Source organism: Perognathus longimembris, chromosome 4 (genome assembly GCF_023159225.1).
Source record: "Perognathus longimembris pacificus isolate PPM17 chromosome 4, ASM2315922v1, whole genome shotgun sequence".
Taxonomy (NCBI): Eukaryota; Metazoa; Chordata; class Mammalia; order Rodentia; family Heteromyidae; genus Perognathus; species Perognathus longimembris.
In genome coordinates, this window is record NC_063164.1 from 56,335,184 (window position 1) to 56,456,975 (window position 121,792).

The 121,792-nt window shown below is 34.7% G+C and overlaps 1 protein-coding gene across 9 annotated transcripts; it reads left to right on the forward strand.

Annotated features, from left to right (window-relative positions):
* Positions 1 to 36,258: 36,258 nt before the first annotated feature.
* LOC125349993 (sodium channel protein type 1 subunit alpha) lies at positions 36,259 to 112,288 on the forward strand. 9 transcript variants are annotated; one of them, XM_048344257.1, is made up of 27 exons: positions 36,259 to 36,522; positions 47,792 to 47,910; positions 49,976 to 50,065; positions 52,669 to 52,797; positions 54,679 to 54,770; positions 55,722 to 55,991; positions 59,373 to 59,436; positions 59,681 to 59,822; positions 60,406 to 60,612; positions 61,157 to 61,162; positions 63,608 to 63,889; positions 65,129 to 65,476; positions 66,717 to 66,849; positions 68,039 to 68,277; positions 69,511 to 69,684; positions 71,767 to 72,123; positions 73,725 to 74,207; positions 89,755 to 89,875; positions 92,189 to 92,343; positions 93,659 to 93,832; positions 95,445 to 95,567; positions 101,945 to 102,226; positions 104,320 to 104,373; positions 105,712 to 105,849; positions 107,431 to 107,535; positions 109,041 to 109,311; positions 111,114 to 112,288. In XM_048344257.1, the coding sequence occupies exons 1-27, from the start codon at positions 36,259 to 36,261 to the stop codon at positions 112,286 to 112,288; spliced, it is 5,997 nt and encodes a 1,998-aa protein (XP_048200214.1). The 9 variants fall into 9 exon arrangements, with proteins under 9 accessions (XP_048200214.1, XP_048200217.1, XP_048200218.1 ...); XM_048344260.1 differs by having other exon boundaries at positions 65,129 to 65,425; XM_048344261.1 differs by having other exon boundaries at positions 65,129 to 65,365.
* Positions 112,289 to 121,792: the final 9,504 nt, after the last annotated feature.

The following is a 121,792-nucleotide window of genomic DNA, read 5'->3' on the forward strand; positions in this document are numbered from 1 at the left end:
GGGTCACATCTATAAGATGAGAAGACATATTTAAATAAAAGAATAAACACCAAAGCAAGTTACACTGGAGCTACAAACTTATTTAACCTCTACAACTAAGATGGGGAAAATGTAAGTTATAATGTGTATTGAGCAGTTCAGTGACTTGCTTAAAAATACTTGCTCTTGAGTTCACATCCCAGTACCATAAACAAAAATGCATGCTTATTAGGGTTGGACATAAAATAAAACTCACATCTACTCAATCTGAGTTACCCCTGCAAGACAGAAACGATCAAAACATAGTATTAAAACTGAAAATAGCAAATAGATCTCTAAAGCAATGCCTTACATCCATAGTAAAGGGCCACCTAGGCTAAGTCCAGAGGCTGTGTCATAACTATTTGGAAGATGAGGAGTAGCTGGAGGCTACTCCTGGGAAAAGTTGTTCATATGATGCCATTTTGAATGATTGAAATGGTGATGCCTGGCATCCCAATGATGTTGCAGAGCACAAATAAGACAGATTGTAGTGAAGGTCTGCTCAAGATATAAGATAGGACCTTAACTTGAAAAAAAAAAAAAAAAAAACCAAGGCAAGGATACTAAAATGATTTAAGTGGTACTAGTGCCTAATGATTATGAGGCCCTGAGTTTGAACTCCAATGTAGCACTCCACAAAATAAAACTAAGTAACCATGTTTTCCCTGGTGGAATAGAAAGACAAATCAATTTATTTTTTATAATATTTAAAATTAACAACAATTTATAGTAAGATAAAGTAATATTTCCAAATGAAAAAGCTCCAATTTTTTTTGCTACAACTCTATTTAGTTTTAAACTTTTCTCATCTTTGAGTTTTAGTTTTAAACAGAGCAATGTGAGAATGCATGCAATACAGGAGGAAGCAGTAACCCAATGGGAAGAAAAACGCTGAGAGAAAAGAGGGTGAGAAGGAACTCGCAAATCCAGACTGACTGAATGTATTTCATATATGGCCACTAGATGGCAATGGAAAGTAAGGTGCCATCTCGATCTTTTTTTTTTTTTTTTTTTTTCTTAAACAAGCTATTTGCTGATTTGTATTAGGTACCATAGAGTGAGGCGAGGATGAAGCCGAGAGGATACTGCAGAGGTCCCTGGTGCATGTGTGTATGTGTGAGTGTGTGTGCTCGCGTGTGTATGTGTCCTGCCCCTGAGAGACTGCAGCCCTTGTAAATACTTGGTCACCTTTGGCAAAACGGAATCTGAGCAATTGCAACTGAAGGCACATTGTTATCATCTTGTCTTTGGGAGATGCTGGTCCTCACTGCAGATGGGTGATTTTCCTTTTTTTTTTAATCAGGTAAGAGATCTAATTGTTTCCTTGTGATCTTAGTTATAGTTGTTCCTTTTATTCCTTTGGAAAAAGAGCTAGCTGGTGGCAATCCAATTTGGGCAGAGCAGGAAGTCCATTTTTGTATGTGAATTCAGACCAACTGTCCCCCTCCTCCCTCTCTTCTCCTCCTCTTCGCTCTCCCCAAGCCCTCCCTCTCCGCTCTCACCTCCATGAACTGAAATCAGGTTTGTTTTGCAGTACAGCATTTTGATACAAGATGAGATTCTTTGGCCTGGAATACCTTGGCATCAGGCCAGTTCTTGTCTTTGCTGGCCTTCCTCCTATTCAAGGTCTCCTTTAGAAGCCCCCCCCCCCACCTCAATCACTGGTGCTTGGGAACTCGAATAGCTTGCTGGGAATAGAGGTCATATTGTTCCTAAAGATGGAGCACAATTTAGATCCCAGGTTTAACTCTACAGGAAGAAAGAAGGCAGCCAGTGCTGCCTGAGGCTGGCATTGCAGGGGTAGACCGGCTCCTCCGTCAGAGGCAAGGCTCTAGAGAAGACTTGCCTCTTCCTTGGACAACTTGGGGACAGTGATTTTTCCCCCTCCTATCACTCCTATTAAACCACACTTGTAAAGGAACTTGAAGGAAGTGGTAAAGAGGATGTAATTCTATGCAATGCCAAACAGAGAAGATTGACTTACTTTAAATGAGACAGAGGTCACCACCAGCAATGATACTGCAGATGCTGCTTGGTTCACACTGGGAGCCTTCTGGCCTTTTAAACAGCAGAAGAAATGTTCCCAGGCTTTCATGAGGCTTTTTCAAAGGTCTTTGTTACTGTGGATTTTCTCTTTCTTACCTGTTTGAGGTATGTGTTTAAAGGTCCTTCTTCTATCCCTTTATTTAGTGGCTACCTTCGTTTCTGCTAATAAATCAGATCGAGTGGTGGGTGAATGCTGTTTCATGTGTCTGATGAACTAAATAAGTCCAGGCTGGATATGGTTCTGTTCCTATGTGCATGTGACTAAATATTTCCGAGGTGCTCATTTGCCAAATGTTGCTATCACACCTACAGAAATGTGGCTTCTCATTTTTTATGGATTTGCAGGTTCCTATGGTATTTCTGATGCATCAGTGTAGTAACAGAATATATTTCTCCAAAAGGCACTTCCACATCATCCCAAGAGGATGGTGCCAAACAGAAACAGGAAAATTCCATGCTGAGCTCTGTGATTCCTGCCTTACTTCCTCCTGCCCCAGGCAGAGGCTAGCTTACCTTCCTTCTTTGCTGCAATACCTGGTATACTAAGGATGATGCAACTGAGAGCTTGGGTAGGCCCAACTCACCAGGCCAGCAGTATCTGGCATGTTTCTTTCCTTCAGCTGTGCATTTCAAAAGCAGAATAACTATGTTGAAAAACTCTTTTAAAACTCCCCTTTGTGGCTGTTGCTTTTGTAATTGCTACTGAGCCTTATGTCACTCTTAGGAGAAGTGTTGCAATTTAGGCCTTCCTCCAAAAGGCTCCTTGCAGAGATTTTTAGATGGTGTCTATTTTAGGAACATAATGTGTAGACAGGAATGGATGGCCACAGAGATTTACCGGAAAACAATTTCATGGAGAGGGTGAGGTAACATTATAAACCACTAGAATAGAGCACAAAGTGGCTGGTTATATCACATCAACCTGACAATGGAATTAGTTTTTATTAAACTCAGTGCAACTAATTTTTGTGGCTTTTGTTTTTTCATTGCTCCATTACATTGTTTGTGTTATTTTATTTTTCTAAATATCTGTTTAGGAGACCAGTTTATCCAGAGTGTTCATACTGAAAAAACATAATGATACATTGGAGTTTTCTTCTCTGCTAATATGAGTTGTCTTCATTTATAAGACTCCCTCTTGCTGGGAAGTTTACTATCTTGATACTCAATTTATTATGGCAATTTCCCTTTAAGACATGGCAGAGAAGGTTTCTCCACTATGGGGGCTGGGGAGGTACAGTTGGAGGCCTAATTAATTATACAGTATCCAAGAAGACACAAGGGATATCAACCAGCATTCTACCTTCCCAAAGATACCAGGGCAAGTGGACTAACTGGGAACAGGACAGAAACTCTGTCACCAACACACAGGGAAGCAAGCCTAGGAAACCCTGCAGGATGCAGTACTAACTAGATCCTTCTTCCTAGGGCACTTTTAGGGAACCAAGATACAGAAAGGGAAAAGAAACAAGCCCTTTCTCTGAAGGGACATCCGGGGCCTGTTTGCTCTTGCCTCGAGGACATAAGAAGCCACATAGTCTCAAGCTGTCAAAGCTTGACATAGAAATATGCCTCCACATTTAGCCTAGGGCCTTACAAGATACTCTTCCATCTCCTGAGTATCCCAAAAAGCCATACTTGTGCTTTCTGCTAGTACTCATCAACAGCCCCAGATCTAATTTCTCCCAGCTACCTGAGAATGGGGAGACAGAAAGATTGCAGGAAAGAAGGCAGAGAGGAAGAAAATCAGCAACTGAATGGGCTTGTACTTGACACCCTTGGGGTCTTTTGACCTATAGTCCAGGGAGTAATCACTTCACTTTGACATTATGACCAATCAATTAAACATGTTTTTCAGCTCTATTTAGATTTCACTGATTTAAGATGGTTGGGAGGAAGAGATTTATTCTCAGAGCAATTGTGATCAGAAAAAATAAGAATACAAACTTCCAGTAATTACTTTAAATTATTCTTTTTCAAATTTTTTTATTTTACCAAGATTCTCCACTCCTGTTTGTTAATTATTTTAAGTTAAAAAGAGTAGTAAACACTGGTGGATCACATCTATAATCTTAGTTACACAGCAGGCTGAAATCTAAGGATCCCACTTTGACAATAGCCCAGGCAAGGAAAGTCCATGAGACCTTTATCTTCAATTAACCACTAAATTCTGGAGGTGATGCTGAGGCTCAAGTGGTTGAACACCAGCTTTGGACAAAAAAGCTAAGGGAAATCATATTCTGGCCTTGAGTTCGAGCCCCAGGACTAGCATTTTTTTTTAAAAAAAAGGAAGAATAATATTGATCCTGTGCCAGCCACTTTTATCAGTGGTACTCTATAAATACAACCTTCTGGAATACTGTGCAATAGGTACTATTGTTTTTGTGATAGATGAGGAAGTCAAGGCACTATGAGACTGAATTAATTGCCTATCACTAGAGTCATATAGGTATCAAAGCACAATGTGAACTGAAGCAGGTCAACTACACCATCTGGGATTGTAAACAAACATTCCTTGTCATCTGTGTAGTGGGAGGTTCAGGTGAGTGCAGACAAGGAGGGCTGGGTTGAGTGCAGTCTGTGCAGGCTAGATGAAATGCACCTCCATTCTCACATCACCAAATCCTCAGAAATACTTTAGTTTCCAATGATCCCTCAAATTATATCATTCATACATTGGGAGGGGGGGATTATATCCACTTTTATAGTGAGAGTCCCTTTCCTAGGTGCTGGAATATGATGGATGGAACAGATTTCCTTCCCATATGGTATTTGCAATCTAGTGATGGCAGTTGGGGAAAGAAAAAAAAAATCAAGGTGTTAAAAATAGTAATAAAAACATGGGCTGTATTTTGACTTAGTGTTAGAGTGCTTGTCTTGCATGCCTAAAACCCTGGGTTCTATTCTTCAGCATTGCATAAACAGAAAAAGCTGGAAGTGGCACTGGGGCTCAAGAGGTAGAGTGCTAGCCTTGAGCAGAAAGAAGCCAAGGACAGTTCTCAGGCCCTGAGTTCAAGTCCCTAGACTGGCAAAGTAAATAAATAAATAAATAAATAAATAAATAAATAAATAAATAAATAAATAACATGTGAAAAGAAACAGTGAGGGTAAAGAGCATATAGAGAGAAGTGTACAAGTTTCTTTAAGTATTGGTCCCAATGGGTCAGGAATGAAATGAACTATACAAGAGTAGGAAAGAACGGTAGAGACCAGGGAAGAAAGGGAGGAGAAAGAACAGATGTGTTAAGGGCAGGATGCCACCACTGTGAGAAATTCCAGCTTTGTGAATGAACCTGCAAGTAGAAGCATGATTGAAAATGGGACTACAAAGGCACCAACTCAGATCTGTAGAGACCTGGCTTAGCTAAGGACTTCTTCTGATCTTATTTAAGCAAAAGAAAAGCCAAGACACTGTGTCTACTAAAAGTAAAATATGTGTTTAATTTTTATAAGTGTGTAGGTTTTAAAAGCTTAAACTAGTTATATTCACAAGCAAGCATTTTATAAAAAATATAGTTTATTGAGTTCTCTGAAAAATGTTGTAATTCCTAGAATGCTTATAAACGCTAAAAATATACTGTTTGGTTAGAAACATGGTTGTAGTGAGATTAGTGGTTAGGTTGATACCAACCATCAGTAAATCAGAGCCCTGCTTATCCCAGCAGGCTTCCTTGTACCTAATGTCTTCCCCCTGAAATGAGCAAACAGAAGTGTGAGTCAGGAGAGACACATGTGGAAACCAGTGCTTTGTCCCCTGCTCTGCTCAGGATGCAGGAACTTCTCATAGGGTGTTCAAACAAAAATCTATTTAATCAATATGAAAGCGATGTCAAGATAACCACATAAGATCTAAAGGTCAGCTTCCATTTGTATCCATGCTAAAACTTTTAGGGTTATATTTTTATTCTTTCCAAATTCACAGTCTAAGGGGCTCCTATTTTTCATTGCTGACAATCTTCTTCTCCTTAATATGCCTAGAGACACTGTAATTATTCAGTAGGAAATATGAATTCCCAACTGAGAATGGACTGAGCTTTTCAGTTTACTTCTGTGAGTGGTCATAGTCCTAGAGCTTACATGTCATGCTTCAGTGGTCTATCCACAACCTCACCACTGAGTCTAGCTAGTCTAAGTTTTTGTCATTGGTGCCTTTGTTGTTATATATAAGACCCTTTGCCTAACTTGCTATAGAAGTGTATTGTTTTTTGTCCATAAGATTTATAGTTTTAGCTCTTACATGGTCTGCTTGAAGTCTGCTATTTACATAGCATGAGGATGAATGAAGCATCATGTATTGCTTGTTTATATTTGGTAGGTCCAAAACTATCTGCTGAAAACTGTTTGTTCTCTTATGGAGGGGAATTACCTTCTTAATCTTGTTAGCCATGCCTCTATGACTTTACTATCAATTATTTTACACTGGGTGCTAGAAATAGACTTTCAAAGGAAAAAGATACTGCATTTCTGCCTTCTTGAGAATCCATATAACACAAAAACCTAAAGAAATTGGTCTATTCCCTTTAACTGTTAAACACCTTAATGTCAAGGTGTTTTTTTTTCTTCTCATTAAGAGCATAGTCACTTGTGACCAATACCAGAAAGTTAAGGTGATAACGATGGGCCATTCTTTAATGAGCTACTATTTCTGGGAAAACATTGCTAGTACTTTCTACAAGAAATCCCTATTACATTGCATGCACTCTGCTGAACTTATTTAAGCATTCTTTCTGTTCTTTATGACATGCTTTTGGCTTATTCATGTTGTACAAATACCATGGCAAGAAACTGTTGAGCTTAAGATAGAAATGTGTCATTTGCTCTCGTTGGAAGTTGTGTTGGTTGATTTGACCTACCACAACAAATTGAACAGTAGAAAGCTATTTCTCCGAGTTGTAGAGACTAAGAATTTACAGGTATGATTCCTGCCCAGGTCCCTCTGGTTGGCTTGTTGATGGCCTCTTCTCACTATAACTTCACAAATTCTTTTTTTCTGGGCACCTATAATGAGGTCTCTCTTTATGTCCTAATTTTCTTTTCTTAGTCAGATTGGATAAAAGCCTAACTTTAAGACTTCATTTAACTTGACTATCTATTCACAGTCCCTGGCTCCAAATATAATTTCTGAGGTACTAGGTTTGTGTTATGATAGATAAAAAATTTGAGGGCCACACAAATCTGTCTATGAGTCTATTCTTTGGCTAACCTTATTACTACTAAAGCTATTGCTAGGTGATTGAATTGTTGTCATTTTTCAATATTGCTGAAATTGTTAAGATTGTTACTACATTAATGGCAGATTTTCATTATTCATATCTCCCTCCCATTGGTAATAGTTGTCTGTGTGTGTTAATATTCCAATAAGGAAATTAATAAGTAATTAGGATATTATTTGAAAAAGGATGTTGAGTAACAAAGTGAGCAGAAGCAAAATATTGTTCCCTCTGGTCCTGTATATGTGCCTGTGATGTCATGTTCATAGCCCTCATCTAGGCACTTGTGTCCAGGGCAAAGGAAATATAAAAATTAGGAATTAATGGAGAATCTGTAAACAGTTTCAATGTTTCTGTAAGCAACTGTAACTGACTTGGATTCGTTCAATGAAAAATATTACAACTCACAGTCTCAAATCTAAACCAGAAAATAACAGGAAGGAAGAAAGCTGTGAGAGAAGAAGGAGCCCAGATGTTGGACTTCGAGATGATTTCTGGAAGGTGCTGTTATCTCCTTGGCTGAACCAGTTGAGTGCTTTAGTTTTTTGTTCTTTTTTTTCCAGTCCTGGGACTTGGACTCAGGGCCTGAGCACTGTCCCTGGCTTCTTTTTGCTCAAGGCTAGCATTCTGCCGCTTGAGCCACAGCGCCACTTCTGGCCATTTTCTATATATGTGGTGCTGGGGAATTGAACCCAGGGCTTCATGTATATGAGGCAAGCACTCTTGCCACTAGGTCATATTCCCAGCCCCCAGTTGAGTGCTTTTAGGTTAGTTTTGTTTATATTTATGTTTGATTCTAGACATGTAAGAAGTGAGAGTTTTATTAGTCAGGTTTGGATTATATATCTAATTCTTCTACAGAAGATTAGTGGGACCCTTTGACTGACAATTCCACCAAACTGTATCTCATCCAGATAATAATTCTACCCAAGGAAAATTGTAAGAGGCAATGTTTAAAATATTAAAAGCATAGATAAACAAATCATGATCTATACAAACAAGTAGATATTATATTGCCATTAAAGATAATGTTTAGGAAAGCATTTACTTCTATGAAGAATTGCTCAGAACATAATAATACATGAGAAGTACCATACAAACACATGTTTTGCCATGAAAAGATGAAAAATAATATTTTAAGGAATATTATAGTTATCTTTTGATTTTTAAAATTATATTCTCTTACAAATGTTCTTTCTGAAAGAACAACATCAAATCTATTTTTTCTTACAGTTAAATTAGGATTTTCATCAAAACAATAGTAAAGAGCTAGAATAATTTCGAATTTTACAAAAAGAACTATCAGTATTAATTTTTTATGTTTTTTTCAATTTCTTTAGCTTTTTTTTTTGTTAAAAATCCCAAACATTTTAACAATTAGCATGTGTTGCTTTAAAGGTAAAAATAGGTACCTAGGCTATTCCTCCATGGTAAAGAGCATGCCTAGCATATTTGAGGCCCTGGGTTTGATCTTCACTTAAAAAAAATCAGAAAAGGAGTTAGTGTACATTATTTTTTTTTTTACTTAATTTATTTTTTTTTCTCAAATTTTTATTATCAAACTGACGTACAGAGAGGTTACAGTATCATACATTGGGCATTGGATACATTTCTTGTACTGTTTGTTGCCTTGTCCCTCATGCCCCCCTCCCTCCCCCCCTTTCCCTCCCCCCCCCCAGGTGTTCAGTTCACTTACACCAAACAGTTTTGCAAGTATTGCTTTTGTAGTTATTTCTCTTTTTTTACCCGGTGTCTCTCGAATTTGGTATTCCCTTTGAATTTCCTCCTTCCAATACCAGTAAACACGGTTTCCAATATACTCAGATAAGATTACAGAGATAGTGTAGGTAGTGCACATTATTTTTCAAATGGTATTTTGTAAATAAATTTGAGCAAAGCTATTCATTATTTCTTTGATCAAAATAGTAAACTAAGAAAATAGTTAAACATTTACCTATTTCATCTCTTGGACCATTAATTAAATTTGGCCACAAATCTTGAATAATAGTGGCATAGTAGAGTAGATATTTTGTAACAACAATAAGTTTTTTGGGAGAGCATTTAATAATACATCAGGTTTGAAATAAACACAATATTCTGGAAATTGTGTTGTTGGGTAACCTAATTTCATTCTTTTGGCTTCAGATAAATTGCAGGTAATTCTTAAATTTAGAAAACATCTACTTTGCAATGTGTTGTTTTCACAAAAGTTGAACTAATCAAAAGACAAACAAAAAGACATGGTTAAGGTTGGCATAATAAGGATACAGATCTTTGAACTACTCATTATGAAACTGATTAAATCGTCAAAACAAGTTGTGAGATTATCACAGTTAATGATGGCAAAAGTAAATGAGCAGTTTGTACATTTGGGCTGGAGGTGGCAGGGGCAGGAATGAAGGCAATTATTAGGAATGCTTTCTTTGAAGATGTGAAATTATTGTGTAATTGAATTAGGGGATAGTCTTTATGAAGAGGAATTGATTATCAATGTCATATCTCATACTACAATATCCTGATTATTTTTGAAAATATTTATTTCAATAATAAATGAAATTGATAAAGAAAAGTACCCAAGTTGAGGGGTTTCAATTCTACTTTCATAGAATAGAGAAAATTCTAAGGGTATTCTATCACCTAAGCATTTCCATCTAAGAAACTCAGTGGATTTGAAAATCCTAGAAAGTGCTACACCAAGACTTGACAAATGGTACTAGACAGCAGTTTTGATACTCACCTGGAATGTGATATGCCATTAAAAACAGGACAGTGGTATTTTGGGCTATGTAAGTCAGAATGTTGGTACAAAACCAAAGAGACAACAGACTGACTTTTGGTCTAGAATACCATAATCTCAGTGCCACCTGGGACCTGGAGGTTTCAGGTTTCAGTATTTGAAGTCTAGAAGATCAACATTTGGGAATTTGAAGACTGTATAGATCAACCTGTATGAATGAAGCCAACAATGACTTTTGAAAAATTTCCAAAAAGAAGGCTTGTCATAGACGCAAAGTGGAATAATCAAGCAAAATGAAAGAAAATAGAAAGATGATCTCCATGAAACTCTGAAACAACAACTAGAATGCCAGCTGATTCCTCTCTGTGACCAAATGTTTCTCATACAAAAGTATGAGTAATGCTCATACTTTGTGCTTTCTGTTTTGCTCTCTGTTTTTGCCTACTTTCACTTTAAATTATCTCTCCACTCAGGATTTGTGAAAATATTTTTTAAATGATGCTTACAACATGTTCACAGTCAATGGATATAAAACAGAAAACTTCTTGAAGTGACTTTGGTAGTTATTTTCAGCCTTGCCCACAGACTTCCTGGGCTCCCTTGAAAACTTTCAGGGGCCTAGTAGATCAGAGCTATCTTCACATTAATGCAAAAATATCATTTGCGTTTTTTCCCTAAGCTGCCATTTGCAATTTTGATGCAGAAACAATTAAAGACAGTGGCTCTAAACTGGACTTACAACTGCAATATTATTCTGTCATTCACACACAAAGAAAATTAAATTAATTTAAAAACTTAATAAATAAAATAAACATTTTCTCTGAGAAAATGTTCATGGAGCAGAAAAAGTTAATTTGATACCATCTAGAACCTCAAATATACATATTTTAAATAATCTGTGCAGTCAAATGGAATATATGAAAATTATCTGTCACATACCCAAACATAATGATGGTCATTTCAAGTAAAAGCACCTGCAAAACATTTCTGGGGTGTGAACTGAATTAATTGTATGTCCATTATTGAAACTGGATGCCATTATTGAAAAAATGATCTATAGACATTGTGATTGTTTGGACTAGATGTTTAGCATTTCTTTAAATTAAAGGATTGAACATATCACTTCATGAAATAATAACTGACAATATTTTTACCAATGACAAAATCTGGTAGTGAGAAAATTAAAATTTTAGACATCGTATCTGCCACTAATAATTGATCAGCTTTTCAAAACTTTCTTTTTATGTTCTAACCATCTTCCCTTCCTTCCCTCATTCATTCTCTCTCTCCTCTCTCTCTCTCTCCTCTCTCTCTCTCTTCTCTCTCTCTCCTCTCTCTCTCTCCTCTCTCTCTCTCTCCTCTCTCTCTGTCTCTCTCTCTGTCTCTCTCTGTCTCTCTCTGTCTCTCTCTGTCTCTCTGTCTCTCTCTCTCTCTCTCTGTCTCTCTCTCTCTCTCTCTCTCTCTCTCTCTCTCCTCTTTTGTCCCAGTCCTGGAGCTAAAACTCAGGACCTGGGTGCTTTCCCTAAGCTTTTTTGCTCAAAACTTGTGCCACAAACAGGTCATTGGAGATAAGAGTCTCACAGATACTTCTGCCTGGGCTAGCTTTGAACCACAATCCTCAGTTCTCAGACTCCTAAGTAGCTAGGATTACTGGTTTGAGCCATCAGTGCCCAGCTCAAAACTTTCATTTTCTGATATGGTTAGTAGTGGTCTTAGCAGAAATAATGGGATGTTGGAGCAGTTCAAAGTTCTGTGTAACTCACAGAATTCTCTCAGGAAACACTCACAGATTGGTTAGGGTTTTGAGGAACTTCCGGAACATTTTCCAGAGTGATTGAACAAGTTTACATCCCCACCAACAATGTAGTAGCATTCCCTTTTGGCCATATTCCTGCTAGCATGTGTTATTGTTAGTTTTCTTGATAGTGGTCGTTGTAACTAGGGTGAGATAGAATCTCAATGTTGTTTTTATTTACATTTTTTAGAATTTCCCTATGACCCAGCAATTCCACTCCTTGGCATTTATCCCATAGAACACAAGCAATGCCACACTAAAGCTACCAGCACCAACATGTTCATTGCAACATTGTTTACCATATTCAAGATGTGGAATCGGCCCAGATTTCCCTCAGTGGAAAAACGGATAAAGAAAATGGTATATGTACACAATTGAAGTCTATGCTTCCATCAGAAAAAGTGATATCCCCCATAATAAAGGAAATGGAAAGACTTGGAAAAATTATATTAAGCACAGTAAGCCAAACCCAAGGAAACATAGGTTGCACAGTTCCTTTCATTTGTAGCAATTAGAATATGCCTATAGATCTACAACTAAACACAATGGGTGGTAAAAAACAAAATTTACACTTGGATATGATAAATTATACAGGACTCTAGACATTCACACAGTGAGACCAAAGGCGGATATTCTAGGAGAAGATCACAAAAGCTCAATAGCTATGTGTATATGAACATACAAAATGATATTTATTGAAATGAACTCCAATAAATGGAAACAGAGGTTTTTATTTATTTTACTTTTTGTGGGTTTTCCCACTTCTGTTGCTGTTTTTTACTTCTGTGCTTTTTGTCTTGTATGTAAGCTTATCTGTCTTGAGGATGGTAAGGGGAGCACAGAATAGTGGGACAAGGGTGAACTATTGCAGCAGTGATACTCACTAGACACTACATTGAAAATGAACTACACAATGTGTGTGTGTGTGTGTGTGTGTGTGTGTGTGTGTGTGTGTGTGTGTGTGTGTACTGGTACTAAGGCTTGAACTGAGGGCCCAGGAGCTATCCTCAAGCTTTATCCCTCTAGCCGGAGCTCTACCACTTGAGCCACAGCTCTACTTCTTGCTTTTCAGTGGTTAATTGGAGCTGAAACTCTCACAGACTTTCACAATAATGATCCAGCCTGCACTTTAAGACTTCACTTTTGAGTCCTATTCCTCTTCTACTTCTGGGTGACCAACTACAGCTTAAGAGTTCCCACAACCCCCTCCTCAGGCTCTAGAGTTTACTAGGTCAATTCCCAAATTCAGAAAACACTTGTCATTTATGATTTCTTATAAAGGAAGAACTTTAAGCAGGAATAGCTAGATAGAAGAAATACATAGGGGAGAGTAGTTTACTAAAACTTACAGACACACACATGTGCGTGTGCTCTAGCACTTGAGACACACATCTAGTCTTTTGTTTTAGTACCCTGGCATTTTATTTATTTGTTTGTTTGTTTGTTTAGATATATCTCTCAATTTTGCCACACTAAGATTTTACTAATTTTGCTTCCTGGACCATCATTCCGGCCCTGACTTTGACATGATGTTTTGACACTTTTATTTTCTTTTTAGTTTGGGCTTGTCTCAATCCATGAGTCTCCTGTTTCCACCTCCTGAGTAGTTGGAAATATAGTCCTATATTACCATGACTTGTCCCAGTCTAGGAATTTTTATGGAGCATCTATTATCTAGGCATCATTGATTAAACCATTGCCCACTGATGATAAACTAAATCTGCAGCTCCTCTCCCTTTCTCAAAGTGAGAGGATAGACTTAAAGTTTTAGCCTTCTCTCTCAGGAGGCTGAGATCTCAGAATTGCCAAAGCCAGCCCAGCCAGCAAAGTTTGTGAAACCCATATCTCCATTTAAACACCAAAAAAGCCAGAGGTAGAATATTATTCTTGAGCAAAAAAAGCTCAGGTACAGTGAACTCAGGCCCTGAGTTCAAGCCCCCGGACTGACACACACAAAAAAAGTGTGTGTGTGTGTGTGTGTGTGTGTGTGTGCATGTGTGTGTACACATGAGGTCTGAATATTAAGAAAATTATTTGATTTCTAGAGAACAGAACATACCAATTCACCATATAGCACCTAGTACTACAAAATGATTTTATATCTCTACCTTTTGATCTTTGTTTTTTCATTATTAAATTTTAAGTTATACTGCTTTGTCATGCTATGAGAGATGATATCATTATTATGAATATGTTATAAAGTAATTCACCAACTATGTATTATGGGTCTGTCTCAGATAAAACAGCTTATTGTAACCAATATTGTAAAAAACGAACAATGCAACAGCAATGCTTGCAAAACTATATGCTGTAAACCAACAGTACAACTCATGGGGCGGGAGAATGGAGTGAGGGGCAGCAGCGGGGGTGGTGAATTAGGAAGGAGGTAACAAGTTGGATAAGAAATGTACACACAGACTTACGTATGAACCTCAACCCCTTCTTCAGTTTAGTCTGTTAAAGGGTTTTTCTGTTGTTATATCTGAAAAAGAAATGAACAATTATGACACATTGTTTTCTCATTTAATGAGATATGATTAGTTGATGTTGGATACTGCCTAGTAGTTCCATGAAAAACAAAACTATGGTTTTCACTGACAAGTAAGGGAGGCTTCTCTTGTCCTCACTATTTTTCTACTGAGATACCTACAGCATAAGTTTCATAAAGAAAAATCAAATGAGATGGATTGCATTATGTATGGATTGCATCATGTATGGATTGCATATGTATGTTACATATAAAATATGATACCATATATGATACATAACTATATACCTAATTCTTAAATTCAATATAAATATTATATATTACATAAATATTGTCTTAATTATATTGTGTATCATTATGAAATAATAAATCATATAAAATAATATGTAGGATCCTTGTAATTTAGAGGATTTCTGTGAAGTATAGCTATATGTGTAAAAGTTCTTCAAACTAGTTGTTAATTGTCACTTTTTTTAACTTCCCTTGCCAGAGCCTTAATTACATCTGGGCTTGGTTGTATCCCTGTTAGTGACTATATTTAATTCCTCATTTTTAACTTTAATAATCTTTGGTGAAAGGGAGAACCCTTGAATAATGTTTTTAAAAATTATGGTTGGTATATTTCTATGGTACTTGAGTACTTGAGTTGTACTCAGGGCCTCCTGCTTGCTAGTCAATTCTCTACCACTTTACCCATGCTCCTCTCTCCTTAAGATTAGTATTTTTAAACTTACAAATGACAGGGTTGGAGCTAAGATAATTAAAAGCAATAATCACAAGCCTATGAGCTTATTAATAGTAATTTTTTGGAGAAAATAGCATTTCCTAAAGAGTTTTCACTGAGTGGTGACAAACAACATGAATCCAATATGTATAAAAATTGAACAAGAAGATTTCACGTTCTTTATGCTATAGCAAAACTCCTGGAGTAAGGAGTAAAACATAAAACATAAAACATGAAACAGCCACTTGAAATATGTCACAAATAAGCTGAGAAGTAATTTCATTTTCTTCCAGAAGTGATCTCCCACAGATAAAGCATTTTCAATTCCCTGAGGGGGTACTTTCTAAGGACCATAATGTTAATTATATCCTTTCACATAGTAGCCCCATGCTTTCTTAAAACAGCAGTACCCTGGTGAGACAAAGTGCCAATTCATTTAAAAGATAAAGAAACTTCAATTAGGGGCTCTTGGCCAAGAAATACCAGTTGAAGATGCCATACATAAGATGTCCCTTAATTTGCTTTTAAGAGGAATTATACTGAAGGAGAAAACCCTAAGATATTAAGAGGATGCAGCTACTAAATGGACCCTTAAGAGACAATCTGATCTTTCCTGTCCTATCAAGTTTAAAACTATGTTTTATAGTTGCAAAGATTTCAAAATGCAAAGTGATGTGTCTCTACTCACAAAATAAGGAACCATCAATGCTTTTGAATAAAAAATTTGAAATGATTTCTTATTCTTTACAAAGCCCTCCATTTTTGTGTGAAGACAATACTTTCTTGATTTTCTCTTCTAGAAAATGGAGATCACTCCTTTTGTCTTCTTCAAAAGTTAACTACTGAACTTTAAGAATGAAAAAATTTATTTGACTAAAGTCTAGTCCATTAGTTTCCTTAGAGAGTTTTGGCAAATGCAGTCCTGTATCTTTTCAATCCTTTTCTTTCCTCTCCATAAATATCACCAATAAAAATTAACGAACTAACTAAATTGAGTTTTATATCACATGACTCACTCATCCTTTCATTCAATAGATATTTATAAGCATGATGCTAGGCGCAGTGCCATGAGCAAAGATATATTTCCAGCAGATGTGATGTAATGAAAAGAACTTAGGGTTGGAAAGTAGCAAATAAGCACTCACAGGCCATCTCTCACTATATACTATCATTTTAAGCTATTTATTCCTGACTTTTGTCTCTTCTTCTGTGAAATAGTGATAATAATACATATTTGCAAATGACATGATAAAGTTATATTTGCCAAGAACGTAAAGTAATGCTTGGCATTGAAGAGATGCTTTTAAGCACTATTAACATTCTGTTTTTATTATTTTCTTTTAAGTGACCAAAAGTATCATATTAATTTTACATGCCTGACATGTACTCAGCCCTTTGCCTTTGTCATCCTAGAACACTTCCTTCCATTTTATAAAACCTGTTTCATCTCACCTTCTTAGCAACCATCTTGGCAACGTCTACTTTTCTCCCTACCATGGATGACTTGGTCATTTCTTCTTCAGTATTTTTATTTTTCAGGTAACTTATTGATACATATTTCAGTATCATAGTCTGATTGTATCTCCTTAGTGATGGATGGCCTTATCCTTCATAATAAAGCTATGTCTTTCATATATGTCTGAAACCCAAAATCGGGCTTGGAACCTGATAAGTGACTCAAAAATTATTCAGGTAGGGCACCGATGGCTCATGCCAATAACCCTAGCTCCTCAGGAGGCTGTGATCTGAGCATCAGGGTTCAAAGCCAGTCAGGCAGGTAAGTCCATGAGAATCTCCTCTCCAATTAACCAGTAGAAAACCCAAAGTGGTGCTGTGGCTCAAAATGATAGAGCCTGCTAGTTTTGAGTGGAAAAAAAATCACCTCAGCTTAGTACCCAGGCCAGAGTTCAAGCTTCACTACCGGGAAAGAAAGGAAGGAAGGAAGGAAGGAAGGAAGAAAGGAAGGAAGGAAGAAAGGAAGGAAGGAGGGAGGGAGGGAGGGGGGAGGGAGGGAGGGGGGGAGGGAGGGAGGGGGGGAGGGAGGGAGGATGGGAGGGAGGGAGGAAGGAAGGAAGGAATTATTCACTTTAGCACATGACCAAACTCTACCTTAAGATGCAAAAGCCACAATTATCCATAAAACAGATACTATTAAATATGATTGGAACTTTATTTGTGGAAGGATATTTTCAACGTATCTTTATCATACCTTCGTAGTTAGGAGAAGTAATATATAATCTTCTCTTAATACTATAATATCTAAATAGTTTTGCATATACTAGCAAATAAAATATTTCTCTCCAATTCTGTGACTTCATTATAACTGATAAAATGCTTTGTATGCCTTTTTAAGTATAATTGTTACATTTATTGTTGAAATTTATCTTTAAATTAAAAGGATATACTCAAGTATAATGGAACACTTCCATATTAAAGTAAGTTGGTTTCTTTATAAAAGTACACTGATTCAGATAAATACAAAAAGATCATTAAGCCATTTTGTTGGACCTTTAAAAATTCGTGTAATTTTATGTCACTGTTTTAATTCTCTGCCAGTATTTTTGTAAGTGAGCCAGTATGCCAAATTAAAGACTGTCTAACTAAACTGATGCTAAGGCAACATATTCACGCTAATTGTGGATATTAATACATATTTCTGTTATTATTTTATGGAATATGCCAATATAAAACTCTTAAAGTATCAATACCCTAAAATCCAAAAATAGAAAATGCCTGTCTGGCAAATAGATTTAATATTCAAATATATAAATGTACCTATTGACTCTTCTGCTTACAAATGAGGAAAATAAGATTAACCTTCATGCAATTTTAATGAATTAAAAAGCCCTACAAAAACCACATTTGTATTTGTTAAATCAAAGGATGTAATTCTCTGTTATTATTAATATAATAGACTGCTTTACATACACATATAGATGTATATGTATGCATTTCTTGTGGATTGTAAGTGCAATTGAGAAGACAATAGTGCAAATTGGTCACAGATTCCTAGAGTACTTTCTTTGCTTACATGCACTTTCTAATGCTATTGAACTGAGTAACACCATCTTAAACCAAGAAGTAAATACAAATTTTTTTTAAATATCCCAAACATTTTTTTTTTTTTAACATAGGGCTTAAACTCACAGCCTAGGTGCTATCCCTGAGCTCTTTTGGTCAAGGTTAGTGTTCTACCACTTTGAGCCACAGCACAGTTTCCTGATGGTAAATTGGAGATAAGAATCTCTTGGACTTTCCTTCCCTAGACTGGCTTTGAATCATGATCCTCAGATCTCAGTTTCCTAAGTAGCTAGGATGACAGGCATAAGCCACCAGTGCCAGGCTCTTATTTCTATGTGAAATCTACAAAATCTCGTATGTAACTTATATAACTAGGTTTCTATTGATATCAGCTCTCTGAAGATATAACAAATTTGCAACCCTTGATATTCAGAGGGAGCAAGGTAATAAGGATTCAGAAGTTGAAGAAATTGAAATAGGAGTGGAGATTTGTGGAAGTAGGCATTTTCTTGTATGTAACAAATTGAGAAAGACTTTGAAAGTAAAGGTAAAATAGAATTAACATTCACTTATAAACTTAAATGAGAAGGCATAAAAATAAAGAATATTTTCAAATCTCTATAAATAATAGTGGATATATATTTTGGTAATTCTAGTGGCAAAATTCATTAAAAGGCAAATTCTGAGGTCTCTGAGAAAAAATGACTAAATACTTTCAGAGATTTCTTATCTTGAAATTTCTATGAAGTAAAATGTAAAACTATAGAACTCACAGGTTGAAATTGAAAGTCACCTAGAATAACAAAGAAGAAAACTACTATGACCTTGTAAATGGAAATTGTGTCACACCAGTTGAATTTCCCTTTGAAGCAAAGTAAACCATTATGTTGATCAAAATAAAGCATTTATTGCTTCTATTTACAGAAGAAAGAACTGAAGAACCATAGGATATTTCTACATGCAAAAAATCACTTATTCATTTCAATTTTCCCTGTTTCACAAAATACCAATACACAAGATAAATAAATAAAGGTATTTTTATTTCACTAAAAACACACAATATTTTATAATCTTTTATACCAAAGATGTTACTAAAAGTTTCAGTTATGGTTTTGGAAGAGGAAGTTTCAAGAAAGACATAAAACATAGTGAAAGTAATAAGATTTACTGAAAAAAGTAAGGACACATGTGTTTTTTGGTTTTTTTTTTTTTTGTTGTTGTTGTTTTTGCCCATCCTGGGGCTTGGATTCAGGGCCTGTGCATGGTCGTTGGCTTCTTTTTGCTCAAGGCTAGCACTCGGCCACTTGAGCCATTACGCCACTTCGGCTTTTTCTATATATGTGGTTCTGAGGAATCAAACAAAGGGCTTCATGTATATGAGACAATCACTTTACCACTAGGCCATATTCCCAGTCCCCAAGGACACATTTTTGAAAGCTTTATTGGGATATAAGGGAAAGTCTTTTGAGAATCCTTCACAAATTTATCAAGACAAAAGTGGGTTTCTCAATTACATCTCAACACAAACCCTGTATTCTTTGTGACATGTTTTTACCCTTCTGTTTTTGTCTATTTTGTGTGACTATTTCCATTGGAAGCAATTCTTGTTGTATACTAAGGAAAATACATACAAAAGTCTCTTGCTATCTTACTGCCATTACTCTGTGACAATGTCTACTTTACACAGACCAATGAAGTTGGGATTATATAATCATGATGATAAAAAGGTTAAAGTTAAACAACTGAGTCTTTTTTTTATTTTAGAGAAGAGAAAACTAGAGGGACATAAGCATGATCGAGTATATGCAGTTTGTCACAAGAGAGGAATGCAGTTGAGTTGGTCTGGAGAGAGCTAAGCTACGCATCACTTGAAGTGGGCATAAACTATAGAATGTCAGTGCTTTGTTGATATCTTGTCTCCTTCCAAAAATAATTTGATCTGATCATTTTACAAATCAGTTTTTACTATTTTGACAAAGAACTCTAATATCCTGTCCACATAACTGTCCTAACTGTTTAAATTTAGAAGTCATTTTTATAAAATCAAATGTAATATAATCACTAGAAAGTTAATTAAAGGACAACATACCACAAATCTCTGATGGTTTCATGACTCAGCATAATCCTGTATATAGCTGTGATTTAATGGTTTATTTGGTGATTAGTAATTTGTTGACTGGTGTTAAAAAAACCTTTTGTTGTTGCTGCTAAGTTATATTTCTCTAACTAGAGGCTAGAAATGAACTGTTAGTAGAAGGTGAAATTTCTAGCAATATGACAGCAGAATAGAATTTTCTGATATTTTTATCATACTCAGTTTATTTTCTGCATTTGGATCTACTTTCATACTTGAAAGTACCAGATATTTTTATACTAAGAAGTCCTTGAATTTTGAAGTGTAACATTCAAAATGTTTCTGCCAAAAGATTACATAATAATACCTAAAACTGTGACTTTCTGTGGAAAATAAATTTGATTCAATTTAAAATTCTGAGAACAACTTACTGTCAACTATGCAAAAGCCTGTTCTACTAGACAGATGTTATTTGAAGACAAAAATTACTGTTAAAAAAAATCACAATTTCAACCACTCTCCTTAGGTAATTCCACTTGTTAGGTGAACTATCTTGACAGATGTAGAGACATCTAGTTCCCCAAAATCTGCCAAGAATCATTTCACATTTTTTAAATGTTTAAGGTATTATGTGAATAATAATGATGACATTTTATTTGTGGTCATTTAAAAAATCAGTGTTACAATTTTGATAAAGGCTCTAATATTTCATGTATATATGCTCATCCTGGGGGCTTGAACTGAGGGCCTAAGCACTGTCTCTGAGGTTTTTGCTCAAGGCTGATACTCTACCACTGAATCACAATCCTATTTCCAGATTTATGGTGGTTAATTGAAGATAAGAGTCACACAGATTTCCCTGCCCCATCTGGCTTAGAACCATGATCCTTAGATCCTGAGTACATATGATTAATTATAGGTGTGACCCACTGGCTCCTGGCTCAATTTCTCAATGATATATGTCACAATCATAAATATTTCAACTGAAATGTTTGCCTCACTGAATTCCTAGTTCCAGAATAAGAGTTGAACTGTGAAGCATTAAACCCACCTTCAAATCTTAAACCATTTCATTAGGGCTAATCACTCTGTAATATTTAACTTGGCTGAACTCCCATTTTATTCTTTATAATATAAGCAGTTAAAATAAGATTTTAACAATCTTTTATGTGCAAAATATACTTATATACTATGCCTGTCAAAAAATACTTGTTTTAAGGAATAAAAGCACCTTCAATCTATTACAAGAAAAATGGGTAATTTGTTGTCGTAATGCAGTTGGAAAGCCCATTAGCCAAAATAGAGTTAAACTATAAAGAGTTGACTGGAACTGAGAAGTCAGGACACAAATCAAAATAACTCGCCCTTTTCTTCAGTGTTTGCATGATTGCTCTTTATTTCTTCTTCTCTTCTTTTTTGCTGACTTCCCTGGTGTTATCTGCTAGCTCATTGCCAAATTTGGCTTCCCCAGTCTCAAGTCTAGATCACTCAGAATTCATGTTCCTCAACATTCTGACTCACCCACTGTTACTCCCATTTACAGAGTGTCCAGAGAGAAAACCCTTCTGTTCAGTTAAGTTTGTCAGTGATCATTGCTCAATCTACCAAGCTACGACCAAGGGAAAGGGCTAGGAGAATCATATGCCATAAACCATGGCTGCTGCAATTATCTTTCTCTACCGGTTACACATGGGAGCATGGATAATTATCCAAAAGGACTGGCTAGGCATCTGAAGTTTGTTAATTTACGAGTAATAGAAATAGTCAAGATATTTAATCAAAGACCACAGCCAAATTTTGAATCCAGATACTCCAAATTCAGTTGTCTACCTATAAAGCTTTTATAGTTGAGAAAAATGAATTTTCAAGTCAGAAATATTCCTAACTTTTTAATTAATTAAATCTTGGATACATCTCTAATTAGTACTAATACTTTTATATATTGACTCACAACCCTTGCACCAAACTTGCTCTTGATGTTTGTAAAGAATACTTTTTCTTGCATATTATCCTATATAAGGTTGTAAAAACTAACCCATTTATCAAATACAAGTCTCCCAGCCTAACTGCAAAGACAAGCAGCTTAACAATAGATGTGGACCATATTCACCTTTCTGGCACACCATCGTCAAGCTAGGCCTTCAACTAATTATTGTCACAAAGTACTGCTAATGGTGTTTATGAATTCATGACTTATATCCTCAAAGTTCAGTGTTAGAAGAACAAAAAGCAACATGCCATGTTATTTTACTTTCCACAGAATTATCTTCACTTGATGAAAATTTAATGTTACTTTCTCAGATTCTATACAAAGGAGGAAAGAGCCAAATAAAGCTAAGAAATTTTATTTTCTTGCTCTGTGTTTGAGTTCCTTTGATGTGACAGCCGCATGCACATGAGAATAAGATGAGACAGAAAGATAATACTGGGATCCTTCTTCGTCTGTGCATTAAACAGATGCTAAGGGTTGTCATCGATTATGGACTCATTCATTTATTCATTCAATACCCTTTACTGAGCAGGGAATGGCAATGCTCACATGTCTCATGGAATGATGATGCTTGTAATTAACGACACAGGAAGTTTTTTGTTTGTTTTGTTGATTGGTACTATTTGCTGTTTTCTTCAGTGCCAAAGTTATCTTTGCTACTTTTCATTTTGGCAGAAAAGGAAAAAAAAATAGGCATCCTTTGAAAGGGTCTTGATTTTTCCTGCAGCTATCAGGATAAGCAACTTGCAAAAAGAGCTGAGTAATGCCTGCAGAGCAGCCATGTAGCTGTAGCCACTCTAAAGCTCAGTGCACATGCTCTGTCTTGCCATTTAACCCTTGATGTGCCAATGGTCCTGATTCTAAGCTCAAAGCCAACCTAAACACAGAAGGATGCAATCACTGACTGTATCCAAAGTTTCCTTATTCAGTTCAATAGCATCCAAGTCGCTTTGCTTTGCCTAGTAGGGAGATTAGAAAAATATTTGAAATTGCTACAACTATCTATAATTTCTTTAGAGCTTCCTAAGTGCCTTTCCTTAGACCCAGTGCTTAACAGAATTAATGTTGGGCAAGTTATATGAACTTTCAAAAGGGAAATCTCTTTTTTTTCTGTGTCAGCTGAAGGAAAGAATGCTGCTCCTGAAGAAATGAGTTTTATTTCCACCCTCTCCGCATCTCCACGTGGCATTTGTGCTACTGCAAACTGTTTACTGATTAAGTAAGTCAGCTGCATAGCTCTTCTTCCTATACTGGTAAATGCTTCATGAAGACTTGGTTAAATAACATGCTATTCATTGAAATAGAATGTAATTGTGAGCTGAAAACATGTAGGAAAATGAAAAATCTTAGGAAAATGGGAAAAAAATTAAATGAAATGAATCAGGCTCAGAGAGGCACAGGATGAATGTTTTCTTTCATATGTGGAAGTTAGATTAAATTACAAATATATATTCAAAAATACACAAGGTCATATGTATATAAACAAAGATGTATTAACCAAAGTATAGAATATGCAGGGGAGAATTCCAGTGGTATAACTATTCTTAACAATTAACAATTTAACAAAAGGAATATATCAGGAAAGTTCAACTTTGCTGTCAGCCAGGAGAGAGGCACGGTCAAGACAAAGGATGTAGACCAAAGGAAAAAGAAAAGTTGACTATTGCAGTCATAATATTCAGTATACATATGTGAAAAATGGAACTAGGAAAATTGGGGGAATGGGTGGAGTTGGGAGAGATGGAGGAGAATGATGGAAGGGGTGACTTTTTCAAGAATGCATGGAACTCATAAACTGACACACTAACTTGAAACCGCATTGCACAACTACTTAAAGATAACTAAAAATGAGCCGGTGCTGGTGGCACATGCCTATAATCTTAACTATCAGGAGACTGAAATTTGAGGATTAAGGTTCAAAGCCAGCCTGGGAAGGAAAGTCCATGAGACTCTTATCTTCAATTAACCATCAGAAAACAGAAACTGATGCCATGGCTCAAGTGGAACACTGGCCTTGAGCTGAAGAGCTCAGGGTCAGCACCTAGGACAAAAGTTCAAGCACAATGATCCACAAAAAAATAGATAACAAAAATGAAATGTTAATATTTGGGTTAGTGATATGAATTAATTGAAAGCTAATATAAAATATTGAATTTGGAGACAATGGTTTATTGTAAACATTCTCCCTTTTGTGAAATATACCCTGAAATTTTTAGCAATGGCTTTAATAAATCTAGCAAAGTATTTAAATCAGTAATTTGAGCTCCAGATTCAGGTAACTTCAATGTATGTTCCTAAATCCATCTATTCATCTATCAGTCATTCATCCTTCTAATAAACAGATGTTAAGTCTGTTGAGCCAAGAAATCTGAGTGTTTAAACCTAGAACCAGGAAAGCTCACTTTGCTTAGCAGATTTCCTGTGTGGGTTGAAAGTTTCAACAGATTCGATCCTACATCTAGGAGTCAGGAAGGTAAAATTTCAAATGTTTTATAAAACATACAAGGGGAAAGAAATTCCTCCAAATTTTACCTAATAACACTGGGTTTGTTTGTTTTTTACTATATGTAAACTATAAGGAACTTAATTACCAGGAAGATTGTCCTAACTATGCATCGAAGATTCAGAACTATCCTCCTAGTTATTCAGGAGACTGAGACCTGCTGTACAGCTGTTGGAAACTAGCCTCGGCAGAAAAAACTTCTCTAGAAATTGTCTCCAAATATTAAAAGGCATGGCATCGATCAAGATATACTGTATACATTAAACTGCTTTGTTAAATGGTAACTCCTTTATACAACCACTTAAAAATAATAATAATAATAATAAAAAGAAAAGAACAAAGAACTAAAAATATGAAATTCCTAGCAGCAAAAATCCAGGTTGGAGAATATGGCTCGAGTGGTAGAGCACCAACCTAAATCAAGATCCTAAATTCAAGTTCAAACACTAGTACTGTACTGCCACCACCAAAAAAGACAAAGGAAAGAAAAAAATATTGGTGTTCTGATGCATACATGTCTCTTCCCATTTATGATTCCCTTACTCCATGAGATATGGGACAGAGAAAATTAAATGCAGGAGTTTGGTCTATCCCTCACCACATCACAGGCATTCCATTCCATAATGCCTAATATCAGTAGAAATCTGTCTTCACCAGCTGCAAAGACAACTCAGACTTTGAAAGACAGCCATAACACATTCATGGGCACTGCAGCTCAACATACACATTTTACCATTTACAGATAATGTCATTACTCTACAATAAGTGCAAAATAAGTTTATTTACCTTTTAAACTCAATAAATACAACTATCCGTTCTCTAGAGAAAAATTATCCCTTGCAAAATTAATCTATGAAATGAATTAGATTTTTTTCTAGTTCATTGAAATCTCGCCACTCTTTGTGAAGTTTTGATTGTCTATGATTTCAATATTTACCATGATCTACAATTAAAAATAGAGCATACCAGCACTTCCCAAATGAGAGTTTTATTTTCAACATAAATACTAGAATGAATGTAATGTGGTACTATAACATTATACGGGCTTGAATTCAGGGATTTAACTCAGTCTTCATATTGGGTAGGAAGGTGCCCTACAACTTGAGTCAAGTCTCCAGCTACTCTTTGCCTTGGTTATTTTCCAGGTAGGATCTCATATTGTGTCCAGGCCAACCTGGTCTTTGGTCCTCCTACTGGTGCATTCCTGATTGCTGTATCACCCAGACCTTGTGCTTCCCACATTGCTGGAAAAACAGGTGTGTACCACTGTGCTCAGCCATTGATTGAAATGAAGTCTTGTTAACTTACTTGTGTACATTCTGACCTCAAACTGTGATCCTTCAATCTCCAGCTCTCAAGTAACTAGGATTATAGGCTCAAGCCACCATGCCTGGCTCTCTTGTTCTTTTTTAAAAAATAAATTTTACTGTGTACAATTAAGGTGTACAATATGATATTATAAAATAGTAACTTCCCTGAAACAGATTAGCCTACCTGTTGAACACTGAGTAGACACACTCTTTAAATCTTTTAAACTAATGTATGAACAACTCATATTTATTTATTTATTTTTTACTTTTGTGTTACCATGTACTTGTAGTATGAGAGTATTTCATGGATATCTCCATACATGTGCTCAGTGAACTGCCTTCATAAAAAGAGTAAATGCTGATTAACTGAACCAGAAGCAATTTGAAGAATTATAGAAGAGAAATTCTTTTTCAAGGCTGCCAGATTTGGCCAATAATAATTCAAGATGTCAGGCTAAATTTGTATTTCAAATAAAACAATGAATAATGTTTACTTAAATGTTCTCCAAACACCATGTTGGGTGTGATTATAATTTTTTTAAAAATCTGTTGTTTACTTGAAATTAAAATTTGGTTGAATTTTTTTTCCTGGCAATCCTATTCACATTTCTTTAATTATCATAATGATATTAACAGTGTCCTACACGGCATGTAGCTGATGTTGGTCCCCCTGCTTCACATCTACCAGTCCAGTTAGAGCAGAATCATTAGACAACATTAAATTTTGGAAATTATTAACTGCCTAATACTCTCCAAGAAAATTAAGCAATTTGCGCAATCACTTAAGACCTCTTTTAGTCTAACTTGGTAACATTTCAAAGCCTAAAACAACAAAGCTCTGCTGAGTTGAGTTGTTTTGGGAATTTACTGGGGGTGAGGGTAGGTTTGCAAGTAAAATATATTTGGAAATTTAAGCACAGGTAAAATAATTTGAGTGTAGGCTTTTATTGAACATGATAATAGTCTTTAAATTATTTGACAGGTTTTAGCAGAGCATACAACTCCACAACTTCAGCTATAACTTGCTATGGGAATTTTTCTAAGCACTAAGGAAATGTTAGAAAGCATATTGAGGAGAAGAATAAATCCAAAAAGTATGTGCTATTTTCTTGAGAAATTTTTATTACAACTATATCTTTTTCCAGTTCTTAATCAAAGACTCATTTAAAAAAGGTGTTGGCACCACAGGATTGGTTAAGTCAAAAGAATGTATGACATGCATTGGTCTTTATATTCTGTTGCTTAGCATGTTTATTGCTGTTCAGTTTAATATACCCAAAATCCCCTAATAAGATGAGCATCAAAATGTGCATCTAGTTTAGGAAAAAATCATTCTACATGAAACTATGGATGCAAGTGACGTGGTGGTTGTGCTCTTATTTAAAAATAGTTGAGTACTAATAACTCAGGATAATATTGTGATATATTGTCCTTACACACATACACAAACACACACACACACACAAACACATTCACTTGTGGAGTTGGAAGAGTTTCCATTTTCCTTTATCATGCTGCAGTGTTTAATCTTTTTTCCCCTCTACTCTAGGAATAAAAAAATATGAATCCATTAAAATCAGACATACCTAAATCACCAAGTCCAATTTCACTTACCCTAAACTTGACATCTGTTTTATAGTCTATTTCATAAGAGGAACTCAAATATCTTCCAAGACTCTTTACCCTTTTACATTTACCAATTCCACAGTCTTTATACTTGTACTTAGTGCCCCATATATAGTGCATATTCAACTAATATTTTCTGAATGGACAAAATCAGTTGCCTAGGCCAGATGTTGTATATACAGACAGAAAGTGACTTAGCTCCCTGTCACATCTGCCCTGACAGATGCATTGGGCAGCAGGTAATGTCCACCTTAAACGAATCTGTGGCAGTCCACTGGTGGATACTCAAGTTAGAACTGTAACAATCCCCAACGGGTCTCTTTAACCAGGGGATACAGAATTACTGACTACACATTTTACACTGAAGGATAATTTAAATCAAATTTCACATAATAAATTGAGTGTAATTTTTAAATCATAAATGATAAATAACATGTAGAGAAAATCAATACACTGAACTTTTGAATGAGGAAATGTCCTCAGCCTTCATGACCTATTTTCTCCAAGTTATTTCAGATTCCCCCATACCAAAATGATTCTTCTTGGAACAAGAGTCTACAGCAATAATTATACACAATTATTTCCTTCACTAGAATGGTTCATACTCAGAATTTATAAAGTGTTTAACAAGTCCTGACACTTATAGCTTCAATTTCTCATACCTAAAGGTATTCCCGTTTTTCCCTTTAAATCATTGTGATAAGTAAAGGTATAATACCAGACATTTATTGCCCAGAGCAGTTAATCTGTGGGTCATACTCTTTTTCTCCCTTCTCTCAGAAGTCTCTCTTGCTCTTGGAGCTCTATTCTATTTCCCCTAGTTGCCCCTGGGTTCTGTGCTGATTATTCAGACATCACCTATGCCTATGGCAGTTTGTGATAAGATGGTTTTCAAAACATTTCTTAGAATAATAAGAGCAACTCAAACTAAGTTTATGCTAAAAATAGGTCCCTTTTCCAAACAGGAATCTACCTTATACTCTGGGACATATCATGTGCAGTGTCAGTTAAACGTTCTGGCTGTAGCAGCTCAAGAGCATCCCTTGAACCATTTCACATTCTAGGGCAATATTCACAAGAGTGAAAAGTGGGGTGGGGGGGAGTTAAATAACTGAGTTGTTAAGAGCACTAATTCTCAGATGATCCATAAAGATCCCACCAAACGGATATAGGCAGTGTAATCATGCTACAAACCTCCAAAGATATCTATACTGACTGAAAATATTGCCTTGTTTCAAAGAAAGGGTTACCAACGTAGCTATTCGCAAAGAGTAGATTCATTTTCCTTCTTGTGTTAAATGTTAATGCTGGCCTCCATTTATTCCAAAGAACTTAAACCAAGTAAGCTTTTTATTTTCTTCTTCTTTTTTTTTTTTTTTTTTTTTTTTTTTTGGTTCTTGCATTATTGTTTCACAGCAATAGAAAGATAACTGCTGACTCTAGCAGAATTTTTTCTGGCTACTACTTATAGCTATATAATCCCTACCTCTGCCAGTACCCTAGACAAAAATGACCTATATTGCCTCAGAGAAAAGCAAGAAAAATGACATTCAGCCTCTATCTTGCCTTGGTTTTTTATTAGGTTACTTCTAGACATGAGTGTTTTAAATAAAACTGACTGGACTTGCAATGCATTACATGGTGAGAAGTAAAGAAAGAATGGGAAGAGGGAACAAGTCTAATTTTCTCTTCTCCAAGTAATTGTTTTGTTCAAAACTTAGCATATGCAAGTTGCATATGGTAAGGAAAAGGAAGGAAGTCAGTGCCGTCCTTGTTTTCAACTTAGCAGACCTGAGAAGCCTACATGAGGCTTCATCATCTTACCTCAAAATCTGCAAGCACCAACGTAATCACAAAATGAACACTTCTAATTTCTGTATTCTCCCAAATCTCTAGAAGCAGATCATTTACCCACCAGAATAAAATGATGTATTTCTAATTAAGACAGTTACTAAAAGAGCCTAGCAAATAATGTGTTTATAATTGAGGACATGGCTATATGCTGTCTAGAGGAACTCCCTTGAATACTCTGAGGTTTTTATTTGTTGGTTGGATTGTTTGCTGGGTTTTTTTTTTTTTTGCTTTTATTTTTTTGATAGACTTTCAGTATGCAGTACTTTGGATTTATGATGCCCCTGCCTCCACTTCTCTATGATTGGGATTATAGCCAATGCATCACTATTCTTGTCCTTGAAATTATTTCCAATATGATTATGATCATCTGAACTGATCTTGAATTACACATTTTGCAAAATCCTTAGTTCTACTTTCTGTGTGTGTGTGTGTGAGTGTGTGTGTGTGTGTGTGTGTGTGTGTGTGTGTGTGTGTGTGTGTCCCATATGGGACTTGAACTCAAGAACTCACATAATTGCTTGGTTTGTTTTTCTTACTAGGGTTGGCACTCCACCATTTGAATCACACCCCTGTTTTTATCTTTTTGCTAGTTAATTAGATATACAAATCTCATGGATTTGTCTGACCAGGTGGAATTTGAAACATACTAGAGCTTGTGCTATTGGAGCACAGTCTGTGGTTATACATTTAATGACTACCTTCACTGTAAGGAAAAAAAGTATTCTGATAATAATTATATTCTCCACAAAGAACGATAGACAGAGCTTGCTAAATAACATATCTGAATGTCAGTCAAAAGTGATGTTTAAGAGAGAAGAGATGAAAAATATTCATTGTTCAGTTTGGCAGTGTAATCATTATGGCCTATACTATGACCTTTCTAGAAATGTGACCTTTTAAGAAGTCTTTCGTGTTCACATATATTTAGTTGTGGTCAGTATCCAGCCATTTGTTCTCCTTGTATGAAGCAAATGGTTGAACATTGACCACAAGCGAGTTGCCCATTTTTCCACCTTAAAATTCCTAATATCTTTCACTTGTGCGTTCTTAGTGTATGGGAGTATTTGGAAAGCCTGAGGACTTCCCACTTTAGCATCCAACCTGCAGCTATCCCCTCTGAAACTGTACCACCTGCCATAGACTATCCCATCCTCTTCTCCACCCTAGAGATTCTCATTGCTTATACATGTAACTCTGCCCTGCCCATGGACTTCTAAATCCAATCTGTGATACTTATAAGATTCTACTAAGAAAGAGTAGGTGTTGACTTTAAATCATTTATGTTACTATTCTACTAAAATGCCTGAAATATAACGACTTCATAAGACGCTTGAAATAAGGAAGTGTGCGTGTGTGTGTGTGTGTGTGTGTGTGTGTGTGTGTGTGTGTGTGTGTAGAGTGCATATAAATCTATGGTACTACCACAGGCTGAATTTTCTAATGGCTAAGGCTCTCGATCCAAGTCTAGGACATACATGTCTGCATTTCATTCTGTCAAACCATCATTTTCTTCAGGAATGCATTAAGTCAACCTATTTCTCATCCCACTCCATGGTTGAATAGTTGACAAAGTTTCAAAAAATAATTGAAGCTGTAATGAAAAGCATAACCTGGAAATAGCAATCCCCAAAAAGGTGAAACCCAGTAGATTATTTTATCAAAAATACCATTGCTCAAAGCAAAATAGAATTAAAGACAGGATTATTTCTATTATAACTGTATTTGAGTAGAATTTTTCTGTAGGTCATTTATACAAGCTTTTGGATAAGCACACTAGAGAAACTGTTGAATGAATCTACCTTCTTCCCCTTCTTTTGTGTTCATTGAATACTACCACAAATATATTGCCAAAGTGAGTTTATGTTCCAAATTAACTCCTTTGATTGGATTATAAATTTAGTTCTCATTTGGTTTCTAGGTATTTCATTCATTAATAACATATAAGCAAATATTTCTAGTAACTCTAGAAATTTATTATATAAAACTTTGGTTATTACATATTTCTCAATTTCAAACACACTCAGAATGCAATTGATATTGTATTTTAAATAAACATAGAGCATTTTTAACACATAGTGTTAAGCTCACATGGTGAGCTTCTGAGTATAGACAACGTTTTACATAGAGAACTCATTTTGCGTGTAGTAGGCTTTGGTACTACATCAATGAAATCACTAGTGAATGAATAAATTTGTACTTTGTCATTTTGTTTCTAGAATGTTATAAAAAAAAAACAGAAATATGCAATTGTACAAGAAGAAACGTACTAGGTATATAATCTCTTCTCAAACGTAGTCCCTAAGTGCAATGAAATTTTAAGGCTGTTAAATTTTTTAACTTAAATGTTTTAAGTACGTAAATGAATATATTATTAAGTTCACTACAATTATAAAAGTGGAGTAGATCCTGTTAAAGGCAAGTGAAATAAAGGTTTTGTTAAAAACACACCAAAATAACTTATTTCTAAGAAAGATATTTATGAAAAAACATTCGTGTGTTTGAAATATTCTCTATAAAAGGTGAATACTTTCTTGTACAATAAAAATAATTTATATGGGAACCCAATGGTAAGAATAACTGATTACATATTTTTGTTGTTTTTGGTAGTAACACCTTTCAATAAAATGGATGACGAAAACACTACAAAGTAGCTTCTTGGAATTTCCAAGACATACTTATGCTGGCTCTAATATAAAGAAAAAGCCATAAGATGAAAGGGAAGGGTTTTTTTTAGGTTGTTTTTGCATCTCTAATGAAGCACATTATCATAAAGTACTCAGTTTTAAATTCTTACATTGAAACACAGTTGTGTTTCCACTATAAAACACTATTTCAACATTTTAGCATTTATAATAAATTTCATAAGTAATATTACAGAATAGGTTATAGATGTTTGGGTGATTTGTTTGTTGGTTGTGAGGCATGAACTCAGGGACTGGACACTGTCCCTGAGCTCTTTTGCTCAAGGATAGCACCCTACCACTACCAGCCACAGCTCCACTTCTGACTTAAAGTAGTTAATTGGAGATAAGAGTCTTTCTTCCTAGGTTGGCTTTGAACTGTAATCCTCAGATCTCGCCTTGGGTAGCTAGGATTACAGTGCAGTAGAATCTTGGTACCAATTACTCAGTAAAGGCTACTCAGGAGGCTGAGACCTGGAATACTCCAGTTCAAAGATAACCCAGGCAAAAAGTCCAAGAGACTCCATCTTTTATTAGCCAGCCAAACATCAGCTGAGGGATGCCTCAAATGGTAGAGTGGCAGCAAGGCCTCTGATTTCAAACTCTAACACTAACATAGGAAAAGAACTTAGAGCAGCCATTTCATTATGCACTGTACATAACATTTGGTCATGATTGTGAATAACTTATGTAATTGGTATATGTATGTTCTATGCTATACTTTTGTCTTTGATTTTTTCCCTTTATTTTCATTGTGAAGTACAGAGGGGTTGCAGTTTCATATGTAAGGCAGTGAATACATTTCTTGTTCAACTTGTTACCTCCTCCCTCATTCCCCACCCCCATTTCCCCCCTCCCCTTCCTCTCTCCCCCATGAGTTGTACAGTTGGTTGACACCAAATGGTTTTGTAAGTATTGCTTTTGGAATCGTTTGTCTTTTGTTCCTTTTTCTCTGGATTTTGATATTCCTTTTCCCTTCCCTAGTTCTAATACACGTGTATACAATATATAGGGTAGTAAGATGAGATACAGTGATAGCGGAGGTAAAACCACAGGAAGAGAATAGGAGAGAAACAAACAAACAAACAAAAGGTATAGTTTCACATGGCATGTTGAAAATAATTACAACAATGATATAACACGTGCTTCCATAACATGGAGTTCATTTCAATTACCATCATCTTATGTGTTCACAAGGGCATAGCTATTGGGCTATGGTGATCTTCTGCTATGACTATCCTAAACATGTACTAATTATTCCCTATGAGGGAAACCATAGAGTCCATGTTTCTTTGGGTCTGGCTCACTTCACTTAGTCTAATTTTGTCAAGTCCTTCCTTTTTCTTGGGAATGGGGCAATGTCATTCTCTCTGATAGAAGCATATGTACAACATGTCGAACATATGTTGTATATGTATGACATTTTCCTGATCCATTCTTCTACTGAGGGGCATCTGGGTTGTTTCCATATTTTAGCACTGACAAATTGTGCTGCGATGAACATTGTTGTGCTGGTGGCTTTAGTGTGTTCTTGATTGTAATCTTTTGGATAGATGCCCAAGAATGGGGCTGCTGGGTCGTAGGTGAGCCCTATGTTTAGCCTTCTGAGGAACTTCCATACTGCTTTCCAGAGTGGTTGAACAAGTTTACATTCCCACCAACAATGTAGTAGGTGTCTCTTTTGGTCACCTCCCCTCCAGCATTTGTTGTTGTTAGTTTTCCTGATAATGTAAGTTTTCCTTACTGTGATAAGGTGGAATCTCAACGTTGTTTTGATTTGTGTTTCTTTTATGGCCAGTGATATAGGGCATTTCTTCATGTGTCTCTTAGCCATTCTCATTTCCTCTTCAGAGAAGTCTCTTTTTAGATCTTTAGCCCACTTGTTAAGGGGGTTGTTGGTTCTTTGAGGATTTTTGGAGGAATTTAATTTTGGGGTTTCTGCATATATTTTAGATATGAGGCCTTTGTCAGTGGTATGACTGGTAAAGATCTTCTCCCAATCTGTTGGCTTATCAAGTCTCCTTTTCCAGATCATATCTTTTGTGTCACAATTTAGAAGTTCCAGTAATCCAAAAGGACAACTAGGGTTTCTCTACTGTCAGCTTTTGGAAATTTTATGGTTTTGCATTTTACAGTTGAATCTATGATCTATTTTGAGTTAATTTTTGTGCATGGTATATCTGTGCATAAATTTGTGTTTACTGTTGCTTGTAGATGTTGTTTGGGCAATACTTATTCGAAAGACTTGTCTTTTTATTGTTCTGTGCTATACTGCTTCTTTGCAAAAGATCAGGTGTATTTTTGTGGGTCTGTTTTTAAGCTTTTTTTTTCTGTTCTGCTAGTATGTGTGCCTGTGCATATATGTGTGAGTTTTCCCTTCTTTTCTATATCATGATTGTGTTTATTACAGGGCATATATGAAATGAAAAGTGAAAAACTATGTAGTCTATAAAAAGAATGATTCCAATCTATAAAATCTGAGTTGGATTAAATTCTAACATATTTATTTTAAATGCCAAATACAGGATCTACAACATGTGTATGCATATTATTATTACATCTGTGTTTAACATGGACTATGAACAAAAATACACACTCTGTGCTAGTGCAGACATGTTACCTACCTAGAAAAAAATGTAGGTACAAATAAATGTTGTCTCTGAGGCAACATAGTGAGGTGGGATGGAAACTAAACATTGTGTGTGTGTGTGTGTGTGTGTGTGTGTGTGTGTGTGTACTTTTTATCCCTAAACTTTACATTTGCAGATAACTAAATGACAATCTTTTCTTGGTTCCTAATTGAGGAACTAGAAATTTTATATAAAACTCTTTTGTCTGTAGCTTTATAGGCAGCCTGTTCTCCAAGTCCTAAGCTAACCGACCGAAGGTACAAATTTAGACTTAGATTCTCCTCTTTTTCTGGTCATCCACTGAAAATTACAGGAATAAACCCAAATGCAGGGATCCTCCTTCAGTTAAATCTAAGATCCCTGTAAGACACCTCACAAATATTTTTGCAATTTTATTGTTGTAGCTCATGTAAGCCAAAGCTATGATGATCTTAACAAGTTGATGTGGTATCTAAACAAAACGTGCTCAAGCAGATCTCAGGCCCTGGGAAGCTTTGGCAGAGGAATAGCTGTGAAATTTGAGCCCTTAATAAATATACCTTAAAATAGTGTATCTGGGATTGGCCTCTGGCGGCAGATCAGTTATGACTCTGCTAGATGGACCTGAGAGTTTGGCCTCATTTCCACATAATATGTGTAGCACTATTAGACTATTGAATCAGCAAGAATATTATTATTGCTTTAGTGAAGAAAAATACATCACTTCCTACTGATGGTGTGGCACTGTCTTCTTTTAAGTTATTTTTCCTTGGAATCCTGCTATCTCCTGAACCAACAACTATCTGCTGTCACTCCTTCAATTTAGTAATTTATTTTCAGACTACTTTTATTTTCAGATTACTCTCATTCATAATCACATACATGTAATTTATCCAAACTTGGACTGTTATTTTCTCTATGTATAGGATAGGCCAACCTCCCCCATAGATAATAAAGTGAACGAGCCATATAATTCTATTCATCTCAAGTCACACACAGACTAGCTGAAGGTCCACTAGGACAGCAGTGACTTTTTGGTCCTTAGGACTTGCAGCCCCAAACTCTTCTGACCAGCTTGGGCAGGACTCCATTGTGACGTTGTCATAATTAGTTTTTATATCCTCTCAGAGGCAATTCATTTCTTTCAATTCTTGTTGACTTGTTTGAGCTATCCTAAGTCTTAATGAGCACAGTCATCATCATCTGGGTGGGTCTCAGAGAGAATAGCCCATATGTGTCTTGGTGGCAATTAACCTAATGTGCCTTGACTAGATACTTCTAGTCAACACATAGCACAACTCCTCTATCTGTAAAGCCCAAAAGTCAACATACAGGGGAAGTGTAACAAAATTCATTGGAGACAACACACAAGTCAGGAATTTGTGTATTTAGATGGCCCATTTCATTTGGAAGCAAAAATAAAAGGTTAAATCCTCTAGTTCATATTTGCGGCCATGCATTTATAGATACTCATATCTCTTCACTTGCTCTTTCACAAGCGCATCTGTATTCTTTTTCAGGCACATCATATGCAGAGTAAATGGTAATTAAAATGTGCAGGATGACAAGATGGAACAAACAGTGCTTGTACCACCGGGACCTGACAGCTTCAACTTCTTCACCAGAGAATCTCTCGTGGCTATCGAAAGACGCATTGCAGAAGAAAAGGCTAAGAATCCCAAACCAGATAAAAAAGATGATGACGAAAATGGCCCAAAGCCAAATAGTGACTTGGAAGCTGGAAAGAACCTTCCATTTATTTATGGAGACATTCCTCCAGAGATGGTGTCAGAGCCCCTGGAGGACCTGGACCCATATTATATCAACAAAAAAGTGAGTGGCTTTTGTTTTCTGTCTTTAAATCAAGCATATATTGCTGCTCCTTGCCAACAGCATACATTGCACTGTTATGCAAATTATGAGCTGAATTAGCACAAAATCTTAAGTATCCTTCTGTTTAAGAAATGTGATACATTTGTGGGTGTTCTATGAATATACATGAGAAGTAAGTTGGTTTTATTATAACAGATGGAGCTGCCCCAAATGTATAATGATAGAGACCTAAAAATATATGCAATAGGGCTGGGATTGTGGCTTCGTGGTAGAGTGCTTGCCTAACATGCATGAATCCCTGGGTTCGATTCTTTAGCACCACATAAACAGAAAAATCTGGAAATGGCACTGTGGCTTAAGTGGTAGAATGCTAGCCTTGAGCAAAAAGAAGCCAGGGGAACTGCTCAGGCCCTGAGTTCAAGCTCCAGAACAGGCAAAAAAAAAACATGCAAGTTGTAGGCAGCTAACTTAACAAATTAAAAACTTGCCCCTACAGATGACATTTACTATGCAATTTGATGTAAATGTTTGCACTTCGATATTTTGAAGCCTTCATATATTACTCAGGATTAAACAGTATCAGTACTAATTTTATGGGACAAAACTTTGATACTGTAAGAGTTTCTCATTTCTTTATAATGCCATAAATAATATATCAAATAATTTTCCTGGAGAAACTTTTTCCTACATGGACTATAATGCCATTTATAAATTATTCAAACTTTTGGTAGAAATATATTGACACTGATAGAATTAACAAAAATGTACTATTCTGCAGGACCTATGAATGACACTTGAACACGTGCATTTTCTGTATCATGCTTGAAAAGAACACTTCTGTTAAGTACTCAGACTCTTACTATCAGTATGATTTCCAAAATGGAAACACAATGAAATATAAACTCAAACAATATTACTACATCAATGTTGGTTTAAATGTATTACTTCAGTTAATTTCCAATAATTTATTATCTTTCACACCAGATCCAATAAATTTGTTAGCACTTGCTGGAATATTAAGAAATCAGTGTTTTTGTTGGATATGGTTCTTAATATATCCCCTAAAATTTTAATGATTCTTACTGCTAGTCTAATCTTGAATGGCTTTGCATGCATGCAAGGGCTAGGAGTACAACCTATCCTGCACATACCAAGTGCATGCAAAATCCTAGCAATTTTACTATGTGGAATTAAGTAAAATTATTTTGTGAATCACTTCACATTGATTTTTATAGTTTCAGATGTGAAACCCTCACACAGATCTGTTCTTTGTTTTTACTTTTCAGGATATAGATAGTCAAAGTGCAACTCACTTTCCTTTTTTAAAAACTCACTTGGCCAATTCATAGTAGAAGAATGAAGAATCATTTTCTATTCACTTTATTTTCTTTAATTAACTTTGCTTTTTTAATATTTCATTGTCAAATCTTGTTTGGAGATAATCTATCACATAACTGCCATAAATATCTCATATATAATGAGGGGAAAATTGTCCTTTATCATTAAGTCAGTTCTGTGGACATTGCTTTAATATGATATCTGAAAAGTAAAAGCTCAAACTAAGTAACCTATATAGGTTTTATTTTTATAAGGATTGTGAAAATGCTGACATGTCAATTATTAAAAGATTTCAGTTCACATAAATTATTTTATTACTGAGGTAAAAACTCTAATGATGTGTTATACATAAAGATTTATTCACATAGTAGACTATATTACTTTATTTCGGGCAATTAGACACTTGCAGTGCATTTGGGGATGAAGTTTCCATCTCCAGCAGGCATTTCACTGCCCTCAGCCCATTTGCCTTCATTCTATGGAAGAATCACCTTCTAAAAATCACTCAGGCCACTAAGAGCCTAGCCTTCCAACGTATAGGATAAAATCTAGCATCCAAGCTCCTATGCTGAGTCCTTACTTGTAAGACTATAAATAAATGTGTCAAGAGAGACCAAATGAATGCATGTCAAGGGCAGTAATTCTTCTGAGGAACCAGAGCATGCTATCCATCTTTTAATTTAAAGATCTTTCAGATTGCTAAAAACTATTATCTTAACAGGAAGTTCTTTCTTAATACAGTCCATGATTAGATTATAATTAGTTGTGTATAACAAATGACAGAAAGTCACACGGAAGACCAAAATTTGCCCACTTTTTATAACTACTTAAAGTTCTTAAGTATTTTTTATAAAACCAAATCTGATGGAATCACTTGACAACCAGATGAACTTTGTTAGGCTCTCATCTAAACTTGCTTCCTACATCCTCCAACCTTATCTTCAAATACACATTGTGTGAGAAAGAAAAAGAATTCTGTCATTTTGGGACAAAATACAATGTGTAAGTAGAACAACCTGATAAGAGAAATACTGTTTCCAAAAAGTTTTCCACATGTAAGCCATATCCTTTGCTTTCTCGTTGAGCTGACATCAAGCAAATCTACAAATGTAAAGTCATTTAACAGCAATGCAAATGAAACTTTTTATAGTACCAAAATTCTTAAAAAGCTATTAAGACATGACATGAGATTGGGCCACATGTTTGGCATCTTCCTATTTAATAATTTCTTGGCTTAAAAGTTTATATAAGTTATGTACTGTTTTTCTAATCTTAAATATTCTTTCATAATTTGATTGTTTCAGGGTTGAAGAATTCATGAATTGCTAACAAATTTTCTCTGGATAAAGTTAGAGTAATAACATTTCATTCAATAGTTGATGAGTAATTTTATTTGAACAGCTTGATTACCCTGATTGGTAAAGCAATAGTCACTATTAAAACAATGAAATGAACATCACATACACACACACACACACACACACACACACACACACACACCACACACTACCCTTGCCACAGCTATCGGGTCTATAAAATGCTTCTTAAGTGGTGTTTTCCCATTATCTAATACTAGGGAATTGTTTTCTAAGTGAGTTAGACAGAAGACATCAGTTAGACCAGTGACTTTCCAAAATTTAAACTACAGTGCAATATCTGATGTGTCATTTTTTTTTGTTTTTTGTTTTAATTTTTAATTTATATTTATTATCTTTATGTAGTTGTACAAATGGATTTCAGTTTAACTTATCAGTTTGTGAACCATCTCACTAATCTCATCTAAATTCTTTCTGAACTATATGTAGCATAAATAAAGCAAACTGACTCTGTTAGTTCCTTTGTGTGATTATAACACAATACTTGAAACTGAAATTTATGATGAACATAGTTCATTGGCTTGTAGTTCTAGAGGATAGGGAATCCAAAAAGGAGGAGTTATACCCTAGACAGGCCTCTCGTTGCATCATTGCAAAGCAAGATAAGACAGTAAGAAACTCCTAAACTGAAGTTTAATAATGGTTTGGGACCCACCAGTGAAGGTATAGCTTTGACAGTCTAATTACCACATAAAAATCTCACCTCTTACTGCAATAATGGAAATTAAATTTCAAGATTAGTTTGGAAGAGATCATTATTCAACTAATAAGACTGACTAAAATGGCTGTAGAATGCATTCTTTTCATGATATTTTATGTTAAAGAACAATTGGACACTACAAAAAAGAAACAAGTGAATACAAATGATACTGTACACTGAAAACCCTACTTGATCTTTGACAATGTCAGTGAACTTGCAAGAATGTTACTGATGTTTTATTTTCTGATGACATATGTCCACATATTTTTATCCCCTTTGTCCCAATTTCTGATGTGCAAATTATGTAACATTCACATTTTCTACTAAACTTATTAGTTTACACTATCATCAGTAATATCAATAATTGCAAGAACAATAGCAATCTTCTAATGAATGTTTTTGGCACATGAAATCTTTAGGGATTCTACATAGGCTTCAAGCCTTCAGAAGTTCAAGGTAAGAACTAGAGGAAAAATAGAAATGTTATCAGGAACAATCACAAGATGATCTGTGCCATTTTGTTCTGATAAGCTCTGGTTCTTCAAAACATAATTCCAAGTTGAATTCTTTTTTCTTTTTATTTGCTCCATCACTTTAATGAAAGACTCCCTTTCATTAGTGAACATCTCTTTCTCTTGTTTGGCCTTCTTCTTTTCTTTCTTTTTTTTCTCAGTTTCTTTTCATAGTCTGTATTATGTTGTGCTATTTGGCTACATTCAAATTTTTCACCTACTGTGGTTACAGAAAATTTCTCCCCTTGCATGTTCTTAAAATTACAGATGACTCATTAGTATCATGGGAAGAAATATCCTCTTGACAATGTGGCAGATTACTGGAAATAGAATGAGGTATTTTAAATCTGGAATGAAAATAGATGTTTGTTAATTATGGAATATGGAAATGTATTCACTTAAAACTGTACTTTGTCCTTGGTTGTCTCTGGGACATTTTAAAAATGTGTTCTATTAGTTGTCTTAAAAAGATCTACAATCCCTATTTTGGAACTGCATGAAAAATCCTGTGTGAGGAGCTTCAAAATCAAACCTGGTTGCCATTGCTACAGGAATTTTTTAGTGGTTGTTCTCTTTTTATTTTATGTTTTGGGATTGAGATGGATGAGGTTTTCCTTACAAAATAAATTTAATAGGTAATCTGAAAACAGGTAGTAGTGAAATGATTATGACTCCCTGGGTTGGCATAAAGACCATTTCTGATTAACAGTTCCTTGTATATCATCAACTCCTCTAGAAAATGAGGCACCAAGCTGTCACTTACATCAAGGTCATTGAAGGTACCTTCTAAGACATTTTTCTCCCCATTCATTATTTCTTCTTTACCCTGCAGTCTCAATACACCTCAATCTCAGTCTCAGAAACAGTGCCATGGTGAACATTTTGGAAGATAAAATACAGTATAGCTTTATGGATATCTATTAGGTTAATAAAAGCCTCTTTAAATGAAAGTGGTCAAAACCCAACAGAAACTATTTTGGGGGAGAAAGAAAAGGAAGACATTGTATGGAGTGAATTTGGTTTACATACTAAAAGAGTCAGTACTTAAAATGACACCACTTGGGCAGTCCTTTTCTAGTTTTGCCTTTGCCTTCACTCACAAGATGACAGAAATAGCCACCAGTAGCCCAAGGCTACCCTCCTAAAGCCTAGTAACCCCCCAAAAAGAGTTTTCTTTCTAGGTTCAGGCAAAAGTTGAGAATTTATTATCATTAGATCTCTTCATACCAATGACTATGCTCAGGATATATGTCTTTAGTCCAGATCAGAATCACGAGATGACCCCAGCTAAAAATTCACTTCCATCCAAGGCGCATCCATAGCAAGAGTAGATGATTTTCTCTAAAATGAAGAGACTAGGGTCTGTTGGAGAAGAAAAGTTTTACTAGGCAATTAAAAGCAGTCACTGTCGGCCCAATATACTAAGAATGCAGACATTTACAATTCTTATTTAATGCACATGGTTTTCAAAGATAGCCCTTAACTTTATTAAAGACAAGCAATTGCCTGTGATCATGAAGCTATTATAAGAGGCTGAGTTTCAAGGCTGATGTTCTTCTTTCAGGTTGTATTGTTATATCAAGAGTTACACAGTACAAGTCAGTGATAGAATGCTACTAAACCTGAAACTGCTCCCATGCCTCTCTATTCCTACTATTTTGCAAGCCCAAAGTCTCATGTCATGGGCTGCTAGTGTCTTTGACTGTTCACTTCACCAATCAAGCATTCCCTGTCTTTGTGAAATTAAAATCTTAGGGACTTGGTGGTCGGGATCAACTTATAAAAGGATTTTAAATGTTCCTTTCCCATCAGATTCTGACAAGGCTCTGAGCTACTTTTTCCCAAAGAGAATCAGCTCAGGAAACCTGAATGCTGTACTCCTGTAAATAATTGACATTTAAATTTGGATGTGAGGACTCAAAAGGGAGCAAAACAGAAATCTGTTGGGAAAAGAAGCACCATATAAGATGAAATGTAAGTGGGGAATGATGGATAGAAAGAGAATCTAATAATGATCAATTTTCAAATAGGAGAAAATAATAAGAAAATATTTTTTTAGATACAAAGTATGAGGAAAAGGTCTTGAACCTGAAAATTCAAAAGTGAAAACTGGTGCTGCTTTGAAATGTTCTTCACTATGTCTATTAAATATGCAGAGATACATCTTAAAGATTTTTTAAAGTATAATAAAATATTTATTAGATATTCACGGTGGGAAATATAAGGGAAATTAATCCATATATAGATAAACCTTTATAGATGTATTTTAATTCTTATCTTCATTTGATAGTTTAAAAATTGCTAAGGGGGCTGGGAATATGGCCTAGTGGCAAGAGTACTTGCCTCCTACACATGAAGCCCTGGGTTCGATTCCCCAGCACCACATATATGGAAAACGGCCAGAAAGGGCGCTGTGGCTCAGGTGGCAGAGTGCTGGCCTTGAGCGGGAAGAAGCCAGGGACGGTGCTCAGGCCCTGAGTCCAAGGCCCAGGACTGGCAAAAAAAAAAAAAAAAAAAAAAAATTGCTAAGGACACAGACATATGCTATTTTGTCTTATCCTTAAGACAAGCCTAATGCTGGTATTAACATAGCCCTCCCCACTGAGATGCGGATATGAATATTGTCCACATTTCTTACACAGCACATTTGTAATAAAATTGGAACTCCAGTTTTTCCTCTTGCCTCAAAGAAAAATTAACAAAGCATATCATCGTATATCATATTTACAATATGTACTACTCATACAGGGTTGAAAATGCTTTACCTCTCCGTGTTAGAACTCTGTGGATGCTGTTTCTGATTTAGTTGTGCTCAAGTAAAAGTCAAGTCATCAAAAGCCTTGAGTGATGAGAATATAGAAAGTTCCTTCCACAGGATTTTCTCTCCACCTGCCTAATTCCCTACCTATTCCACCCACCTAAAGTCAGATATAGCAATTTTACAAAATCTTGAAAACAATGAGACATGTGAAAGGTTAAGCCCATACTCTTGTTTGTATGGAATAATGAAATAGACTTTAAATTGTTAATTTTTACAGCATTTATAAATCATGAGATAACACACATACACAGATACACACACACACAAACACACAATCATCCATGGTTAGGGCTTTTCTTAGACTGTCAGATGTGGTATCAGTGACTTACATGGCAAAAAAATGGGCAGATATCTACTGCCCCTCCCCTCAGTCTCTGTGCCCATTTTACTTTGTAGATCATGGTTTGAAAACTATACTCTTAAATTGATGAATGATGAATACTGAGGTGTCATGGATTACAGATAAGCAAGTAAGATGAGTTGTTCTCTGGACTTACTATCTCTAGTCTAAATAGGAAAACTGAGTGAGACCACAAGAGAACAATACTAAATATCACATGATCACTTCAAAGTCATGTAAAGAATCTGTGGTGAGCCCAAGTAGGAAGGAAACTTTACCTAAGGAGCCAAGATATAACAAATGAGGAAGTAAAGTATTTCAAGAGCTCTCACTAGGAAAAAAATAGAATTATATTCCATAGCCTGATCCGAAATAAGGGGTGTTTCCAGTGATGTGTACTAATAGGAATCTTTTGACCCATGCTGTACTTCATACTGAAACATTTTTTTATTTTTTTGCCAGTACTGAGGCTTGAACTCAGGACCTGAGCATTGTCCCTGGCTTCCTTTTGCTCAAGGCTAGTTCTTGACCACTTGAGCCACAGTGCCACTTCTAGCTTTTACTGGTTATGTGGTGCTATGGAATCAAACCCAGGGCTTCATGCATGCTATGCAAGCACTCTGCTGCTAAGCTACATTCCCAGCCCTGAAAATTTCAGTGTCGCTCTCATTCTGCTCCTCCCTACTACAATCCCCAAATCACTTGCATAGACATAGGAAATGTGGAGCCCACCTCGATGCAGAAACTAGAGCCAAATTTCCTCCCTGACTTCTAAGGCTGTAACAAGGATGCGTGCTTAAAGGTTAACCTCATGTAGAATTGATGCCATTTTCAAAGTGTTAGTATCTTATGTGTACTAATAATGTTTTAAGTGCCATTAATTCAGAATTATGCCTCATTCAAAGTTACACAGAATTGAGGATGCACCTTAGGAGCACAACACTTGCTTCACATTTAAAAAGCTTCAGGTTCAAGGCTTAATCCTCAGGGAATTACATAGACTTTGGGATAAGTGGAAAATATATATTCACTTTCCACCTTATAGGAAAGTACATTTACATTTCAAAGTGATTAACTTTCAAAGACTTTTGGGGGGAGGGAAAACTAGTGCAGTAGGTGAAAAATTACCTGTATTTTAAACTTTGAAGCAAAAGAATAAACACAAACACTAGTAAATGTGACTTTTTTTATTCATCAGCATACATCACTTTCCTAGGGTACTTCTTGCCTGTATCTGTAAACTTAGTTCTAGTGCAGGTATACAAAATAAATCTTAAGTCATCTTCTGACAAAGTTGTAAATTAAACAACATTAGAGTTTATTTTTCAACTCTGTATTAAATGATATGGTATCTAAATTAAAATCGATACTATACATAAATGTATATTTACAGATGTGTGTATATATGTATATGAAAAATGTGCCTTATTCAATGCTCATCCTGGATAATGCTTATAAACAAATCTGTTTTATCAGTAGGTACAGTGATAGGGAAAGATGGCTAGGTTGCCCCAAAAACATCTTCATAAATAATAACTTCTACTAGAATGTTATAGTTGTTTTCTTATTGACTATGCAGTTAGGTACAGAGAAAGAATTTCATTCATGTATACAATATAATCATTGATTGTTTGGGAAGTTATTCACAATTTCTTTTGAAAAATAATTGCCAGCTGACAAAAACAGATTCACAGCTCTGCAGTTATAGAATCATCTAAGTTATTTACATTTTCAACTGTGCAAAATATAAGGTATCAAAATCTGACTCATTGAGTTAGTTGCAAACTTTTTGTCATCTAAGTCAATTTGATCCCTTTCTCGATTGAGATAATGAAATTACATAAATGTAAACTGCAAAGTCTCACTGGTATCAGGCAACAGAGCTGAGTTTTGCTAATCATCTTGTCTGAACAAGACATTCTATTTCAGACTCTGCCATTTTAACACAAGGTAAATCAACACAGCTTTTCCAAATGTTGGTTTTTAAATCATTAAACAATTAATTGCCAGGGATGCTTATTCTTGCCCTTCAATCTGTAGTGCAGGGAGCCTGTAGAGGCTCCAATTCCTTCCTTATTATCTCTGTGCATCACTAGCTCCACTTCAAAATTAGCTTACAATATGATTTGAAATGAGGAGAATCTTATTTGAAGAGTTTGCATTCTCTATTCTAGTTTCCAGTATTCCCATCAGGTTTTCTGGGAGCAATGAGGTAACAAGTAGTATAGGATGGAGAAGTGGACTGTATTCAGTTCTGAGTTAGCTCATGTTTGCTCTGTGTTCTTGAATGCTTGAATTCCCTAAAACAAAGGCATCGACATTGCACAAGTGAGTCTGTCCACTTTTTCTGATGATTTCACTGTGTCATTTAGGGACAGAAAAACTGAATGAATCTGAGAAAAAAAAAGGAGATGAAATCAACAGGTGATTGTGCCCCTTGTAAGAACAGCTGAATCTCTATCCTCACCCCAAAAATAAACTTTTGGCACAATTTTCTGAATATCCAAATTCACACTCAGAGATGATAAAGAGAATTTCTTCAGAGGTTAGAATGAGAGCACTGCTTCTCTCACTACTGTGAAGATGAAAATACAGTGAAATTAATTCTCAAAATCTTCAGTGAAACTGACACACAAAAACTAAAAAAAAAACCCACTCATTTAAAAAAATTATGGTTAGATTCAACAGACGAACCTTTTGTTGAATTGCATTCCAAACTTCCAAACACAGACTGTCTCAATATTTTTATTTATCTTGATGTAGAAGTAATTTGCAGAGCAGAACTGGTTAGAGGATTACATTTTCCCCACACCTTCGAGGTCATCTACCTATATCTTTAACAGGATAGAAGGTTCCATTTTCAAGCTGCAAGTCAGTAAATGTTTTGAGATTACTCTTTTGAAGGCAGATCGGAAAAAATAAATGGTAAATGTATTAACAACCTGAAGACACAATGTAAGGAATGAACTGGCAAAGATGCTTCAAAGAAACACTGTATAAAATGTCAGGCAAGGTGGCAGAGCTATAAGCATCGCTATTACAGAAAGGGGGAAACGGGAGGACTGAGAGTTGTATGCCCACCATTTATTTACCTAGCATCAAGACCCTGTCTTCAATCCAAAACAAGTGCAAAGGTCTAAATGATAAGATATAGTTTGCTAGCCATAATGGGCTCTGTGCAGTTATATATCTTAAGGCTAAATCACATGGCTTTTGCAAAATGGATGAATTCCTATTTTAAAAGCTGTACTGGGGGCCCTGGATTGTAGATTCTCAGTCCCACCAAAAACAGCAACAATGAAAATCTTAAACTTTACCTTCCTCAATTTGTTTCACAGAGAAAACAATTATCTGGAACCTCTGATTCTGAGTATGATAATTGTCTTAAGAATAGCCAAGTCCTTGGTGCATTATTATAAAATAACCCTTAATTTGTTTGTCTACCCACTGCTGGTTTCTATCAACTAACTTTTTGGAATGCAATTCCTTTCACATCCATGGATCCTTGAGCTTCTCCTCTATGTAAAGAAAGCACATGAGTGAAGACAGCCAACTGGGATTAGAACTCAATGTGTCAGCTAACTCAGAAATCCGTATACAGAATTTACCACTCCTGGTAAAAGATCCTCTCTAGGGAGCTCAGCCTCCAGAAATCAATTATTGGAATATGTCCATCTAAGTAAGGCAAGAGTGAGTTTGATGGTGATTGCTTTTATTTTCTCTTTTCAATAAAGTGATAATGTTTATTTTATAAGTATAAATGGTAAAAGAATAATTTAAAAAATAACCTTGGTGCTGTTGAATGATTTCACAATCTTCAAAAATAATGTTCAAGTGATTTAACTTAGGAAAGTTGAAATCATTATAAATGGAATGTAGCATTTTAAGATTTTTGTACATGAAAATGAAATGTCCACTCAAGTTCATTTCACTCAGACATTGAAAATATTAAGAAAATAAACTCTCTTGGCTAAATGCCTATAGTACAATAAAATTTCAGGTAAGTATCAGCTAAGAAGAATGTAGTATCACTGGATTTTCTTTATGGTTGATCTGAAAAGTTGTATCTGTCTTGGTTTCTTGTGCAACATCGGAATTAATCATTATAACACCGACAAAGTAAACAGTAGAGTTTAAATGGTTTATGCTTTCATGCTTCTGTTTTGTGTTCCTATCTTGCAGACTTTTATAGTATTGAATAAAGGGAAGGCCATCTTCCGGTTCAGTGCCACCTCTGCCCTGTACATTTTAACTCCCTTCAACCCTCTTAGAAAAATAGCTATTAAGATTTTGGTACATTCATATCCTTTTTAAGTGGATAATATTGACTCTTTTCATATAATCTGTGCTTGGTAGCTAAATATAAAACTGAGAAAAGTCTGTATTCTATTGTCCACCTCTTTGGTCATAAACATGTTATTCTTGAAGTTGATTGATCGCATAGATGTCACTTCAACTTAAAAAGTCCTTATTATATATTATATGTGTTTTTATACATGTATGTATATAGGGGTATATTTCTGAAACATGCTTGTGGCTCTTACAAATCTCTTATTATAATTATGCTTCGTATCTTCGTATAAAGACATGTAGAACTTTCAGTGAAAAGGGATAAAATATCAAAGAGACACACTTTCAAAAGTCAAAGTTATTCATGACTATGATATACAGCACTTTACTGTTACTTTAAAATAATCTGGGAAGCTTTTCCTTTCCCTAGTAGAATGTCAAGAGACTTCAGCCAGCATTGAGCTAATTTTTTTTTAATTTCTATGACTTTTGTAAAAGAAATATGAGAATACTGGCTAAATTTAAAACTTTTGTCACTGAATTTTGACTTTACATTGCAAAAGTGGTTGCTTAGTAAAGACTTTGGAACCTAAAAAAATTAAGGTTATATTTCCAAAGGTAATAGGTTATTTGGCATGTGAGTCCTGTTGTTAAAAGGCTTGTTCAATTATACTCATATTATACTCATAAATTCATATTTATCAGTAGAATTTACTGTGATTTTTGTGGTTTGGGTAAAAACAAATACAGACACGTTATTATAAACTCAAACTACTTTTTTAATGCTAAAATGAAAAATGATGAACTTGCTAAAAATCCAAGTGGTAGAATACTTACCTAAAAAGCTTAGAGCCTAGAGTTATATTTCCAACACTGAATAAAAAGTAAGTAAATAAACAAGAATAAAATAAATTTAAACGTTATAATGTAAAATGCTGGTCAATCTCTAATAAAAAATCCTAAAGCTTATTCTAGTTTTAAGCTAATTACAAGAGTTGCCTTAGTTGTAGCAGTGTTTTTAACTAAAAAGATCTGAAACATGAATCATGTGATCAGAATTTTTGCCAGCAAGTTTCCCTATCTTAGTTTATATTTCTAGTGCCACCTTGTGGTCATTGGTAGAAATTTTCTTTTTTTGCTGAATGGAAAATTTTTATTTGGGAAATCAACTCTAGTAGGGCTATTACAAGACCTGAAGGCAGAAACTTGTGTTCCAGAATTCTGAGTCAGGTTATCTCATTTACCCTTTATTTCTCTTATTTCTAAAATGTAATGGTAAGGCTAACTGGCTTTTTAAAGTCACTTTCAGCAACATAATTCTGTCTTCATTTCTTCAAGCTAACACTTAAAGGTATAGTTTCTTATATTGAAAGCACTGCTCTATTCTTATCTTACTAACTTTAGCTACACACCAACATGATGAAATGTAATTGCTTATTAGATCCATTATAAATGTATGGGAAGATATAGAGAGAAACGAATGGCAGAAAGGATAATAAAGTTGAATTTTATTTTATTTTTTTAAGTTGAATTTTAATTATAGTCCAATTATGTTCAATCTTCAAAATTATTAACAGTGCTGCTGGTGCTTGAATGTGTTCAGTCAAAATAGTGCAACATCAGATAGCAGCATGTTGTATTGGTCTATAAATCGTTGTCATGCATTCAATTACATTGGATAATGTGTTGAAGACATTTCATTTTTACAGATATGTGCTCTTCTTCAATCACTTAATATTTTCCGGAATTCATTCAAACTAACAGTTCTTGCTCAAAAATGTCATAGTTCCAGTTGTCACAAACACAGTCTCTACACCATCATTCTCTGTGAGGTAACTGTATTGGTTTAATAACAGTTGGAAAAGCAATACCCTTTATTGATACAATATCTTTGCATGTGCTATCTCACTTAATCAAAACTACTACTCTATGAAAGTGACTTTATTATCCAGCTTTTTACAGATGAAGAAAATGGAATTTAAAATGATTAGACAAATTTCTCTGTCTAAGGTGTTTCAATGTGAGTTTTATATATTATTTGGATTTTCTTTTGTGTGTTCCTTAACTATAACCTACATTATTCAGCATGTTAATTATGTGCACTATTTTGACAAACTGTGTGTTTATGACAATGAGTAACCCTCCAGATTGGACAAAGAATGTAGAGTAAGTACAATTTATATTTTAAATATTTAAGCATATAAAAATGTTATCATATACACATATGCATATTATTTTGAAACTATGTCTTTGTATCATTAAAATAGCTTGAAGGACATGTTTCATAGTCATTATTAGAGATACAATAATGCAGCAACAAGGCAATACTGGCCCTCAGGTTTGCTGGTGTTAGCTCTAATACCACCTTTCAACTGTCCCTATTTGGGACAGAAATCCATCATTCCTGTACATTCACCACTTTTCCTTTAGAATCTAAAATGGTGAAAGAAAATATGATTTAAGCAATGCAGATCAGAGTCAATATATAATGGAATTTAGTTCCAGTTACATTCCAGATTGATTCAGTGAATTAAGAATCAAAATGAGCAAGTTATGAACATCACGAACAAGCAAGGTGGAATCTCACGTGTTTTCATTCTTGTCAGGTGCTTATATTTTATGTCAGGCTTATATCAGTTTCAAATGTGATCATCAAAAACATTGGTTGAGCAAGGTGCCAGGTAGCTCACTCCTGTAATCCTATCTACTGGGGAGGCTGAAATGTGAGGAATGTGGTTCAAAGCCAACCTGGGTAGAAAAGTTTGTGAGACTCCTCTTTCCAATTTACCACCAAAGGCCAGAAGGCTCACCAAAGGCTCATAGGGTAGAGCACCCGCCTTGAGCAAAGATGTTAAAAGACAATGCCCAGGACCTGAATTTAAGTGCTAGTATTTACACACACACACACACACACACACACACACACACACACACACACATTGGCTACAAAAAAATTAATTAGCCTTGATATCCCTCAATGGACAAATTGATTAAGAAATGTGGTATAGGGGCTGGGGATATAGCCTAGTGGCAAGAGTGCCTGCCTCGGATACACGAGGCCCTAGGTTCGATTCCCCAGCACCACATATACAGAAAACGGCCAGAAGCAGCGCTGTGGCTCAAGTGGCAGAGTGCTAGCCTTGAGCAGGAAGAAGCCAGGGACAGTGCTCAGGCCCTGAGTCCAAGGCCCAGGACTGGCCAAAAAAAAAAAAAAAAGAAATGTGGTATACATTCACAATGGAATTTTACTTGTCCACTGTAAAGAATGACAATGCATCATTTACAAAGAAATGGAAGGACCTGGGGAAATAGTCAAGTGAAATAAGTCAGGCCCAGAGAGGGAGAGAATGCATGATTCATCCCAAGTGTGGAAGCTAGAATTAATTTTTAAACAAATACTTAAATACTTCAGGGAGTTTTGCAAGTGTACACAAGTGTATTAACTGAATACGATAGATTCAGCTAAAACTGAAAAAGATGTAATTCCTTAGGAAGGTTCACAGTCCAAGTAAATAAACACTAGGAAATGAGTGCTTGAAAATAGGAAGTGTAGTCAAAGGGGTGGGGTGGTAGACAAATGAAGAGAGAAAGGAGAGGAGAATGCAATCATAAAATGCAATCCATATCCTACAAAATTTTTAAAAATTGAGGGAAAGAGTGGGGCTTGGGGAGATGGGAGAGAATAATAAAAGGAGTAAAAATGATCAAGATACATTGCATTCATAAATTACTTTGTTGAATGGCTACTCTTTTGCACAACTAAAGATAATAAAAATATACTTTAAAAGTTCCAAAATTTCAAGATCTTGGAACTTAATATTTCAGGAGACTGAGGCTTCATTAACAGAACTGAAGGTCTGACTGACATTTTCAGAAATTGAAAGTATTACTGATGATATTAATGGACTGTTTCTGAGACAACTTTTAGAACTGAATCAATTTGGGAATATTTACTGTGGCCCTGGAGCTACCTGCTCAGACCACATAAGACTCAATTCCTGTGATTTCATAGTTACTATGTGATTTTTCCAGAACCTCTATCTCTGAGGCTTCCAAATTGGAGCCAATAAAAAATGGATCAGCTCTGGATATTGTAATAAATATTAGATGCACAATGATTCTGAAAGTATTGAAATTAATATGTTAGAACCTTCATGTCTTCAAGTACTCTAGTTTTGGTGATTTTGTGCATCTCTCAAACGCCAACGTCAGAATAAGAGATTCCAGTTTTGAAACATCCGAAGTTTCTGAATGTCTGTAAAGTGATATTTAAATTAAAGCTCCACTGTTAGCTTGAGGATTAGATACTTTGATTTTAATCAAGTACCTTCTCAATAACTTAGCTTATGGTAATGATAGGGGAAAAGTAACACTTGGTGATTTATCAATGTTTTCTTGTACTTAAAAAATAATTGAAATTGAGGATTTTTTTGCCTTCTGCAGGAAAATCATAGGATGCTTATGTAAGATTACAGAACTCATCAGCTAATTTTCTGTTCTTTCCAAGCCATTTCACAGAGGAAATACATTGACTCTTATGGGTTGCATACTTCTCACACCCCTATCTACATCACTGGAAAAACAATCTTTCATGTATGTGGGAGTTGAATTATAATTTTGAGCTATGGTTTGTTTCTGTGAAAACAAAAATTATTTGCTTAGCTTACATTTTCATACCCATCTAGTCAATGGGAGAAGGATAAGGAATTGATATATTCTCGAAGAATTCTGATTCTTTATCTGTTCTTTTTGGGGGTACTTATTTCTAGGTACACCTTCACAGGTATATATACTTTTGAATCCCTTATAAAAATCATTGCAAGGGGCTTCTGTTTAGAAGATTTTACTTTCCTTCGTGACCCATGGAACTGGCTTGACTTCACTGTCATTACCTTTGCGTAAGTGTCTTTTTTGAAATTTCAAAAGACTTTGGTTTTCTATTATTGCTGGTGTTTCTAAACAATAGGCTTACTTTATCAGTATAATAATATCAATATAATAATTGGGATGGTTTATGCATTTAAGCTCTGGACTTTGACTTATCACCATTAGTGTCAAAGACATTGCACTGTGACAAGGCTTTTCAGGAGATGAGACTACAATTCTCACCTAAAATATATATCTGTTAGCAAATTTCACATAGATCACTCTCTCACCACAAATACATACATATACACACACTAATGTGAAAACATAGTCATACTATGTGTCTGTGAAGAATGAATTTAAAAATTGTAGTCACAAAAATTCTCCTGGTTTGACAAATTTCCACTGGCCTTATCAAACTATATAATCTCCAAAATTCTTTAGTTTGGTTGAGTAATAGAAAATACATATCTACTAGCATGGAAAAAGCTTTGCAAATCAAGCTGTCAAGGAAAAAGAGATGTTAGATAGATTATGAATTTAATAAATTATTATTTTATCAGCAAACTGATATTTCAGCTTCAAAAGCAGACATGCTCTGCTTTTATTTCCCCTCCTGCCTATTTAATTTCTTTCTCTGCTCTTTTACTTCATCATTTTCTTCATCTCTTCCTTTGTCCTCAAACATATACAAGATATTCTTATCTCTTCTCCATACTCACTCAGTAATGTGTATAATTGCTGTGTCCCCATCCTTCTTTCTCCCACCCTAAACCTCTAGTAGCCAAATTCCCTAATAGGAGAGTCCGAACAATAATGGGAAGCCATTCAGAAATAGCCCTTCAGAAGAACAGGGAGGCTGTTGGCCAGCACACTTGCTTCCATTCTTCCTTCCAGAGCATCCTTTGTCTCATGCAAGTGAGAGTTGGTGGAGAAGAGGAAAGGTGGCTCCTGCAGACTTAGAGCTGAAAAAACTGCCAGTCTGCACTTAGTTTCATATTCTGTTAGGAAATGCCAATCCCTCATCACACTCTCTAGTCATCTCTCATTAAGGAGAGTGAGGGAAGGGGTGGATAGAGGAGAAATCAGTGAGAATGTTGAAAGAGGTGACATTGACCAAGATATTTTGTATTCATAAACTGTTTTTTTAAATGGGAACTACTTAAAGACAGGTAGGTAGGTAGGTAGGTAGGTAGGTAAGTAGATAGATAGGTAGATGGAGAGACAGATATTTTATTGGTCATAAGGCTTGAGCTCAGGGCCCGAGTTCTATCCTTGAGCTCTTCTGTTCAAGGCTAGCACTCTATCACTTTGACTCATAGCTCCACTTGCAGTTCAGACTTTCCTGCCCAGGCTAACTTTGGTATACAGCCCTCATATTTTAGCTTCCTGAGCTAAATATTAACTTATACATAAAAGACATAAGGCAATATACCTTACTATGTCTAAATTTCTGTTGGGAAATTTCATTGGCTTCCATCTCCAACTGAAACTAAAACCATAGACACAGCTAACTTACTAAAATGGTGACTACATTGCCTTCACATATGACAATAGGAATACATGCTTTTAACTGTTTGCATTTACTTAATGATATTAAACTATAACAAGAAAGTCACAGTGAAGGTTCTTATTTCTAACTTATCAATTACAATATGTATCAGGTAAAACTACTGAGTAGATCTTTTGAAAAGAGCCAAAAATGTAATATGAATCCAGCTCATGACTGAAGAGCTAAGATTTGCTTAGAGTATGCAAGCCTAGACAGTGTTTCAGCTTTTGGTCTTGAGAGCTTTGAAAAGTATTTCTGTAACTGCAGGTAAGACATGAGTAATAAAAGGCACAGGCTCCTTGTAGCTACAACTGGTCCTTGTATCTTGTCATTGTGTTTGTGTGTGAATCCCCCATTACAGATATGTGACAGAGTTTGTGGACCTGGGTAATGTCTCAGCATTGAGAACATTCAGAGTTCTCCGAGCACTGAAAACCATTTCAGTCATTCCAGGTGAGACCTAGGTTAAACACCAAGGCTGACCCATCATGCTTTTCAGCCTCAGAATTTTTGCTGAAGGTCACAGAAAATCAAAACAATACAGAAAATTGGGAATTACAGTGTTTCACAGAAAATGATTCTTACTATCTAAATACACGTTTTGTCAGCTTTGGAGTTTAACAGTTTCTTGCATGAGACACTGTAATATTCAGTTATTGCTTTCTGTCATGCCAGTTTTGTGATTCTTTCTTAGTTCGCTTTGTATGTATTCTGGCACTGAGCTTCACAACTCAGGGCTACATGCTTTGCCCTGGCTTTCTTGCTCAAGCTGGCAAGCTACTACCTGAGCCATACTACCACCCTTGTCATGTTAATTTTACTAAGGATCTGCTCCCTGTTGAATTGTATCAGTCTTTACTTTTTTACTCTTTGATGCCTTGGATCCCTATATATAAACCTTTGAAGGAACTAACAAAAGACAAGGTATAAAAATATAAAGAACAATGTAAGTCTTCATGGTAGATTTGTTTCATAATGACATTATACTTCAAATTACCTCCAGTTCTGTAGCAAAACCTTTTTTGATTATAAATACATTTGAAGACATTTCAATACATTTACTATGGTAATCTATTATAAAACTAATGCCTGACCCTGAAGAGAGTATGGGCAACTTTAATAGCAGAAAAAAGTGCAAGATGCTTTCTCCATGTAGACTTTATGAAGATCATGAACCCCTCACCATTTCCTCTCACCCTAAGAGACTGCATTTCATGATCTCTACCTTCACAGGTCTGGAGTTCATGTCCATAAGCAATACAGCTTTCCAGGGAGTGCTGCCCTCGATTCATGCTGCCAGCACCTTTCATATTATGCAAAAATTCTGTGCTTCCAGGGAACTATGTCAAGCATTATTTTTCCAGATGTATATGTCTTCATCATCATAAGTTTTTTTTCTTTCAGGACTCAAGACCATTGTGGGGGCCCTGATTCAGTCAGTAAAGAAGCTCTCCGATGTCATGATCCTCACTGTGTTCTGTCTGAGTGTGTTTGCGCTCATTGGGCTGCAGCTCTTCATGGGCAATCTGAGGAATAAATGTATACAATGGCCTCCCACCAACGCTTCACTTGAGGAACATAGCATAGAGAGGAACATTACTGTCGATTACAATGGCACACTTATAAATGAAACTGTCTTTGAGTTTGACTGGAAGTCATATATTCAAGATACAAGTGAGAATTTCTATTATGTCTCTTCTTTGCATTCCAGCATCTTTCAGTAGCAATATTTCCCAAGGAGTGCTAAAACATGATTCATTGGTAAAGGAAATGGCCTTAAAGCAAAGCATGTTAAATACATAAAATTTAGACTCCAGATGTTTACATGCAGCTATGTCTTTACTATTATGAAGTGATGAGTAACTACTACTTAGGGAAAAAGTAAAAGCAGGAAAAAGCTTTAGTTACAGGCTATAGCAAACAAATAGAATGAGTCACAGAAAATTACTTGTGATTTGGTATTTCTTGAAGTACTGACAGTTATCAGTTGTGAAGCTTGAACTCAGTACCTGGGTACAATCTTTGAGCCTCTTTGTGCTCAAGGCTAGTGCTCTACCACTTGAGCCACAGCGCCATTTCCTGTTTTCTAGTGTTTAATTGGAGATAATAGTCTCAGGGGACCTTCCTGCCTGGGGTGGTTTCAAATCATTATCCTCATATCTCACCCTCCTGAGTAGCTAGGGTTACAGGCATGAGCCACAACTAGTGCCTGGCTGATAGAATAATATTCAAAAAGACACACCACCACAGTCACATACTAATAGATCTGGAAAGTATCTTAGTGTAATATGAAGTAATTCTTCCATGCTACATAATCATATGCTAGTAAACAAACTGCACCATTGTAAATCTCTAGATTAAAGAAATGCCAAAGCAACACACAAACATGCATTAGTCACTTCATGTGATATCATTAAGTTTAGTGCTATCCACTCTTGAAATTTATTGTGCACCAATTTTTGTGTAATATCAGATACTCTAAGAATATAATTAGGGTTTTTACTCCCTAGTAAAAATTTGTTAGTTCGTATTTTTTCTTATATTCAAAGAAACCAAGAATATATTAGGTCATAGTCAACTTGAAAAAAATCTAAAATGGACTTTTAGTGGATCTCAGGATCTCAAGCCCATTATTTTAGCTTTTTTGGGGGTGGAGATCAGGGGATTATGGTCTCAGGTAACCCTGGGGGCAAAGGGGGTTTTTGAGACTCTATCTTGACCAATGGCATGGCAAAGTGGTGCACACCTGTCATTACAGGTGAAGAAGCAACATGGCTATGTGCACGCATCGGTCATCTCCGTGACACAAGGAAGCACAAATTGGAAGTTCACAACCCTAGCTGGCCCAGATAAAGTGCAAGACTCTGCCTCAAAAAATTAATGAATGTATATATACATGCATGTAGGGATATATGGGTAAATATATAAACATGCGTACACAAATGTGCATATACATATACACACATGTGTATTTATACATGCAATGTAAAAGGGCTAGCAAATCAAGTGGTAGACTGCTTAGCAAGAATGAACCCTGAGTTCAAACCCCAGTACTGCCAATATATGCATTCTTACCATTTTGTTGTAATATTATTCTTGTTAAAAAGGATTATTTGGGATCAAATGTAAATATGGACATGATAGAAAATTAAATTCATAGCATTAAAGATAAGCATTATGAGCAAAACATTATACATATAAGTTTAAATCAGTTTCAGTTTCAAAAGATTATCCATAAATCATCATAGTCCTATTACTTTTTAAAAATTTTAATTAACAGTTAAACTCTGTCTGCCAGGAACCAGTGGCTCACATCTATAACTCTAGCTACTCAGGAGGCTGAAATCTGAGGATTGGGGAAGGCTTTCCTACCTGGGCAGGAAAGTCCAAGGCACCCTTATCACCAATACAACCAAAAAAGCTGAAAGTGGGGCTATGATTCAAGTGGTAGACTTTCAGCCCTGAGTAAAAAATCACCTAGGGACAGCACCCAGGATTTTATTTCAAGCCCCAGAACCAGCAAAACAAAACAAAATAAAACAACATAAAACCTTCTGTGTCAATCTTCCTGTTTATAGAGGTCAGAATATTTAGAAAGAAAAGTAGTACTTCCTCTTATGTGGTTCTATAGTATTTTTCCTTGCAAAATCCAATGATGAGTATTTAATTCCACATGTTTCTTTTTCTCCCTTCTGTTTGCTTATTCAATGCAATATATTTTATTTAAAGGCTATTCATTTCTAAGCTATAATATGTAGAAATAATTGTGATTATGACTAATTTCTGAGAATATTAACCCTACTATAAATAAATGATAGGATAATGAGTATAATATTGTATATACACGTATATATCATAAGTATAACAGGTAACACAATGAGGGGGTTTCTTGATTTAACCATTCTAATGCAAAGCAAGTGAAAGACCAAGGAGCATTTCACAGACCTGACACATCTTGGTGTTAAAATTAAAAAGAAAATTGCTAGAAACAGGAAGATTTGAGTTAAACTAATGCTCACCTATAGTAATTATTTTCATCTTCATATTTTAACTTTAATTTATTTTAGTAGTTGATACAATTTATACATGTTTTAATGTAAAGTACTTATGTTATATTCTAGATATTGGTAAAAATGTAAATTCACTATAATTTACATTGTAATTTATTAATTATTAAAATCTATAAATAGTAACCCTTCTTTCTATTTTCCAGCACCACATATATAGAAAATGGCTAGAAGTGGTGCTGTGGCTCAAGTGGTAGAGTGCTAGCCTAGAGCAAAAAGAAGCCAGAGACAGTGCTCAGGCCTAGAACTAGGCCTAGTCCTAGGCCCAGAACTGGCAAAAAAAAAAAAATCATTCTACTTTACCAAATAAAACTTATTTTATGAGAATATTTCTTCCTATGTTAATAACGAATGACCTCTGCATGATTCAGTGTATTTAATGCCCTCATTTTCTAAAATATATTTAATTTTAAATCCTGATCTTTGCATAAAATTCATTTTTATATCACAGTTATGTTTAGCACACACAGTAAAAATGTTAATGCTGAGGATTTCAGCAGAACTCTATTAAGCTACTTAGAAAAAAATTACTTAAAAAGCATCAAGAAGTCACTTGCTCATATAAGGATAATGCTTAAAGGAAAATATATTTTACTAAAGTTTCAGTAAACATTCGGCCATAATCTTTACTGCACAATTAAATGTTCAATCATGTGACTCTACAGCAATTCAAATTTTCAGAGTAAACACTCAGCCAAATATAGTTTTACCTAACCAGAACAAACCTAGTTAAAAAAAACTAATGGATCAATTTTAAATGTTTTTTTAAACTAACTAAATGATTAATTCAAAGCTTAAGAGTAATGTCCTTAATGTAATATCTAATATATGGAAAGAAAACAGGAAAGTGTTTTTGTCTCCGAATGACCTGATGTTCTGAAAACTTATCTGTGAACTTAAAACTAGGACTTATTCTTGCTTTCTCATTGTAAGTGGCTTTCTTTATAACAATGCAAATGTTTGTTCTGTGAATTTCTTTTTCAAACAGGATATCATTATTTCCTAGAGGGTTTTTTAGATGCACTACTCTGTGGAAACAGTTCCGATGCAGGGTAAGCCAGCAATTGGGGGTGGGAGGGGCACACATATGTTCACATGCCTCTTTCCTCTCTTTCTATGGAAAGTGAATCTTAAAAACCAACTAACTTTATTTGCACTAATTTCCTGTACCTAAGTTTATTGATAAAGGGTAATGTTGTTTATACATTAGACAAGACATATTAAATCAAAACAGTAAATCTTCTAGGCTAGAGCCTAGCTATAGAATTTTTATATTTTCTTGTTCCTTGTTTCCAGCCAATGTCCAGAAGGATACATGTGTGTAAAAGCTGGTAGAAACCCTAACTATGGTTACACAAGCTTTGATACCTTCAGTTGGGCATTTTTATCCCTATTTCGACTGATGACTCAGGACTTCTGGGAAAATCTTTACCAACTGGTGAGAATCTGAAGAGTTCCATAGTGCATTTAAGTTAACATATACAGGAACATGAAGTGAGTGATGAAATCTAACCCCAGAAAAAAATAGATGAGAGTAAAAACCTTGAAACAGAGATTTGAGTTTTTCTGTCCTGTAGATCATAGCACATTATTCTGCAGAGTAAAGCCAGGGAGAGTATTTCCCCAGTTCTCCTTGATTTAATCTTATCTTTTACACTTTTTAGACACAGATTCTCCTAGTCAGAAGGCAAGACCTTCCCTTAGCCCCATCTCCTCCCTCAAGTACTCTCCTTGAGGTTGGAGGTAATATAAACTAAGCAGATGTAGGAAGAAGTTAGTTCTCATCTCTAACTTTTATCTAAGGTCCATAAGAAATTCTCTTTTTGTAGAGATCAGGAGAATGTCTAAATCAAAGGAGATGCAAAAACTGTGGCTTAAAGAAGTAGACAGTGAAAGAAGTAGGAAGGCCTGTGGATAACATGATGACCATTGTATAAGACACATAGGCAAGTTGAAAGGTGAGGTGAAGCCACCTTTTCAATAAATAATATTGACTGGAAATTTGACATTCTTCTTTCCAGACACTACGTGCTGCTGGGAAGACATACATGATATTTTTTGTGCTAGTCATTTTCTTGGGCTCATTCTACCTTATAAATTTGATTCTGGCTGTGGTGGCCATGGCCTATGAAGAGCAGAATCAAGCTACACTGGAAGAGGCAGAACAGAAAGAGGCAGAATTTCAGCAGATGCTTGAACAGCTTAAAAAGCAGCAAGAAGCAGCTCAGGTAAAGGATAAAAGCAGATGTTCTTCTATTCACAGCACAAACCTTTTGTTTTGTCTTTTTTTTTTGGTATTTTTTTTCTTATTTATTGTCAAAGTAATGTACAGAGAGGTTACAGTTTCATACCTTAAGCATTGGATACATTTCTTGTACTGTTTGTTACCTCCTCCCTCATTCCCCCCTCCCCCTCCCCCTTTGCCTCTCCCCCCATGAGTTGTTCAGTTGGTTTACACCAAACAGTTTTGCAAGTATTGCTTTTGTAGTCGTTTGTCTTTTTATCCTTTGTCTCTCGATTTTGGTATTTCCTTTCACTTTCCTAGTTCTAATACCAGTATATACAGTTTCCACTGTACTCAGATGAGATACAGCAATAGTGCAGGTACAACCACAGGAAGGGGATACAAGAGGATCACCAACAATAGAAGCTACAGTTTCACATGGCATGTTGAAAGTAATTACAACAGTGATGATATATCACTCGTTTCCATAACATGGAGTTCATTTCACTTAGTATTATCTTATGCATTCATAGGGGCATAGCTATTAGGCCCTTGTGATCCTCTGCTGTGACTACCCTAAACCTGTGCTAATTATTCCCTATGTGGAATACCATAGAGTCCATAGTTCTTTGGGTCTGGCTCACTTCACTAAGTGTAATTTTTTCCAAGTCCTTCCATTTCCTTACAAATGGGGCAATGTTATTCTTTCTGATAGAGGCATAAAATTCCATTGTGTATATGTACCACATTTTCCTGATCCGTTCTTCCACTGAGGGGCATCTGGGTAGGTACCATACTTTAGCTATGAAAAATTATGCTGCGATGAACATTTGTGTTTTTGGTATTATGTATGCCTGTCCTAGGACTTGAATTCCAGGCCAGGGTGCTGTCCCTGAGATTTATTTTTCCTCCAGGTTAGCACTGTACCACTTGAGCCACAGCTCCACTTCTGGCTGTTTTCAGTGATTTGTTGGAAATAAAAGTGTCATGGACTGTCTTGTCTAGGCAGGCTTTGAACTGCAGTCCTCAGATCTCAGTCTGCTGCATAGCTAATATTTCAGGTGTGAGCCACTAGTGTCTGGTAATTGTTTCCAAAACAGTATTGGAGAGATATGGTTGATTAAAAGTACCTGAGAAAGTTCAAAGTAAGAATTTCTATATTTTCATCATTTATTTAATTTCATTTGGTTTAATTGTGTCATATAATTATTTGAAGACATTTTGGATATTAAGCTTGATACATCTTCTTTATGTTATTTTGATCATTTTACTATTTTCAGAATAAAAGGTAGGATGTGACTTTTGAGGTCTGGTTATTTAGAAAATTTTACTGAATGAGTATATTGGCATAACAGGAAAACTAAAGAAAATAATCTTTTATTAGAAAAAAACATTATTTATTACATAAAAATATATTCATCTGTTTATTAAAAGTCTCCTCTTACTTTCACCAAAATATATTGTCTTTGAGTATAGTTGCTAAATTTCCTTTATAAGAAAGTAATCAAGTAATACAATATTCTATTAATCAGAGGTATCCAATAGGCATACAAGCATCATTAACCTTTTGTACATCAGGTATTGTAACAGGGATTACTTATTTTTATGGTGGATGTCAGGGCTCATACATAGATTTAATCTGTTTTACTTAACATTTCCATCTTTCCTCAGTCTTCTTTGTAATGTACAAACTCTCTGTCTTTACTAAACAAGAAAGTACCTTCAAGTATATTAATTTATATGCAAGAGTCTGGTATTGAAGTTACTGTGCAACAATGACAACAATCAAAATATGCTAAATTGTCAGGCACCAAAGGTTTCATTCCAATAATCCTATCTACTCAAAAGGCTTAGATCTAAGGAGTGTAGTTCAAAGCCAGCTGGAGCAAAAATGTCCATGAAATTCTTATCTCCAGTTAAGCAGCCAAAGGCTAGGGTGGAGATATGATTCAAGTGGTAGCACACTAGCCATGAACAAGTAAACCATTCAAGAGTATGAGGCCCTGAGTTCAGACCATGGAACCAACCAACACACTCACACACACACATGCACACACACACACGCACACGCACGCACACACACACACACACACACTAACGTGTTACCTTCATACCAGTACCATATGTAATCAGCCAACCACATGGCCTGCAATAGCCAAATAACCAGTGCTACATTGAAAACAATGAGAGAGGTTTGTGGAGAATAGAACAACACCTTGCCTTGCTTAGTAGATGTAATAATGTTAGCTTTTTTCTTTTGTATAGAGTATCATGAATGGGTGGGAAGGGATTTTTACAGTCATCCATGAAGTTGGGTGATAATATCTGGAAGATAGTAAACAATCCAGTTAAAATAACTGAGAAAGGGCTTCAGTCCATTATATCATCCTCCTCTTTTTGTAGGGCTTCAAGTAACACATCAGCTTTTCTCACATGCTCTAATTTACATTTTGAAAAAAGGGAAAAATTATAATTAACTACCAGTAAGTCCCAGAATAAGTCCCACAAAATAATATGAATTTGTCTTTTCATTGAAACCCAGTGGCTCCTTTCAGATCTGTGGTCCTTGAAGCATCACACAGATGTCATAGTTACCGGGGAGAAACTGGATTTTCTGAAAGCCTTCATTAGGTAGAAACAAAAAGTTCTCATGTGGGGCTGGGGATATAGCCTAGTGGCAAGAGTGCCTGCCTCGGATACACGAGGCCCTAGGTTCGATTCCCCAGCACCACATATACAGAAAACGGCCAGCAGCTGGCTCAAGTGGCGGAGTGCTAGCCTTGAGCGGGAAGAAGCCAGGGACAGTGCTCAGGCCTGGAGTCCAAGGCCCAGGACTGGCCAAAAAAAAAAAAAAAGTTCTCATGTATTTGCAGAGCATGTTCCATGTGAGATCAGTTAAAATATATTTTGGAATTTCCATGAATATACTTGAACTTGTTAAAGAAAAATAACAACTTCTCTCATGCCATGCTAAAACTGTTTTCCCTTCAATGTAGCAGGCAGCAGCTACGACTGCCTCAGAACATTCCAGAGAGCCCAGTGCAGCAGGAAGGCTCTCCGACAGCTCCTCAGAAGCCTCGAAGTTGAGTTCTAAGAGTGCTAAGGAAAGGAGAAATCGAAGGAAGAAAAGGAAACAGAAAGAGCAGTCTGGGGGGGAAGAGAAAGATGAGGATGAATTCCATAAATCTGAATCTGAAGACAGCATCAGGAGGAAAGGGTTTCGCTTATCCATTGAAGGAAACCGGCTAACTTACGAAAAGAGGTACTCTTCACCACACCAGGTAAGCATGGCTGAGTCTCCAGATGCATGGGAACAATGAGAATACTAGAGATGGGAAAAATTAAAATGGCATTAGAGATATTCACCAACTGAGTTGGTTGCTATTTTTATAATATGCAACCCAATATATTTGATTTCAAGCTTGTAGGGGTGAATATAATTATGTAACAAAATATGTAATAAGATATACAAAAATTGTACTCCAACAATCTAAGGTTGCTTGAAATAACACTGAGTTAAAAGTCAGATGGCCTGGAATTGCATTCTGATACTACCATCTGGTCATTGTCTGTAACTAATGTTTTGTTTTGTTTTTTTTCTGATCCTCAGTTCTTTTAGCAAAAACAATTTTTAAAAATATGAACCTAGGACTAACTGATCAGTATGTCCTTTCAGATAGCTTATGACTGAATGTTATTTTTCTCCTCCCTTCTTAATGCATGTGCATGAAAGAATTAATCATGATACATTTTATCAAATAGCATATCATTCTGCATTTCAGAAATTTGAATGTCCATTTTCAAAAATACTCACAATTTTTAAATAATTAAAATGATTTAGAAAAGTGGGCTAAAATAACTGGTGAAAAGTGTTGGAATTCCTTGAAAATTAAAAGTCATGAAAATAAATCCAGATGTGTTGCCATAAAAATACACTGAATAGGGCTGGGAATGTAGCCTTGTGGTAGAATGCTTGCCTAGCTTAATGCCTTGCGTGAAGCCCTGAGTTTGATTCCTAGTATCACATAAACAGAAAAAAATCTAGAAGTGGTGCTGTGGCTTAAAATGTAGAGTGCTAGCCTTGAGCAGAGAGAGGCTCAGGGACAGTGCCCAGGACCTGAGTTCAAGCCCCAGGACCAGTGTGTGTGTGTGTGTGCGCGCACACACACACACACACACACACACACACAGAGTAAAAGAAAAATTCATTAAACATTGACATGTCTATAACTAGATGCTCAAGGATGTTTCATATCAAGTTGATCAATGGTGGTTCAGATTTTTAAAAAAATATATTTTTTTACTATTCTAGGTTGCAGCCCCATTCTTTAATACTAAAGGTAGAAATCCCACTTTTCAAAACGAATGCCCATAAGTTTAGAACATTAATCAAAAGAAATGTGTCATATATTGTTAAAGAATGCTGAAATGCCCTTGAACATGTGGAATGCAGGTGCACTTCCAAGAGTTATGGCAATCCAATTTCACCTTTCATTGATTGATTTCTTTCACACTTTCAGTCTCTGCTGAGCATCCGGGGCTCCCTCTTTTCTCCAAGGCGAAACAGCAGGACGAGCCTTTTCAGCTTTAGAGGGAGAGCAAAGGATGTGGGGTCTGAGAATGATTTTGCTGATGACGAGCACAGTACTTTTGAGGATAATGAGAGCCGGAGAGATTCCTTGTTCGTGCCCAGACGACACGGAGAGCGGCGCAACAGTAACCTCAGCCAGACCAGCAGGTCTTCCCGGATGCTGGCCGTGTTCCCAGCGAACGGGAAGATGCACAGCACTGTGGATTGCAATGGCGTGGTTTCCTTGGTTGGTGGACCTTCAGTTCCTACATCGCCTGTTGGACAGCTTCTGCCAGAGGTGATAATAGATAAGCCAGCTACTGATGACAATGTAAGGAAGTTTTCAATAGTTCAGGCATGGCTGGCCCATGATTGCTGCAACCAGCCAGTATTTCTACAGAATGAACCTCTTGAGAATGATTTCTGGTTGGTCAGGCTGTGAATGTACCTGCATCTTGTGATACCCCTAAGTAACTAACAAACTAAATCAGAAAGCCTTCAGCACTCTCCTGCACAAACCTGAATGCACTTACTTCTTGAATATGCTAAGGATTCATTAGAGCTGATAAGTACTAGCTCCAGCTGGAGGATTTCTTATATACCCACACTGCATTTAGATAGCAGGACACTTTCGAAGGGCCTGATGTAGAAGCAAATAAGTGAGCTTGCTCAAGTGTACAGGGTATATAATAAATCTTCCCATCAGATTCTCTGATACAACTGTGCTTTAGTTCAGATTTTTTTAAACAGTGCCTAAACAGATAGCTTTGTTTTTTACTTTTCAACTTCTAGCACTCATATTTTTTCTTACTAAAAATGCTGATATAGGTCTTCCCAAAACTAAAGAGACACAAAGTAGCAATGCAAAGAGATCAACTATTTGTGTACAAAAGTGTCATGTGTTTGTGATTGTACACTAGAGGGAGAATTTCTAAATATATGTTGCCTCCTATACACTGGTCACTTCCACAGAAATATATCAGCATGATGAGGCATGATGAAGTCAGATGACTTATTGCTTTGTTGCCCTGGATGAAACTGTGGTCCATGCAGAACATGTGTCTTTCGTTGATGTCCAGTCTTCCTTGTGAATGACCATCCATGTCTTATAGCCACACAATTAGATGACAGCTAAATGTGTTGTCATCGTTGGTATTTCCTTAAGAATACCTTCACTGCTACCAAAAAGAAAATCAAATACCTTCGTTATTTATATGGCTTTTTAAGGTGGTGGGCCTTCACTTTTCACTAGAAATAAAGCAGGCCTGTGAAAAGTGCTGTCATAATTATATCACATTTCATAATATTATGAAATCAGAGGGTTACAAATGTGCTTTTTGTTTGCTATGTGACTGAATGTTTACCTGTTTGGACATTCCAGGTTAATGACACAATAAGTCAGCAACATCTGCCATCACCAATTAAATATGGAAGTGCACGATGCATGTGTTTCATGAAATTCACCATGTCACCATTTAGTTGGTTGCTGATCATATCAGTCAAGTTCATCCTTTACTGAATTATCATTTTCTATACAGGGAACAACTACTGAAACTGAAATGAGAAAGAGAAGGTCAAGTTCCTTCCATGTTTCCATGGACTTTCTTGAAGATCCTTCCCAGAGGCAAAGAGCAATGAGCATAGCAAGTATCCTCACAAACACAGTTGAAGGTTTGTAACAAATTCCATTTCCATGCCAGCTATCTGATGAAAGCTACATTGTCTTATTTGAAACTAATGTTTCTATTTACACATTAGAAACTGCATTCTTGGTGAGAAAAAGCAATAGATTATATTATTATATGTGTTCACATGTTCTAAATGTTTAAACTTTGTAATACCGACCTCAACTATTTTTGTATGTGTAGGACAACTCGAAAATTTAGAATAATGTATTTCTGTTAGTTTGATGGAACTCTATCTCGCATCCTCATCCCAAATGCCAGAGAGAAGACCAGAGAGAAGTAAATCTTTTTCATAACATTTTTATAAAAATTAAAATGACTCTTGGATCATATCTACCCACACCTAACTTTAAAACCTGAAGTTGATAGAGTAGCCCATCATTGAGATACTATAACATAATACAGTACTTCAAAACATGTTACTATGGAGACCTCATTTTAATGACTTGACAGTTATATAGAGGCCAAGTGTGAAGTCACATGTGAAAGCATGAGAAAAAGCAATTTCTGTACTATATCAATTATATATATATATATAATATATATGGAAATATAGAGTAAATTCTATATCTGGTTTTTTGTTTTGTTTTGTTTTGTTTTTCTGGTCCTGGGGCTTGAACTCAGAGCAAGGATGCTATCCCTTGGCTTCCTTAGCTCATGATGAGGGCTCTACCACTTGAGCCACATTGCCACTTCCAGCTTTTCCTACATAGTTTGTTGGAGATAACAGTCTCACATACTTTCTTGCCAGGGACAGATTCAAACTATGATCCCTAGATCTCAGCTTCCTGAGTAGCCAGTATTATAGGTGTGAGCCACTGGCACTGGGCTTCTTTTTTATTTTATTATTATTATTATATTTAAGTAGTTGTACAAAGTAGTTACAAAATGTACAAAATGTCTTGATCAATGTCACCCCTTTCAACATTCTCACCCATTATTACCCTACTCACCTCTTGCCTCACTCATGTTACCTTTGTAGACTATATACTGAATTATTAACTGCCTTCTCCTTTTCTTTCCCTCTTCATTCAACCATCCTGCATGAACAAGGTTGACTTTGTAGCTAACAGAAATGTGCCAGTTATTGAAAGTAATTGATTTAATGGGTTTAATGAGAGTATAAATTAATCTTTTCATACCAATTAAAATATTGTTCTATTTTTTTCAACTAGAACTTGAAGAATCCAGGCAGAAATGTCCACCTTGTTGGTATAAATTTTCCAATATATTCTTAATCTGGGACTGTTCCCCATATTGGTTAAAAGTGAAACATATTGTCAACCTGGTTGTGATGGATCCATTTGTGGACCTGGCCATCACCATATGCATTGTGTTAAATACTCTCTTCATGGCCATGGAGCACTACCCAATGACGGTGCATTTCAATCATGTGCTTACAGTAGGAAACTTGGTAAGCATATTGGAAAGTAAATGTGTTAGTTTTCAATTTTTTCTGTTTGAGAAACTGTTCAATAGTGTATAGTTATCTTCAATCACGCTTCCTACCTTCTGAACCCTTCTATGAGAATTATATCCAGCTGTTTATATCATTTGACCAAAAGAGTGACTCTTAATGATCATACAAAATCATAGAGAATATTACAAGTAGGCAGCCAGTAGACATAGATGCTACTGCTTAAAAGTAGTGAAATTTACAACTATATCATGAACTGTATCTTCAACCACATGTTTGTGAATAATAGTGTCACAGAGTCCCTAGTCATACAAAGCCAAAATAAAATTGTAATTTTTTTTATCCTCCTCAATCTATGTCATTGCAAAAAATAATTTAGACACTCAAAAATGTGTTTGGCTTTTCTGCTTCCAGGTCCTGGGTCATCTGCCCTTGTCTATAACTATTCTCTATCCGAAATCACAAAATATTGGGAATTCGCAGTACATTTTATGCATGATTCTCAAATTTATTTTTGGTAAAGGTTGCTACTTATTTTCTTTCTGTGCTTCAAAACATAAATTATTAAAGTATTTGAAATATCTCAGCTTAGAGATATTAATTCTTATTTGCTGAAAGAGCTATGTGGAATATGGAATTCATAGACTATAGTATTTGATTTGAGTGACAGGATTTTTGCTGATAAAAAGTAAAATCATTTGTAGCATCCATCAATATATTATTTACAATTTTAAATCTCTCTTAGTTTTACTAGGGGAATAGATACATTTTCCATGGATGTAACTAATGATAGTAATGCATATATTATGACAATAGACAAGGATGCATAATAACTATCTGACATGAGGTAACATTATGTAATTGTGTTATATGAAATCTGGCAAGAAAGGCAGTTTAATGCATTGAAAAGAACACTATCAAATATAAAATATTAGCACTTAAATTTTGGTTTTGTCATTATCTAGTTGTTTTTACCCATCTTAAGACTTTGCTTTCTCTTCTGTAAAGAAAAAATTGTGATGTTTACAGTGCTGAGTTAATGTGATTCTCTGCAGATAATGAACTTATGTATCACAATGTATTTTATCAGCAAAAGTAGCTCTACAAATGTAAGTTAATAATAGGACTATTATTGCAAAGGCAACATAAGTATTGTAATCCAAGAACAAATTTTATATCATGTCCTTTATCATTATCTGATGAAATTAGAGTTGTTTTTTGGGGTCATAGGTCTTCACTGGGATCTTCACTGCAGAAATGTTCCTGAAAATTATTGCCATGGATCCTTACTATTATTTCCAAGAAGGCTGGAACATCTTTGATGGTTTCATTGTGACGCTTAGCCTGGTGGAACTTGGTCTTGCCAACGTGGAAGGATTATCAGTTCTCCGTTCTTTTCGATTGGTAAAAATGAAACAAGAGAACAACAATTGAAAACAAATTTCTAACAATCAGTGTTCTGCAAAGAATTTTACCACATAAACTTCTTAACCTTTTAAGTTTTTTGTTACTTTGCATTGTCAAATAGTTCCTGTGAGGGCAGGAGATACATTCCCACTTACTGATTCAAACCTTTATTCCAAAGAGCGTAATCACATAAACTGTCATATATCATTCAATTACCATTTTGACAACTGTTTCTTTTTTCTTTTTTAAAATATTGTTGAGTAGTTGCATAAAGGGGTTTCAATGCTACACATCTTGACAAATTATTGTTTCTAGTGTCTACTGTAGTTAATATTTCCAGGTCTAAAAAATAAATGTGTGTTTGCAAAAATCAATATCAAGGTTTGCATTTGTTCAGCTTATTTATTCAGTTGGCTCTTTACCAGTTGAGCAATGCCACCAGCCTAGTTTTTTCCCAGTCATTTTTGAAATGGAGTCTCACAGACTTATCTGCTGAGGCTGGCTTCAAACTAAAGCCCAATTCCTGAGTAGCTAGGATTATGGGCACCACTGTCTTCCAACTAGATTGATGAAATGTTTTGAACAAAAATACTGTATTTACAAATAACAGTTAGAAATAAAATGGCCCTTTGTATGAATGGTAATCAGCTACAAGATATGTAGGTAAAAACTCTCAAATTCCGGCTCTGGAAAACATATGCTTTCAAAACATTTTTTTTTTTTTTTTTTTTTTTTTTGGCCAGTCGTGGGCCTTGGACTCAGGGCCTGAGCACTGTCCCTGGCTTCTTCCCGCTCAAGGCTAGCACTCTGCCACTTGAGCCACAGCGCCGCTTCTGGCCGTTTTCTGTATATGTGGTGCTGGGGAATCGAACCTAGGGCCTCGTGTATCCGAGGCAGGCACTCTTGCCACTAGGCTATATCCCCAGCCCCAAAACATTTTTTTTTAAAGCCAACAACAAAACAACAGAAAATTTTGTGGCTTTACTAAAATGCTCATTAAACCCCATATGTGCCCCTGCAAATCAAGAAAGAATTATGCAGTCAAGGAAAATAGCAATCAGCACCCAAAGAGGAATATAAATGAATAATAACTATTTTTCTCCTGCTGTGATGTTACTTTGCATGTTACAAATGGACAGGTTAATCTTTCAGAAGAGGTGATTTATATTCTGATTAATATTATGGTGTCACAACTGAGAGGTCTCAAAACCAGTTTTATAAATCAAATTAAAGAAAGTAGTACCCCAAATAATCATTAAAAATTCACTTTCAGCTGGGCACTGGTGGCTCACACCATTTTTGTAACCTTAGCTATTCCAGAGGATGAGATTTAAGGATCACTGTTTGAAGTCATCCTGGGAAGGTTGGATCTAATCTCCATTAACCACAAAAAAAGCCAAAAGTGGGCTGGCCCAAGAGGTAGACTACTAGCCTTGAACCAAAGAAGCTTCAAGGACAATGCCCAAGCACTGAGTTCAAGCACCAGGACCAGCAAAATAAAACTTGAAAAAAAAATTAAATCACTTTCTGAGGAAATGATTTAAAGATTTAAAATATGGGAAACTATCTTCCTGAGTCCAGATGTTCACCATGATTCAGATAGGACAGGATCGATGTCATATGTGATTTTCTTTGGGCAATGGTTGAGGTGGAGGAAAGGGTGTTGTCTGAGAATTGAACCTTGAATCCAAGTGTTCTCTAAAAGATTCAATTTTGTCTGATGCTGGGGGGAGTGTGCTGCAGTCAGAGGGTCCTGGGGCTTGAACTGAGGTTCTGGGTGCTGTCTCTGGACTTTTATGTTCAAGGCTATTAATCTATCATTTTGAGCCACAACTCCACTTCTGACTTTTTTTTTTTTTTTTTGGTAGTTTATTGGAGATGAGAATCCTCAGGACTTTCCTGCCTGGACTGGCTTGGAATCATGATCCCCAGATTTCACCCTCCTGAGTAGCTAGGATTACAGGCATAAGCCACCAGCATGTAACAAAGATTGAATTTTAGTAATCATTTATTTCTAACTCTCAGTATATTTAGTGTTTGTAAAGATCCTAATAATATATACTTTTTTTCACTTTCTAGCTCCGGGTTTTCAAGTTGGCAAAATCTTGGCCAACATTAAACATGTTAATAAAGATCATCGGCAACTCCGTGGGGGCGCTGGGAAATCTAACCCTTGTTTTGGCCATCATCGTCTTCATCTTTGCTGTGGTTGGCATGCAGCTCTTTGGCAAAAGCTACAAAGACTGTGTCTGCAAAATTGCCAGTGATTGTAAACTCCCTCGCTGGCACATGAACGACTTCTTCCACTCCTTCCTCATTGTGTTCCGAGTGCTGTGTGGAGAGTGGATAGAAACCATGTGGGACTGCATGGAGGTGGCTGGCCAAGCCATGTGCCTTACCGTCTTCATGATGGTCATGGTGATCGGAAACCTCGTGGTAGGTACCCACTTAGGCACTCCAGAAATATATTGAGCATAATAGAATGGTTATCCTTTTGCCCTAAGAACTTTCATGACCATTATTCTTGTGTCTCTTACTTTAGGTATGTTTATAATGTCACATTGAAAAAATAAAGGCATATAGCATGGGACTTCATAAAACATTCCAAAAGATACAATAATTTCATTTTCAATTTTATATTAAATTCCATTATGTCAGTCATTTCATCATATTTATTGTGTGACTTGCAAGACGGTCTCATATTGGAAACAGACCAAAAAGAATTAGGTGGGACGATGCTTATAGATTCAGAATTTCTTACATATTTGGATCCAAGAAAGAAAGAAGTCTACTATATAATTACATATAGTCTACATCTACTATATGTATTCATATTATATACATTTTATATATTATACATATGTACATACAGCAGTAGATGGCAATAGATATAAAATGCACTTGCAAAGACTTTTCTTAACTCCACCTGTGGGGGATAGATACGTTACAAAAATTAAACAAAGAGATAGTTTAACGGAACAATAAACACACCCATGATTCATATGTATATGCCTTCAAAATCAAGAAAAGAATGAAACACTTGTAGGAAATACATTTTTTCAGAAAGAAATGTATGTTCCTATATGTACATATATACATTTATGTGGAAAATTACAATGCCAATCATTTCCTTCCATTACATGACTAAAATTGTCTCCTTTCTAGTTTTCACAATGATTCTACAGCATCTTTCCCATTCCTGATATTATATAGCATTCAGTCATCCTATGTTATATGACAGATAAATAAACTATCCTGAGTTGCCAACTACCTAATTACTCTAAGTCAAATACAGTGTAGCTAATGATACCACACTTTATTTTGACATTACCTGATTCTTTCTTAAATTGGGAATATTACAGTTTATAATATAGGAATATATAAATATATTCCAAATGATATGTATGTTTGTCCTATTGGGAATTACTTATGAGTAGTTCTACTTAGTCAGTAGTTGTATGGGAAATATGATAGGTTAAAGGAACATGTCAATTTCAAACCCTTAGATTCCTAAAAAGTTTTGAGACATAATAAAGCCTTTCAACTAATGTTCAAATTAATATCTCCATTTATCAAAGAAACTCCAGTTGCATTTAAATACATAATCTAGAGCATTAATGATTCTGGGCTTGGAATTTAATGCAGTATATATGTTCATCAGTTTTACTTATAAAACTTCAAATTATCTTTTTCTTGGGTCAGCTCATTGAATTTCCCAAATTTACACAAAAGCAATAGAAAGTATACTTTTGTCTAACAATTTGTAATGACATAGTTGTTGAGCCAGATGATACTTAAGAGCAACCATTTTTCTTCTAAGCTGGAGGGTGAACATGAGTGTCCTTTATGGAAAGTTTGTAATCCCTTATTGGGCTACACCCCTAGCCCCACCCCTAACTTCTAATTTCTATGCATCTGTATTGTTTTCTCATCTAGTTTTAGAGTATTCCTTTTCCTCCACACTTACAGTAATTAGTGATCATAGCATGCTGTCTCTAAGAAAGGGTGAAATTCTAACCATGTCTGTGATTTTCCAGGTTCTGAACCTGTTCCTGGCCTTGCTTTTGAGCTCATTTAGTGCAGACAACCTTGCAGCCACTGATGATGACAATGAGATGAATAATCTTCAAATTGCTGTGGACAGGATGCACAAGGGAATCGCTTATGTAAAAAGGAAAATATATGAATTCATTCAACAGTCTTTTGTCAGGAAACAAAAAATTTTAGATGAAATTAAACCACTTGATGATCTCAACAACAAAAAAGACAATTGTATGTCCAACCATACCACAGAAATTGGGAAAGATCTTGACTACCTGAAAGATGTAAATGGAACCACAAGTGGCATAGGAACTGGCAGCAGTGTTGAAAAATACATTATTGATGAAAGTGATTACATGTCCTTCATAAATAATCCCAGCCTTACCGTGACTGTACCAATTGCTGTGGGAGAGTCAGATTTTGAAAATTTAAACACAGAGGACTTTAGTAGTGAATCAGATCTAGAAGAAAGCAAAGAGGTAAGATTAAATATGGGAGTAAGTATAAATTTATATGTGTGCTTATCTGTAAACATTATATTGCTTGTATTCATGATGATATATTTTCCCTCTAGAATATTTTTTGCCAGCACTTAAATTTTTTATTTCACTGAAGAATCAAAGAAGTAAACCTAGGTCAATAAATTGATTAATAACATTAATGTATGTACTTTCTCATCTTTACTAAACGATATCCAGTAGCAAATGAATGAATTAATGGTATGATGAGTGGACTTGGAGTCTTTGTGTAGAATTTTCTCTATCTTCCATTACATCTCCTCAGCTCACATAGAGGGAAGATACTTTCATAATATTGTCTTATTTATTAGTCTTTTTAGGGTAGCATAAAACTGTACCACAAACTCAATGCTTTAAGCCACCTAAATTTACCTCTCTCAAATGTTTGAAAGTGAAAAACATGACATGGCAGGGTTGCTCATGTCGCTGGGTTGCTGATGTCCACCTGTCCTTTGGTTTCACCCAGCCCAGCCTAGGTGCACTGGAGCCCAGCTTATCTCACTGAATCTTTATCACCTCTTCAATGGGCTCTATCTCCATATCAGCCACATTGAGGGTTAGAGCTTCAGCATTTTAATTGGGAGCAGAGGTGGGAGTGGAGGTAGATAATGCAGTCTGTAGCAACCTGCTTTAAAAGATTAAGCTAAAACTTTCATGCACCTACACTCTGACCCTGATATACCATGGTTTGTCTTAATTTTTTTTATATTTACATGAAAGTGGTATGCAAGCAGTAGAAACCATACTTAGAATTTAGAACTTCAGTTATTTTTCTGGGCTAGAGTTGTGCAATTTGTAGTCTCTTATACTAAGCAGCCATGATGAGCCACTGCACCCATCAGCCACGCTATCATGAGAGAACAAACTGATATTCCACAATGTTCTATGGTGCCAGGTATTATGTTCACTTGATTAGGCATATTAAATGCATTTTTGTTTGTGCTGGTCCTAGTGCTTGAACTCAGGACCTGAGTGCTATTTCTAAGTTTTTTTACTTTATGTACAATTTGAGTCACAATTCCCTTTCTGGCTTTTGGGGATTTTAGGATGGTTAACTGGAGCTAATCATCTTCTGCACTTTCCTGCCTAGGCTACCTTTGAACCACTATTCTCAGATCGTTTCAGATCTCAGCCTTCTTTTTTTTTTTTTTTTTTTTTGGCCAGTCCTAGGCCATGAACTCAGGGCCTGAGCGCTGTCCCTGGCTTCTTTTTGCTCAAGGCTAGCACTCTGCCACTTGAGCCACAGCGCCACTTCTGGCCATTTTCTGTATATGTGGTGCTGGGGAATCGAACCCAGGGCCTCATGTATACCATGTATACGAGGCAAGCACTCTTGCCACTAGGCCATATCCTCAGCCCCAGATCTCAGCCTTAATAGCTCGGTTTACAGGCATGAACCACCATCATCTAGCTTAAAAGCCTTGCTAATGATCATTTTTAATATATGATGAGCTTATTGGGATTTAACCCTGCACTAAGTTGAAAGGCATCTGTATAACAAATGTTAAAGGTATCTGAAACTGAAGTAATTTTACTTTGTGAATCTTAAAAATAATAAAGTACCTAGCTTTTAGATTTTAAAGCTTCACAATTTTAAAAGATCAGATACGGGATGACATTTTATTCTTAATAAAATTCTACTAGGATTTCATAGTGCCTCAAGGAAAACAAAAGTATTTTGATTGTTGGCTAAGATAGATATGAAAGTCACACGATATTATTTTGAGTTATTAAGTTTGTGTTTTTGAAGATTATTCAAATTTTTATCAAGATTCTCTTAACAATTGAGGTTACTCTCCACTTTTAGGAGTAGGAGGTTAGTATTAGAAACCAGCCTAAGGGTACTGAACTATTCCTGCTTCATGCAGCAAGTGGAAGGAGATAGGGCAGAGATCTTGGTGACCATATTTTCATGGCAATGGAAATGGGTTCAGGAGAAAAATGGCAAATCGTTTTTGTAAAACACTGGGGAATTTCTCCAGATTTTTTATTTCAATATACTATTAGCTTAAACATGAGTCATTAAAGGGCTTAATTTTAACAAAGAAACCAGATAGACACTTGGTTGCTTATTTAAAAAAATTATATTTATATTTATAAATTCGTTCTGAATTTCTAATTAATAAATACAGCATTATTTTTCCTAGTCTAGATATTTTTATTGGAATCACTGGATCTACAATTTAATATTTGATAGAATTATTTAATACTATCTGTTTAATTAAGAAAAGGAAACAAATCTATCCTATGACCATTTATTTTTCCTGCAAAAACTGAATATGACTCACATTTTTACTGATTTTGTTTGCATTGATCAGGTTTGAAAGTAACTTTGGTCTCATTATAAAGTAACTATACACTGAACACCTATTTCTTCATGCTCTATGACATATAGCTTAGAAGACTACATTGTTATTTTAACAGTTGGGCAATAGAAAATTTTGAGATTTGATGTGATATTTTTTCAAATTATGGTATACTCATCTGAAGATGAAAAACCAATTTATTGAATGAGTAAATTTTAAAAATTGATAAAATAAGTAGGTTTTGTCAATGAATATTGCATATTGTAAGGAGTAATATGAGTTCTTGTTTTCTGAACTGAACTCTTTTGTTATTTATTGATGCAGTTGTACAAAGAAGGTACACTCATCGTACCCACACACAATGCACCTTGTTCAATGTCACCCCTTCCATCCTGCCTCCACATCTCTCACATCTCCTGAGCTGAACTTCAATACCCTGTCTCATAGCAAACTTTCTAGGGGTATGCATTTACTGTCAGAAGTTCAGGAGTTCTTAGTACTATTTCTGCTTTTTGAATGCGCTCATGACGCCTTTCTAACCATAGACAGAGGAGGCATTTCATTCCATAATGTAAATGTAAGGCACAGAGTATGAGTAGTAAATAGCACATGTCCAGGTCTCATATGTCTTGAAAGGACTATTACACTTACAATGGCTACCTCTAAACGTGCATGTCTCTCCTTTTAAGTGAAGACTTACCTGGACAGGTTTAGTGCTGAATAGCCAATCAACTTGAACTTTTCTACCTTTTTCATCTCTTCTTTTTTGAATTTTATTGACATAAGGGAATTTTATATATTTATGGGTCACAAGGTAGAATAATTTAGCATGTCTAGATGAATAAATATTTACCATTTACTTGTGAAAACACTGAAATTCCTCTGCTTACTTAGCTATTTGAAATAATGCATGTATCTGTGTTTTCTATAGTCACTCTACAGTGCAGAGTACCATATTTATTCTTTCTATTAAGAAATATTTGACCAACCTCTCCTCACTCAACTCTCTTTAGCCTCTGGAAGCTAATATTCTACATTTGACTTCTGTTAAACTAACTTTTTTTACATTCTGCATATGATAAGATTATGTAACATTTGTCTTTCTGTGTTTATAAAATATTTCATTTACACATGTCTTCCAAACTAATCCATATTGTTGCAAAGAAAAGAATTTTATCATTTCTAATTGCAGAACAGTGTTCTATTCTGTTTTTGTACCACATTATAACCATTCACATATTGATAGACAGGCAAATAGATCTTTTCCATATTGTGATTATATTGTGAATTGTGCTATAATATAAATAGAAAAGTGTTTCTTTTCTTTTTTAAAATCTTGTCAGTAATAGTGCTTGAACTCAGGGCCTAAGGCTCTCCCTCCACGTTTTTACTCAAGGCTTGTACTCTACTACTTGAGCCACATCTCCACTTCCGGGTTTTTGATGAGATAAGGGTCTCATGGACCTTTTTGCCTGGGATGATTTTAGATGCAATACTCAGATCTGTGCCCCTTTAGAAGCTAGGATTATAGTCCTGGGCCTCCAGTGCTGGTATACTATTTCACTTCTATGCATGTATCCATAGCAGTGGGTTTGTTGGATCACACAGTAGTTCTATTTTTAAATTTTTTAAGGAACCACCAAACTATTTTTCTTATTAGTTTTATTCATTTAATTCCCACCAAGAATGTGTGAAAGTTATGCTTTCTCTATATCATTGGCAACATTTGCTATTGTCTTTCTCATAATATCTTGACTTCAGAATATATTACAAAACTATAATAACCCAAATTGCATAGTCTTGACATAAAAACATATTCATGAACTTATGAAACAGTATGGTTTCTCTCAAAAATAAATTCTTAGCATTTCAGTTTCTTGATTTTCTACAAAAATGTCCAAAATATAAAATCAGAAAAGACAGTATCCTTAATATACGGTGTTAATAAAACTAAATGTTCTATATGCCAAATGATAAAGTTTAATTTCATCTTTCATCATAAAAAATATTCAAAATAGATCGCAGAGTTAAATTCAGGACATAAAATAAAGGAACTACTAGGAGATAATAGGGAAAATGGCATATGCCATTGGTCTGAGAATGGATTTTTTTTAAAGTAGAATTAAGATGTGTAAGCAAAAAGAACCAAGTAAGGAGATAACACTAGAGATTTTCTGTACAATAAAGGAAATAATAGATGGAAGAGGTAACTTATAAGGTACAAGAATGTATGTGTGAATTATACATCTGACAAGGAACTAATATCTACCATGTATAAGGAACTAAAAAACCTCCTTCAATATAATATAACAACATTAATCCAAATAAAAGTGGACAAAAGACGTGAGTAGATGTTTCTCCAAAGAAGACATATGAATAATGAGCAGAGATCTAAATTTTAAAAATGCTAAATATCAGGGAAACATAATTTTTTAAAAGTTAAAAATCAGGGAAATGTACATCAAAATCTCAAAGACGCATCACCTTAGTGAAATTATATTCACTCTTCAAAATAGAACAATTTTGAAGGATTTTTTTTCAAATTTTTATTATCAAACTGACGTACAGAGAGGTTACAGTTTCATACATTAGGCATTGGATACATTTCTTGTACTGTTTGTTACCTTGTCCCTCATACCCCCCTCCCTCCTCCCCCTTTCCCTCCCCCCCCAGGTGTTCAGTTCACTTACACCAAACAGTTTTGAAAGTATTGCTTTTGTAGTTGTTTGTCTTTTTTCACCCTGTGTCTCTCAATTTTGGTATTCCCTTTCAATTTCCTACCTCTAATACCAGTACAGTATACACGGTTTCCAATATACTCAGATAAGATTACAGAGATAGTGTAGGTACAACCACAGGAAGGTGATACAAGAACATCATCAATAATAGAAGCTACAGATATAGATGGGACGTTGAAAGTAGTTACAACTGTGATATAACAATCGTTTCCATAACATGGAGTTCATTTCACTTAGCATCGTCTTATGCGTTCATAAGGGTATATCTATTGGGCTCTTGTGATGCTCTGCTATGACTTGCCTAAACCTGTACTAATTATTCCCAATAAGGGAGACCATAGAGTCCATGTTTCTTTGTGTCTGGTTCACTTCACTTAGTATAAATTTTTCCAAGTCAATTTTGAAGGATTCTTATCACCACACTTGCTCTAATGAGAGCTTACCTGACTTTGAGTTTTATTTTCCATGAGTCTAGACCTTATGCAGGTCTTAGCTTAATCTTATATTAACATTTTGTTTTTACTTTTGTTGGCAATATTATGTTGTCAATTTATATTTGGTTTCTAAGTATCTACAGCCTTCCTTGTATTCCATGAATTCCAGTCAAAATGTGATTTTACTGCATCCTGCTAAGAACTTTAAATTTCAGTGCTAAAGCAACATTATACACCCACTGCATTTAATCTGGATTTCTATACATTCTTCTTATATATTACCATACTGGTTCAAATTCCCAAATGCTGATTTCACCATTTCTTCCTTCTTGCTCAGGAAAAAAATCACAATAAAATTTTCTCATCAATTCCTCACTCTTATAAAGCAAGACTAAATTTATAAACTACTTGACTTTTAAAGGAATTTAACTGCTAGGAAACGTTTCCCAAGGTGATTTTTTTAATTTTATATTAGGAATTTAGTCTATAATTTATTAAGATAATTCTTTAATTTTTGTTCTTCCCATTTAACTTTTACCTATTTGCTGATTGATTTGATTCTATTCATTATTGAGCTGCAACCATGTGCTGTTGCGTGTACTCAATAGTGTGGCTTATTTATGTCATAATTATGTTTATGTATGTTTATATTTTTATTCTCTAAATATGTCATTAGAAAGTACTCCCATCATAACTTAACTGGTTTATGAGGTCTTGGAGAACAAAGAAAAAAAATCTATCATCACTTACCTTATCATCACTTACAGTACATATAAAACAGTTAAAGAATGAGACAGTGGATGACACTCTACATTCTCATTTTTCTTCCAATTATGTCACCTGTATTAACAAATTAGTTTATTTTCTGCCATGCTGATTTGATTTTCTTTTTAGAAATATTTTCTTATCTTTAGGTACTTGTACAAAGGAGTTTCCAATCAATAAAGCAGTTTATGAACACAGTGAATCTCAGTCAATGTCACAACTTTCAAGATTCTTCTTTCAATCCATCCTTTTCCTTACTTTTCTTAATTTTCTAAAACGTGCATTGAATTTTTTATTGCATTCTCCCCCCTTCTCTTCAGTCATCTGCTCCCTTTCCCAGAAAACCCACCTTACCCCTTTCAATTACTTGTTACTTGGTGTTCATTTGGTTGAACTATGATTTATCCTTCCTAAGGAATTACACTGTTTGAATTTGCCCCTGAATCTACCATATTTCCAACACTTGTATACCACCTGGAGTATTTATTTAGATATTTATAAACTAATTGTAGCTTCCGCATATGAGAGAAAGCATGCAGCCTTATTCTCTCTTAGCCTGACTGGCTTCACTTAACATAATTTTTCCCAAGAATTTCCTTTTTTTTTTTTAAACAAAATATATAAGTAATATATATAATATATAAGTAATATATATAATATATATAATATATATAATATATATAATATATAAGTAATATATAATATATATAATATATATATAATATAATATATAAGTAAATTTGTATTGTGTATATATACATTTTCTTGATCCATTTGTTCATTGAGGGGCATCTGGGATCATTCCATAACTTGGCTACTGTGCATAAACATAGCTGTGCTTTACTAGATCCTATGGTGCTATGTCTTTACTAGATCCTTGTTTGTAATCTTTTGGATAAATGCCTAGGAGTGAAATTGTTATATCATAGAGTCATTCTAAGCTGAGAGGAGGATTAGAGCCTCCATACTGCTTTCCGGTAGTTGAACAAATTTTCTGTTATTCTGTATATTAGGTCATTTCTTGATGTATAGCTGGCAAAAAAACATTCTGTAGGTGTCTTTTTTAGCTTATTAACTGTGTACTTTTCAATGAACAAACTTTTTAGTTTGATGGTATCTTCAATATTGTTGTCCTTACTATGTATGAACTGAGGAACATAAAACAATTTTCAGCTTAGGTCCATGATATCTATTTCCACTTTCCGTAATGCATACTACCATCAAGCCAATGAAATCTCAAGCTTTCTTTTCATTAGATCTATATCATATCATTATTAGAAAGGGCCAGCCAACTTGTCCATGTCTGCTCCCATATATACCCACTGCCTCCACTCAGTATCAAACCTCTTTTTCTAAGCTTTACTGCTATATGCTCCAAATGGGACTCCCATTTGGAAGGCTTTCCCATTCACTGGGTAAATCTGCACATGTATTTGGGGTCCTTCTAAAAGACAAATCTGATCATAGCTCTCTTTTCTCTGAATTTTCAGTTGCTCATTGATTACAAGATGTTTGATAGCACTCAAAATGCCCTATAAGTCTCCCCCAAATTACCATCACTGGATCTTCATGGGATGTTCTTGTTTCTCCCTGCCTCAATGTGCTGATCTTTTTCCCCCCAAATCGCTCATGCTTTGTCAGGCTCTCACCTTCATATCTGTATGGAAACTTTCATTTTCATCTCACTTCACCTGGGGCACCCCTAACTATCACATTCTTTACACCTGATATATTACCCTCTTCTACCTTTCATTCATAGAACAAGGTAGGTAGTGTTCTCAAAATTCTCTGCATCCTTGATCTGATGTAAATGTTCAAGTTTGACAAATACTAATGCAGAATTCATTGTTTAGTAAGCCTATGTTTTTCTACCTTCATCTCTACTTTTGGTATTTGAAATTTATAAAAGTTTACAATTAATAGGAAAAATTTAATACTTGGCAAATACCAATAATTTACTGAATATTTCTTCCAATGTATCATTTGTCAAAATCATATCATGGCATAATATTTGAGTTTTCTAGCTGATACATCTCAATATTGTGTTTATTTAAAATTGGTGTTACTTTGTCTCAAATGTGTGTATATATGTTTTATGTATGTGTGTATATATATACATATATGTACATTTATATGCCAGTGTGATGCCCAATTTGAAGCTATTTCATGGCCTCAGCTTTGAAACTTTATTTTACAGATAATAGTCTTAGTTGCATGTGTATCTATATTTGCACATGTATCTTCTGTATCATTGTGATCCTCAAATCCAGATTGATATGATTGACATTTTTGGATTATAAATCAAACTCTTACTAAGCTCTATAAATAACTCACTGTAACAAAACAAGTCTAAAAATAAAAGCACACTCATTCTAAGATCAATCAAAGAACAAAGCATTTGACCAGTTACTCCTAAAGAAATATTGTGTAGTATGTCATTTGCTTTGCTTGACTTGACTTGATTCTCTAGGCCAAAATCATTTTCTACACCAGAGAACATTCTTTTGGAAGAAAGAATGTTGCACAAAACCACTGAGGAAGATAAAATCTCTTGCCATTAGGATTGTTGTTATTAAGTGGTGATTGAATGCCCCAATGGACAAGCAAAGAAGATAGTGAAGACAGTATGTGATCTCTGCTTTTTCTCATTAAGTAAGCCTGCAAACAATATAAACGTGCTATACAGATCAGTGAATAGCTGTTGGGTTTAGCTACGAAGGTCTTGCATGGAAAATAAGCATCTTTTCAAATTACCTAGTCCATCTGGATATTAATACATTAAAAATTGATTAATGACCTACTAAATGTTAAATGGATTTTTAAGACTACTGAACTCCAAAGCAGTGAAGACCAATGTTCTCAGAGAATTTCAAACAAATGTAAGTTTTAACATAAAAATTAAAAAGGAGAAAATAGTAAGCATTATTGGTTTTTAAATCACTTAAAAAATTGTGTCAGAGTGTTTTCATTTTGTTGTTATGAGTTTCTTTAGCATTTACCTGAAGTCATGCTTCATGTACACATGTGGAGACTCTCTTCCCCCATATCCAAAGAGCTTTTCCTACCCTTTATAACTTTGTTACTATCAAAATCAATAAAAGTTATAGTTGATCTTTTATATTAGCAATGAAAAAATAAAAATATATTGGAAAATAATTTAACTATTAAGGTATTTTATACAATATTTTGGCCCTACAGTAAAAAGGACACACACACACACACACACACACACACACACACACACACACATTCTGTATATATACATATTCAAATAAATTATATCTATACATATATACAGAAATTGAAAATTAGAAAAGTAATAAAAATAAGCATCATGCCCTAGTGTATTTTAAAACTAATATTACTATTTTAAAATATTACTATTCCCAATTCTATATTGTTATTTAATTTGTTCTAAATTACATTAACTTTTTCATTAAATAATTGAATTTACATAAATTAAGCATATAATGAGCCTCAAAATGAAGCTCAGTAAATTCAAAATATTGAAATTAACAATAAATTGTATAACTGCTTCATTTTTAAAGATTGCAAATACTTTTATTAAAAAAAATCACTTTGGGCCTCTTGCTCTATTAAGATCTTAGCATTTGGAATTCATCTTCTCTTTAGACTGAGTCACTTCTGTAATTGGTCCTAGGTGATTCCCCAAAGAGGACAAGGCCTTGACAAATCTCACAAAGCACCTGAATTAAACAGGTTTATAGATATTTACATCCCTGTCTCTTTTTAAAGCAATTACTCCGCTGTGCATTGTGGCCTAATCCCAGAATTCAGGAGGCTAAAGCACAAGGGCTGTGAGTTTGAGGTTATCCTAGGCTATAGTAAGAATTTGAATTGGTATATAAATAGCAGCATACATAATTATTTAAAATCAACTTTACAAAAATTTATGAGTGTAAGTATAAAAGATTTGCTTTTGTTCAATTTTATTCAATTATTCAATGTTTTACCAATTTAAAACATTTCTTCTCCAAGTCAGTTTTCAAATTATACAAGATTAAATTACATAGGTAGATTACATTAAAATGTATTAAATTAGTTTGAAAACAACGCGTTTGTGATAAGCATAAACTCACCTGTAGGAATCAGAAATGGATAGGTGTACTACAGAGTAGCCAGCCAGCTAAGCAATTTGACCACTATGTGTTATAGCTAAAATGCCAACTCTTAGTAATCTGGTAACTCAATGAAAATTGAGTAAGATTATAATAAAAAGAAATCTGTGCTCCAAATATAATATAGGTATGTGTGGAGTTGTGTTTAAATAAAAGGGAAAGTATTATCCTTCTAGAATGATAGGAAATGTAGCTACTATGAGCAATAGTCCGAGAATAAAAAGAAATTTACTTTAAAGTAAATTTTTTGAAAGATCAGTGTGAGAGATTTGCTTAGCATGCTAAGTTGTAGTCAAAAGTTTTATTTGAAACAAACCTGGAACTAAACTAAGCAAAATTGAATGTGTCACATATTTTTTTAAAAATTGTAAGTAATGTTTTTTAGGGAAACATCTCTTTTTATTTTTGCTATAAAGATGATGTGTAAAGAGGCTACAGTTACTTAAGTCAGGTAAAGAGTACATTTCTTTTTAGACAATGTTACCACTCCCTTCACTCTTCCAGTTTTCCCCTCCTATCCAGCCCACAAGTTGTATAGTTCATTTTCAACATAGTATCTAGTGAGTACCATGGCTGCATTTGTTCACCCTTTATCCTTCCATTTCTGTGCCCTCTGCAAGTAGTTCAAGTAACATCATGCCAAGGATTCTTATTACTGCTTTTCCTAAATTATTATTGCTTTATAACAAGTATATAATTATGTTTACAGAATTACTATAAACACATACTGAATGTAACTCATGCTAATAGCTGCTGAAAGTTAGCCTGCTTCAGCTAATTAAATAATGTCCATGAAAATAATGAATATTTATATGACATACAGTTTTATTGTTAACTTATGCTGTGAATAAGGTTTTGTGGGGGGGTGGCGTTCACATGAAGATTTAATTAGAGAGTTTCTTATTTGTTAGACTTAATTTAAACTTTTTTTCCTGTGGAATATTTTCACCTTTACTTGATTGAAGAATTGCAATTGTGTGACCACAGACACAATTAGTTCAGTGTCTAGCTTGAAACTACAATTGCTGTTGTTACAAAAAGTAGATATGATTATATAGAAACAGTCAAAAGGTTGGGGCTCAGAAATTATGATCTCAAATCTTGACTATCTCAATAATTATTTATATGATATTAAACAAGTTATTTAACTGGTGAGAGTCTTAGTTTTATGTTATGTAAAATGAGAACAAGTCCTCAAAAAAAAACAATGTGTAATATGTCACCAAGCAAGACAGTAAGTGGTCAGACTCCACATTTATGGCATCACAAGTAGATTGCATCATCTTTTTGCACTTTTTACTATCTTTGGTTTTGCCATTCGTATTTCCATTTTGGAGAAGTACTGCTAACCAAAATTTATTTTAACCATCTCCCTGTTTACCTATAAATTAGTCTTCAACAAACAGAAACGCTACTCACAAATACTCAGTATATTTTAAATATAAGCCATCAATGTTCATAGAATCTTATCAGTGTTCATAGAATCCACTGTATTCTCAGAGTTTCTGATATACTGCAAAATGATAATAGCAAGTTTCCTTCAGGCAAATTTACTAAATAGATTAGATTCTACATATATTCAATTGCTTGCTAATATTCCATTTCTATTGTTTCAATAGCTCAAGGGAGTAAATCAGGAGCAGAAATAATATATACTGTAAAACTCACATTATCTTTGAAAGTTAAAGCCCTAAAGTAAAACAAACAAAAACCCTGAGTCAGCATGTATTGAAACATAAATAAATAATTTTAAGTGTTACAAATGTATATAAGTACCCTAAAAATAATGCCAAAATAAAAATGTGATGATCAAACTCTGAAATGTGTATCTATAATACCATTTATTTCACAGAAGGCTATCTTGAAAGCTTGCCAGGAATTAACAGTCTTTCAGTTTTATCATTATCAAATAACATGGATACAATTCATGCATATTGTACTTAGAACAAATTTAATAATTTGTGCTGTGCTTCATCAAATGAACTTATTTTCACTTAAAGGTAGAATATAAATAAATGTTTTAGTGGTATCATTTAAAGCATTGCTTCTCTTTACTAAACAAATATGATTGTGAAACAAGAAAAGCTATTAACAATATCTTATTATAAAACGTCATTATCATTGCAGGATATTATTGTCACAAATAAGGAAGAACAAGTTTTAAGTACATGAGCATGCTAATCTAATTTACCTTACCGTTTGATAAAAAACACAACTTAGTGCAGAGAATTATGTGTGCTGCTTAAAAATAAATTGTATAGCATTTTTGTTTATTACTGAAAACCCATACAGTTGCAGAAGAAATGTTTATTCTAATAAATTTTGTTTTTGGGTCTTGATATAGACTAAAAGTGTATGTGGGGACCCAATGTAATAGAGTCACATTGTGCATAGTATATTCGATTTGCTACTAAATAGACTCTGTACCTAAATGGCTTTACACCCATACACATTTATTCCCAGGAAAGTATATGCTTTCTAATCAATGAATATGGATAAAAAAATAAAAAACCTTTCACTCCCAACTTACTGACTGTAACATGAAGAAATGGCATCTTGTACAAGTCTGCTCTCTATTTTTCCTCTTACACTTAAGAGCAACAAGTGATGATGAAATATTGCCCTTGTATTATAAAATAAGGAAGTTATTTTAAAGACAATAATGTCAATAAAATCTGTTCTATAATACCATTTCTAAAGTGATATCCAAGGCCTATGACCTTAGGGAATAAGTGTTGAGGATAAGTATACTCCCAAAAAATCCTATTATGAGAGAAATGGTGTGACTGAGATTGCAAAACAAAATCACCACTTGACAATTCTCATTTGTTTCAGACACAAACCAATGGCATATTTCTGTGTTTTAATTCAGTACAAATTCTGGAGCCAGATGCCAAGATATTACAAAGTAAATATAGCCAGAAAGTAAATTAAAACTTTTTGCTACTGTATCCCAAGTTATACAAATTTCAGGTTTTGCTTGTTGAGACAAAGTCTCACTATATAGCCCATGCTTGGGTCATATTCAGTATAGTCCTGCCTCAGTCTTTCAGGTAAGAGGATTACAGGAACATACCATGATGCCTAGCTTGAGTGCCAGGTTTTAGACAAGCTAATTTCATATTCATTGGCCTGTATTAGTCTCCATTGAGGAATCTTTTTATAATGTTATAATTTTTATAATTTTAGAGATCATCTTCAACCTGAATAGTGAGGACTATGACAGAGTGTCAAATTATTACAAAGCCTAGTGACTTGCCATCTTGAATTTTCTCTTTTATAAGGAATTAAAAGGAAAGGAAGGCATTCAACACTATGCATCCAGCCATAAAAATGATCTTTCTGGGAGCAAATACTAATAATTTGATGCAATTTTCTCCAAAATATCAACTTTTCTCTATGGATATGAAATTTTGAATTTTACTTCAATCTTAATATCATGTTTTAACTTTTGTTTTTTAAAATGTGATAGGCCGAGTTGTTAATTAGTATGTGTCAAAATGTACATTTATTGTCTGCATAAATATAAAGTTTGGAAAGCACTGTAGTACTGTGTCTTACAGATGAAAGAGAATATTTAGTGAACACTCAACCTGGAGTGCACAGTTGGTGTTAACTAGACAATAGAATGAGTTAATTACCATTACCAAAGTGGATATTTTCTATTAGTGCTAACTTTGTCTTTTGGAAACTCTTAAAAGATACTCGTGTCTCATTATTATTGTCAAAATATAAAGATATTGTTTAATGGCATTTCTTCCTTTAACCTCTCATGATATATTAACAGAGCCATCTTTTTGAGGGGAAAAATGGATTTTCCTATACATTTATTTGATTTCTTTTTATTTTATTTTATAAATGTATATTTTTTATTATCAAACTGAATTACAGAGAGGTTACAGTTTCATACATTAGGCGTTGGATACATTTCTTGTACTGTTTGTTATCTCGTCCCTCATTCCCCCCTCCCCCTCCCCTTTTCCCTTTCCTCCCCCTCCCCCATGAGTTGTTCAGTTCATTTACACCAAACAGTTTTGCTAGTATTGCATTTGTAGTTGTTTGTCTTTTTTTACCCTGTGTCTCTCGATTTTGGTATTCCCTTCCAATTTCCTAGTTCGAATACCAGTATACCTGGTTTCCAATATATTCAGATAAGATACAGAGATTCCAGATGCCCCTCAGTAGAAGAATGGATCAGGAAAATGTGGAACATATACACAATGGAATTTTATGCCTCTATCAGAAAGAATGACATTGCCTCATTTGTAAGGAAATGGGAGGACTTGGAAAAAGTTATACTAAGTGAAGTGAGCCAGACCCAAAGAAACATGGACTCTATGGTCTCCCTTATAGGGAATCATTAGCACAGGTTTAGGCAAGTAACAGCAGAGGATTACAGGAACCCAATAGCTATACCCTTATGAACACATAAGATAATGCTAAGTGAAATTAATTTCTTTTTATAACACTAAGATAATTTTCAAAAAAATTGAAATTATTTAATATGGCTAAGATTATGTGTTTATGGATAGATTTTGATGTCTTGTACAACTTCTGAGTTAAGGTAGCAGGTAGGAGTTGATTAAAAGTAAGACACTATTAAAGAAATATATATAGTATGTGTATATATATATATACATATACATATATATGTGTATGGTTAGGGATGTAGCGCATTAGAAGAGTGCCTGCTCAGCATGTAAACATATATGTGTATATAAGCATATATGCAGTCAGACATTAAAATTCCAAATAACTTTATGACATTATTTCTTTCTAATGGAAGCTTTCTCTTCCTCTCTCATTCTTTTTCCTCCTTCTTCTCTATTCTCCTCTCCCTCTCCTTCTCTATGATACGTATGTACAAAGGATTTTATTAGTACATATTGCTGATGGCCACTTGTAACATAGCAACAAAGCTATTTGATTTATACTTAAGAATTCTGATCCAGTTAACATGAACAATAATTTTGTCATTTCCTCTTATTACTAAATCTCTCTTTTCTGCTACTTTTACAAACTCTTTGCATCAAGATTAACATAAAAGATAATTGCATTAGAAATAATCCTCTCCAGGGGCAACAGTCATTAAAAGGTTCGATGTTTTATACCCATCTGGTGCACAGAAGCTGAATGAAAGCAGTAGCTCCTCAGAAGGCAGCACTGTGGATATCGGAGCACCTGCAGAAGAGCAGCCTGTAGTGGAACCGGAAGAAACCCTGGAACCAGAAGCCTGTTTCACCGAAGGTAGAGCCACATCCTTATACTAATCATTTGAGGATTTTTTATTTTTTTAAATGTTTGCAATGCAAAAGGGAAATTAAATATTGTTATAAATCTATTTTGGGTACCTTTAGTAGGATGAAAGACAAAAAACATTTAAAACATAAACGTATGCTCAGTTATGTCTCACCATCATGGGTAAGCACAGGAAAGAAAAACAGTTTAACTCAATCAATTCTAGTAACTAATTTATCACATTTAGGAGAAAATGGTGATTTGGCATTAAGCTGATCTTCAACATTAGTCAGATTCTCATTCACAGAACTTGCCTAATTAAAATTAAATAAATGGAAATTTTTAATAGGACTTTTAAATCTTAAACTTTATTAAAATTAAATGAATTTTAAAATGTTAACTATAATTTTGAAGCATTGCTTTATCATATGTTGGAAGAAACAATAAATAAGCACTACCTTACATACCTGACACATGAATAATATCTAGTAGAGCTTGCAGTGATATGGGCAACTATTATAATATATGGGTTTGGTGTTTGTTTGTTTTTTTACAGTTAGTCTTTCCTATCACTCCATATCTTTGGGAAATTGAGTTTCTGGAAATATTAATATATTTAAATATTTTCTATTTGTTATTCTTTTCCCTTCCTTCCTTTGTTTTTGTTTTTTTCTCCACTGATCTTGAGCTTGCAGTTACCAGGAATGCACTCTGCCACTTGAGCCACTTTTGTTTCAGTTAACTTTTCAGGCAGTTTTGTGCTTTTGCTGAGCCATCCTCAGATTATGAACTTTCTTTCTAGGCCTCCCACATAACTGGAATTACAAGCATGAGGCTTGTATTCTTTTTTAAGTCCTAAAATATCTTCCTTCTTTATTGTTTTCAATATGTTACACATGTCAGTCAAAATCCTTCTCAAAACTACTTTCATCTGATCATAGTGGAAGAATTTCTTACTTTCTTATTCAGAGATAATCAGTAGATAATGGATATAATAAATATATTATTTAATTCCTCTAATTATTAATCATATATTATGAAACTCATTCTCTCTTACACTGTTAGGTGTATCTTCACTCCTTTCTTTTTCCCTTCCTTTCATTCTCATGCTCCTTAGCTCCCTTATTGTTGTTCCCTCCCTCCATTCTTCCATTTCTTCTCCTTCCTATTATTTGTCCTTTTTCTTCCAACATAAGTCTCCAAATTGATTCACATTGTCTTTCATCTTGTTTCCCACCTCCACCCCTGCCCCAACCTTTTCTTTTCTTTGACTCTGGGAAAGTTTATATTTTTTTTCTTTAAAAAAACACAATGTAAGGTTCTTAAGAAAAAGTATACATCCTGTTCTGAACCTTTTTGAGACTGTTGAGTATATCTTCCATGGTGTTTAGATGCACAGACTTACCTATGAATTTGATTCTGATGTTAGTGTAAATGAACACAATGTGAGGTAATAAGGGGCAAATTGATTCAGGGACATGCAAGTCATATTTAGTAAACTGAATTACTTTTCAAAATCATATAATCACTTTTGGATACACCAAAATAGAGAATAACAGCCCTAGCATTTTGAAGCTACATCTATACTATTATTCTCCATACCCTTTTTATAGTAAAAATGATGTATAGGGGGGTTACAGTTACATAAAGTTCATTTCCAAATAGTGTCTTGTTGTATTGGTTCACCCTTTGTACTTTGCCTTGTCACTTATGCTATTTCGCCCCCTTCCCAAAATCACATAAACTTATATACAAGACAAGGGTACTGAAATTAAAAAGAAAACAGTGACAACAAGCGATAAGACATAGAGGGTGAAAGAAAAAAGAAATGACTGCAAACAGCACATTAAAGAAAAAAAAAGACTCTCATTTCCTTATCTTGGAATTCATTTCGACTAGCATCATTTGATATGGATATATATATGTATATCCAGCTATAATCTTTGAAAGTTTTCTATTAGTTACTATTAATTTCCATTTTTAGTCCTTTTCTAGAGTTACTTAAAAAGAATACAACTAGAATTCAATAGGACAATATATAGTACAATGCAAGCTCCTTAAATATTGTTTGTAATGTACTAAAATTCTTCTGCCAGTCACACTAGAAGCTGAGAAAGCAACTTCTCATAGCCAGAGATCCATTAAATAACTAAATATCACATCTTCAAAGAATTAGCTAATGTGCTCCAGAGACTTCAGGTTTAGAGCTATCCCAGAAAATTTGATATGGCAATATTACTTAAAAGATGGGACATGACCAAGGATATCATCACTATTTGAGTTTTTTTTTAATCTGTTCCTGTGTGAACATTACACTTGCAGGCTGTGTCCGAAGATTCAAGTGTTGTCAAATCAGTGTGGAAGAAGGGAGAGGCAAACAGTGGTGGAATCTCCGAAGGACATGCTTCCGAATCGTGGAACATAACTGGTTTGAGACCTTCATTGTTTTCATGATTCTGCTCAGTAGTGGTGCTCTGGTGAGTAGATTTTGAGCAGAAGTGCTCGATCACTTATTTGTGCTTTCTATTTTGCCGTTTGAGTCCCTGGTGCAATTTAATGAACTCCCATCAGCTTCCAAAACATAGACCTAATTTATAACTATATATTTCTGGATTTTACTGTGTTTGCTTTTACTACTTCTGATAACCTACTTATACATTTTTAATATGAGTAGGCCAAAAAATCTGGCCCTCCAGATCAGTCATTTTAACCAACACATATGAATATTCAATTACTTCTTGCTTAATGAAAAGATAATAAGCATGGAAACCACAGTGTAAATCATGAAGTCTTGTGATTGAGAATACATATCCTCTGAGTTTTGATGAATTTTGTTTTTTAATGGTGTAATTAGTATTATCTCTTTATGGACAGTCAATAAGTCCTTAGGGGCTATTTCTCTGTACCTTCTAGTTGCATTTACTATGCCCTGCTACTTAGGAAACAATGTTGCTAATAATAAATAATGGGCAGTATGCCTTAGTGATTCATTTAAGATTGATTTTGCTGTTAAAATATTTGCACCAGAATCAATTTATATCTCTAAAATCACTTACAAAAACATCAAGTGCAGAATCAATATTGTTTTTAGGAACTAATATAAAGGTAATATTTAAGTTTTTTTGTTTTTTTTTTTTTTTTGGCCAGTCCTGGGCCTTGGACTCAGGGCCTGAGCACTGTCCCTGGCTTCTTCCCGCTCAAGGCTAGCACTCTGCCACTTGAGCCACAGCGCCGCTTCTGGCCGTTTTCTGTATATGTGGTGCTGGGGAATCGAACCTAGGGCCTCGTGTATCCAAGGCAGGCACTCTTGCCACTAGGCTATATCCCCAGCCATTATTTAAGTTTTTAACTCAAGTTTATCATTCCAACACAGAATTTGCTGCAAATAGTTTTCTCCACACACCATTTTAGGAAAAAAATCATTCATAATTGAAAGCAATGTTCCCTTAGAAGTAAAATATCAAATTACCGGAATGAATAATAGAATCGAAATGAAAACCAATGTTATTTTTCCATCATTGTCACACTAGCTTTGCTAGAAGTATAATGATAACAAAATGAAGTGAAATTAAGTGATTATGAATTATTTTTAATAATAATAAATTTACTCTTCTGGATATAACAGCAATAGAAACCATAATTTTATGATGAAAAGACCTTGAAGAGTAATAAAGTGTCAATAACTACATTCTTCTGCTCTCTTATTCAAATGAAATGTCATGTACATTTATGATCAATAACAGAGCATAAAACAGTGTCTGAAAGTTAAAGTTTATAACTTTTTCATTGTAGGCATTTGAAGACATATACATAGATCAACGGAAGACAATTAAGACTATGTTGGAATATGCTGACAAGGTGTTCACTTACATCTTCATTCTGGAAATGCTTCTCAAGTGGGTGGCATATGGTTATCAAACATATTTCACCAATGCCTGGTGTTGGCTGGACTTCTTAATTGTTGATGTAAGTAACTTATTTTGTATTCAGGTTTATTTGTTTTATTCATATTTTATTCATAAAATAATGACTACTATGTTGTGATGACAAGAATTGATACTCAACAAATAAACCCATTCACCAGATGACAGTGTAATGTTTTCTTGGTGCTGGTTCTGAGGCTTGAACTAAAGGCCTAGACACTGTCCTTGAGCTTCCTTTGCTCAAGATTAATATTCTGCCACTTGAACCGAGCTCCACTTCTGGGTTTTTTGTTTTTTGTTTTGGTAGATTAATGGAGGAAAGAGTCTCACAGACTTCCTGCCTAGGCAGGTTTCAAACCAGTATCCTCAGATCTCAGCTTTCTGAGTAACTAGGAATAAAGGTGTGAGCCACCAGTGCCCAGAGAGTAATAATAATGTTGCTTTCCATGTTCTGTTTTAATCATTTCATAGTGATCATGTAGCATCTGAAAAAGATTAATTCATAACTATAGTATATCTCAAATAATGTTTAAGGTGTTTTAAATATAAGGACTAAATATGCTTAAAAATATAACAATTTGAAAATTAGTATCCAGTGTAAGTTGACAACATCAGCCATTTTGACACTAAAGAAATTGTAATCGTACATGGATGTGGAATTTGGGGAATTCCTTTTTGTAAGAATTAGATATTACATTTGTTCCATAAGTCTTCATTACTTCTCAAAAATGACATACATCCATTGACATATTCAGAACTGCTTGAGAACACATTAATTACTAAAAATATTGACTGCAATTATTTGAATATACTAATATGCTTTTCCCAGTATAATAACGATTTTGTATTTTATAAATAGCCCTATACTTAGCAGTAACAATAATAAAAGGATAGTCAAGGGGCTGGGGATATGGCCTAGTGGCAAGAGTGCCTGCCTCGGATACACGAGGCCCTAGGTTCGATTCCCCAGCACCACATATACAGAAAACGGCCAAAAGCGGCGCTGTGGCTCAAGTGGCAGAGTGCTAGCCTTGAGCGGGAAGAAGCCAGGGACAGTGCTCAGGCCCTGAGTCCAAGGCCCAGGACTGGCAAAAAAAAAAAAAAAAAAAAAGGATAGTCAAATGCCATTTTCTTCCTTCTGAATTTCTTGGTGGAGGAGGGGGGGAGGAGGAGGAGGTGGAAGAGGATAAGGAGGAAGAAAAGAAGGAGGAAGAGGAAGAAGAGGAGAGGAGGAGGAAATTCAGGAGGAGGAGGGTGGTGGCACTAGTGCTGGTGATCATATTGGTGCTAGAGATTGATCTGGGGATCCTCATGCATTGTATAAGCACATTGTCACCACTGAGTCACACCCCAGCTCCTATTTCATTTATCATTTCGTTATGTTCTTTAATTGTTTAACTCATCTAAATTTAATTGAGCAATTAATAATTTACATGACATTTAATGAATTTTTGTTGAACTAATTGTAGTTGATGTCTTAAAAGTAACTTTCTTTGGATCAAATTGAAAAGGTTTTCTTAAAATTTTAGATTTACTGAACATATCCAACCATCAATCTTCTGAGCAATTATCAGTAGAAATTTGTATTTGTTGTATTACGTGGTAACTGTAGATTGGCCAGCAACCATTTTCTTTATTTATTTGTGTGTTCACAGGTTTCATTGGTCAGTTTAACTGCAAATGCCTTGGGCTACTCAGAACTTGGTGCCATCAAATCACTCAGGACACTAAGAGCTCTGAGACCACTGAGAGCTTTATCCCGGTTTGAAGGAATGAGGGTAAGAACAATGAAAATCCTGATGTATTGTATGAAGCCAAAATTAAATTCAATTAAATTTAGAAAAAGGGAAACATGCATGCAAAAGGAATGGCAAATTTTTGCAAAATTGCTATTTTACACTTTTATCTGTTGCATATTTACTTCCAGGTAATATGCAAGAGAATTTAGGCCTCTCTAAAAATGATATTATATCATTTATGTGCTGTGCTTATTAAGATGATTTCTTTATCTATCTTGGGAGTTTCCTTACAATCCTGCATACAAAATCCAGATGCACAACTTAAGTATTATGTATAATGATATATTAATTACTGAAAGCAAATTCTGTGTCATGTACTTTCCCTTTGTAATGGCTCACCTATATAATTAATGAAATGTTTTGAAGATAATGTGAATTACAACTATGTAAGTGTAAAGGAAAAATGCAGTTGCCAAAAGTTTTGTCTTTATAATGCCAACATTTGCAATCTTTGAATACATTAAAGGGTAGATAGAAAATATTTACTGAATTTTAAAGAAGTTATGTTTGCTATAGAGTTAATTTATAACTGCACTAATAATATGCATACACAAAATGATTATAAATTAAAGTTTATACATAATCCACATGTTTTAAGCAATGGAGTCAAACACTGATAATGAAACAAAGAGAATACATAACTTTTTATCTATTAGGATAGGTGGTTAACAAATTAAATTTAATGTAAATTACCACAGTTAAACAAAGTTGAATTTCTCCTTTTAAGTTACTGTTAAACTATTTCATGGGATTTATAATAGCTCAGAAATTTTATACTATTGACATGTTTTTCATGAAACATTAATTTATATAAGATGTATAATATAAAAATACTGTGTTTTTAGTGGGCCACAATTTTCTTTATCTAAATAAATCAAGCACAAGCAACAAACTTTACTTTTCTGCTACTAAAGGTTCAGTTGTATTTATAGAAACCAAGCTTTTTCCGCTACTAAAAGTTCAGTTATATTTATAGAAACCAAGCTTCCTTGTAGATGCCTATTTGCTTTTCCTAGTTCATTTATGGCCTTACCTTCTTTTTTACCTAAGATTTATTATAAGTATCACTCTAAGCACATAGGCTTGTCTTCAATTTCTCTACATGTATGAAATCACTTTTTATCCCCACGAGAAACAAATCTACGAAATAGTTATGTTTTATTTCTGGCAGAGATTTGCACATACTTAGTAAAATGTTATCAGTAATTTGGAACATGTATTAGTGTTTTCCAATTAAAACAATAATTATTTTGTTTCAAAGTAGCAGCTTCAGTTATTGACAAAAAATCATTTTGCACATTCCACTGAGTTGAAACTACATATTTTAAAAGCCTTATAAAATCATCACAATGGTAAACACTTGAAGGCATTTTTTCACATATATAACACTTTTCAAATTTATAAAAATTAGTAAGTGCACCACATTTTAGAAATAGATGCTATTCATTTGTGCACTTTGAATATTAAAAACAAAAACTTCTTATAGATTCTGATAGGTGTTAAAATGAATCATTTAACCTCTCTGAATATGAATATACTGCTTGCCTTATTTTTTCATCTCACAAACAAAACTAAGGTGCTGAGCTTTTCTGCATCTGTTTGGCATTGTAGAGTCAAAATGACCTTCTTATTCTATTTTTATGTTTCTAGTATTTGTAAAAATATAATCACAGATGACGGGGAGGTGAATGTAATAATGATGATTGTGTATAAGAGGTGAGATTTGAATACATTCAGAAACTCTCATTTAGCTTTTCCCCTAGCAGCATAAAATCGCAACAGCTGTGTCAAAATGTGTATTAGACACTCAACTGATTTTTATTTTCCTGTCACTTTTTCAAAGCATGTGCTTTTATGTAACATTACTGAATAAAGCATGTTGTATAGTGCTTGATAAGATTTTAGAAAGTAATAAATAAGTTATCATCACGTTGCCCTTTGTGCTTTGCATGTTTTATGCACATTTCTGGCTGACAGCTTTTGACATTTATTGTATTTCAAATTTCCAGTCCAAATTTTTCAACTTGTAAAATTGAAACTGAGTGAACTGATGTCATGAATACCTAGGGTAAAATAAAATTTGTATTTAAATTTGTATTTGTAATTTCATAATCTTGGAAATCTTAAATACCTTTTAAAAAAAACTCCAGTTTTTGATTGATGAGGAGAGAAGACAGGGCGCATCATATTACAAAAATTAACACCAAATGTTCTGTCATATCAGATTTCTAACTAATAACAAACTATATATTTCTATTTTATATAGGATAATCTTGCTCCAACTTGGATGGGGTGGAGCGCTGGTTCCTCCCCTCAGCCCTTTATTATGGGTACTGTATTACCCCTTTTGCTACCTTTAATCCTTTCACTGTACCTTGTGTGTAGTGGGATGAGGGAGGGACTGGGGAGAGTATGATTTTACCACAGTAGGGTTGATGCAGTCTTTAATTCCAGATCCACTATTTTCAATTGTCTTAAATTTCTTTTTGGAAATAAATACATTGATGAGTTTAACTTCTGTGGGATTCTTAAACCCCAAGAGGTGAAAGTCTTTACTAAATTTCACAGAATATGTTGTAGTTATGTGTAAATTGTGTTATCAATTTATGGGGAGATTATTTGATTGCTGAGGGTGGGGGACCCTGGTGAAGGGTGATTGTGTAAAACAATTTTATCTTTCTGAAATTAAAACCTAATGATTTTTGTTTGAGGCATTCATTCCTTGCCATTCCATTAGTCTGGGTCTTTAAAATGGCTAGCTGAATACCATCAGTTAGTTGTTGATATGGGTAAGCAGATGTGAAGGTGTACTATTCTAGATTTCATAAGACTGCTATTAATTGTGATCACTCCATTTTATTGTGCAAATTCATAAAGTTATTGTTAAAATGAAACAAAAGAAAATATATAATAATAGTTAAACAAGAATGCATGATTTCTGTTTTAAATGGAGAATTAAACCATTAACTAGGGGGAAACCTACTTCTTTGAATTATGCAGATAAAATAGTGAATTTAAATCATACCGTTAAAATAATAAAAATCATGTCACGAGTACTACGGTAATAATGAGTAAACTCAATGTTACAGTAAGTCACTCACAAATAACTTCTTAGCTTCTTTCAAGACATCATAGTGGAAAGAAAAAATAAAAAGGAATCTATAGTTTCCTTACTCTTTAAATTTAAAAATATTGTGTAAGAGGGAAATATTTTCTTTTGAACGAGCAAAAATGTTGAAATTTTCTTCTTATAAGTTGACATATCTCTCAAATGTAGGCACCTGGATTAAACCCTATACAAATTTAGTAGTTGCATTTTAAAAAATGGCTACTGCTCTTCTCTATACTCAAAAATGCTTGATTTCAACTTTATCTACTTTTCATTTTTATTCACGTAGCTTTCCTGTGTTTTGATTAGAGACACGTTAGCATAAATAGCAATATGATATGATAGTTCACTAAGATAATACTTCTGAATATGGTAAACATCAAGACATTAAGTTACATACTTGAATATCAATCTTTTATTTCATGGCAAATTAATAAAAAATTAAGAAAATGAGCCATAGACAGAAAATATTCCCATAAGAACTGGTGTGCTCAAGTAGAGAAACAGAATTAGATGAGTTTTCGAGAAGGTCTGTGTGAAGGAACAAGCTCTAGTGTTAATTCATGAAGACAGTTCCTTTCATTGATGAGATCTCCCCTTATGGGGCCTGAAACCTCAATTTGTTCTTTCCAATTTATTCAGACCAACTCTGCCAAGTATATTCCCCACATGGGAACTAATTGTAGTTCCCCAGAGAATTAAAGAATTAACTATCTCCCTCTGCTGAACCACCAGATGGGTTGAGGCTCTTGGGAAAAGGCCATCCTTTCTATGATTGTTGGCTAAATTTAATGACAACTTAGATATGAATAGAACTTTTCTGTAGTAAATTGTCTAGTATTTTGACTTTTTGTCAAAACAGTTATCTTAACAAAATGAAATTTTGCACTCAGCTAAATGCACATCAACTTTGTAAATTATATCCTGAATTTCACTGCTGTAGAGCACTTTCTTTCATTATGAGTCCATAATGGAACTTATTTTGAACTGAGAACAACCCCTGTTTCAAAGACCTGTCATATTTCTTACTTTATCCGAAACTTTTACTTGTGCTTAGCTATTGACTTATTCCCATACCATAAGTAAGAGTTAAAGATTATGCTTTGGTCAATAAATGCTAAGTTTACTTCATTTATGTGTTCATCCTGTCAATCATTTTTCTACTCCTGTCTTCAAAGCTCTCTGACACATTCCTATAATCAAAACTTAAGAGTCACAAGTACATGCTTGCATTTCATGTTTTCACAAAAAAAAAAAAAAACATGATCTGTTGGGAATATAGGAATACAATGAACTCTAATACACAATGGTATAATTACCTGATTCATGATGTAACCCTTAGCAGAAGGAATAGGACACTATGGAAAGAAAAGAGGTACTACCCCTCTCTAGTCTACTCTCTAAGCTTAATTTTGATTTCAGATCCATCAAATACTAGAATTCTGATACTTCAAGTCAAAGGCAAAAGCTTCAGTTTTACGAAGCTAAATTTGGAGGTGAAGCTAGGCTCCTTAAGGAGGATGTGTGGGATTCACAGATCAGCATGAAAAGAAATTCCAATTTGCAATTTGAAGATGAATGTATACACCTTAATATGTATCCTGTGCACAGTACAGAACAAACAGCACTTTAATTTGGATGTTAGACAAAATACCAAGGAAATGAAAATAAATAATAACTTGATATCAGTTTTAAAATTTCATATCCAAAAGAAATCTAATTTGTGTCCATACATTCAAGATACAACAGGAATTTAGAGAGATGGGGGAAAACAATGGAAGAAATGATATTTGTTGAGATGCATTCTTCTCCTAAATTGAGATGTTGAATTGAATTCCCTTTGTAGAGCTTCTTGACAATAATTTAATATAAAATAAGGGGTTATTTAAAGACCTTTATGAATACAGACAGTAAAATGAGAACAGAGAGGTATGTGCCATTGGTCAAATTGATATGCCACATTGGCCTTATCATCTGGTTTTCTCTGGATGATTCAGGTGAATAATTTTTTTCATCTTCATGTCCCCATTTTTTATCATTACTGATTACATTATTTCCTTTGGCCCACTTATCACACTGTCTTTTATGCTCTGAAGGCTAAAAGGTTTTACAGACTTCAAACAGGGCTCCAAAGTGTAAGGGATTAGCTCTTATGGGTTTTGGTTTTCTTACTTATAACAACAGAAAATGAATAACTTTGTTCTGAAAGTACACTGGCATCAAAAGGCAAATAGAAAATATTTTGATGCCTTTGTTGACTTTGAATCAGATTCTGAAGAATAATAAAAACACACAGGTGGTGTTACTCTTAGCAATTAATATTCAAGATGAGACACCGTATGCTGCTTTTGAGCACTTTAGTGCCTTGATTTTCCCTCTTAGATTCTATGTGCAGCTCCAGTGAGACTGTGGAGGAGGAAGGAAGGAGAATATCGTGAGAAATACGAAAACTCACATTTTTAATTTGTGAAATTAAAAAAAAGGTAGGGGGTTAAAACCCTTTCCACCAGAAAAAAAGTAGAAAGTAATCTATCACAGAACCTCGGGTGATTGCATTAGATTTGAGAATTATGTAAGATATCCCTCCTTTACTTATTTTCCCAAGAATCTGATAGCTATTATGTTTCATTTAAAATAAGTTTATCGGATTAAACTCAGTAAATGAAACAACTGACATGACTGGAGCTTGAAATAACAGATGTGATGATCTACTGAAATACATAATGCTAAATTGTCTTGCTTCTTATGCAAAACTATTATTAGTCATAGCCTTGCATGGATGACTAAGGCCAAACTATATTAGGTATTTTATTATATCTATTTTTTACATCTGAATAATTAATTTTATTGGTCAAATCAAAATATTCCCAAATGTTTTCAGTTTGCTCTTTAAAATAAGTTAATCTTCTGCCTAAGAGTTCCCATTTCTCTTTATTCTAACAATACATGCTCTTATCTCATCTGACAGAAATTTCCCCTAAATTTTGCTTTTTCCTTTGTCTGTTTTTCTCCCCTTTACTAAACTCCTTTTATTTCCCATTTCTTTGTTACATTATTTGGCCTATATTTGTTTTCCTAAGTGAATTGCTTAAGAAAGAATGAATTTAATCTCTATGATTCTTATTTTACTTTGCTTTAAAAATATCCTACGATACATAGCCTTTATATTAAGGATTAATAAGGGAATATCTCTTCTTTTTTAACCAATAAGAATTCTGACTTCTCTTTTTTTCCATTTGTGTATTAGGTGGTTGTGAATGCCCTTTTAGGAGCAATTCCATCCATCATGAATGTGCTTCTGGTTTGTCTTATATTCTGGCTAATTTTCAGCATCATGGGCGTAAATTTGTTTGCTGGCAAATTCTACCACTGTATTAACACAACCACTGGTGACATGTTTGAAATCAGCGAAGTGAATAATCATTCTGATTGCCTAAAACTAATAGAAAGAAATGAAACTGCCCGGTGGAAAAATGTGAAAGTAAACTTTGATAATGTAGGATTTGGGTATCTCTCTTTGCTGCAAGTTGTAAGTGAACACTATTTTCTCTGAATTTTTCTTATTGTTCAGAATAATAACAATGACAATATCTGTTATTTACTTGCTAAGAAAAAAGTATATTTCTTGTTAAGAAGAAAGTATAATTTTTTCTAGTTCTGACCCATTAGTAAAAGCTTCTGAACTCAAGTGGAAACTTTATTACATGTAGACAGAGAGCTGGGTATTCCGTTCTTCCCATAGGCCTTTTTCTCTTTTTTACTCTCATTCCTTTTTTTCAGGTTACTCTCTCTTCTCCTATGAATGAGTTGATTGTTAAATGGTAACTTTGCTATTACTTGGTAACTGATGTGTAGAAATTAAACACTGCTTAGTTACATCCTTTGAAGTAGAGGCTAGATTAAGCTTTGAGGACTGCACAGTTATAATAAGATTTAAATAATGACTGAGAGGACTTGAACTTTTATTTTATCCCAATCATCATGGTAAGCCTGTACTACTGGCTCTCTGTAAACGTAGTTCATAACTTATGAAAGCACTAAGGATGTTATTCTTTTTAACATTTTCATTTTATGCCATTTTTAATTGAGGCTGCATCATGAGCAACCAAAAGATAAAAAGAGAATCCACATTGTTTGGAAGACCATAATCAAAATGTTGTACTCCCTTGTCTGCTGAAAATTCAGCCTTCAAAATAGAGTTGCATAGGCTGGATGCTAGTGGCTCAGGCCTGTCATCTTAGGTACTCAGGAGGATAGCTCTGGAGGACTGATGTTCCAGGCCTCAACTGGGCACAAAATAGGGGACCTTATTTCAGCAAAATGTCAGGATGGGGGCATGGTTTAAGTACTGGATAAGAAGAGTTTCGTAATTTGTATGTGTGTGCTTCTACAGGGTATTTAAGACAGAAATCTATTTCTTATTCCCTAGGGTTTTGTTTTTAACCATTCAACTAAAAGACTAAGCAAAAAAACCCACACTGGTCAAAACCCTCCATGTATTTCAGAGATATCTTACTATGCTTAGCTTATAAAATTCTTCCAACCTTTGGGTTGGAAATTCTTATTTTTCGCCTGGATATTTCTAATCTGCTATTAATGTTCATGTCATTAAAATAAGGATTTAGGCTATCAAACAAGAATGATTTCTTTAAATATTATATTACATTTTCTTTGGCATTTATTCTAATCTTTACTAATAACTACACTTGCCAATGTCATCAAATCATATTATTTTTCTCTATAAAACTGAGGAAAGAACATTTGAATATTTTAATTAATCCTTCAAAATGCTAAGTGACTCTTAAAAGTAGATTGTTTAAGTCTTGCACATAGCTCTTCAATAAATTCTCCTACTAACGGAAAATAAAATGTCATTATACTTCTTCGTATTTGTCCTCCATAATCACCTTCTGTTCATTAGTAAATCCATTGAAATGGTTCCTTTAACCACTGTTTTTCTGTCCCTGTACCAAGTGTATAATGGATTTAATCCATTATTGACCAGAACCATTGACATATCCAATACCTTTCTTGGTAATGTACAACGTATTTCTATTTTCTAACGAACAATCATGATTTTCTATTCTCATCCACACTGCACAGATATTAGTATTTCAAGAGCAAAGACATACTGTGATGCAGACACTGGAAGCCACGTTAGGTCCCTTCAATGCTTACAGAATAAAGCCTGTTCTCAGAGCCCAAAACTTATATCCTAACAAAATACTATATGCTATAAGATTTGGTGTCCAATGCTAAATCTTTGCTCTACTACTTTTCTTTTCTTATTGCCTCTATTCATTCTATTCACGAATTATAATTTATAATTTTGGCTTGTATAGATATCACCAGATATGTTTCAACTTATATAGCTTTATAAAAGTGCTCTACAAATTTTAATAGAAAGTCAAATATCATCAATAATTTAATTCTAAAGAACTGAAGTACATGTGACTTGGAGAATCTATAAAATAACCATTTTGTTTATTTTTTGTCTCATCCACAATCCACACATAACTTGTTTCAAATGCTCATTTAAAATACGTCTATAAGAATACTTACTAATCATAAGTACTTAATTGTCTTCACTTCAAAGTAAAACATTCATGTCCTTTTTAATAGGCCACATTTAAGGGATGGATGGATATAATGTATGCAGCAGTTGATTCTAGAAATGTAAGTATTCCTTATAAACTATGTTCTTAAATAATATTTTATAAGCAGGTGCTTAATTTACTCTTAAAAGGTATAACAGTGAAGTGAAACCCTCGAGAAAATATCTATGGTTGCAAATCTAACTCATGGTAATATCTGAATTATAGAAATGTTCAATGGATTTATTTCAAGAAAAAATATACAGATTATTGTGAAGCCAAACAAAAGTAACAGAAATCTATATATTTAGTAATTGACACATATCTTTTTTCTACTTCATTTTCTTTTAATCCACAATTTATTGATTCAGTAGACATTTTTGTGTGGAAGAGCAAATGTGAGGAGTGTATGACTTCCATCGGTGGCTAAAATGTACAATTAGCCTCCATATTAGACAAAAGGAAATTGTAGATATTATCCTGGAAACTTCAGATTTCTTTTATAGTCTCCATCAAATTCATGATTTCATCTAATTTTAGCATCATTAATTTAAATAGAGCCTCCTTTACCACATCTTCATCCAACAGCTTTCTTCAAGTATGCATCATCAAAGAGCTACTTTATTTGATTACAATCTTTTCCTAGTTTGAAGATATGGGCTGGAATATATGTTTATTCTAATACTCTTCAAAATATTGTAAAATGTAATGTTTTCTATAACACTTCATCTTACAATTTGGTCTCATCTATTTAATCTATTATTTATCAAGATAATGTTAGCAAACTCTGCCATCTTTCAACTGACCCAAGACAGTTTGAGTTTATCTTTCACTATGTATACTTCCTATATGTGATTTAAGTTTTATGTTGAAGACTTTCTAGATAACCCAAAAAAACTATGTTATTTCACTTTCTTACTATATTTTATTTCATGCATTTGGCTGATTTTAATTCTGTTGTCTTTAGAAGATGAAGCTCTAAGACATGTATACTAATTTTTCCCTTTTACTAAGTCATAAATAATAGATTCATTCCTACTAGCTGAAGTACAATTTAGGGATTAGATTATCAACTGAAGATTTACAAAATAGACTACTCAAACTGAAAAATCAAGTAAATGTTATAAGAACAGAGGGCCAAACATCTAAATGAATATTCAATTCTTATTTGTTACGTAAATTCATTGAAACATGGGCCATAATTTTAATGTATTTTTAATTTATATAATATATGTAAATTTTCACTAATAGTTTTAAAATTACTGATAATTAATAACTCCAAACCAACCAAATTTAACCTATCACTATTGTGAAACTAGTATTATTTTGGGTAATATATTCTGCTATCACAGAAAAGCACCAAAATCATTTCTACATTCAAATACATTGCAATGTTTTACAAAAGATTCTTCTTTAATAGGTGGAACTCCAGCCTAAGTATGAGGAAAGTTTGTACATGTATCTTTACTTTGTTATTTTCATCATCTTTGGGTCCTTCTTCACTTTGAACCTGTTTATTGGGGTCATCATAGATAATTTCAACCAGCAAAAAAAGAAGATAAGTATCTCTAATATTTCTATCCTACCTCATGTGGTTTTTTCCCCACCAATCATTACTTGAGTTGAGAAATCAAATGAGTATTACAAATGTCTGTGTTTACTCCCCTTCTGTGCTATTTTCTCATATGCTTTATCATTACATTTCTTCCACTCTCTCTTACAAGGTATTTTCAGTGAAAAGATTAGTTACTGGAAGTCAGGAAGGAGGGTGGGGATGGATGAAGGGAGAGGGGATTTGACCAGAGAACATTGTAAGTATAGAGTAAAACTTATTGCTGAAGCACACTAGTATATTCAATTGATGTGTTAATCAAAAATATGTTCAGAATAATTTCATAAAACAAGACACCAAATCTAAAATTCTTCTTTTATTTATCACACTTACATTGGTTCCTTTTATAATGTCCATTCTTCTAATTTGATTATAATTATTTAAATTGTAACAACTTCATTATTGCTAATCACTTCCAGCTTTAAGTTAAGCTCTTTTTTTCATTTATTGTCTTGAATTTTCTTTTCTGTTTCAATGATATCTGCACTTTATAGAAAGCATGGTAAATAAAATATTAGTAGTAACGAATATCTGTACTTTATAGTTTTATGATCAAATAATTTTAGGCATGTTTCCAGGGTTGAATACTTCTTTGTTTACAATTTTAAATTTTCTCCTTTCCTATTTTGATAGGAACATGCATTATCCTAATTTACCATACAGAAATTATCATAACTTAACCATCTTTGAATATACTTATAATTAAAGTTGCTTCTACATTTTTATGATTTAAATAACATCTTGCCAAAAAATTGTGTCAAAATATTAGTATTTAGCTATTTTTCCAACTCCTTCAGTTTTTTTTCCATGCCTTCCTTTCAAATCTTGGCAGAGTTTTAAAAAAGCTTTATATGACTAACTCCACATTGTTTTATGATGTACTGATTTTAACTCCTTGCTACACTTGAATGAACAAGTCATGCTTAACTCAGAAAAATAATGGTTCTTACTATGTTTCCTTGAGCCACATTTTATGACTCTTTGGACATTCTTGATTGAGCTTCATTTCTGGAAATTTTTATCAATAGAATCATCATCATAATGATGTTAATTTTGAATAACTGTGGAAGTTCAATAAAAGTACAAACACTGCTGGGTGGGGGAGGCTCACCCTTGTAATCCCAGTTACCCAGGATGATGAGATCTGAGGATCATGGTTCAATTCGAACATGGACAGGAAAGTCTATGAGATGCATATCTCCAATTATCCACCCAAATCTGGAAATTAAGCTGTGGCATAAGTGGTAAAGTACTAGTTTTGTGCACAAAAGCTCTGGAATGACTCTCGGGCCCTGAAAAAGTTTAACTACAGGGTCGTCTTTTAAATTTAAATTTTATGAAGGTGATATACAAAGGGTTACAAAATACTTTTAATATGTTGTTTCGGACTTTTGAAATTCCAGTAGTAATCATGTTGAGGTTGGAAATTGCATTTCCTTTAAAAACTCCCTCTTCCTTATTGTAACTCTGAAAAATTATGCACAGATGGACACTGTTTTAACCAGTTTTGATTTTTCTTTTCTATACTTTGGAGGTCAAGACATCTTTATGACAGAAGAACAGAAGAAATATTATAATGCAATGAAAAAATTAGGATCAAAAAAGCCACAAAAGCCTATACCTCGACCAGGAGTAAGAAATATCAAATGATATCGACAAAATATACTTAAAATGTTGCATGTATTTCCACCCAGGAGATTAATTAGATAAGATTTCCAGCAGAAAATTTTATTCCACTTTAGCCTGTCATTATTTATTCTTTTATGATAATGATTGAGAAATTGAGACCAAAAAAGTGCTCAAAGATACTGGGATGGACCTTTGTCTACAAATGGAAGATCTAGAATTATATAACTACATAATTAAAATCCATACTACATGACCAAAGGAAAAAGGCCATATGACACATACAAGAAAGTTATCAGCCTCCATAGTAATTATCTGTACTGTCAGAGAAAAGGATAAACTTTTAGTTGAAGCTAAAACAAATGAAATTTTTCTTCCCGAGTTAGAAGTGCATGAACACTAGTCACGATGAATTGTACATACAAATTCATATATTGAATTCATACCCCATTGTACAACAATTTTAAAATGTCTATTTTTAAATGTCCTAGAAAAAAAAACAGCATTTCCTCAAAAAAAGAAAGAAATGGATAAAAGGTCAAGTGAGATAATACCTTCCTTCTAAATATTGTTTATGTAACAATAAACTGGTTTTGAGGAAGAGAGATTACCAATACCTACTATCATATGCATAGCTATAACATTAGAAATTATAATTTGTGACTGTAAATAGCAACTGTAATGTTTCCATAAGCTTAAACTGAAAATGGAAGGAACTAAGTCTGTTCTTGTAATTTTATGGCAATTATGGTAAAGTGTACCAGGGAAGAGTACTATGAATGGAGTATCATATTGTGTTAGCAAAATATTTCTTGAGAATAAAAACAAATACATACATTACTTTAAATACAAATTAGTCAACTCTAGGTAGAAAAATGTATGAGAATAAACATCTTTGAATTCTCAAGTGGCCTCAGAAATAAACAGACCATGGTCAACAGTGTCTGGTAGTGACAAAAACTGAGCATGCAGAGTTAGAGATAAATGACAAAACCCTTAAGTTTTCTTATCAAACAAGAGCTGTATCTCAGTCTGATAACTGCTGTGGCAGTTCAACATATTGTGTATGAAAGAGTAGCAAATGTTATTTGGTGAGAGAAAATAAAAACATAGGATTTAATACATCCTGAAAAATTCCATGAATAGAATGTTAATGTTTCTCTATCTTAAAATGGCTTCATGGTCATGGGCTGCATGGGAAATCTGGTAGCAGCAAATCAAATAGTTCCTTTCCTTTTCAAACCTTTGATATGTTGATGTGCACTGTGTCCTCCAGCAGAAATAGAATGCAACCCAATGAAAGATAGCTGTTATGAGGAATACACATTAGTCAATTGCAATTGAGATACCTAATTTTTCAATATCATCTCACTATACTTAATCTGTTGGAAAGGTCAGGGACAATGTCAACTGTGTACAAACAATCAATTGATAATGAATGTACTTTGGTATACATTGTTGTGTAGAAGAAAACTCCTACACTCCTAAAAAGCATTTCTGTGTCTCTACAGAACAAATTTCAAGGAATGGTTTTTGACTTTGTCACCAGACAAGTGTTTGACATAAGCATCATGATCCTCATCTGTCTAAACATGGTCACAATGATGGTGGAAACAGATGACCAGAGTGAATATGTGACCAGCATCCTGTCACGAATCAATCTGGTGTTTATTGTGTTGTTCACTGGAGAGTGTGTGCTAAAGCTTATCTCCCTCCGCCATTATTATTTTACCATTGGGTGGAATATTTTTGATTTTGTGGTTGTCATTCTCTCCATTGTAGGTAAGAAATGTTTAAAATCTATTAAATTCAGTTCAATAAAAATGAAAATTGGAACAATTCAATTTAGAATGGAGATTATCCCAACATTCAGAAATAAGCACTGTGAATGCTTTCATGTATTTCTTCTGGTGTGTTTATTTGTCCTGAAAAATTAATTTCCAAAGATATACTAGTATAATATACTACTCTATACATTTTAGACCCATACTATACTATTTCTCAGTATATTAAAAACTCCTTTAATTAAACTGAATATGTGCTATTAATTAAGATAAAATCGTTTTCAGATTTTGAAATTTAAGACCTGTACAATATCTGGATTGTTCTTTTGAGAAGAGGGCTAGAAATTTTGGTGGGTAATCAGGAAGTACTACTACATTTTAGATACAGGTGAAGAGTCAAGAACATGTTGAAAGTGAAAGCTTCTTACAAGTAACACCAGAGAAAGAGAGAGAGAGACATACAGACAGACAGACAGACAGACAGAGACTATATGTTAGCAAGAACCAATAGTAAGGAATTTACCCTATAGATATTTTCTAGATTACTTTGTAAATGAGTTTTTGCTAATCATGAGATAGCATGGGATAGCATGTCTTTAGCCAGATGCTGTAAAGACTAGAATATGTACTAGTCTTGTGAAAAATAGTCTGTCCACACTAAAGAAATGTATAACCCTGGTGAAATGAAGATGTCTGGTTGGGGAAATATTCATTCTTTCTTAAATAAGATAATTTGGTCAATATTTTAGTATCCAATTTGGGGGAAGTCTTGTATAGATTTTCATGACATTCTCCACTCTGAATAAACTAGATTTAAATCCAACTCATATGTTACATATAGTTTTTTATTCTTTCATTGCTCCATGGTTATAACAATGTATCTGGTATATCAAAGTTTACTCTCTCTTTCTCTCTCTGTCTCTGTCTCTCTCTGTCTCTGTCTCTCTCATCTCTCTCTCTCTCTCTCTCTCTCTCTCTCTCTCTCTCTCTCTCTCTCTCTCTCTCTCTCAGATTTTATGTATGCTAAAGAGAAACCTGTTCAGTTATGGTTCCCTATTATGTTGATCATGGGGCTTGAACTCTGGGCCTGTACTCTTTAGCTCTTTAGCTCAAGGCTAGCACTCTACCACCTCTAGCCACAATGTCACTTCAATTTTCTAGTGGTTAATTGGAGGTAATAGTCTCATGGACTTTCATGCTCAGGCTGGCTTTGAACCATGATCCTCAGATCTCAACCTCCTGCGTAGCTAGGATTACAGGCATAAGCCACCAGGGCCCAGCTTAATTATGCTATTTTTAATTTATTGCTGAATGTCAAAATTAAGGTGTATTTATAATATATATTCTATACAATTCTAAATGCATTCATCCTCTGTATTTGTGAGTTTTTCATCCATGTATTCTAGATCCAGAAGTTACAGATCCATATTTGGAAAAACTCTTATATCTCTACTACAGATTTGCGCTTTGTCTTGCCATCATTTCCGATACAGTAGCATATTACAACTATTTGCACATTTTTATAATGACCTAGTCATTGTAAATAATTTAGATATGATTTAAAGTACACAAAAAAGGAAGGTTATATCTGAGTACTATGCCAGATTACATAAGGAACCCGAGCATCTATACATTTTCACATCCTAACAGCAGTATCTTATAGATACCGAGGCATAATTGTATTATACAATTGCCGTATTTACAATTATATAATTGAATCTAGATGCTCTGAATTTTATGTTAGACTATTTATGAAGAATAACTTCTTCACGGGTTGGTATTCTCGTTGTTTATCCATAGGTATGTTTCTAGCAGAGCTGATAGAAAAGTATTTTGTGTCCCCTACCCTGTTCCGAGTGATCCGCCTTGCCCGGATTGGCCGCATCCTACGTTTGATCAAAGGGGCCAAAGGGATCCGCACGCTGCTCTTCGCGCTGATGATGTCACTTCCTGCCTTGTTCAACATCGGCCTCCTGCTCTTCCTCGTCATGTTCATCTACGCCATCTTCGGGATGTCTAACTTTGCTTATGTGAAAAGGGAAGTTGGAATCGATGATATGTTCAACTTTGAGACGTTTGGCAACAGCATGATCTGCCTGTTCCAAATCACCACATCTGCGGGCTGGGATGGGTTGCTAGCTCCTATTCTTAATAGTGGACCCCCAGACTGTGACCCTGGTAAAATTAACCCAGGAAGCTCAGTGAAGGGAGACTGTGGGAACCCATCTGTTGGGATTTTCTTCTTCGTCAGCTATATTATCATCTCCTTCCTAGTGGTGGTGAACATGTACATTGCTGTCATCCTGGAGAATTTCAGTGTGGCCACCGAAGAAAGCGCAGAGCCCCTGAGTGAGGATGACTTTGAGATGTTCTATGAGGTTTGGGAGAAGTTCGATCCCGATGCCACCCAGTTCATGGAATTTGAAAAACTATCCCAGTTTGCAGCTGCTCTTGAACCGCCTCTCAATTTACCACAACCAAATAAACTCCAACTCATTGCTATGGATTTACCCATGGTGAGTGGAGATCGGATCCACTGTCTGGATATCTTATTTGCTTTTACAAAGCGTGTTCTTGGGGAGAGTGGAGAGATGGACGCCCTTCGAATACAGATGGAAGAGAGGTTCATGGCCTCTAATCCCTCAAAGGTCTCCTATCAGCCAATCACTACTACTTTAAAAAGAAAACAAGAGGAAGTGTCTGCTGTCATTATTCAGCGTGCTTATAGGCGCCACCTCTTGAAACGAACTGTAAAACAAGCTTCCTTTACCTACAACAAGAACAAACTCAAAGGAGGGGCAAATCTTGTTAAAGAAGACATGATAATTGACAGAATAAATGAAAACTCTATTACAGAAAAAACTGATCTGACCATGTCCACTGCAGCCTGCCCGCCCTCCTATGATCGGGTGACAAAGCCAATTGTAGAAAAACATGAGCAAGAAGGGAAAGATGAGAAAGCCAAAGGGAAATAAACAACATTAAATAGAAAAACAAAATTAGATGACAAATTGTTTACAGCCTGTGAAGGTGATGTATTTTTGTCAACAGGACTCCTTTGGGAGGTCAATGCCAAACTGACTGTTTTTACACAAATCTACATTAAGGTCAGTGCCTACAATAAGACAGTGACTCCTTGTCAGCAAACTGTGTATGACTGTGTATAAAAGGGAGATGGCCTAGACAGGAGGTTACTGCTCACACTACCAGCTGACACTGCTGAAGACAAGAACAAACTGGCTTACAGGACTGTAGGACCAGTTTAAAGGGACACAAACCTATAATTTGGGGGTTGTTCAACATGAAACACTTTAGTGTCATAATTGTATCCACTGTTTGCATTTCAACTGCCACATTTGTCACATTTTTACAAACTGTGTTAGTGGATTCATCTTTTCCTTTTAATCCATATGTTGTTTCTTACATGTACTATTTTTGTAAACAGGATTTCTGTTGGGAGCTAGGTTAAAGTTCTCCTTTACAGGTATGCAAACTGGGGTGGGGACAATCACATGGCTCTCCCATCTGCCCAAAGGTGTGGTTTGCATGAAGGCATGCTACACTTGGACAATATGCATGAGCAAAAGTCCCAAGGAAAGTGAGGACAGTCTTAAACAGATCTTTAAGTTAGTTTGTGTTTCTAGGCAGGGGTCATGAGTGATGGTTGGAGGTGTTTCATTCACTTAGTTGTGTCAGGTTAAACCCCTAGGCCATGTAGATTGTTTTGGAGATGGCCAATGTCTAAGGTGCAAACTGCATTCAAATGTCTGGAGTTATAAATGTTATATTTCTGTTTATTGTCTGAAAAAAAACAACACACCTCTGTCCCTTCCCCACCTCTAGAAGACATTGACCAAAAGAACCCTTTATAAAACTTCTGCTTAATCCTGCACTTTGTTTAGCCATCTTCAGCTCTCAGTAAGGTTGACACAGTATGTGTTAATGAAATGCTATTTATGATGTAAATAGTCATTTTACCCTGTGGTGCATGTTTGAGCAAACAAATAATGACTTAAGCACAGTATTTATTGCATCAAATATGTACCACAAGAAATGTAGAGTGCAAGCTTTATACAGGTAATGTAATGTATTATGTACCATTGTAGATAGTCTGGATGCTATCAATGCATGTTGATATTACCCTGCTGCTCTATCTGGTTTCTCCCACTGCTCACAATCTCACTCATGAGAAACCATATTTCAGTGGTAAAGTCAATGAAATTATTCCACAGATCTCATTTCTTTAAATCATAAAGCAATAGTTCATGGAACTTTAACAATTTTTTGGTTACTTTGAAATTTTAAGTGGATAACATATGGTATATAACCAGACTGTACAGACAGGTTTAAAACAACACATACACATGCACACACACACACACACACACACACACACACTGCTTATCCTGTTTAAAATGTGTTTAGAATTTTATAAGCAAATATAAATACTGTAAAAAAAGTCATTTTATTTTATTTTTCAGCATTATGTACATAGATGTGAAGAGGAAATTATCTTCAGGTTGGATATCACAATCACTTTTCTTACTTTCCGTCCATAATACTTTTTTCATGGAAGATATTTGCTAAATAAGAAATGTAAAACAAGACTAGGTAGTTGTAGACTTCTGCTTTTGTATTATATTTGCTAATTTTAGATTGTTCTGTTACTTTAAGGGGTAAAATAGGTTCATAACTCACACCCAAATTCATGCTTTGCAATTGGAAAAGGGTATAAAATTTTATTTGAATGCCTGTGCTAGTTTATGACAATAGGGTTTAATTTTCACTTTTGTCTTTTTTTCCCCTAACTTGTTCCTCTCTCATTTCTTTGGAGTTATGCTTCTCTAGATCGTTCTAAATATAAATGCAAGCGTCACATGTTTTCCCCCACAAATGTAGAGAGTAGCAAACTTATATAGTAAATTATACCAGAACATTTTATGTTTCTTACAAAAGCAAGCCATAGGCTCCTCTTTTTCTTAAAACTATTGAAATAAATTGTATTCCTGAACTGCATGCTGGAAAATGCTACTATTACCCTAAGTAATGATAACCAACATAAAAATGTGCAAAACTAATAAAGATTACATTTTTTATTTTATTGTTTGTCCAGTGACTTTTTGTTAGCAACATTTTATAACAAGGTAAAAGCATTCTCATTTTACATATTGGGTAAGAAGGGAACACACACACACACACACACACACACACACACACACACACACACACACCTCATTTCTCTCATCTCATCTCTCGCATTTCTTTCATCTCTTTATGAAACAGGCAAGAAACCCTGACGTAGAAATGCAACTGATGAAAATGCCCTCGTGGGCTCCCAGAGTCAAGCTGTGGTTTCTGGAAGCACAGAGACCGGGTGCCATAGACAAAGCTGCTGTCTCTTAGAGAAAATAAGAAAACATGCAAGAGGGATGGCCACTTGAGCTACCAAAAACAAATAAACAAAAAAAAAAATAACAATGAGGCTTTGAATCTTTACTTTTAAAATACAGTTACTAAATGTGCTCTTATTCCTCCAAAACTTTTCTCCAGACTGCTCCTGCACCTTGCTATGTGTTGGAAGAGGACGCCTGTTATTCCTCACAGCAATGGTGTCCCCATCTTTGGGCTTCCCCTCCCATCCCCTGGGGAGCCCTGAGTAGATACCAACTAGAGAAGGTTGAGGAGAGTCTTGTGCACCAGTTCCTGGCTGCTTTCTTCCTTTTGTTTCTATAAGCCTTTAACTGGCCTGGGAGTGAATCCTGACTCTTTCTGGCTTTCCCATATCCTCACTAAACCTTTGTAAATGTCCTCTTGATGGGAATCTTTTCTATGCCTTACTTGAGTATGGGACCAGATTTCCCCTTCCTGGCAGATACCAAATGCAAAATACATCACGAAACTCATCAGGAGGCAAAGATTGGCCTTGGGCCAGTTAATCCAACTGGCTTTTGTAGATAAACAGTAGATTTGTAAACTCACAGATGTATGGAATGGTGTCTAGAGAGTTCACATGATGAAATTCATCATTGAAATAAAGTTACATACATTTTGAAGGAAAGAGAAACCTTCACTTCTTTTCAGCTTTGTAGTTTCTCAGGAAGCCAGAAGAGTGAACGGAGACTTAGCAAGAAAAAAGAAGTTAAGGGTATGCTTCTCCCATCTGCCTACAGCTTACCTGTGGTTTTACCCTAAAACATGACAATTCCTTCTGAATTATTAGTGGATAAAAAGTTTTCATTTTCTAAACATCCACATTGGCACTTAACAGAGAACCTTTCTAAATATTAAGAGAAAAATTAGTAAAATATACTCATACAAATCTCCACATTGTTGCATGATTTTTCTATACTATTTACTATAACAACAGTAATCAGTGCTCAAAAAACAATGAGGTAATATCAACTGGACACAGAAGTCAACTAGAAGAGGAATCCCAGAAACCAAATCTAGAGCCATTTGAACATCAATAAATAATAGTAGGTTGCAATTCATTAAAGAAAATAAAAATTTACGAGCATATACATACACCTTTCATTAATGAATAGGTAAAAGGAAAAAAAAGGTTTCCTTACTGTAAATGTTAACAAACAAATGTAAAAGTAATAACAGAGTAGAAAATTACCATTTGGCAGCCATCGGAATGAAGTTGATTTTTTCATGAATAATCAAATCCTGCTAAAACTCGTGGGGATAAACTAGAAGAGGAACAGGAAACTTAACAGTTGTCTCAAAATATCAAATTATCTGTACTTTTAATTTTAAAAATTGAAAAAAGGAAGAAAATTATAGTGAAGACACTTAGCAGGTACAAACTTGAAAGATACTAGCTATGGGCCAAATAATAACTCTATGTGCCTTCTGCTAAGATGTATTATAAAGGCCTTATCATTTCTTTTTATCCATTCAGAATGTCATAACCAGAAGATACTACTGGTTAATACTAATGAAAATGAATGATAGCTTATAAAGTAACTAGACTGAGTTCCTTAAAGGCCAGTGTTGTGGAAAACAAAGAAAGACCAATGGGAGCTATTCGAGTCTGAAGAGGTATGACCACTAAACACAACATATGTATCCAGATGGGACACTATACAGGGAAAGTAATACTAGAAAAGAATATCACTGGAGAAGCTAAACTCAATTTGAATAGAGACAAGTGATGAGTCATTAGTATTTCAACTATGTTACTATTCCTAAGTTTTAAAAGGCTAGTGTGCTATTTTAAAGAAATAGAAAATGCCCTGGTTCGTGAGAAATTCATGCTCAAGTATTCAGAAGTCAAAGTGATGATTTCAGCAACTCACTCTACTACAGGTTGAAAGCAAAATTAATTAGAGTTTAACTGTATGTATAAAATGATGTAAGGAGAAATGCAGACACATGTAGAAATATACATACTTTTGCTTGAGGGAGGAATTATTTATTGCCATTGTATTGTTGAAATATCTATATATTTGTGCTTATACTACCATCTCTTCTCATGTACTGGGTTTCTACTCTCAAATTTGATCTACTATCTCTAGATACTTTATAGTAAATACAGCTACAGAGAGTAGATGTGAGTCCTATTTCTAGAGTCATGTGATTTATTATTATTTTTTCATGATAATTCCTATCTGCAAAAAAGAGAACATTTTAGGACAGATTTGTAAGATGAGGTTTAAGACCATAGGATTTGAAGGAAAGCTGATGTAGTTCTATGTCTACATTTGGTGTCTCCAAATTATACTAGTAGATGGGTGGCTGTCTAAGCAGAGACCCAGGCATTGTGGGTAAAAAGGAAGCACTTGAAACACAGAGTTTCAGTGTTTTCATATGCCTGAAAGTCGGTTCGTGTGATTGTGAGAACAAATGGATGCGGGTTTTTTATTCTAATATTTTATTTGACCCAAAGAAAAGTTGTTGGTCCTCATTTATATTTCATCAATAAAATCTAAATGGCTAGGAAGTGTTAGCTTTTACATACAAACAACTAAGTTTGTATGTTTGTGTGTTTGAGTGTGTGTGTGTGTGTGTGTGTGTGTATTCCACAAGGCTCAGACGTTAAAACTATATATACCTCTTATATTAAAGACAGCAAATATAATCTTCAGTTACATATTCTATCAAGTGTGCCCTTTTTATCTTCTTATGTAGGTAAATAAATGTTTTTCTGAACCACTGTGAATTTAGTAAAGTGTTCATAATAAAAAAAATTGCTTAAAGAACTCAAAAAATTACCTTCATCCAAAACAAAACCGCAAAGAACCAATAGCCCCCTCATCAAGTGGGCTAAAGACTTAAAAAGAGACTTCTCTGATGAGGAAATGAGAATGGCTAAGAGACATATGAAAAAGTGCTCTACATCACTGACCATAAAAGAAATGCAAATCAAAACAACATTGAGATTCCTTCTCACCCCAATAAGAATGTCCTATATGAAGAAAACTAACAATAACAATTGATGGAGGGGATGTGGCCAAAAGGGAACCCTACTTCATTGCTGGTGGGAATGTAAACTGGTTCAGCCACTCTGGCAAGAGGTATGGAAATTCCTCAGAAGGCTAAACATAGAACTCCCCTATGACCCAGCAGCCCCACTTTTGGGTATCTATCCAAAAGACCACAAACAAAATCACAGTAAAGCCACCAGCACAACAATGTTCATCACAGCACAATTTGTAATAGCTAGAATCTGGAACCAACCCAGATGCCCCTCCGTAGATGAATGGATCAGGAAAATGTGGTACATGTACACAATGGAATTTTATGCCTCTATCAGAAAGAATGACATTGCCCCATTTGTAAGGAAATGGAATGACTTGGAAAAAGTTATACTAAGTGAAGTGAGCCAGACCCAAAGAGACATGGACTCTATGGTCTCCCTTGTAAGGAATAATTAGCACAGGTTTAGGCAAGTCACAGCAGAGGATCACAAGAGCCCAATAGCTATGCCCTTATGAACACATAACATGATGCTAAATGAAATGAACTCCATGTTATGGAAACGATTGTTAAATCACAGTTGTAACTGCTTTCAACGTGCCATGTGTAACTGTAGCTTCAATTAATGATGATCTTCTTGTATCACCCTCCTGTGGTTGTACCTACACTATCTCTGTATCTTATCTGAGTATATTGGAAACCATGTATATTGGTGTTAGAACTAGGAAATTGAAAGGGAATACCAAATTCGAGAGACACAGGGTAAAAAAAGACAAACAACTACAAAAGCAATACTTGCAAAACTGTTTGGTGTAAATGAACTGAACAACTCATGGGGGAGGGGAAGGAAAAAGGGAGGGGAGGAACGAGGGATGAGGTAACAAACAGTACAAGAAATGTATCCAATGCCTAAGGTATGAAACTGTAACCTCCCTGTAATTCAGTGTGATAATTTAAATAAATAAATAAATAAATAAATAAATTGCTTAAGTAAGACCCAGCTGATGGCCTGTTCTTCCTGGTATGTGGGAATATTCTATTCGTCTAATTTTTCACTCATATTTTAATAATTTTCTTTATGACAATTTTGCATATGAATACATTCTTTTCATATTTATCTCCACATTAGCCTCTCTTATGTCCCTTTCACTTGTTTTATTCCTTTCTCTTGACAACTAGTCTCTCTTCTACTTTCATGTCTTATTTAAAAATATAGACTTTATTTGCATACGAAAACACAATATTTGTCTTCCTCAGCCTGGCTTATTTCACATAGCCTGATGACCTCCAATTCTATTCATTTTCTGGCATATGACATGTTTTCATTCTTCTTAATGGCTAGAGAAAAGTTTGTTGTATGTATGTGGCAATTCTCTCATTGCATTCATTGGTTATTGTGCACCTGGGTTGACTCAATAACTTCTTAATTGTGAGTATCACTGCAATAAACTGGGTGAGCAGGAATTTCTTGTGTACATGAACTTCGATTTCTTCATGTATATACCCAGGAGTAGTGCAGCTTCTTCATGTATATACCCAGGAGTAGTGCAGCTAGATAAGGTAGCTCTGTTTTCAGTTTCTATTTCCAGTTCCTAATTTTGAGAATACTGTATGATGATTGCTATAGTGGATGCACTAATTTATAATTATGTGAGCACAGTGTAATGGGCTCCTTTGTTCCAAAGCTTCCCTGGCATTTGTGGTTGCTTGCTTTCTTGATAATAACCATTCTAATGAGGATAAGGTTGAATTTCAGTGTTCTTTTGATTTGCATTTCCTAATGGATGAAACTGTTTGACATTTTCCATATGTTTATTGTCCCTTTACACCTATTTTGAGAGCTGTCTGTTCATTTGCCTATTGTTTTTTGGGTTATTCTATCCTTTTGGTGTTTAATTGTTAAGTTCTTTACATATTCTGGATATTAATCACTTATTGGATGAAAAAGAACTGGCAAAGAATTTTCTCCATTCTGAAGACTGTCCCAATTTTGGTAATTATTTCCTTTCTTTTCTTTCTTTCTTTCTTTCTTGTTAAAGTGATGTACAGAGGGTTTACAGTTTCATATGTAAGGCAGTGAGTACATTTCTTCTCCAACTTGCTACCTGCACCCTCAATTTTCCCCAATACATCTCCCCATTCCCCCCATGAGTTGTACAGTTGGTTTACACCATATAGTTTTGTAAGTATTGCTGTTTCATTGGTTTGTTTTTTTATCCTTTGTTCTCAATTTTGATATTCCCTTAACCTTTCCTAGTTCCAATACAGATATGTACAATATCCAGGGTACTAAAATCAGCCACAGTGATATCAGGGGTAAAACCACATGAAAGAAAGACAATTATTTTCTTTGAAAAACAGTTTTCCTTTGGTGCAAACTAATTGGTTCATTTTTGCTTTAATTTCCAGAATTACTGGAGTCTTCATTGACAAAGTCATTGCCTACGCCCACCCAATGGAGTGTTCCCTATACTTTTCTTTAGTAATTTCAAAGTTTCAAGTCTTACAGTTAGTTATTCTATCCATTTTGAATTGACTTTGTAAAGGGTGAGAGATATGAATCTACTTGCAATCTTATACGTATGGACATCCAGTTTTTCTTCCACCATTTGTTGAAGACATTGCTTTTGTCTACATATGCTTTTGCCACCCTTGTAGAGAATTGGGAGACTGTCCCTATGTGGAATTATTTCTAGAATCTCTAGCCTATTGCATTGACCTTCATGTTTTGTTTTTTTTTTTACTGTTGGTTTTTTGTTTTCTGTTTTGTTTTGCTTTGTTCTGCTATAGTTCTCTAAGTATAATTTGAAGTCAGATAATTTCATACTTTTGACATTTCTCATTTGTTCAGGATTGCTTTCATTATTGAGTGTCTTCGTACTCCCATATGAGTTTTAGAATTGTTATATTTCTGTGAAGGATGCCATTGGAATTTGATGGGGATTGCATTGAATCTGTAAATTACTTCCAATAATCTAGCCATGTTTACAATATTGATTCTACCAATCCACAATCATGAGACATCTTTCCCTTTTTCTACTGTCTTCTTAAGGTTCTTCCCTTGGTCTTCTACAATTTTTTTTTTTTGTAGAGTCTATCACCTCTTTGGTTAAATTTATTTCTAGTTTTTTTTTAATTTCCTTTTTCTTTTTGTGACAATTTTGAATGTAACTATCTTTCTGATTTCTTTCAGAGTACATTAGATATTGATACATGGAAAAGCTTCTAATTTTTCATGTAATTTTGTATCCTTTCCTGAAAGCATTCATCAGATTTAAAACTTTTCTCATGGGATCTTTAAGGTCTTGGTGAATTTTTACCTCTCATTCTAGTCTGTATTTTTTAAGATTACCTTATGTGTTGTTATATGCACATACATAACATTTAAATGAGCAAATATTACATATATAAGAGCATATATACTACTTATTATCTTTAAGGAAGCAGACACACATATGCCTGGACCTAGTATATATGTCCACAAATATTGTCAAGATATGAGTCCATAAACTGAATTTTAGCTCTGCACAACTTAAGAGTTATATAATATCTTGTTCTTGCTATGGTGGATCTATTGAACTTGCCATTTAAAATTTATTCTTCTAAAAGGAATTAGGGCTGCTGGATCTTGTTTTTCTCATCAAGAGTACTTGGCCTCGTTCTTACCTGCATTATTAATGTTCATCTTTCATCAAGGATGGTAAAGGAATTTCTTGTTCAGCAATACTTCTTACAGTCTTGGAAAACAGAAAATTCTTGAAGCAAACATTTCTGCATTTGATCAACCCCCATCATAAATGATGTTTTTCACCCTGGAGAGCATATCCATTGAATTACTTGGCTGATCAGCCAAAATAAGTGAGATACTAGAGCAAATTTCATTAAGTGTGACATTGTGGATATGTAAGTATGTAAGGAAGTGGATAATGAGAATTAGAAGGAGAATGATTATGATACTTGACCATATATCCCAAAGAAAAGAGAGGAATGACGAGTGATCATTCTCGAAGCAATAGGCATGCTATAATTTGCTAAAATAAAACCCATTATGCATT

Excerpts from the sequence above, each read along its gene's own strand:
- LOC125349993 (XM_048344254.1), top strand. The coding sequence starts at position 36,259 with ATGGAACAAACAGTGCTTGTACCACCGGGACCTGACAGCTTCAACTTC. Across the intron at positions 104,374-105,711 it reads CAGCAGTTGATTCTAGAAAT|GTGGAACTCCAGCCTAAGTA; the intron begins GTAAGTATTCCT and ends CTTCTTTAATAG. Across the intron at positions 107,536-109,040 it reads AGCCTATACCTCGACCAGGA|AACAAATTTCAAGGAATGGT; the intron begins GTAAGAAATATC and ends GTGTCTCTACAG.